The sequence below is a fragment of the Canis lupus genome, chromosome 30 (assembly GCF_003254725.2).
Source record: "Canis lupus dingo isolate Sandy chromosome 30, ASM325472v2, whole genome shotgun sequence".
In the NCBI taxonomy this organism is placed as follows: domain Eukaryota; kingdom Metazoa; phylum Chordata; class Mammalia; order Carnivora; family Canidae; genus Canis; species Canis lupus.
In genome coordinates, this window is record NC_064272.1 from 6,496,304 (window position 1) to 6,640,482 (window position 144,179).

Here is a 144,179-nt window from a genome sequence, read left to right on the forward strand (position 1 = left end):
TGTGGTATAGTAGTATATGGACAGAGAAGCCATTCTGATTTTCCTTTCTAGCCTTTCAGCACATCTTCTTCAGGGTCCACTCATTAATTACTAAACCTTTAGGACTGGCATTTGGACGGCTCCATAAGAATCCTCTCTGGGGTTAGCAAGGTTAGGCTATACCCTGGAATACGTATCTTTAGGATCTTCCCAGGTGATCCCAATGCCTTGTTTGAAAAGCAAAGGTCTAAAGTTCTTTGGAAATACTTATTTTACTGTTTCCCCAAAACAGAGATTGCCGAAGTCTAATTAATTTGACCAGATTTATTTAAATAGAGACATACTTTCCAGATAGCTACATCTAGTCAAAAGAATGGTATTACATAAAAATAGGGTCCAATTTTAAAACTTAGAGGCTCACAAATCTCTTCTTTTAGAGTTTTTCTCTTGATGATGATCTGTTCCAGGTAACTATGTTTCTAAAGAGGCCTGGATATTTATTTTAAGCTATTAAAAAGAGTTTGAAGTGACTATACACTATAAACAATAATGGTTTTACATAAGCAGAGACAATGCTGAACACAGACCACCTGGCATTACTCTACCAACTGTTGTTTTGTTTTTATTAAATATCTACAAGTAGTTTTATAATATAAACTTCTATTTGTCTTTGCTCCTAATGACCTTTCAAAATACGTTAGATAACTTCTGCCATTAAAAAGAGCCTTCTGTAGAATTACACTAAAATTGCTTTCAAGATAAAACAGATACAGAACATTAAAATGAATCCGACAAATAAATAAAATAAAATTAAATAAAATTAAAATAAATAAAATAAATAAAATAAAATAAAATAAAATAAAATAAAATAAAATGAATCCAACACACCCAGTCCACAGACATAAACATATATAGTATCTAGTAGCTTACTGGTTTGTTGGAGAATAATTATAGAGCCAAACTAAAATGGAAATCTCCAGAGAATCATGAAAACAAAGAAAATGGAGATCTAAACAGTAAGGCTCCATAAAAACCAATTGGACATATGAAAATAAATGCATGGGAAAGCAGATGGAAGCAAACAGTGGGTCCAGGGCAATGTAGTTCCACACAAGTGGGTAAGAATTTATAGAAAAGAATTATGATCTTACAGGCATTTTGCAAAATGATTTATAATTGAGTAATGAGCCTGCTTAATCTCTCCTTTGCATTATAAGAGGTATTTTTCCAGTTGTTTGTTTCTATCTGCTCTACTCTTCTCTATGTCTCTGCATTAGAGAGAGAGAGAGAGAGAGAGAGAGAGAGAGAGAGAGAGTGTGATGAAGTATGAAAAAAGAAAACACTTAGCTCAGGCGACTGCCCAGGCGGCGGCTCCGCGCAGAGGGGGCTGCGCGGCCCCAGGAGCGCGATTCCAGCGGTGCAGGCCCCGGAGCCCAGGGCGCGGGGGACACAGCCCAGGATCCTGTGCTCCCCTCGGACAGGCCAGGCAGAAGCCAGGAGGGCACAGGACAGCAAGGACTCTCCTGCCCCCAGGCGGCCCCGAGCTGTGCAGATCAGCGCCACGCCCGGAGCATCCAGGCCAGTGCGGACCCAGAGCTGGGATAGTTTTCTGTTCTTTGTGGGGTTTTTTGCTTGTTTGTTTCTTTTTTCCTTTTATCTCTCTCTCTCTTTTTTTTCTTCCTTTTCCCAGTACAACTTGTTTTTATCCACTCTACACTGAGCAAAATGACTAGAAAAAAGAACTCACCACAAAAGAAAGAATCAGAAACAGTCCTCTCTACCAGAGTTACAGAATTCGGATTACAATTCGATGTCAGAAAGCCAATTCAGAAGCAATAAAGCTATTGGTGGCTCTGGAAAAAAGCATAAAGGATTCAAGAGACTTCATGACTCCAGAATTTAGATCTAATAAGGCCTAAATTAAAATCAATGAAATGAGATGCAATCCAAACTGGAGGTCCTAACGACCAGGGTTAATGAGGTACAAGAATGAGTGAGTGACATAGAAGACAAGTTGATGGCAAAGAAGGAAGCTGAGGAAAAAAGATCAAAACAATTAAAAGATCATGAGGAAAGGTTAAGGGAAATAAATGACAGCCTCAGAAGGAAAAATCTATGTTTAATTGGAGTTCCAGAGAGAAAGGGACAGAGGACCAGAAAGCATATTTGAACAAATCATATCTGAGAACTTCCCTAACTTGGGGAGGGAAACAAGCATTCAGATCCAGGAGATAGAGAGATCCCCCCTAATATTAATAAAAACCATTCAACACCCCGACATTTAATAGTGACACTTGCAAATTCCAAAGATAAAGAGAAGATCCTTAAAGCAGCAAGAGACAAAAGATCCCTAACTTACATGGGGAGAAGTACTAGGTTAACAGCAGACCTCTCCACAGAGACCTGGCAGGCCAGAAAGGGCTGGCAGGATATATTCAGGGTCCTAAATGAGAAGAGCCTGCAGCCAAGGATACTCTATCCAGCAAGGCTCTCATTCAGAATAGAAGGAGAGATAAAGAGCTTCCAAGATAGGCAGAAACTGAAAGAATATGTGACCCCCAAACCAGCTCAGCAAGAAATATTAAGGGGGACCCTGTAAAACAAAGAGGGAGCCCAAAGAAACAATCCACAAAAACACGGAATGAATAGGTATTATGATGACACTAAATCCATATCTTTCAATACTAACTCTGAATGTGAATGGGCTTAATGATCCCATCAAAAGACGCAAGGTTTCAGACTAGATAAAAAAGCAAGACCCATCTATTTGCTGTCTACAAGAGACTCATGTTAGACCTAAGGACACCTCCAACCTGAAAATAAAAGGTTGGAGAACTATTTACCATTCAAATGGTCCTCATAAGAAAGCAGGGGTAGCTATCCTTATATCAAATAAGTTAAAGTTTATCCCAAAGACTGTAATAAGAAATGAAGAGGGACACCATATCATACTTAAAGGATCTATCCAACAACAAGACCTAACAATCATAAATATTTATTCCCCTAATGTGGGAGCTGCCAAGTATATCAATCAATAAATAACCAAAGTTAAGACGTACTTAGATAATAATACACCTATACTGGGAGACTTCAACATGGTGCTTTCTATAAATGACAGATATTCTAAGCACAACATCTGCAAAGAAACAAGAGCGTTAAATGATACACTGGACCAGATGGATTTCACAGATATATACAGAACTTTGCATCTGAATGCAACTGAATACACATTCTTCTCAAGTGCACATGGAACTTTCTCGAGAATAGACCACATACTGGGTCACAAATCAGGTCTTAACCGATACCAAAAGATTGGGATCGTAACCTGCATATGTTCAGACCATAATGCTTTGAAACTAGAACGAAACCACAAGAAGAAGTTTGGAAGAAATTCAAACACTTGGAGGTTAAAGATCATCCTGCTAAAAGATGAAAGGGTCAACTAGGAAATTAGAGAAGAATTAAAAAGATTCACGGAAACTGATGAAAATGAAGATACAACCATTCAAAATCTTTGGGATATAGCAAAAGTGGGCCTAAGAGGGAAATACATCGCAGTACAAACCTCCTTCAAAAAACTGGAAAACACTCAAATACAAAAGCTAACCTTGCACCTAAAAAAAAAAACTGGAAAAAGAACAGCAAATAAAACCTACACCCACAGAAGAAGAGAGTTAATAAAGACACGAGCAGAACTCAATGAAATAGAGTCCAGAAGAACTGTGGAACAGATCAACAACACCAGGAGTTGGTTCTTTGAAAGAATTAATAAGACAGATAAACAATTAGCTACCCTTATTAAAAACAAAAGAGAAAGGACTCAAATTAATAAAATCATGAATGAAAAGAGAGATCACAACCAATACCAAGGAAATACAAACGATTTTAAAAACATATTATGAGCAGCTGTATGCCAATAAATTAGGCAATCTAGAAGAAATGGACGCATTTCTGGAAAACCACAAACTACCAAACCTGGAATAGGAAGAAATAAAAAACCTGAACAGGCCAATAACCGACAAGGAAATTGAAGCAGTCATCAAAAACTACCCAAGACACAAAAGACTAGGGCCAGATGGCTTCCCAGGGGAATTCTATCAAACATTTAAAGAAGAAACAATACCTATTCTACTAAAGCTGTTCTGAAAGATAGAAAGGGATGGAATACTTCCAAACTCGTTCTATGAGGCAAGCATCACCATAATTCCAAAACCAGAAAAGACCCCACCAAAAAGAAGAATCATAGACCAATATCACTGCTGAACACAGATGCAAAAATTCTCAACAAGGTACAAGCCAATAGGATCCAACAGTACATTAAGAAGATTATTCACTACGACCAAGTGGGATTTATCCCGGGGATGCAAGGCTGGTTCAGCACTCATAAAGCAATCAACATGATAGATCATACCAACAAGAGAAAAAACAAGAACCATATGATCCTCTCAATAGAAGCAGAGAAAGCATTTGACAAAATACAGCATCCATTCCTGATCAAAACTCCTCAGAGTGTAGGGATAGAGGGAACTTTCCTCGACATCTTAAAAGCCATCTATGAAAAGCCCACAGCAAATATCATTCTCAAAGGAGAAACACTGGGAGCCTTTCCCCTAAGATCAGGAACACCACAGGGATGCCCACTCTCACCACTGCTATTCAACATAGTACTGGAAGTCCTAGCCTCAGCAATCAGGGAACAAAAAGAAATAAAAGGCATTCAAATTGGCAAAGAAGAAGTCAAACTCTCCCTCTTCGCAGATGACATGATACCGTATATAGAAAACCCAAAGACTCCACCCCAAGATTGCTAGAACTCATACAGCAATTCGGCAGTGTGGCAGGATACAAAATCAATGCCCAGAAATCAGTGGCATTTCTATACACTAACAATGAGACTGAAGAAAGAGAAATTAAGGAGTCAATCCCATTTACAATTGCACCCAAAAGCATAGGATACCTAGGAATAAACCTAACCAAAGAGGTAAAGGATCTATACCTTAAAAACTACTACAGAACACTTCTGAAAAAAATTGAGGAAGACACAAAGAGATGGAAAAATATTCCATGCTCATGGATTGGCAGAATTAATATTGTGAAAATGTCTATGCTACCCAGGACAATTTACACGTTTAATGCAATCCCTATCAAAATATCATAGACTTTCTTCAGAGAGTTGGAACAAATCATCTTAAGATTTGTATGGAATCAGAAAAGACCCCGAATAGCCAGGAGAATATTGAAAAAGAAAACCAGAGCCGGGAGCATCACAATGCCAGATTTCAGGCTGTACTACAAAGCTGAGAGCATCAAGACAGTGTGGTACTGGCACAAAAACAGACACATAGATCCATGGAACAGAATAGAGAACCCAGAAATGGGCCCTCAACTCTATGGTCAACTAATATTTGACAAAGCAGGAAAGACTATCCACTGGAAAAAGGACAGTCTCTTCAATAAATGGTGCTGGGAAAATTGGACAGCCACGTGCAGAAGAATGAAACTAGAATGAATTCTGGTTCATTCTCTTCCACCATATACAAAGATAAACTCAAAATGGATGAAAGATCTAAATGTGAGAGAAGACTCCATCAAAATCCTAGAGGAAAACACAGGCAACACCCTTTTTGAACTTGGCCACAGTAACTTCTTGCAAGATACATCCACGAAGGCAAGGGAAACAAAAGCAAAAATGAATTATTGGGACTTAATCAAGATAAAAAGCTTCTGCACAGCAAAAGAAACAGTCAACAAAACTAAAAGACAACCTAAAGAATGGGAGAAGATATTTGCAAATGACCTATCAGATAAAGGGCTAGTATCCAAGATCTATAAAGAACTTATTAAACTCAACAGCAAAGAAACAAACAATCCAATCATGAAATGGGCAGAAGACATGAACAGAAATTTCACAGAGGAAGACATAGACATGGCCAACATGCACATGAGAGAATGCTCTGCATCACTGGCCATCAGGGAAATACAAATCAAAACCACAACAAGATACCACCTCATACCAGTGAGAATAGTGAAAATTAACAAGTCAGGAAACAACAAATGTTGGGGAGGATGTGGATAAAGGGGAACCCTCTTGCACTGTTGGTGGGAATGTGAACTGGTGCAGCCACTCTGGAAAACTGCGTGGAGGTTCCTCAAATTATTAAAAATAGATCTACCCTACAATCCAGCAATTTCACTGCTGGGGATTTACCCCAAAGATACAGATGCGGTGAAACACCAGGACACCTGCACCCCGATGTTTATAGCAGCAATGTCCACAATAGCCAAACTGTGGAAGGAGCCTCATTGTCCATCAAAAGATGAACTAATGAAGAAGCTGTGGTCTATGTATACAATGGAACATTCCTCAGCCATTAGAAATGACAAATACCCACCATTTGCTTCGACGTGGATTGAACCGTAGAGTATTATGCTGAGTGAAGTAAGTCAATCGGAGAAGGACAAACATTATATGGCCTCATTCATTTGGGAAATATAAAAAAATAGTGAAAGGGAATTAAGGGGAAAGGAGAGAAAATGAGTGGGAAATATCAGAGAGGGTGACAGAACATGAGACACTCCTAACTCTGGGAAATGAAGAAGGGGTAGTGTAAAGGGAGGTGGGCAGGGGGATGGAGTGACTGGGTGATGGGCACTGAGGGGGACAGTTGATGGGATAAGCACTGGGTGATATGCTATATGTAGGCAAATTGAACTCCAATAAAAAATAATTTAAAAAAAAGAATTCCTCTGAATTCTCTTCCTTTATATGAATCTCTTCCCCAAATAGATGGGGTAAGAATTTGCACCAATTGTGAAGAATCATTCTAGGGGAAGAACTACTAAGTCACTTTAAAAAGTTTCAGTGATATCATTCCATTCACTGTAATGTGATTCCATTCAGAAATAAAGATTCCATTCATCTTTATTTCTGACAATGAGTTTGCATTTACTTCATATGTTTAAATGTATCCTCATCTGAGTTCCCTGCCACTTGTGCTTATGACATTCAAACAAAATGGAAAGCTACAAGCATGATAAAGATTGATGGCATTAAACATTTTTTGGAAGGAGAACCTTGATTTTCTCATGAAATAGCATGCATTAATAGGTCAACACTTAAAAGGACTCCTTCTAGATATAGATGAAGATTGAGGAGGCAAGATTATAGTATTGATTTTTTTTCATGCTTACCACTTGTACATTTAATGGGAATTAATTTTTCCTCATTTAATGAGAAATATGAAGCTAATTCAAGTGTAATTCTCTCATTATACATGTAGTCATAGGACTTGGGGCATGCAAAATCCAGAGTGCAGGTTAACCACAGGGGCATTCCCTTAGCATGTTCATAAACTATGGAGGGATTCTCTCAAGGGTATGTGCTTGGGAATTTTATTCGCAGGGTCAACTGGTATTAACTCAGCTACACTTTCTAAAGATTCAACAGAGTCATAAAGTAATGAGCTCTTTAAGAAAAATAATGTGTTGGGATGTCGGTGGCTCACAGAGATGGAGCCCTGCATCAGGCTCTGTGCTGGGTGTGGAGCCTGCTGGAGTTTCCCCCTCTTCCTCTCCCTTTGTGCTTCCTCTCCCCCCTCTCTCTCCCTCCTTCTCTAAAAAAATAAAAGGAAAAGGAAATGTGTTTACTTAGTGTCTATACCCCCTTGAACTTATGAATTGATGTATGATTTAATGGATACCTAAATGATAAGGGTGAATAAATGAGAAGAATGCAATGATTCTTCTCTAATTGCTGCTAATAAGGCATAGCTAGCATTTCTACCTCCATGCACATTAAAACCGCATAAATCTATATCCTGATTTAGGTCTGGATTGTGAAATTACATATTTGAAAATTTCCTATGTTTTAAATTTAAGCAGGTAGAGAAGAAGTGCAAAGCCAGAAAAGGCTCACTACTAGTGAATAAAATATTATGTTATTTACTTATTCATTTGTTTTATGTTTATATAAATCTATATAATTTATATATATATATATATATTTCTCCTGCTTATGATTTGTTATTGCTTTTCTTTTCCCTTGCCTGTGTTCTTTGAGCCAGCAACACTTCAATAAAGGAGAAAATATTTTTATTGTTAGTGATCTTTCCAGAGAGTTCTCTCTTACCTAGCTTATTCATCTCATTAATATCATCACTTTAAAAAAAAAAAAAAAAAGAGCATACTCTCCAGCTGCCATTTAAGCACAAAGCTGGGAATGATTAAAGATATTTCTAGTGATAAGAAATGGTTTCACTGTCTGGAGATGTTAATCAGAAAGGCAAACAATAATCCCCAAGGAAGACATGTTCACCTTGGCACCCCTAGGCTCCTGAAACTAATGCCAATCTTACTGCTCAAAGAATTGGGTGTTGTGTGAAATTAGAGTGTATGGGGGTTGGGGTGGGGTACTGGGGAAGGTCAGGCTGAAGCAGGGATAGAGAAGGCAAAGTCTTTTAAAAGTCTGAATCTCCAAACTGAAGGAATCAAATCGTGGGTCACTGGCTCAGCTTCTTTGCATGACCTTGAAGAGCCCAGTCCGAATTCAGGATGAAATGGGACACCTGTGGGTCTGCCCAGACTAGGAGTCCTTTCACTGTTCCCACTCAGCTGCCCTGGAGGCACCAGGCAGCTGTCATTTCCAAACACACCCCTGGATTCACTGCTTACTTTGATAGTGGGAAGTGGAAAGTGAGAAATCTCTCTGGGCTCCTATTCACTTTAAACTGGTCAGACCAGTGAAGGGAAAGTAAGGGGGTTTACTTTGTCTCCCAACCCTCCCTGTGATTAAGCAATTTTATAGAAAAGAAATCCCACTGACTCACAAATATCCAAAGCACAAAGCGAACCAGAGCTCAAGTCAATTCTGCAGCTCATGGTATAGAAAGAAGTATCAAAGACCATTAGTCTCTGAGCGTGGGATAAGGAGCAGGTCAGTGTGACCAGGGGAAATGGCAGACAGAGTGTGTTCCTTTTCTCAACATCGTAACCACTATAAAATTCCAAAGTATTTCTTTAACTTTTAAGGCCTCAGGACACTGGAAATTCTAAAAACTCTGCTCTGTGGAAGCATTTTATTCTGGAAGGGAAAGAGCAAACACTGATTTCCTTTAAAACATAATCAAGGGATCCCTGGGTGGCGCAGCGGTTTGGCGCCCGCCTTTGGCCCAGGGCGCGATCCTGGAGACCCGGGATCGAATCCCACGTCGGGCTCCCGGTGCATGGAGCCTGCTTCTCTCTCTGCCTGTGTCTCTGCCTCTCTCTCTCTCTCTCTGTGTGTGTGTGACTATCATAAATAAAAAAAAATAAAAAATAAAAAAATAAAACATAATCAAGAAAATTAGTAAAATGTTGAATATCCAGAAAAGTCAATAAACTTCAAAACAGTCTGAGTGTTCAGGGTTCAGATTCAATTTCAGAGGGATGTGGCAAGTGCACAGTTGTGTCTGGGAGGCAGTTTGGGGAAATGAGAAGAATGCTAGGCTTTGGATCCGTATCTCATCTCAGCTACCGGCTAGCTAGGTCTTGTCATGGGAAAGTCATTTTACTACTCAGAGTCTTAACTCCCCCTTTTTTTAGATTTAGGACAGAGTTGTCAAAAGAGCATTAAATGTGAAAATGTAGGTCACAATGTCCAGCAAATTTCTTGGCACCCAGTTTCTTAGACGAAACCAAAGTAGACAATGCTGGGTTAGAGGTAACCTACTGGGCTACTTGGTGCTCACATCAAATAACACCATGAGGCCATGGCATAAACTGGCCTGCCCTTCCAAGACTATATGCTGCTTTATCGACATCAGCTCCTTTAGTGGAAGGTGGGGGGGGGGGGGGGGTGGTGAATTCCTACTTGACAATGGAAGGGAGGAAGTGTGGTGAGGTTGATTCTGAAACCCAGGGCCCTTTACTGAAACATGCCTTTTGCTGCATGTGCCAAATCTCACATTTTTCACCCATGGGATTCTTCTCAAGAATAGTTAGCAGTGGCCTGCTTGGCATTCCTAATCACACAGAACTCATATGGTTCATCCTATTGTGACAATGACTTTCTAGTTATATGCTTAGGCACTAAAACATAGATTTTAGAGCTGAACATACCTGAGTCTAGTCTAATTAAATTGTTAATTTTTCTAAGACTTTCTCATCTGTAAAATGGAAATAATATTATTATTTATAATATAAAATAATAGCACCTACCTGAGATCAGACTCCAGATATTTCTAGATTCTTGAATTTTGCTTTAATTGGGAACAGGAGGGAGGGGCAGGAAGGCGGAGGAGTAGGGAGCGCACCGCCCGGCCCCACCGGCTCACCGGGGGACTCGCAGGGCGCCCTGAGCCGCTACCAAGTCGACCTGGGGTTTGAAGAGAGAACGCCCGGGCCGCGGCGGAGAGGACGTCTGGCTGCTAACGAGACGGAAAGGCCGACAGCACGGAGGGCCCGGGCGGGGGAGGCCCCGAGGCCCCGAGGCCCCGAGGCGCTGGGCGGCGGCGAGCGCGAGCGCGAGCGCGGGGCCTGCACGGGAAAGCCCCGCCCCGGAAGCGGAACTCGAAGCTCGGCGCCGGGACTTCCGGGCGGGAAAGCGCTGAGCAGGGGCCGCGGGCGGGAGCGCGGGCGGGACCTCGGGCGGGAGCGCGGGCGGGCGGGGAGCCTCCGGGCCCGGGGCCGCCATGCGGGGAGGGCGCCCGCCCGGGGTCGGGGTCAAGGGCCGGAGCGCACAGCCCGCGGGGCCTGGGGAGACGCCGCTCGGGGATCCCGTGGTCCCCAGGCCGGGCGGGGAGGCCACGGGGCCGGGGCCAGGCAGGGAGGGCGCGGGACGGGGAGGCCTCTCCCGCCGCGGGGACGGGGGGAGGCAGGGAGGGCCCTGGGCGCCGGGCCGCGGCCCCCCAGGCTGTGCAGAGCAGCACCCCCGTGCCGCCCCGGGAGCCCCTAGGCCGGTGGGGCCGGGAGCTGTGCTAGTTCCCCGGGCGGAGCTGACTCCAGAGCCGGAGACCTGGCCGCGGTGGGGCTGTTCCTCCTGGTTCCCCTGGTCACCGGGAGGGGCGGGGCCTCCGGGGAGGAGGCCTCAGGGGCAACAGCTCACCTGAGCCCGGCACCTGGGGCGGGGGGTGGGGGGGGGCATCTCCCCAGGTGGACACACCTGAGAGTCGGCACAGCAGACCCTCCCCCAGAAGACCCGCTGGAAGGACGGGGAAGAGCAAGTTCTTGACCCCGCAGCACTGGAAAGCTCCAGGACCGAGGGAATGCCAAGGGAATATAGTATATAGAACTAGAGGGTCCTTTTTCCTTTTCTTTTTCCATTATGACTAGTTTTTATATCAAACTAAAAAATTCCAGTAAATTTTCTCTTTTCCCACCTTAACAATATTTCACACCTCTTCGTTTTTGTTTTGTTTTGTTTTTTTCCTTTTAGACTTTCGTATTTCTACAATTACATGTCTTAGATATAGTTTTCACTTCCGGATTCCCTTCAATGTATTCAATTTAATTTGGGGAGATATACAAGATATGGGTATTTGTTTTGGGGGGCTTTTTAGGCCTCATTTCGTTCCACAGTGGTGGAAATTGCTACCTTCTAAAACATGACCAACATGCACCCAGAACGAAGTTAAATACCGAACTGGTTCATTCTGTGAGATTGTATTCTCTCTTCCTTCCCATTCTGCCCCCTGCTTTTATCTTGTTTATGTCTTGGTGGTCAATATTGGGACTTTCTATAAGTATTGCTGGCTTACATATAAATTTGGGATTGAGCATCCTCTAGCATACCGAACAAAATATATTCAGAACCAAGAGGATCACCCTCTAGGACCCCTCAGGTAGACTACATTCTTTCTCCACTACCACTTCCTCACCACCACTATCCCCACCTTTTGTTTTTGTTTTGTTTTGTTTCTTTTTCCTCTTTTCTTTACTTTTTTTTTTTCTTTTTTTCTTGTTTTGGGCTTTTGGCTTTTTATTTTTACTACTTTGTCTTAAATTTTGTTTTTCACTTTAGTGGTCCTTTGTTTTATTTTGTTCTGTTCTTCTTTTATTTTCTGGTCTCTGACCTCTTCAGAATCATCTAGGGTGTATTTTACTTAGGTAATGGTTGATGTTCTTGACTCAGCCCACTCATACAGCCACTACAGCCACTATGCACTGAACAAAATGATTAGGATGAAAAATTCACAAAAGAAAGAACCAGGAATGCCTGGGTGGTTCAGGGCATGATTTCAGAATTCTGGGATCAAGTCTTGTATCATTCTTCCTGCATGGTGCCTGCTTTTCCTGTGCCTATGTCTCTGCCTCTCTGTCTCTCTCATGAATAAATAAATAAAATATTAGAAGAAGAAGAAGAAGAAGAAGAAGAAGAAGAAGAAGAAGAAGAAGAAGAAGAAGAAGAAGAAGAAGAAGAAGAAGAAGGAGAAGAAACAATACTGTCTGCCACAGAGTTACAGAATTTGGATTTCAATATGATGTCAGAAATTCAATTCAGAAGTACAATTATAAAGCTACTAATGGCTCTGGGAAAAAAGCGTAAAGGACTCTAGAGACTTTGTTACTGCAGAATTGAGACCTAATCAGGCTGAAATTAAAAATAGATTAAAAGACATGCAATCCAAACTGGATGTCCTAAGTGCTAGGGTTAAAGAGGTGGAAGAGAGAGTGAGTGACATACAAAACAAGTTGATGATAAGGAAGGAAACTGAAATAGACCTGCCCTACAACCCAGCAATTGCACTGTTGGGGATTTACCCCAAAGATACAGATGCAATGAAATGCCGGGACACCTGCACCCCCATGTTTATAGCAGCAATGGCCACAATAGCCAAACTGTGGAAGGAGCCTCGGTGTCCATCGAAAGATGAATGGATAAAGAAGATGTGGTTTATGTATACAATGGAATATTACTCAGCTATTAGAAATGACAAATACACACCATTTGCTTCAACGTGGATGGAACTGGAGGGTATTATGCTGAGTGAAGTAAGTCAGTCGGAGAAGGACAAACATTATATGTTCTCATTCATGTGGGGAATATAAATAATAGTGAAAGGGAATATAAGGGAAGGGAGAAGAAATGTGTGGGAAATATCAGAAAGGGAGACATAACGTAAAGACTGCTAACTCTGGGAAACGAACTAGGGGTGGTAGAAGGGGAGGAGAGCGGGGGGTGGGAGTGATTGGGTGACGGGCACTGGGGGTTATTCTGTATGTTGGTAAATTGAACACCAATAAAAAAAAAATGAAGGAAACTGAAGAAAAAAGAGAAAAACAAGAGACCATGAAGAAAGGCTTAGGGAAATAAGTGATAGCCTGAGAAGGAATAATTTACTTATCATTGGGGTTCCAGAGAGGCTGAAAGGGAGACAGGACAACAAAGTATATTTGAACAAATGATAGCTGAGAATTTCCCTAATCTGGGAAACAGGCATTCAAATCCAAGAGATAGAGAGGACCACCCCAAAATCTAAAAACTGTTCAACACCTCGACATTTAATAGTGAAACCTGCAAATTCCAAAGATAAAGAGAAAATCCTTAAAGCAGCAAGAGACAAAAGATCCCTAACTTATATGGGGAGAAGTACTAGGTTAACAGCAGACCTCTCCACAGAGACCTGGCAGGCCAGAAAGGGCTCCTCAGGGTCCTAAATGAGAAGAGCCTGCAGCTAAGGATACTCTATCCACAAGGCTCTCATTCAGAATGGAAGGAGAGATAAAGAGCTTCCAAGATAGGCAGAAACTGAAAGAATATGTGACCCCCAAACCAGCTCAGCAAGAAATATTAAGGGGGAACCCTGTAAAACAAAGAGGGAGCCCAAAGAAACAATCCACAAAAACACGGAATGAATAGGTATTATGATGACACTAAATCCATATCTTTCAATACTAACTCTGAATGTGAATGGGCTAAATGATCCCATCAAAAGATTCAGGGTTTCAGACTGGATAAAAAAGCAAGACCCATCTATTTGCTGTCTACAAGAGACTCATGTTAGACCTAAGGACACCTCCAACCTGAAAATGAAGGGGTGGAGAACCATTTACCATTCAAATAGTCCTCAAAAGAAAGCTGGGGCAGCAATCCTCATATCAGATAAATTACAGTTTATCCCAAAGACTATAGTAGAAATGAAGAGGGACACTGTATCATACTTAAAGGGTCTATCAACAAGAAGGCATAACAATCATGAATATTTATGTCCCGAATGTGGGAGCTGCCAAGTATATCAATCAATAAATAACCAAAGTTAAAGACATACATATATAATAATACACTAATAGTAGGAGACTCAACATGGCACTTTGTGCAAATGACAGATATTTAAGCAGAACATCACCAAAAAAACAAGGGCCTTAAATGATACACAGGACCAGATGGATTTCACAGATAGATACAGAACTTTCCATCTGAACACAACTGAATACACATTCTTCTCAAGTGTACATGGTACTTTCGCCAGAATAGACCACATACTGGGTCACAAATCAGGTCTCAACCAATACCAAAAGATTGGGATTGTCCTCTGTATATTTTCAGACCACAATGCTTTGAAACTGGAACTCAATCACAAGAAGAAATTTGGAAGAAACTCAACACATGGAAGTTAAAGAGCATCCTACTAAAAGATGAATGGGTCAACCAGAAAGTTAGAGAAGAATTAAAAAGATTCATGGACACTAATGAAAATGAAGTTCCAACTGCTCAAAATATTTGTGATATGGCAAAAGCAGTCCTAAGAGGGAAATACATCGTAATACAAGCCTCCCTCAAAACACTGGAAAAAACTCAAATACACAAGTTAACCTCACACCTAAAGGAATTGGAGAAAGAACAGCAAGTAAAGCCTACACCAAGCAGAAGACAGATAATAAAGATTCAAGCAGAACTCAATGAAATAGAGACTAGAAGAACTGTAGAACAGATCAACAACACCAGGAGTTGGTTCTTTGAAGGAATTAATAAGATAGATAAACCCCTAGCCCGCCTTATTAAAAAGAAAAAGGATTCAAATTAATAAAATCACAAATGAAAGAAGAGAAACCACTACCAATACCAAGGAAATAAAATGATTTTAAAAACATATTATGAGCACCTACAATAAATTAGGCAATCTAGAAGAAATGGCCGCATTTCTGGAAAACCAAAAACTACCAAACCTGGAACAGGAAGAAACAGAAAACCTGAACAGGTCAATAACCGGTGAGGAAATTGAAGCAGTCATCAAAAACCTCCCAAGACACAAACATCCAGGACCACATGGCTTCCCAGGGGAATTCTATCAAATGTTTAAAGATGAAATAATACCTATTCTACTAAAGCTGTTTCAAAGGCTAGAAAGGGACAGAATACTTCCAAACTCGTTTTATGAGGCCAGCATTACCTAGATTCCAAAACCAGACAAAGACCTCACCAAAAAAGGAGAATTATAGGCAAATATCGCTGATGAACACGGATGCAAAAATTCTTACCAAAATACTAGCCAATAGAATCCAACAGTACATTAAGAGGATTATTCACCATGACAAAGTGGGATTTATCCCCGGGATGCAAGATTGGTTCAACACTCATAAAACAATCAGCATGATAGATCATACCAACAAGAGAAAAAACAATAACCATAGGATCCTCTCAATAAAGGCAGAGAAAGCATTTGACAAAATACAGCATCCATTCCTGATCAAAACTTAAAAGTGTAGGGATAGAGGGAACATTCCTCAGCATCTTAAAAGCCATCTATGAAAAGCCCACAGCAAATATCATTCTCAGTGGGGAAACACTGGGAGCCTTTCCCCTAAGATCAGGAACAAGACAGGATGTCCACTCTCACCAGTGTTGTTCAACAGAAGTCCTAGCCTCAGTAATCAGACAACAAAAAGAAATAAAAGGCATTAAAATTGGCAAAGAAGAAGTCAAACTCTCCCTCTTTGCAGATGACATGATACTGTACATAGAAAATCCACAAGACTCCACCCCAAGATTGCTAGAACTCATACAGCAATTTGGCAGTGTGGCAGGATACAAAACAAATATACAGAAATCAGTGGCATTTCTCTACATTAACAATGAGACTGAAGAAAGAGAAATTGAGTCAATCACATTTACAATTATATCCAAAACCATCCAAAGAGGTAAAGGATTTATATCCTAAAAACTACAGAACACTTCTGAAAGAAATTGAGAAAGACACAGAGAGATGGAAAAACATTCCATGCTCAAGGATTGGAAGAATTAATAGTGTGAAAATGTCTATGCTATCCAGGGCAATTTACACATTCAGTGCGATCCCCATCAAAATATCATGGACTTTCTTCAGAAAGTTGGAACAAATAATCTTAAGATTTGTATGGAATCAAAAAAGACCCCGAGTAGCCAAAGGAATATTGAAAAAGAAAATCAGAACCGGGGGCATCACAATGCCAGATTTCAGGCTGTACTACAAAGCTGTGGTCATCAACACAGTGTGGTACTGGCACAAAAACAGACACATAGATCAATGGAACAGAACAGAGAACCCAGAAATGGGCCCTCAATTTTATGGTCAACTAATATTCAACAAAGCAGGAAAGACCATCCACTGGAAAAAGGACAGTCTCTTCAATAAATGGTGCTGGGAAAATTGGACAGCCACGTGCAGAAGAATGAAACTAGACCACTCTCTTACACCAGACACAAAGATAAACTCAAAATGGATGCAAGATCTAAATGTGAGACAAGATTCCATCAAAATCCTAGAGGAGAACACAGGCAACACCCTTTTTGAACTTGGCCACAGCAACTTCTTGCAAGATACATCTATGAAGGCAAGGGAAACAAAAGCAAAAATGAACTATTGGGACTTCATCAGATAAAAAGCTTCTGCACAGCAAAAGCAAGAGCCACCAAACCAAAATACAACCTACAGAATGGGAGAAGGTATTTGCAAATGACCTATCAGATAAAGGGCTAGTAACCAGTATCTGTAAAGAACTTATTAAACTCAACATCAAAGAAACAAACAATCCAATCATGAAATGGGCAGAAGACATGAACAGAAATTTCACAAAGGAAGACATCGACATGGCCAACAAGCACATGAGAAAATGCTCCGCGTCACTTGCCATCAGGGAAATACAAATCAAAGCCACAATGAGATTCCACCTCACACCAGTGGGAATGGTGAAAATTAAAAAGACAGGAAACAACAAATGTTGGAGAGGATGTGGAAAAGGTGGAACCCTCTTACACTGTTGGTGGGAATGTGAAGGTGCAGCCACTCTGGAAAACTCTGTGGAAGTTCCTCAAAGAATTAAAAATAGAACTGCCCTAGGACCCAGCAACTGCACTGCTGGGGATTTACCCCAAAGATACAGATGCAGTGAAACGCTGGGACACCTGCACCCCAATGTTTATAGCAGCAATGTCCACAATAGCCAAACTGTGGAAGGAGCCTAAGTGTCCTTCGACAGATGAATGGATAATGAAGCTGTGGTCTATGTATGCAATGGAGTATTACTCAGAGAAGAGATGAATACCCACCATTTGCTTGGATGTGGATGGAACTGGAGGGTATTATGGTGAATGAAGACAATTGGAGAGGGACAATCATACAGTTTCACTCAGATGGGGAATATAAGAAATAGTGAAAGGGATTGTAGCGGAAAGGAGAGGAACTGAGTGGGAAAAATTAGAGAGGGAGACAAACCATGAGAGACTCCTAACTCTGAGAAACAAACCAAAGGTTAGTGGAAGGGGAGGCAGGTGGGGGATTGAGGTAACTGGGTGATGGGCCCTGAGGAGGGCGTTTGATGGGATGAGCACTGGGTGTTATACTATATGTTGACAAATTGAACTTCAATAAAATCAAATAAAAAAATAATTAAATTTGGAACACATTCATATTTTGATGCAATTTAGTAGATATGAATCTTCTCCCAATGAATAACACAAAAGGTTTTGTTGTAGGAAAGACATAAAATCACAAAACATTTTAACTGCATTGTAATCATCAACAGGCAGAGGCTGTATTTTACACTTGGGTACCTGATAAATTCTGTTATTTGATGACACCAGTGGAAGTCAAAACAGTATTCACTGTTGAGTAGAGGAATAAACAACAGCAACCACCTATGACTATATATACTAATCACCTATACTACACCTACAGCATTTTTGAGGGCTATAATGGGGAAAGTGGGTCATTATTAAAAAATGGCAAGGCCATTATTGATACTGGGAGAAGAAACTCTCTAATGACAGGTCAGGATGGTAAAGGCCAAGAATGGCTTGTTTTTGTGGTTACTAACATGAATGCTGGAGGGGGCTTCACTCTAATTTCCTCTGTGGCCCTGAAGAAGCACTGTGCACAAAGCATTCAGTGAGAAACACAGGGAGCGAGGTCTGCCTTCACAGCAAAAGTCATTCCCATGAAGAAGTTTCTGGGATCCTTTGTGAAGACTCTGAAGGCATCATTCAATAAGCTTCTGGGGATTTAAACACAGATTGGTATCATAGTGTCCACTATAGACTCTCTGCTGTTCAAGGCTCTCAAGAAACTCCTTTGTGTTAGTACTTATCTTCCAAACTGGGGAAAGGGCATGCCAGGAAGATTTAGACAATTTTTACTCACAGCAGAGAAGCTGAATAATCTGACAAATACTTTCACCTAATCTACCTTTCTTCTCCTAATACATGTGGAAAGAACATGATACTGTATTTAGCAAAGCGGCTCAGCATACATTCTGACTAATAACTGTGTAATAGCTTGACAGCTAAGGATAACATAATGTTACACGGTGTTACTCTCCAATATCAAAAGGAATGGACCAGATATGACCATGCACTCTGTCCCTGTGTTGCATTCATTCCCAAAGTATCTATCCAACAATAGTGAGTCAGCACCACATCTCAGGCATTCCCATCAGTTTTTGGTATGAACAGTGACCACTTTGGTGGTGGTGTTTTTTTTTCCAATGAAGAAGCCTATGTTAAGACTCACTTTGCCAAAATCATTACTGGAGACCTGTCACCATTGGGAAGGAGAGGAAATTATTAGCTTAAATATAATCATATGCTTTCATGAGAACTTTCCTTTCTATGAAAATGCTGACAAAAGAGAAGTGTCTGCTGGAGTATTCATCCAGTACACACGTACTTATGAATTTAAAGCTTAGCATCACTTCCCAACAGGATGTCCTGGCTGTAATAAACTAAGGAAAACCCAGGCATGACATCTGACAGTAAAAGATTATCCAGAACTCTAGTTAATTAGGTTGTGAATAGTTACCCACTGTTCAGAGACATTCTTTATCTATGATGCATATAGGAGTGAAATGTACATACTCTCATTCTAAATGTTTGTGCACAAAATAGTGACTTATTTAGGAAATAGAAAGACTGAGACATTTGGCTTTCCTCTTAGGGAACAATGCAGTTCCAAGTGGCAGGCAGGAACCATGGCCAATACTATGCTCATGTCCAGAAAGTGCAGAGCTGCTGGCAAGCCACACGGTCAGCCAGAGACTCAGTGACCAGAAAGGAGCCATTGATAAGGAACTGGTATGAATGAACATGAGGAGAATGTATATATTTGGCATCAGTACAGTGAGAGAATTAAAAGGAATGAAAGATCCAGCTAGCTGGTGGAAACATACATATCTTCACATCTTTTCTTCCTTTCCAGGAACCTCTCTAGTTGTTTTTCCCTCTTTGCACACAAATTGAACACCATGGAAATCTTGTCCTCCTCCCTACCTTACTGAAAAAGAGAAATGACCATCTTTCAGAAGGAATTTTCTTCCTTATAGTTGGAAGGATAGAGATGGTGGGAAGGTACAGAAGAGTCATCTCTGTGTTTCTATTTGTTGTCACAGCAGAACCAAGCTTATGTATCTTCCACTACTCATTTTTTTGCATCATTTAAATTAGCAAAATCTATCATTTTACCTCAGAAATCTCTTGCAAAGTCACATTCTCTTTACCACCTCCAATGACACTTCCTTATTTTAGTTGCACATCATATCTTACATTTCTTACTGTATCCTTGATGGGATACTCCGTTGTTACTCCATTATAGCTCATCTTTCACACTGTTATCAAAATTCTCTTTCTAAAACAAAATCTGACCATGCCAGCCCTTTGCTTAAAAGTGTCAGAGTTTCTGACTTCATTATAGGATGTGGCCTTGGAAATTATACTAAAAAACAAAAATCCACAGTTAATCTCCATGTCCAGCTATTACTGAGAAACTTTGAATTACATGTCTATGTAAAAGAAAGCAGAATAGGTGTGACATTGCTCTGATAATATACTTAAAATTCTTATGTGGGGGAAACAAAGGAAATAGACTGTTTTTCCCCCTAGAATATGTCATATAATTTTTAAAATGTAAAAGTAAGTAAATCCCCTGTGGATAATAGATGTAGTAACTCTACATCTACTTTTCTCTTTAATACAGTTTTATCTAAAAGGAGGAACCATTGACATTAAAGATTCACCAGTACCACCGAGTCTCGGGTTGACATTTACCCCAAATAAGGACTGAATCTCATAGCAGTTACATACCCTGCCACTCTATCCACTCTTCTAGGTCATCAGAAGTTCTATCAGAACTCCTCCTTCATTTTTTGCTAAGAACAATTGAGGATGGGGAAAAAGCTGGAATGAGGAAAGACAAAATGACCATTCTTCACTGGGAGGAATTAATCAGGAAAACTTAACTTCATGCTCTGTCTTGTTTTACTTCTAATTTAGAAATAAACAGTCAACAGTAAAGAAAAGAGATAATAAATGCTAATGTACTCCTTATCTAGCTCAAAATTACCAACTCATCTTCAATCTTGCTTCATCAGTACTCCCCACACATACATATTCTTTTCACTATACACACTGGATTCTTTTGTAGCAAATCTTAGACATTGTTTTTCTTTACATAAATGTTGTACTATGAATCTGTAAAACATGAAAACTTTTAAAGCACAACCACAATACATTTACTGCTTTTTATATTCTTATTGCTGCTGTAACAAATTATCACAATCTTAATGGCTTAAAACCACACAAATTTATTCTCTTATAGTTCTCAAGGTCATAAGTTGTAGATAGGTCTTAAGAAGGCTAAAATCAAGTGTTGTTAGGGTGGTTCCTTTTTGAGGCTCCAATGGGAGAATGTATCACTTGCCCCTTCCAGCTTCTAAAGTCTACCAACATTCCTTGGTGGCCAGCTACATCACTCTGACCTCAGTTTTGGTTATATCACCTTATCCTCTTGGACTCTGCCTCCCTTTTGTGAAGATCCTTATGATTACATTAGGACATACCCTAATAATCCAGGATACTATTTAGCTTAATTACATCTCCAAAGTCCCTTTTACGATATGAGGTAACACATTCACAGGTACCAAAATCTAGGACATGCGTATCTTGGGGTGGGGGTGGGGGGATCATTATTCAGCCCACCACACACACTTAAAAAAATTAACAATAGTTCCGTAGTATCATCAAATATCTGGTCAGAGTCCAAATCCCCTTGGTCATCTCATAGTTTCTTTGGTTTGGATTTATTTTCAGGTGGTTTGATTAAGTCAATACATAATCAAAGTCCATATGCTTTAATTAATTGATTGTCTCTCTCTTTTTTTTTAAAGATTTTATTTATTTACTCATGAGACAGAGAGAGAGAGAGAGAGAGAGAGGCAGAGACACAGGCAGAGGGAGGAGCAGGCTCCATGCAGGGAGCCCGACGTGGGACTCGATCCCGGGTCTCCAGGATCACGCCCTGGGCCCAAGTCAGCGCTAAACCGTGGAGCCACCCGGGCTGGCCGATTGTCTCTTTTAATCCACTGAGTTTTTCCCACTCTTACTACCCCCACCTTGCAACTTATTTTGTTAAGAAACTGGATTGCTTTAGCTGTTCAGTATCCCACAGTTGGAGTTTTGTCTATGAGTTATTTAACACATTAATTCCTTCACCCACTTCTCCCCATAAACTGATAGCTAGATCAGTCAGTGTGATCAGATTGTATATTTGACAAAAAGATTTCACAATGCCTCTCATTCCACTTAAGCATTATTCTTTACATTCCTCTTTCTCTGATCAAAACCTTTCTTTCTGAGAAGTTCTGTTATATCCTGGCAGTCATTTTGCTGTTATATGGAATTAGCTTAAAAGCTCTGGTTCAGAGCTTCAACACAGATTTTGACTTTATTTTTGTTCTCCCCAGCAGCCTCATCAATAAAATCCTAGAGGTTTTAGTCATTCCAATAACATTGTCAAGGTGACACTATTACTGACTAGTGTGATTCAGATTTTCAGCCAGAACAGTTCTAGAAGGATTCGTCTGTTAATTGGATAGACTCAGCCTAAGTTTGAGGAATGAGCTTAGGTCCCAGGATATTGCATGTGGTTACATCTCCAGAGAATCAATAAGTGAGACCACACTTACGACAAATTCAGACAGAACATGAAGACTCCTAACTCTGGGAAACGAACTAGGGGTGGTGGAAGGGGAGTAGGGCCAGGGTGGGGGTGAATGGGTGACGGGCACTTGACGGGATGAGCACTTGGTGTTATTCTGTATGTTGGCAAATTGGACACCAATAAAAAATAAATTCATTATTAAAAAAATAAAAATAAAAAAAATTTCAGGCCAAAGGGAATACTAGGAAGCAAGCATGTGGCCTCTTGAAAGAGAAAAGAGATTCAAAAGTTAGGATAGTGGAAGAACAAATCCTTGGTCAATGTTGACTCTCTTGTTTCTCTGTCCAAGTCCTCATAATCAGATACCTGATCTTAAGGAGAGGATAAAAGAGGAAACAACTACAAGACAGAAAAAAATATATATAGCTTATCAGAATAGGAAAACTAGGACTTATAACTACTTTCACATTGCTGATTTTTAAAAAAAAAAAAGGAAAAAAGGGAAAGGAACCTGATATAAAGACAAGCAGACTTTTACAGCCATATAGTGTGGGGTAAGCACTGAATTATCTATCCTGAGTTTGGCAGTGAACTCTATTGCTAACTAGCTATGTGATTGTGGGCAAACCTTTTTTTTTTTTTTTTAAAGATTTTATTTATTCATGAGAGACACAGAGAGAGCGAGAGAGGCAGAGACACAGGCAGAGGGAGAAGCAGGCTCCATGCAGGGAGCCCGACATAGGAATCAATCCCAGGTCTCCAGGATCACGCCCTGAGCTGAAGGCGATATTAAACCACTGAGCCACCCGGGCTGCCCTCAAACCTTTACATGTTCTGGATTATTGGTCATCTTTAAAATGCACGTGTGGAGTAGATACTCTCCAAATGCCTTCCACAGATTTTTTTTTCTAGTGCATGTCATTGCTAATGTTAAACATAACATAAAATATGATGAATATCTGTGGCTCTCACACTTTTCATAGAACTTTAATGATGAACATATTTTAAAATATGCCTTTGCATAACACTTCAACTGATCCTTACAAATGTGCAGACTTTTCACACAGGCCTACTTCAGAGTAGGCTGAAACACACTAAACTATCTTAACACAGTGTATTGTTCTTGTTACCTATTCCTGCCCACTTCTATCTCTTCCTTTACCTCAGAGGTTGTGGGCATACCTGGCACATCACTGCTATAAACGAGGACCGCAAAGACACTGTCAATGCATTCACACTGAGAACACAAATGGCTGGTACTTGAGAAAATGGGGTACAATGAAGCCATAAGGACTCATTCATGTTACTCTGTTTGGTGACTGCCAATGTTGTTAGAATGAGAGAAGAATGGGAATGGGGAACATTCCATTTAAGGCAATTTCTTTTATGATCCCTGAGAAGCATTAAAAATAGAAATGTTTGCATTCCTGCCAGTCAATTCAACAAAATCTCTTGACATTATGTAGACAAAGTGAAGTGTTGATTGGCAATAGTAGTAACCAGTGTTCAACTTGGGTAATTCAGGTATAATGTGATAAGAACTCAGGACGACAGGCTGTTACAAGCATGACTCCTCCCTGACAGCACCTACACAATGGGTAGATCAATAGGTAGGTGGATCAGTAGGAAAGTCAAACCCAATACATTTATTTTAAAATAATCATTTGGGGTGGACATAAATAGTCTCTCCACTTTTCATGGTATAGTACACACATTGTGCTCTACATGAAATAAAGATCAGATGGTTATTGAAAACATGTGAATCCCTCACAACGTGGTTAGAGTTACATATGGTTTCAATAACCAAGTAGTATTTGTCTAACATACAGTGACTTTATTATTAAATGTGGTATGATTATTTAATTTAAATGTCAAATATTGAAACCAGCCTGGCTAAAGATTAACAGCTAATACCTACTTAATGTTAAATATTCAACAAATGCTTTTTAATATGGAATAACTACTTAACTACTTCAGTACTGGAGATTTTCTTCCAATTTACCTTATTACCCCACAATCCTTATGTGACAAAACCTTAAAATTTCACCACCTTAGCACTACAATTTCCTTATAGAGCTTTCAGCCTGTGCCTTTGTCCTTATCTACAGATGAAGAAAAGGAGACCCAGAAGGTTAGGATAACTTGTTAGAAGTTTTAATAACAGTTTTCTGCTTTCCAATCCAGTCCTTTTTATGACATCACACTGCTTGTCTCATGAAGAATTAATTACAGAAGGATCAGAGACTCAACGTTTTCTGAGATAAATCTTGGTAAAACCAATACAGAATTTTTCCTTCCTAATCTATACCCTTCCTTCCCCCACCCCCCAATATTTCCTCATGGTGGGGCCAGCAGCTCCTTACTGGCTCAATGCCTAGGACATGAATTCTATTCCATAGTCATGGAGATGAAGAAAATTCCTACTTCAAATCATCATGTTATATACAGAAATAATAGAACTGAACCCAACTGTCTTACAAAGGAATAATGACTGCCAAGTATTGAAAATCCAAATCAGGAGGCAAAATCATGGCAAAGGGATCCATGAGTTCCCAACCCAATAGCAGGTCAGAATAAGGCAGGGAAGCTTGTACATACCTAGGTGATTGTGATTTATGGGTGGCTGAGGCCGAGGGTGGAGGGGCCCATTGACACTGGAACTGAACTGAATATTTGAAGAATCTGGTGTTCTATAAATGGGAGCTCCCCAAAACTTTCACTCACTCTCACCCTCCTTGCTAATGTGACTGTCAGAATGAGTCTTACTCAAGTATTTTTTGAATGAGCAACCAGAATGGTGAGCTTCCTTCCCATGGCTCATCAAATCACATGAAAATCCCATATAATAATCAGGCTCATTCTACCTGGAGCAAACAATAGTGTTTGAGTGTGTAATATGTGTGGTGTGTCTGTGTGTATTGCAGGGAGAGGAAGTAAGAAGGGAATGGAAAAGATGCAGAAAGGGAGTTGCCGCTTTCAGACTATCTTTACATATTTTCTTTGTCTTGTAGAACTAAAAACAGACTATAGAAGAACTAGTCCCAGTGGTAAGAAATATACAGAAGCTGATCCTGCCAATAATCAGAAATGCTTTTTTAACTACCAGAATTGCTCAGTGACAGGATGGTAGAACCAGCCAAAGTTGTGAGCTCCTAGTTACTGAGAATTTTTGAGCAAGGAGAGATTGAATTGCCAAGGGCAAACTTTCAGTGAAGTGAGCTCTCGATATCTTTTCTGTTTCAACTCCAGTTTCCACAAACCTGCTATATAAGCTTTAGATTCATTTTTCATGAAGCAGCGTTGCCCTTAAGATCCCTCAGGTGTGATTTCCTTTGGGAAGGAAAGTAAAGCCAAAAGGTATATAAGGGAAATAGAGAAAACAAAGAGGAGAGCTTGAGAAGAAGGAATTGGCCTAGAATAAGCAAGAAGAGTAGATCTGCCCAATTACCAATAGATAAATGTGTCATAGTTGCTACAGTGATATGAGAGATGAAGGAAGAAAAGAAGTCCACTGGATTAGGTAGGGCACAAGCAGAGGCAGGAGGATAGAGCTCTATGTAACTCAAATGTCAGCTGGGTATATCTTTGTACTTTGGAGATATTATTAAATTTGAACCAAATAGCAATTGCCCACAGCTCTTCCCCTCATTTCTGTGCATTCCCATATTGACTTAGGAAACAAGGGTCAGCCTTGACATGATCTCTGGTGACCTTTTTCGGACAAATATTGTGAGGTCCAGGTAAACAGTTTATATTTGCATGTGAACACTTTCCTAACAGAGCAGTATGAAGATGGAAAGGAAAACCTGTCTGGGTGGCTCAGCTGGTTAAGTGTCTGCCTTTGGCTCAGGTCATGATCCAAGGGTCCTGGAATCAAGCCCCATATCAGGCTCCCTGTTCAGCGGGGAGCCTGCTTCTCCCTCTTCTGCTCCTCCTGGTTGTGCTCTCTCTCTCTTTCTCTCTCTCTCCATGTCTGTCAAGTGAATAAATAAAATCTTAAAAAAGAAAAAGAAAAGAAAACTGATGGCCAGAATAAGGTTTCTTTCTTAGGGCTGGGATTTTGGGGGGGAGGAATATAATTACTTTGTCAAACCAGGCCATGTTTCTAAACTATTGGCAATGTTCCTACAAATAGCTGTAGGAATCATGAAGAAGGACCTAACTCTTATTACAGGAAATTCAGGAGACATTTATTACAAGACTGTCAGAAAATAAACTATAAATTGGAGACTTTCAATATATCTCTTCTCCCTCATATATGTGGTCATATAATATCTTTTCCACCATCAAATTTAGTAAGTAGGCCCTCACATTTTTTGTACCCATTGCAACCTATGTTGTAACTTTAAAGACCTTTATTCAAAATGCAAAACACCAGACTGACACATCTCATCAGTTGGGGTGGTGGGTATTGCCTCTACATTGGTTGTCCATGTAATTTTGTTTCTAACATGCTATGATGGCAGGAGGCAGTTAAATAAAAACCAGGCCTGCTGACTGCTCATCAAGGAAATGGCTCATGCTGAGAATGAGGGCTCCTTTACCTCTACTATGTTTATACACGTCTCCTCCTGGGCTCAGGGCTCAGAAATCTGTCTCTTAATGTGGTAAAACGGAGCAGAATTTTCCTGACTGGCTCATAATAACTGAGTGTTGAGCAACGATTTCAAGTTCACAGCATTCTTGTCTGCTCTCTGCTATATACCCCATCACCATCCGAAAAAATGAGGAGGAAATAATCAACATCTTTCCTTCCTTCAGTACAAAAAGCATATTATTTCTTATCCTCTTACCACAGAAGAGAGGAAGCTTTTCCCACCATTAGATAAATTCACAGTGGATTCACAGTGGATTATTTAAATAAGCATAGGCCCTAATCTCTTCCAAGTTCAAATCAGCTTCCTGCTCTGATTTCTAAGACCATGAGCTCTTGAGATTGAACTGGAGTGCTTATAACTTTTTAAGGGCCAGATCCACATATTTCTCCTTGTGGAGAGAACTTACATTATAGATTATGAATACTCAGCCTACTCTCCCAAATCCAAACCAAAGATCCAAAAACAGGCCCACTGGACTCCCTGCCTCCACCCTGCCACCCACACATACGCTCACACATGCCACCAATGAAAGAAGCCTATCCTGCAAAAATGCAGAAGTGTCTTGCTGCAGTTTTCCTTCTATCCCTCTCATGAGGCTCCATTATTTTGTTCAGCTTTGAGTCACACAAGTCTTGACACCTTGGAAAACTGTTTTATGACAAGAAAACCAAGAATCAAATCCTGAGACCTCCAAAAAATATAGGGAACAGTTGAATGATTCAGGGATGATTTTTTTTTTTTTTTGAGACCAGAAGTTTTTATGGGGTCAGGATAGCTAACTGACTTTGCAGAGATAAAGAATTATTTGCTGTGACTCTGAAGGGCATCATTAAAGTAAACCAATGGACAAAAGCCCCAGATGGGTTTGAGGATAATTTTGGCTTCATATGAACATTTAAAGAAAGCCATAATAACAATTAGAGATGTTCCAAGAGGCAGTGATAAGCTGCTTTAGAAGATAGAGCATTCTATGTTCCTGCAGATACAATTGCCAAGTGGATGGCTTTAAAAAAATAAACAAGAGGGACACCTGGGTGGCTCAGTGGTTGAGGGTATGCCTTCAGCTCAGGGCACATGGTCCCAAGGTCCCAGGGTCGAGTCTCACATTGGGCTCCCCTCGAGGAGCCTGCTTCTCCCTCTGCCTGTGACTCTGCCTCTCTCTCATTCTCTCTCTCTCTCTCTCTCTCTGTCTCTCATGAGTAAATAAATAAAGTCTTTAAAAAAAGAAACAAGAGATCAACTGTTTATATTCAGACAGCTTGTAAGTATGCTGTAGGCCTAAAAAACTCAAAGAAGATGAAGACTTTGTGATATGAAGACCATTGGTGGATGGAGTGGAAGCTACACTGGGTTGGATAGAATGGGATAGAACAATTTGATTTCAGCGTCTGAACTTGTCTCGTGCCTCTGCATCTCTGCACAGATTCCTAGAAACAGGGGCTAAAGCAAAACCTCCCATGGTATCCTTTTATTGAAGAGTATGGCACAGAAAAGAGAAGAACAAAGGTAATGATGTGTCTAAGCCATGTGGTCCCTGCTTGGTAGCGAGCCTAGTAGATTGCTTAATTGGGCAGGATACCATCATAGAGATGATCTGAAAACAGACTGTCCATGAGGCAAAAGAGAGGAGTCTGTTCCATTCCCTGCCTTCCATCACTTAAGGTTGGCTTCATGGTACTTCTACACCTTCAGGCAGTATCCCTGGGCTATCAGAGCCCACGTGGCGGGCAGTCTGGTGAATGTACAAGCACAATATTCTTCTTTGCCATGTAGTGGGTCAGTATGGTAGTGATGAGCTGGCTTCACAGCTACGGAAACAGCATGGAGGCCACCCTGGCTAGAACCAGGCAATTATACAGGGGGAGGACAAGGAGGCAGAGAGCATACAAACTGTGTCCAACATAGCTCTCACTCTGGATTCACAGGGCTGTCTGTGAACATGGATGTAGTCTTTGGTCAAATCTACTCTGCCCTCCATGTGCTGTAGCTATGGATATTCATGCTAGAGGATGACTTTTTTTCCCCCTGAGACAGATACCCACATATAGATCAGATCAGAGAGTGACAGGTCATCCATGCCTATCACACCTCCACAGACAAGGGGAAAACCCCCTTCTCAGAAATAATTCTCCTAGACCCCAGAGAGGGGAAAGGCCTCTTGCTCTTTGTCCTGAATCAGAAATTATGCTTTTTGACATCCTGGTAGAGGAGGTACTTCATAAGACTCTTAATAAACAATTTTTCCTGGAACTGATCAAGTTTGTAGAGAAACTGTATTCTGGACAAGTTTCATTTTGAGAGATGAGTATCTGGAGCTTAATATCATTTTGCAGACACATGATTCTGTCCTCTTCCTATTTAATCAATCTTGGTTTTTCAATTGCAGAAGAAATGGCCTCACACTGAAGAAAGGGAACTTGACTTGGAGCTCAGGATATGGGTAAATCCTGGGCTTACTCCTTATTCACTGGTGATCCTTGTCAAGTTTCTTAAACTCACAGGCCAGTTTTTCCTGTTCTAATTCTCTTTATAGTTCCAAATAAGTGCTGCATGTAATTAACATGTACATTATTACAGAGTCTCCCAAAGTGTGGGAGCTGAGACAGTAGCATATAGGCATATAGGCTTGGAAAGATAGTGGCTACATGGATAGTCTTTTACATTGGCCATGAAAGGAAACATTGCAAGCTTAGAAAGGTGGGTGTATGGTTTTATAGGCTGCTCTTCAGGAAGACACCAAATGGCATCAAATGTTGTGCAGCGTATTCCTTGATCCTGGTGCCATCAAATGGGAAAAGATACTCAGAGGCTGAGGAAATGAATACCTAGGAGAGGAAGGACTGAGATTTTTAGAGAAAGACAAGGAGGCAGCTATAAGGTTTGGGGGCCATTCTGCTAGGAAATTTCAATGTAAGTCATAACTAAGAAAAGGCCTTTCGTTTTGCTAATAGTTTATTCAATTAACAAGTGTTTGATATTTTTCTGTTTTTGTTGTACCCTGCATATACCCAGAACTGTTAGGTAGTGCATGGGATATACAAGGAGTAAAAGTTGTGATTTTTCCCCGCCAAAGTGCATGAAATCTAGCTGCTGTGTTAAGATATCATACCTGAACAATAAAAAAAGCAACACTTAATCAAATGCATGTAGTAAGCAGAGTAAAAATAGGCAATAACAGAAATAGCTAATATAAAACAGGGGCTACTTCCTGGGTAGTGTAAACAAAGAGGATAATGAAACAAAGAGATATTTGTGGAGCATTTACTCTACAATAGGGTCCATTCTAAGATCTTACATGCATCCACTCATAAATCTTTGTAATCTTGTAAAATTAGGAAGAGTAAGGTACAGAAAGGTTAGGTGGCTTGCTCAATGTCACACAGCTATTGAGTGACAGAGACAAAAACCAAACCCAGTAAGTCTGAAAAAGAGACCTATGTGGTAGGCAGACAAAAAAGAGATTTATTAGACTATAAATTGCTTATGTTCTCAGAGTCAGGCGCCTACTAGTCAGTCAATGGTTACTTGCTGAAACAAAAGGAGCTGAATTGAACGAGCTGGGAAAAGAGGGAAAGAAGCATCAAGATCACCACTACCAGAGGATAGCAGAGGCAGAAGTAAGCACGCCTCTGCCTGTGTCCCCAGGGTGAGCCCCAGGTTACATTCGGGGAAGAAGTCCAGACACAACACTTTGTGAGGCTGCAGAGAGGATTGCAGAGCAACAGAAAGCTGGTGCACAGACCAGGCATCACATATCACAATGATGCCATGAGCAAGAGGCATTGTCTGATTTGGTGACTTGTCTTTGCTCTGTGAACAATATGCTACTGTAATGGCTAAAAATGTATTTTGGATTTGCAATTCAAATGGCTAAGTAACGTGGGCTCCAGTGCTTCTCAGGGATGTGTGCCATGTTTAGACAAACCAAGAGAATAACTTAGTAACGCCCTGAGATTTGGCACTCTGAGAAACACCAACACCCAATGATCTGGATGCTTCTGTCTGACTACTTCTCATGGTTCAGAATGTGCACACACCACACCATGAAATGGCTGAGAAAAATTCCTTCATCCATCTTTTCAAGGGCATTCAACTCTTCCACTTCCTCATATGACCCTTTCTCACTTTGGCTCCTTTGATTTTGACTATTTTTTCCTCCTCACCCTCCCACCCACTTCACAGAGCCCATCTTACTTTCCATCTTGTGAGAGAAGCCAACATTTTTTCCAACCATGAGAGTGGAACTGGCCATCAGGATAAACAGTTTTCCATCTAGTAAATGTTCATCTGCTATTTTAACATCTTAGTCATATCATATGGCTGCCACAGCCAATGCCCTAGGGCAATAGGCCACATTGATACAATTAGCCTACATACTCTTCCGTTCCTGAAAGTGCCTTTCCTTTATTACCCTTGAATATCCACAGTTCTTAATTTCTGAAGACAGGGCATGTAATCTAACTCCCAAATCCCACGGTGAAGACACAATCCGGCCTCCACCCACTCACACATTCCCAGCAAATCCCACAGACTTTGTTTCTTTATAGTTACACTGGGACTGCACTTTTCAATCAATTATACACTTGGTTGGAGCCAACAACATTTGTTTCTACCATATCATGTTTTTAGTAATTAGAAAGTAATTATCTGAAGCAGAGACTACATCAGGCTTGCAAGAATGAGCTCTGCTGATGACTTCTGAGTACTATGAATGATTTTGCTGTGACCTCCATCACAAAAAATCACTTCACTGACTACAGACACAGGCAATTTTTAAAAATTTGGTCAGCCATTTTGCCTAGCATTCTCCTAAAAGAATTTCCCTTTGAAACCTGGAATTTTTCATATGATTTATAGTCAGATCCAAATTTGCCAGAAATAATAAAGACTTTTTGGACCATTTTCTAAATTTCAAACATTGGAATCAGTGAAGTAGGGTGAGTTTCTTATTGCTTATCAAATGGCATGAAGGTCATGAAAGAGAACCAAACAATCCTCAGTTTGACAAGCGATGGTTTTCCCAGCCCCCAAATGATCATCTGTCCATACCAGATATTATATCAGGGTAAAGAATATGACTATTGTTAATGTATACAGGTAACCAGTGTTAGATTCACATTGAGTTATGAGATCAACCAAAGCTAGCCTTTAGTGTGCCTCCTGTTCTATATTTTTCAACAGTTTTCTGGTATCCCTTCAACTTTTCTTTAGAGATTATATCCTAAGGCTTTCTGTTCTATCCCTTAGGAAATGTGCTTTCAAAAACTACAGGAAAATGTTAAGTACTGATACTCCTTTAGTGATTTTAGGAAAGTAGTTCTAACCTAATGGGATTTCCAAAGGTGTATGGATGGAAGTCTAGGCACCAGCCATCAGGGGGAGTAGTTGTGGTTTCGTGTAGGTGAGCCTTCTTGGTGTATGTGAAATCAGGATTTAGAGTTTCCTAGTGTCCAGCTTTGCCAAAATTTAGAACTGGAGCACTGGTTACCTGAAGAAGAACAAGACTGCAACTACTGTTCTTTAATGTTGATGTGAAGTATCTCTTTGTCACATTGTAGTTAAAATGGTCCCTGATAATGATTTTTCTTAAGTTCTGGTAACTTTCAGGCCTAGAAGACCTAAATGTGGAGTAATAGTCACTAGATATTACTTGTAGAAGTCTGGGGTCAATAGTGAATAAGGTGGGTAAAGACTGAGTAATTCCAATAATATATGTAATATTTGAGAAATTCTGAATTGGTGTCATACATTGCCTTGAAATGTAATAATCTAATTGTATATCAATGGAAGATTTAATTATAAGGAATTCAAATATATTGCAGATATTAAATCAGCTACTATAGGATCATAGTATCTAAGATTTACTGAATACCTCCTATGTGCCAGAAACTATAGACATTTTACATTGTCAACTCATTTAATCCTCAAATAATTCCCAAGAATTAGCTATTATCTTTAAATAATAAAGAAAGAACTGAAATACAGAGAAGTTAAGTAATATGCCTAAAATCACAGGCAAGAATTTGAACTATACAAGTCTGAATCCAGAGCCTGAGTTCTTAGTAGCTCCAAAGATCATACTAATTGCTTTAAAAAGTATCAAATTAGGAAATTACTGGAAAATTTAAGTGGTCAAGCTGAGATGGAAAAGTAGTTTTTTAATTCCCAAGCTAGAACTTATTTTGCTAGTCTAGCCCACTGAAATCCAGACAAAGATTTCTCCTTATTAGAATAGAAAGTAGACTTCTTCAATGATGGGTACTTTGCTCCACTAGCCCTATCCCCTTTAGCCTGATACTCTCAAAATCAGAAATTGCTCAATTCTGTTTCCCCAGATTTTGATATTGACAGAGCAATCTGACTTTGCTTATTTTTCACTAACCCTATATGTATCCCATTTGTTCTTAATAGACCTTGATATTAGACCTTGGTGTTTAAATCTCTTCCTTTTATTCAGTGCTTTATGGAAGACATTCTTGACTTTGGACCAAACATCACTATTATTAACTCAGACATGAGACACTTCTTCCGAGTATATAACATTATTTAATAGATTTCAAATACTCAGAGTTTGAATTTCTTTAACTTGATCATACATCAGAATCATGAAGCTTTTAAAAAATATGGATTCTGAAGAAAACATAACCTTGAAATTGGCAAATGTTTCCAAAATAGTAAACAGAGTATTAAATAGACAGCATAAAAATTAAGAACTTTTGTTAATTGAAAGTCACCACTGGGGGATAAAAAGATACGTCACAGAAGACATTTTCAATGCCTATAAAATCAAAGAATTGATACAAATCAGTAGGAACAGAGACAATCCGAGGAAAAATAGGCAAAAAATTTGATCAGGGTTTTTACAAAGGAAGGATATCCAAATGATCAAAACTATGAACAGGTTCTCAACATTCATGACAGAACTCAAATTAACATCATGATAAGATACCATTATCACCCACTAGGATAGCTAAAATTAAGAAGACTTATATTACCAAGAATTGGCAAGGATATAAAGTAATTGGACTCTTGTTTACTGCTGGGAGTAAATTGGTTGATCCACTTTGGAAAACTAGCCATACCTACTAAAGCCTAGTACATGCATACCATCTGACTGAGCAACTGTGTTCTGAAGTATAGACTGAACAGAAACACATATATTTTCACCAAAAGATATGCACAAGAATGTTCCTAGCAGTACTATTTATATTAGGAAAAAAAAACTAAAAAATATAACTATAGAAAAATGGATTAATAAATTATGGTACACTCCTACAATAGAATAGTATGAGGAAATGGGAATGAATAATTACCACAGAAAACAAGACATACGTATCTTGAAAAACACCAAGGAAAAGAAGCCAGACACAATGCATACTGTATGAGTCTATTTACACAAAGTTCATAAACACAGAAAGATAATCTATGGGGTTAGAAGTCAGGATTGTGATTATTTAGGAGAGGATAGTACCTGGGATGTGATAAAGGGACAAAGCTAGTGATGTTCTATTTCTTGTTCCAGGCATATTGGTTACATGAGTGTTTACACCTTGTGAGGATTATTTGAACTATACGTGTAATTTTGTGAACTTTTCTGTGTGTTAGTCTTTAACAAGTTTACCTTTAAAAAGGTACATTTCCCTGGGGCTTTTCTTCAGGCCTAGTGAATCAGTAACTTCTGGGTTAGAGTCCAGGGGATTTGGTTATTAAAATGTACCAAGGTATTCTGATAAACAAATAGTTCGGGCAACAACCAAGAGTGACTCCTGGGAGAGCAAAATATTCCACTGAAAATTTAAGGCCAGAAGGCTTATTTCACACAGAAATATTTCCAGATATTCTTGAAAACAAGTAGACCAATGAAGAGTATCCTTCAGTCATAAAACGTCACGTGCCCTGCTTGAATGAGCAGAGAATACAGATAATGTGGGTCCCCACTTCAATGCAGTAAGTGCCACCTGCCCTCTCTCAACTGCAGAGCATGGCTGTGGGGAAAATAGCACAGCCATGGAATATCACCAGAGAGCCCTTTTGCCCACATTCTTGTCCTGATGAGTCATTCAGTAAATACAGTAGATAACCTTTGTGTGTCGAATCTCAGCCCCTGAAATCACACAGCAGACCCACTCACTTCAGTGGAAAAAAATCCTTCCTTCTTTCCTTCTGTGGTGGAAGTAATTCTGTCGTCAGCTTCAGGGGGTGTCCCTGTGCCAAGTGAGCAAGTTATGGGGTTTCCGGTAAAGAGTAGTTCACTTGTTTGGATCAAGTTAAAATGATGTGAATTTTGGAAAGGCCAAATGACTTTGTAATGCTATCTGTTGAACATTGCTGCACTATGTTATCCTGACAAAGAACTATACAAAGGCTTAAAATAAAATCAGCCAGTTTCAGTTCTTCCAGTTTGGGAAAAGAGAAAGGTCCATGAACACACTAGTCATTAAGATGTTATCTCTTCCAGAAAAATGATAAAATCATCATGATATATGCTTTATTGTTGGGCTGAACTGGATTTAATCCCAGCATTGCTAATTACTATACTTGTGATCTTCCTAAATCTCAATTCACTCTTGAGTAAAATAAGTATGATCAAATCTATTTTAGAGGATCATGTCAAAATTAAAAGAGATTTGTATAAACTACTTAGCATAGTTTTAGCGCACAATAAAGCTCACTAAACCAAAGTTATTATTATTGGTAGTGGTGTTTTGCAAAAGCAACTAAGGCTCAAATAAGGTTGTTCTAATCCTAGTCACTAAAAAAAAGTGAATGAAAAATACCGAATTAGTAAAATTTCCTTTTACCTCTCTGATCTAGCTCATTCAAAACACTGTCAGCTAAATCAGTTAGAATTTTGACTTGCATTTGTCTTGTCACCTTGAGGATTTATTCTTTATTCCTGAAAATGAAAAACAATCGACTATTTTGAGGAAAATTGCCAGGTGAACTATTTTAATTGCTGACTTTTAGATTTTATGTAGATGAACTCCCCATTTATTGCTCCAACCTAAACCTCCTCCCTAAAGCCCAAACTGACTTATCCATCTGTCTATTCAACAGCTTATACTCAAATTAGTATGCTCTAAATTCTTGATATTTTGTCCTTTTTCCAAACTTGCACTTCCCCAGTCTTTCCATCCTGAGTGGTTCTACTATTTACCATAGGAAGTTAGTAAAAAAACCTAAGTCATCCTTAACTTCTCTCTTTTTCTGATACTCAATGTATAATTCAAGCCATTATTATCTCTTAATATTGTTTTGCACTGCCCAAGTAGTTCCTGTTAGAATCAAAGTATGAATGCCACATTACTTCCAGGGAAGTACTGGTCAGGGGATACCAGTCATCCCACCATTGGCACCCCAATACTGGCACAGTGGATATATTAAGAATGGAGGCTATGTTTGGGTCCAACAGTATAGAATTCCATTCATCAAAGCTGGTTGGCATACTATTGCCACTGAATTCCCAGTCTACCAGCAAAAAAGACCAAATATAAGTCCCTAACATGGCCCCATCCCTTGATGAAACAAATCAATCACATGCTGGCAAGTTAACAGAAAGGGGTATGATTAACTTAACTAGAATTAACTCATATTCTGATTATATGTTTCTTTCCTGCCTGCATGGCCTCAGCCAACACCATAGTCAAAGGCTTAGAGAGAGTCTGATCCATCAACCTAGTATCCAGTATCACATAGTATCAAATTAGGGAATCTGCTTTACAGTATTAGAGTTCTAGCAGTGACAACATGACCATAAAATATGCTTTATTATTGGGTTGAAGTGAATTAAATCCCAGCATTGCTAACTACTTCACTTGTGACTGTGGGATCCACCAGAACTATCACATGTCACAGAACCCAGGAACTTCTTGCTTGATAGAACTGTGGGCAGTCCTTATAAAGGTACAACTCCAGTGCCATCTTGAAGATGAGGAAGAAGTATATACCTTAAATCAACAGTCATTATATGGTGTTGTATAACAAAAAGGGAGGATATGTGGATTTGGGGACTATGGTGGTAGTAAGTCTAGTGCTGCTTCCTTTTACTCTCAGTGACCCAATGAGAAATTTGTGCTTTCCATCAATTCAACTATAGGTTTTATAGGTCTGGAGGTCATGTTTTCCACAGAAGGAACATTTCTACCAGGGAAATGGTTTTATTAAACCTTAATGTATGGCTGTTTCTCAGTCATTTGGGGCTCCATGGTCAACAGATCAGTAGGCAAGGAAAGAATCACCACTGTAGTAGAGCTAACTGAACCTGACAGTTCAGAAGTAAGGCTGTTTGACTACAGTGGAATCAAGAGAGAATACTCTTGACACCTACATGATCCACAGGGCACCTCTGGGTCTTCTCTGCCCCATTTTGACAAGAAATAGACAAGGAACAGCAGAAGGGCATGATAACTAGGGCTCAAACCCCTAGTAATGAGGTCTGGGTCACTCCACCACATAGCCTACTAGTGTCAGCCAAGTGTGGAGAATGTAGAATGTATAGTAAAGAATGTGAATTTCAGTTGTAGCCATAAGACCAACATTTTCCCCATAAAAAAAGAAACATCAGAATCCTGGAAAAACCATTGCTGGGTAGGCTAAAGAAATAGGAAGCAAATGGATGTGAGTGACACAAGGGGTAGACTGATATTGATACGTAGATGCCCTTCATGTTGGTAGCATTCATTCCCCACCCCCTTGCTGGAAGTGTGGGTGGTGATGGCTCATGACTTAGCCCCTTTTCAGAAATTGACTTTCATTAAAGGGAGCTGTCTCACTCAAAGTTATGTTACTTCCTTAGGGGCAGTCAACTTCTTATGATGAGGGATACAAAACTTCCAACCCCCTTTGTCTCAATTCCAGACATCTCTGAAGGTCTAACTTTGCTGCTGGTAGGATTGGCTGAGGCCTTTCCTGCAAGGGAGTCACAGTTCAAGTTCTCCTCTGATTAGTCCTGCCTCTTCACTCCCTTATACATGCTGTTTCTGAACATACTTCCCTATAAATCACCTGCACTCATCTGTCTTTGAAAGTCTATTTCCTGTCTGATATGAATCTTATTGCAAAAACCTCCTATGTGGTTTCCGTCTTCTACTCTTGCTCTCCAAAGTCTTTCCTCAATTTAGAAGCCAAAATGGTCATCAAATGTAAGTCAGATTATGTCACTCCACTTCATGGTTTCTCATCAATCTTAAAATCTAACGTCCTCACCAAGGCTCATGGGGCTCTGAATGAGCCTCTTCCTCTCCAGCCTCATCACCTACTGCTATTTGCTTCCCCCACACACTCTCTGATCTCCCTGCTGACCTGCACATGCCAAACACTCTCCCAAATAAGGGCACTGGCATCTGTGTTCCCTCTCCCTGGAATGTTCTTCCCCCAGTATACATATTATTTGCAATGCCCATCATGTGAATCTTTGGTCAATGTCACCTTATAAGAAGGGTGATCCTATGTCCACCCTAACAGAACTGTACCCCATCCCTGTTTTATTTTTCTCCATAACCTTTACCACTATTCTACTAGCAGCATTCTATTGTTGATTGGTTGCTTGACCGATGATTTTTTTTTTTTTTTTTGGTATCTTTCTTTCTCATTATACTATAACATCCATGCAAGCAAGGATTTTCCCTTTTCTATCTAGTACCTAAAACCGTATCTGATCATGTTAAGGGGCATTCAGCATCAACGAATAAAGTAATGGATGAATAAATAATATACTATAGGTCCACATACCCAAGCACACAAGTGTTTCAAACAAAAGAATAAGATAATATAAAACAATATTGACAATAACCCTGCTGGTAGACAATCTCAGTCCAAAGTTGGGTCATTCATAGGAGTGGCCCACTGTAGACTCAGACCTTTTGATGGTCCTCAGAGGCTAATGAAGAGTCCAAATCATTCAGTTAAAACACAAAGGTCTTTTAATGTGCCTGGTGCCTTTTTTCTGCAAAGCTTTGTGAGAGGAGGGATTGAATTTTGATGTTTATTGTTGCTTGTTTTTTTTTTTATTGTTTTCTTATTGTTGTCTTATTACAATGCCCAACATTTACCTATACCTACTAGTCAATAAGTAGGACATGAGCCATTTTGTATAAAATCTCCAGCTTCCACAGTAATGAAGTAAAAAGACATTGATAGAGCTCAGACAAGCATTGTATTACTCCGGGTTCAGTGCAAAATAACTGGAAACAGCTCTGGGTATTTAAAGAGAAGAGATTTCATATAGAGTAACAAGTACCTGCAAAATCCTTGCAAGGACTAGAAGACAGAGGTCACTTTGCTCTCAGGTAACATCATCATAATAATGCCAAGTTCTGGAAGAAGCTGCTGCTGCTTCCACTGTTATCCCTGCCATACCTGCCTGATCAGTCAGATCAGTCAACTGATCCTGGAATGTGGAGTCCATCTTCCAAAAATGCTCTTCCTCCTCTGACTTTGGCTGCTTGCAGAAGGTTGACAGCCCTTTGGCTATCCCTATACTGAGTGAGCACATTTCGTTGGTAGAATTATATTATATCCAGAATTTAGCTGTCCATTAGTCTGCAAAATGTCACTTTTAGCCTTCCAAATATAAGTAGATAAGAGAAAGAATACAAATGGATGTTGAGTGCAATAAACATCATCCAGCAGATCTGCCAATAGGGGGAAATTCCAAAAGAGGAAGTTCCCCTCTCCTGTGAGAATCTAGTTCAGTACTGGGATGTCTTTTTTTAAAAACAGAAGAAAATCCTACCAACAGCAATAATTTCCATGTAATGATTGGTTACCTTGTGCTTGGCACCATACAAAGCACTTAACTTTCATCATCACGTTTACCCATCTCAGTAGCTCCATATAGCTAGTACTAATATTATTTCCATTTTATAAATGAGAAAATCACAAACCCATTTATAAATAAGAAAAAGTTTCAGAGATGTGTCAAGGACATACAAATCATAAAAAGCAACAGCAAAGGTGGGATATAGAACTCCAGGTCAAAGTTTTTAACCACTAGGCGGTATCACTCCCAACACCAGCTTACACCACCTACTCCATCAACACAAAAATTCTTCACCATCTGTAGCTTCTTCTCCTTCACTCCCTCCTTCCTCCTCCACCACCGCCTCCTCCTCTTCCCTTCTCGTAGCATTAGCTATCCTGCTTTCTCACTTTCTCACTCTCACCTTTTCTCTAGCTTTCAACAAGTGACCCCTTCTTATGTATGCATGTATCTATACTTCTATTTATTCACTAGCCCTTCAGTATTAAAATTCATACTTATGAAGTTTCAGAACTCTAAAGAGGTTACATCATTTCCAAAGGTAAGCTGCCTATGGGAGACATGAAAATCCTCTGAGAAAAGGCACAACTCTTCAGATAATAGAAGTGGGATACTGGGGGAAATATCAATATCCCTAGTAGGAAAACTTGAAAAACATTTCAAAATTTTCTTAGTCATGCATCAGGGAGTCAGTCTTGAGAAACACCAGTCACTCTGGCTATTTTTAAAATTTACTAAGAAAATTTAAACACTTCTATATTTGTTTTGTGGTTTCCTAGGTTATCTTTTCCAGAGGTCACTCTGGATTAAAATTAAGAGAGGATGAGCTAGTGGGGTGCATAGATGAAGCCGAATGACAAGCATATTTCCTTTCTGCTGAGAAATCCCTGGTCATATTAAAAAGCAAAATGGTAGGGCTTGGCATTGTATTGAATGTCTACTTAGCATAGGCTCTTCTGTGCAGCTATCTAATTCCATCCTTACAAAAACCCTATTAAGTACGTAGTGTTGACTTTGTTTAATTAGACTAAATCAAGATTTAGTAACTTGTCCATATTCATACTGATAGAAGGTGTCAGAGCCAGGATCTGAACCCAGATCCTTGGGTTCTTGTTGAATCATCTCTACCTCCACATTCTAGGCTTTCCTTTGTTAGAACTTCTATTTTATGTTCTTATTAGATTTTCTATTTAAAACTAGCTACATGCAAGGGAATGAAACTATTTTATAACATACACAAAAATTAACTCAAAATGAATTAAAGACTTGAAGGAAGACCTAAAACCATAAAATTCCTAGAAGACAAACATAAGCAGTAAGCTCCTTGACAATGGTCTTAATGATTGATGTTTTTGTGGATCAGACTCCAAAGGCAAGGGAAACAAACAAAAATAAACAAATGGGACCACATCAAACTAAGAAATATCTTCACAGAGAAGGAAATTATCATTAAAATGAAAAAAACATATTCAAAGAGAGAAGATATTTGCAAATCACACACCCAATAAGTGGTTAATATCCAAATTATATAATGAACTTATAAAACTCAACAACAAGAAAACAAATAACTGTATGACAAAATGGCATAGGATCTCAAGAGATATATTTTTCCAAAGAAGACATACAGATAGCCAAAGACACATGAAAATATGATCAACATCATGAATTATTAGAGAAATTACAAGTCGAAACCAAAATGAAGCATCATCTCACACCTATTAGAATGTCTATCATCAAAAAGACAAGAAATAGCAAGTGTTGGAGAAAAGTGAACCCTCATATACTGTTGGTGGAATTGTAAATTGGCGCAGCCACTAAAGAAAGTTTCGAGGTTCCTCAAAAACTTAAGAATAGAACTAATGTATGATCCAGCTATTCCACTACTAGGTATTTATCTAAAGCATACTAAAACATTAATTTGAAAAGATTAAAAAAAGATTTAAAAAAACAAATAAATGAATGAGTTCACTATAGCATTATTTACAATACCTAAGATACAGGATATGGAAACCATCTAAGTGTCCATTGATGGATGGGTAAAGAGGATGTGATACACACACACACACACACACACACACTGGAATACCACTCAGCCATAAAAAGGAATGAAATCTTGCCATTTGCAACAACGTGGGTGGAATTTGAGGATATTATGGTAAGTGAAATAAGCCAAAGGAGAAAGGCAAATACTGATTTCACCCATATAGTGAATCTAAAAATATCCAAAACAAATTAATCAAACCAAACAAAAATAAAACTCAAAGATACAGAGAACAGATTAGTGGTTACCAGAGGAGAAGGATATTGAGGGATGGATAAAAGAGTGAAGGGGAACAATTGTAGAATGATGGATGGTAACCAGACTTTGGGGGATCATCACTTTGTAGTGTATGCAGATGTCAAAGTATAATGTTGCACATCAAAACTTATATAATGAAAATAATATCCTACATGTTTTCTAGGCGGAAATCTAGTCTGTGATGGCTTGGTCATAATTAATTTGAGCATGTATATTGTGTCTTATGTACACTATTGTAATAAATATATGAACTGCAAAGCACTTACAAAAGATCCTAATATAAGCAATATGTACATTTGTGTAGCTGTGTATCTGGGTCTATGTGTATTCTTAATAATATAATATTACTGCCATATAAGTATAGAAATGGCTATTTCAGTAGTGGTGTTCATCAGAATAAATGAATTTCCTTTTAAAAGGGAAAAATAGCCTTGAACCAATTATTTTTATATGTCAGTCTGAAACATATTGGGAATAAAACAGATCAACACTGGTTGGACAAAGTTTTTTCCCCCAAAGGAGGAAAAAGGGAATAACACACAACAGAAGTTTCATAAACCGCAAGGAATGACAATCACCCAGTTATATCAGGTTCCTTGGCTAAGAGACCAGGAGGCAGGGAAAAGAATCACCACCCTACTAGACATAAATGAACTTGATAGATAGGAGGTGGTAGGGCTGCTCTACGACAGTAGAGTCAGGGAAGAAGACATTTGGCATCTAGATGATCCACAGGACATCTCTTGATTTTCCTCTGCCCCATATCAACAGTGCATAGACAAGATAGCAGAAAGGCATGATGAGCAGGATTTTTAACATTACTATTGGCTAAAAAATTTTATAGAATTGCAGGTAATTAGCAGCAGTTAGAACAAAGACTGGCACAAGAAAGTGCCATGGTCGGGGACCAGTCACACAAGACAATCCATAAGTAGCAATGTAGGAATGTTTTCTTCTGATTATGGCCACCTCTGAGGGGTCTCTGGCTATCAGCACAGGAATCTTGTTCAGATTCCCCTTGTTTTGGTCATAGAGAAGGGCTGTTAATTTGTCATTGTTTCTGGATATTTCTGGAGCTTGCACGTCTCTTCTGGTCTGCTTCAAAACCCAGAACCAAGGAGACCTCATGTGTAGTTCTGTGCTCTCATGTCACCTGAACTCCCCCACCTGAATGTGGTTCACACTTTTTTCACCTTTTAAATTCAGTAACCTATTATAGAAACTGAAAAGCAGCTTGAAGATTTTATTTACTAGTAAGCAAGTAGTCTTTTCTTGTCTATTAAGGTGAAAACCGAGGGATAATGTGAAGCCAAGCCTTCCTGATCAGCAACACCAAGCATGCCCAAATACCTTTTCTATACTGCTTCTCAATACATATATTGCATTTAAAAAGAATTCCAAAAAACAAAAAACAAATAAATGAATGAGTGAATAAGTAAGTAATGATTTACTCTCTCATACCTGGCCAAGAATTCCATTTCTCAAGTGGCAAAAGGTAACCCATTCTTTTCAAAGAGTCACAATTAAGCATTTTAATGGTTGATTTATTCCATAATTGATTCATTTCTTAATATTCAATAAATCTCTCCTATTTGTCAAGTGTTGTGCTACAGGTTAGAGATCAAATACAAATATGGCATACCCTGGGGATCCCTGGGTGGCTCAGTGGTTTAGCGCCTGCCTTTGGCCCAGGGCATGATCCTGGAGTCCCGGGATCAAGTCGCATGTTGGGCTCCCAGCATGGAGTCTGCTTCTCCCTCTACCTGTGTCTCTGCCTCTCTCTCTCTCTCTCTCTCTCTCTCTCACTTGAATAAATAAATACAATCTTTAAAATATATATATGGCTTACCTGTACCCTTGAGAAATTGAAAATTAAGTAAAAGAATCACAGAGTGTAATACTTCTAGACTAAGTGCTACTGCAGAATAATACACATTTTTATTTCTAAATAGGATAGGATATAAGGATTAAGGAAGACAAAACAGAGAAGGTAGTTTTTGAGCTGGGCTATTCATATCTAATGACTAGGTGACTGCTAGGTAAAAATGAAAAGAAAGGCCATTTCAAGAGAAGTCTAGCATGAAAATTGTGGCTGGGAAGCATCTGGTTAGAGCAGAAGGGTCATAAGTACAGATGAGTGGTTGAAAGCAAAAACCAGATAGAGTTGCTGAGTGAAGTGAACACCAGTTGCATCTATACTGTTTATATTCTGTAGGCCATGGAGGTCCACAGGAGCCTAATATGACAATCCGTGTGTTCTTGCCTCTGTGTTCCTAACCTCTGAAGGTCTCCCTCTACCATGCTAGCTACACTAAGCCTTTACAGGTATGTTCTTCCTTACATAGCTTTATTGTGGGCAGGGCCCAAAGTTGATGTTTCTTTCTCTCTGCCTTCCTGATGAATCATTCCCATCTCAAATTCAGCTGTCACTTCCCTATTAATGACACAAATCTGATCACGTCTGTGTATCTTTCTGTCATCTTGAATCTCTTTTCCTCACAACCTACAGGTCATCTCCACTAGAGTGTGTGATGGCTTTGTGATGTGTGAGAGTGTCTGAGATGAACTGCCTCCCCTACACTCCTTCCTAGTATGTGTCTCATTAGGGTAGGCTACAAGGAGAGCTGGCGGGCAAGAGGGAGGCAGCACCCGCTTTGCTGTGTACACAAATATCTTCTCCCAGTTACCCAGTCAAACTACTCAAACTGTAGCCTCGATACTGCAGTGAAGGGTGTAATTAAATTCCCAAATCAGTTGATTTGAGTTTCTCAAAAGGAAGATTATCTTGGGGACATGGGTGGGGAAGGGAGGCTCACTTAATTGGGTGGAAACGTTTTTCTTTTTTTAATTAAATTTTTAATTTTAATTCCAGTATAGTGTTATATTAGTTTCAGGTGTGTGATATAGTGACTCTACAATTCTGTACATTACTCAGTGCTCATCATCTATTGCACCCATACCCCCCACCTCCCTTCTGGTAACTATCAGTTTGTTTTCTATACTGAAGGGTCTGTTGTTTAGTTTCTCTCTCTCTCTCTTTCTCTCTCCCTCTCTCTCTTTCTCTCTTTTCTTCCTCCCTATGTTCATTTATTTCTTAAATTTTATATGTGAGTGAAATCATATGGTATTTCTCTTTCTCCGACTTGTTTCGCTTAGCATTATATTTTCTAGATCCACCCATGTTGTTGGAAAGATTTCATTCTTTTTTATGGCTGAATAATAGACCACCTCTTCTTTATCCATGCATCTATTGATGGATACTTGGGCTGCTTCCTTTCATGATTTCGCTATTGTAAATAATGCTGCAATGAACATAGGGGTACAATGTATCCCCCTGAATCAGTGTTTTTGTTTTTGTTTGGTGAATACCCAGTAGTGTGACTATTGGATTACAGGGTAGCTCTATTTTTAACTTCTTGAGGAACATCCATACTGCTTTCCACAGTGGCTGCACCAGTTTGCATTCCCATCAACAGTGCACAAGGATTCCCTTTTCTCCACATCCTCGCCAACATTTGCTGTTTTTTGTGTGGTGGAAGCCCTTTAAAGACAGAATAGGCCTTCCCGGAAGATCAGCAACACCAAGCATGCCAGTATGCTTTCCCTTCCTCTGGACTTTTCTTTCCTTGGATTTCAAGCTTCAGCTAGAGCTCATGGAACTCCTGCCTCCTTGTGATCTCTCCCTGAATGCCTGCTCTGTGGACTTCAGGCTTGCTTAGCCAGTCTCCACAACTGTGTAAGTCAGTTCCATACATTAAGTAATATATATTTATAATTATATAAGTATAAAATTATGAGGTATATAGTCTATTTTATATGTATATGTACATATATACATACATACATATGAACAATTATATATACAGATGTAAGAGATATATCTCTCTCTCCTACTGGTCCTACTTTTCTGGTGGAATGGTTGAAACCTGACTGGTACAGAATATTACACACTCACTTTCAATTATCCAGAATTCAATGTGTTATCCTTTTCCTTCTTCATCTAACTGATGCACAATTTCCTGGAATTTGAAAAACAAGGCCAGTTTTGTCCTTTCTATCTTCTTCTCAATTATAACAGGAGCATCCCCTAAGTCCAAACAGTTTTCCTTTGAAGCCTATCTCTTCTGTTCTAAGCCAGGCTCTCCTTGTCTTAGGCTGAGATGGTTTTCCTATTTACCAAAATTCTTCCTGTCTCCATCCACACTTGCATTCAATATTGTCTGTCTAAAGGCCTTCTTACATCTTACCATTAATTGCTCTATTTTAAAATGGGCATACCATTGCTTACAGGTTAAAGCCTAACGGGTTTTTTAAAGGTGACATCTGAGGCTCTCAAAAAAATCATCACATAAGTAACATAGTAAACATGGTAGTCATAACAGAGTAAGCACTTCTATGTAAGGCAATCTGAAAAGTGATTTTTGCAAGTTTTCTCATTTAGCACTCACCCTATTCCCATTACTCAGATTCCCCCAGTTTTACTTACATTCATTTGTGAATGTATTAAGTCCTATGTAATTCTATCATGTGTGGGTTTGTGAATCCAGCACATAATAGTAATAATTGTAGCTATTAGCCTCATTTTACAGTTACAGCACTGAGGTAGAGAGAGGATAATTCCCAATTCATATATCAACTATGTGGGGTATCAGGGATTCGAATCCCTGATCTAACTTCAGAGCCCACCACTTACAATTCCCCACATGAATTCCACACCCTAAACCAGCCTGAGTTCTCACTGCACTTGAATCCATGGTGCTCATTTCCTTACTTGTTTATCTAATTTCCCTGTAAGGACCACACTTCCTCCCTCCTCTTTATCTATCCAACTCTTGGGTATGATTCAGGGTCTACCTTCTCTAAATAACATTCACCCACTGTTATGAGCCATGCACATTTCATGGTTATCTTATTGATTTGTGTGAACATCTCTTTTCTCCATTTAGACTCTAAAGAACCATGCCTATATTTCTTTTACACAGCTAAGAAGCTCTCCATAAACTATTTTATTAGTACTGTTGTGAAGGAAGAAACAAACACAAACACTGTTATCTCTGGAATATTAATACCCTATTTGTCAAGTATACAACAGATAATTTGGATCTCATTCATCCAGCTTTTACTGTGACTATTGAAAGTTTCTTCATGACAAGGCAAAAGCAAATCTCACTCATTTAATTAATTGGTCTAAGCATGTTTGTAATCTGATGGTCTTGTGGAAGTGTTGGAAGTAAAAATTCAAAATTCCCATAAGTGTGTCTGATTAGTGGGAGGCTTCCTGAATAATTTCACAGTTCTTTGCCCTTAGAAAGTAATTTCAATCCAAATGGGGCTCTGCCAGCTTTTACATTTATCCATGACTTATGCTGGGTTTTCACATGTCTCTGCTTGTGTATATTTGGTCTGGTTTTATTTTGTTGGAAAGAATTGAGTAGAAAGAAAAAGGAACATTGTTTCTGCCAGAGAAACTTGAGATAGATGGATTCTAACACATTTGTGTATCTCTAGTGCTAGGCATAATGAAAAGAACTGCAAATGTTAGTTGATTGAATATTTTTGTTCTACTGGTTTGAAACATTATTTGTATATTCCCCTATTATAATATTGATTGAAATAACATTGGTTATTTTTATCTCTCTTCAACAGACTATGTGTCCTAATACTTTTTTCTAATATCTAGCACAATCCCCAAAATGGTTGTCGGGTGAGTTAAAGGAGAGGAAAATGTAATTTCATTTCCTAGGAAAGCATAGCAATCACTGGTTTATAAGCTCAGGCTGTGGGGTTTTTTTCTCATTCTTTGATAATACCTCAGTTACAAATATTCCTCTAAACCATTCAATGAGGAATGGTCCTTTGATTTGAGGAACATAATGGAGACTCTTGTGGCAATGGAACTGTTCTGTATCTTGACTGTGGTGCTGGATTCACAAACCCACACATGATAGAATTACATAGGACTTAATACATTCACAAACGAATGTAAGTGAAAGTGGAGACATCTGAATATCTAAATAAGATCAATAGGCTATGTCCATGTCAATATCCTGGTTGATATTTAACTACAGTTTGCAGAGGTAACATTTGTCAGACGTTACTATTGGGGGAAGGGTACATGGGAATTCTCTGTAGTATTTTTCATTAATGCATGTGAAACTACAATTATCTCAAAATAAAGACTTTTTAAAAATTACCAATTTCTTTAGGGCACCTGGGTGGCTTAATTTGTTTTTAAATTTTAAACTCAAAGATACTTAGAAGTTCTATTATTTTCTTCTCATATCCTAGTGAATCGTTACTTATTACTTGAGTGATGTACTCCCACTTTAACCGTGGCTCTAAAAAATTAAAGAACATCTGAGACAGTGGCACCCTGTTATTTTAAAATACTTATTCTTATCTGAGAACCCCAAAACATTTAACTATGTTCCTACAAGCTACAGAAGTAGTATCTCTCAGCTTTTTTGAAATCTGGATTTTTTTGGAGAACTTAATTAATTCTATAGAATTTGTCTTAAAAAAGGATTCCCTGGTCAGTTTAGTGCCTCTGCCCTCCCCTTTACCTCAATCCTGTCTCCTTCTCTTGAGTGAGGGTGGGGATGGGAGAAATCAGTGTTTTAATCAGATTTATCAGAAAAGTTTTAGTTCTTTATACAATCACCATCCTATATAAAGATGAAATTTGTGTTGAGTTCAATATTTTCATGGAATAAAGATCACATAATGGGGCACCTGCGTGGCTCAGTGGTTGAACATCTGCCTTCCACTCAGGTCATGATCCCAGGGTCCTGGGATTGAGTCCTACATTGGGTTCCCTTCAGGGAGCCTGGTTCTTCCTCTGCCTGAGTCTCTGCTTCTCTCTGTGTGTCTCTCATGAATGAATAAATAAATAAAATATTTTTTAAAAATTACCAATTTCTTTACCAGTGGTTTCATAACACCTTGGGGTTAGTGCAATAGCATTTAGCAGGATTAGTCAGTGATGCTGTTAACTCTCCAGGATATCTTTTGGATACACAACTTGAAAAAAAATGCCCCAAACCCAAAGTGATACAGAGGGAAAGCTATGATGAAATGACCCCCGCTAGAGTTTTGCTCTCAGAACTACTTTCCACTTTCTCTTTTCCACACGTGCCGGCTGCTATATGCCTTGAGGAAAGCAGGAGGGCAGGACATTCAAATCTGATTCTGCATTCCTTCTGCAGAGATGCTACTAAGGTTTCCCTTTGCCTTCTAACAACAAATAAGAAATATGTTTCCAAATCAGATGTTAAAATTCCAGGAGAATGCTTAAAATATGGCATGGTACTGAGTCCACTTCACTGGGTGATAGCAACAAATAATAGTAGCATTAGTTGTTTATGGTGTCAATATTGTCACTGTGCTGAGAGCTTTCCATACTGTCTGGAACTGGGCAGAATCTGGAGCCAGAATCTGGCCAAAGCATTTGTTATTCAAAGAAACTATTTTTCTGTGAACTCTCTCCTTTAGCATAAAAAAGCTCTACTACATTGGAAATGGCCAGGAGAAACCCCTGGAGGATAATTAGGTGGGTGAGACAGCTGCTCTGCTCTGCCAGTGGTGGTAAAGGCACAGCTTTGGGAATGCCACTTCATCTACTATGACTCACCAAGTACAAACAGGGTGATAATGGGGTTAGTGTCAAAAAACAGTCCCTTCTGAGACAGTCTCCAAAACCTAGAGGGAAGGCAGACCACCATGGAGCAATGGCCCTTTTCTACCGAAACGGAAGCCCATGCTTATGTGCCTATTTACTTCTCTCTGGCCTCCCTGATCCTTATCAAAACAAAGTCCTTTCCTCTGAATTTGAGCTGAATTGAAGATGAATTGGATCCCACTTACAGTATCTGTGGTACTCCAGAAGGATACTCGCTTTCTTTCCAATGGAGATCCATATAAGGCAATGGCATCCAGCCTTAAAGGGTTGTGGTCAAGGGCAGATGCAAGGCTTCCTGGACTGGACACTGGCCATCATTAATCATGAATCAAGCCTTCATCTCCTAAGGGCACTGACTTTTTCTATATATAGATTGCTTAACCAGAGCTATACTTATCCCCTGGGGTGGGGGAGTTGCATAGAGAGCACTGAGTTCTCTTCCTATATTGACACCTAAATATTAGGCTTTGGAACAAGCAATTTATTTTTCATGACACAATTCCACAAAATTGATCATACATATATATTCATGTGGGGAAACAAAAAACAGAATTAAAACATGTGGATAAAAAAAAACATGTGGATATACATATTTAATTCTATTTTTCCATTCCCCACTACATTCCTGACTATTACTCCCTTCTTTCACATTAACTAAATGACATATCCGATTGACTTCTTTTTATGTCTCTCTTCCTGCTCCTGTATCTCTCACATATGTGTTTGGTTCCCAGGCGTCCTCTGGCTTATGAATTTCATCATCCAAACTTCTTATTCGAAAATCTTAAAACATTTCCTCTTAATTATATTTCCTTGTATGTATTCTATCACTCAATATTTCTTTCTGTCTCTGTCTCTTTCACACACATGTATACACATGAATTCACCAGATCCCAGTTCACTCTTGGTTCTCTGGGCTGGCATCTAGTCTTCAATAAGTGTGGCTGCTAATTTCCTTGCTACCAATAGCCACGGAAATCAAACAAAAATGGACTAGGGCTAGATGGAACTAAACTGTGGTGAAACTAACTGATAGAGTATTGGGAAGAAGGAAGCCTCCTGAGCGCTGTCAGACGGGGCCTAAGGAGTGCTGAAGCAGTAGGAGGAGGCGAACAAGCATGCCCTATATCAGCAGCCTGAGCTAATCATCGAGCTATCAAAAGCTTAATATATATGTGTATGGGAGGGGCAGGTAAAGGTGTTGTAGTTGGGAAGATATTAGAAGGACACTGAAGGAAAGTTAAAAAGAAACATTCATGAATTGAGTGCTTATGGATTAGGCATTGTTCCCTGCATTTTCAGATGCTTCTTGTTGACTTTTTACAAATGTCTGAAGAAGATGACTGTTACTGTGCAGATGAGGAAACCGAGATCCAGAAAAGTTAATCATTTACTAGATTTATACATTGTAAGGATTTAAACTCACTTCTTCTTGGAGCAGCCATATGAATATATATATTTTTTTCATTTGGTATATTCTTGTTCTCATTTATTTTTGTTTTGTGCTGAGCAAGATGGGAGAAGAGAAATGCTGTGTCTTGGTAATGGCAGGTAGTACTTCAGAACCACCAAAGCCTCTTCAACTGAAGAACAGAAATTATATGGAAACTCAGGGGCAGAGCTGATATCCTACTACATAAGAAAGATTGCTCTTTTTTGTGTCTGCCTTCCAGATACATGCTCCCTGAAGAGCTGTTAACACTTAACACTGTTAACAGAACAAGCATACAAAAAACCTTTAGATGAGGTTTTTGTCCATGCTTAATTAAGACTTCTAGAGATGACAATGACCTGGAGGCTGGAGCTGAGATGTGACAGCATCTCAGAGTGACAGCAAAATTGGAATGGAGAAAAGTGTGGCTTAATGACTCCCTATACTCCTTTGGCAAAGGCAATACAAACGTTGCATTAAGGTTATCATTCATAGGATTCCAACTCAATCAGTGGAAAAGCTACCCAAGAATTGTAATTTCTGCAGATGACATCAAGGAACTAACTCAAATTGTTTTAGACTCAACCAAAGAATCCATTGTTCTGGCATCAATTTACCTTTGAGGTAAATTTCTGAGCCTAAATTTCAAGATATCAATACATGAGAGGACTGCACATGGCCTGAATATCCTAGACCTTAAGCTACATGTGGTGGGTGGACAGAACTTTGGGTTGTCTCCTTGGGGAAAGAATGAGTGTACTATATGTGATGGAAAGAGTTAGTATTGGTGAACAAGAAGGATATATATATATATATATATCCTATATATATATTTTTTAAATATATATAGGATATATTTATTTAATATATATAGGATATATTTATATATATAGGATATTTTATATATATAGGATCTTTATTTTTTATATATAGGATATTTTTATCCTATATAAATATAGGATATATTTATATATAGGATATATTTATATATAACATATATTTATATATAACATATATTTATATATAAACATATATTATTTAATATATATTATATATAATATATTATATATTGCTTTGTATCCACCAAAACACTCCTCTTCTCTCAGGACCCACAAATAGACTATAACTGGATTCTAACTAACAGAACTATGGGTTTCAAGCACTTTCCTTTCTGGCTTTATAAAGATGAGTACTATGACCTTGGAAGTTATTTGTTAACGAAAGAAGCCATGAGATGGAAAAAGCCATGGTGGCTAAATCACCAATTGGAGAAGAAAGTGCCTCCTATCAATTGAAAACTTTTGTTTTGGATTTTCTGTGAACGAAAAACTTCTATCATGTTTGAGCCATTTCTTTATAGTCACTACATTTATATGTTTCTCAGACATATGCATATTGAGATTAAGCTCTTGAGTTTAAAGAAAATACTAGAAAGTGGAAATGTTCAGAAGGCATACTATCTGTGACACATCTAGCTGATTTACTAGAATTCTATTCTCAGCCAGGTCCTGCCTCATCCAGGTCACAGGAAATTGTTTCTTCAAGCTTTGGGGCATTCATCGCTGATCTTGACATTCTTGTGCTCTATGGATACTGCCTTGCTTTGAACACCCAGAAAGGAAAACGTGACCAAAACTCCTTTGGACACACAGCCTGCTCTCCTTAGGAAATCACAGCTCTTGGAAGCCACAGCTGGTTCCCTTGGCAGCTTTGTGTTCAACTATGTTCTCAGGCCACATGTGTTGGAGAGATACTGTCCCCAGTAAACCTCAGATTAAAAAAACAAATGTGAATTTGTTCTGCATTTTTGTAAGATGCTTCTGTCTTCTAACACTTCCTTAAAGCTGATGCCTCCTACGAAGGAGATCTGAAGGTAATCTATACTTCTACCTAAACTAGAGCTGTCTAACAGAAATATAAAGTGAGCCACATATATAATTTGAAATTGTATAGTAACATTTAAAAAGTAAACAGGTAAAATTAATTTTAGTAATATACTCAGCTCAATATATCTAAAATATTATTTCTACATGTAATCAAAATAAAACCATTGATATATCTTACCTTTTTTGATATTAGGTCTTTGAAACCTGGTGTGTTATTTTACTCTTACAGTACACCTTAATTCAGAATAGACAATTTCAAGTGTTCAGTAGACATATGTGGCTAGTGGCTACCATATTGGATAACACATGTTATGAACTAAAAAGAAATACAATTTCTTCTAGGGATTTAAATTTTTCTCTAGAGAGTCCTATGCTCTAGGGTATGAAAGTGAAAGATCATTTAGTTAGCCTATCTTCACCATTATATTCACAAACCATTTCTTCCTTCAAATTTCCATTTGAATTCATATGTTTTTCTTTCTTTCTTTCTTTCTTTCTTTCTTTCTTTCTTTCTTTCTTTCTTTCTTCTTTTTCTTTTTCTAGGTATTTTAGATATAACTTCTGCAAGGAAGTTAGAAGGCTGGAAAAGTATTATTAGACAATGTTTGGTGTCAGTTATCCTATCTGTGCCCACCTAAATGTAGTTTGACTTTGGGCAATTTCTCTGAATGTCTATTTTCTCAGTTCTAAATTGGAAATACTGATATTATTTTGCAAGGATTTTGTGAGGAATGACATAAGAGAGAACTCGTGATGAGCCTACTACAGTGCCTCGTACTTTATAAGTCACGTTAAGAAGTTTCCTTTTATCTTATAGGAAACAGGGAAACAGTGAAGATTGAAAATGAGAAGTGATTTGATCATATTTTCCATTTCTAAGGCAACTAAAGAAAACTAAAAATGTTTTGTTTTTCTTATAGCCAAGCTTAGTCCCGGAAAGAAGTGTTTGTTTCCAAATCTTTCAAATCTTTTCTTTGTATAAAAAAGAAAAAAACCTTGGCTAAGCTTCAGACTAAATTCCTCAGTATACCCAGAGGTTTCTTTGAATGACTAGATTTAACATCGCATTAGGCACTTCTACCTCTTGAATTTAGGAATATGAACTTTTCTTGGGATAATGTACACAATAATATCATAAGCATGAGTTAAAATACAACTTTTTTATTCTTTTTGGTGTTGCTTTATCTCCAGTAGGTTTCAATATGTCTTTTTAGACATCATAAATAGAGAAATGATGACTCTAGACCAGATGGTTCTAATGACCTTGTCTGTTCAGTTCCATAGTGTCTCCGAGAGGTAGCGGGGATTACATTAAAGATAACTCTAAAAATTTGGAATTGATAACTGAAAAGTAACAATTAAATGGATTTATTTTCAGAATGATCATGCCAGGAAAACTCTAGTTGAAACTTCCATTTGTATTTTATAAAAATACTTAACAAGTAAGTATGTCTCCTCATTTGAAAGAGCTTATTCTTTTTAAGATCTTAATGTTGGAGAAGTTTACCAGCTCTATTGCCAAATGCTATAAAGAACTAGAGGAATCTGACTCTGGATATATCCTATTGTTTGTCTGCAGCAACAAGGGCCATCCCATGCCTAAAGCCAAGGACATACACAATCTACTCATAGGTACAGGTTGCATGCAGATCCAGGAGAAATCGAAAACGTGATAATGTCAATATTTGACTATATACTAGCTGGAAAGGTGACCCTCATGTAGAAATTTACAGACTAATTAGGTAGCTGCTACATAATGACAAATATAAATAAACTATGCATAGTATTTATAACCTGTGTGCTTAAACCAATCAGTTACATTTAATTGGATCTTAGAAAACATTATCCGGGGCTCCTGGGTGGCTCAGTTGGTTAAGCATCTGCCTTCAGCTTGGGTAATAATCCCAGAGTCAGGATAGAGCCCCACATCAGGCTCTCTGCTCAGCAGGGAGCACGCCTCTCCCTCTGCCTGCTGCTCCACCTGCTTGTGCTCTCTCTCTCTCTCTCTCCATCAAATAAATAAAATTAAAAAAAAAACACTATCCAAATCTGAAACGTCTGCACATAGGAAATCCAGTGAATGATGTATGAGGGCTAAGACAGATCACCAGTGAAATATGTATGAGGGCTAAGACAGATCACCACGATTTTAACCATACACATCAACATTAGGCAAGTAGAAGAAATTTGAAAGTATAAAGTACTATTTAAACTTGAGGAGTTACTATTAAATAACTCATTTAATGACAGCACCTTGCAATGAATGCTTTCCTCTGGGAGAAGATTTTAATCGTCTGACCTTTTTCATAGTAAACTTTAGCAGAATCTGAGAGTTGGCTGGACCTCAGAAGCCAGAGCCCATCATAAAATTCCATCACATGTCTTATAGCAGTAAAAGTTTTTCCTACATTCTTCTCAGTCAAAGCCAGACTAAATATGAAAGGATACCATGCTTCCAGATATATCTATATCTACATACACATACACACATGTGTAGATAGATAGATGATAGATAGATACATAGATAGATACATAGATGTATATTTGTATAATGCCTCAGAACCCAAAGTCCTTCAGAAAATGAAACAACTCATTCTGTTGCAGTCTATCCTTAGTAATTTGTGCTTATTCCAAGAACAGAAACTCTCATGTAGGGACTCCTTGGTGGCTCAGCGGTTGAGTGTTTGCCTTTGGCTCAGGGCGTGATCCCAGTGACCTGGGATTGAGTCCCGCTTCGGGCTCCTAGTGTGAAGCCTGTTTCTCCCTCTGCCTATGTCTCTGCCTCTCTCTCTCTGTCTCTCATAAATAAATAAATAAAATCATAAAAAAAAAGAAATGTTCATGTACTAAAAGAGTTCACTGAAAGTAATGATTTCACTTGCCAACATTGTATACAAGGATGTTTTCTTGTGGCAGTAGAGGTTTATGAAATGTCTTAATGTCCTTTTTGAAAATGAGATTTCTGATGGAGTCTTCATGCTATCTTGACTCCTAGGACTTTTTCCCCATGTGAGCAAAATGCATATACATGCAAATCAATTCCAGGCCCATTTGCCTAAATCCTCAAAGAAATCATTCTGAAACTAAGATAAGTTGTGTTTATTCAAAATGAAAATTTAGTAACAAAAGCTTTGTAGAATGCCTATTGCCAATAATTAACCAATTAAAAATTCTAAACTTCTAAGTATAAGATGCTATTGTTAACACCACAAAATATATACATTTTCCAAGCCATCCTTCCTGAAGGACAAACATGAAAAAACAATAGTCATAAACTAGTATTTCCTTGGTTCTGACCTCCAACACTTCACCCAGAAGTAACAGAACTCCTTATGGGGTAACAATCAGGTGCTTTGTGCAATGAGCATCTAGCCTACTACATGTCTGTTCTTCTCCTCTCCAGATCTAAGCCACCGAGCTGGGGTCCCTCATCTCTACCTGTCCAAGGCCAGCACAGAGACTGCTAGCACTCAGTGCTCTGAAAGGCATTCCCAAATTCTGGCACTTATATTTTTAAAACCTGGAACCCTCAATATACTTAATAAATTTCAATAAAACAACTCTTTGGTTTTAGCTGCTTCATTTTATTGTTTGTTTGATTTTTTTTAAATCAAAATTATCCTAAATTTCATGCCTAGAGGAGCTGAAAATCGGTAGCACAGCTACAGTGTTTAGAATTATTACTGCTCTTGGTATGAATTCGGTATAGTCCTAGTTACCCTTTTTCTTAGGATGAGTTCTTTCCAAAGGGACTTCTTGGTCACTTATGCAAACAGACAGCTGAGGAACTTGAATCATTGGTCTCTAGGTAGAATCAGGTCTCTGATTTTAAGGAGCAATTTTGGCTCCAGCTTGTACTTCATTGACAATACAATGAAACCTGTCTTCTAAAGCCATATAAACCGTCTAGATGTGATGGGCACATCAACTGATTATTATTCCAATATACTGTGCTAATTGACCCAGTGAAGGAGTATCTTAAGAGTCATTTAACTACATTTGGAGATTCCCAATGGACTTCTTGGAAGACAAGAAGCACAATTTGAGGCTTAAAGTTTGAACATGTTATATTTTCATTTCATTTTTAGTGATGCCAAATTTTCCCTTCCAATCAAGATGAATTAGAGAAATATGTGAAATTAGAACCCCAAAGCCCCAGGGCTCCAGTTCCTGGAAATGGGTGGTGATTGGCCATAGAATGACCTGGGAAAGACTGACAAAGTTACTTCAGGACAAACTCCTAGCAGGTGCTGTGGAGACTGTTACCTCAAGCCTTTAGCTGAACCTTTCAGTCTTATCTTAAAGTTTAGGAATCATCTGTGGACCATTGTCACACTGGGTTGAGTCATTCTGATGAGATGTACAGAGATTGCTTAGCAGTGTCTCCATGGGTGAGGGGCAAAGTGATACAACAGAAATGCCAATATTTTCTCACCCTGTCTTGTTTCTGAATAAATTTCAGGCCACATATTTTCTACAAGATTCATTGGACAAATTTTGTCTCTACTCCTAATATTTCCCAAAGACTTGATACAACAGTTGATTTAGACACTTAATAGTGAACTTATAGCCCAAGTGATTTTATCTGGGAAACTTGGGTGTCTTTTATAGTATTCTAAACCATCAAAGAAATATATAGTTAATAGACAAATGCTCATATTTTGATGAATATAATTTGAATTTTATTGAATTGAAAACTGAATTTTGAATTTTATTTCAAAGGTGAGCTGGTTAAAAATACAGCAGACGGTAACCCACTGAAACATAGCTAACTTAATTGTTAACATAAACCCAAGAATTATTATATGGCCTATTATGGCAATTATAAAGTGAATCTTCTACAACATTTTGTTTTCAGGATTGAGGAGGAAGATCTGAAGTGTGGAGTATCGGCTCAGTATAGGCATTAACATATGGCATCATCTCCAAATCTTACTATGAAACCCTTGGGGAGGTATCTTTTCAGAAGCAAAACTAAGGAATGAAGCATCTCTGAGACTTCTATACATATCCAAACTGAACTTTAGCCAGTTTCCATTAGGATTGGTCCTTGTTTTTTCACCTTCTTAAAATCACACATACACAGAAACACATGCATACACAAACACATGTGCACTATCACTCACACAAAGCCTGGTGGAGCAGTGAGAAATGTCTGGTCTCTGAAAGACATTCTGTTAGAAAGAAGCAGAGGGAACCCAGCTTAGGAAATAACATATAGAGAAGTCACTGTGTTAACCAACTCAGCCTACTGGGAGTGTTTCCATCGCCCAGGAGGAGGTCCAGAGAAAGGAGACCAAATTCTACAAGGCTCACTGGTGTTTTGTTTTGTTTTGTTTTTTTTCAAGATCATTACTCCCAATGTTGCAAGAGCATGGATTGAAGTGAGTTGCCTATCCGTTACTCACCTCCTGTCAGCTGTCACCCAGCTCACAGATTGGAAAGCACACTAGGGCATTGGGTTTAAATTGGCCAAGGGGTAGGAAACATGGAATGGTCATAAATGGAAAGTATTCAGGCTCAGAACAAGTTGTAGGGGAGCCATACAGGAATCTGCGTGAGGTCGCCTAGAAATGTTCACATAAAGAATAACAAAAGTGGAGCAAGAAAGAGCCAAAATGTCCAAGCTCATGAATATCCTTAAATTTGAAGAGGGATTTCAGTAATTAAGTGTTTATCAAGTTTCTGGGAGTCAGGAGTGGGAGATTTTGTAGTACCTGTTAGGAGATAGATATAAAGTATTTCCAATCTAAAGACAGAAGTTAAAATTAAAAATGGCGATGGAAATAAATAAATAAATAAATAAATAAATAAATAAAAAAAAAAAAAATTAAAATGGTGATGGGGTTGTTTTAAACAAAGGACTTTGAAGTTACTTCTAAAAGAACCAAATCAAAACAAAGCAAAACAACAGCGAAGGGACACGTCTTCTGTTTCCTTAAAAAACTTTCCCCAAATCAGACAAACAAATATAGATGTGAGAGAAATACATGAGAGAGGACATGTGCTTTGAGGCTGTTTTTAGAAACAGGCCAGAGGAATAGAAAACTCCCTTTTAATAATTTACTCTAATGAAACATCATCTTAATATTTGCCATTTAAGTTATTTTAATAAACTGATGTCTTTTGTTAAGTTCTGGTTTGGAATAATTATAATGGTAATATTTAAGTGTTTACCATAAGTGTCAAAACAAACCGAAGGGGTAGGTACTATTTTAGTCCTATTTCACAAGGAGAGAATTGAAGTTAAGCAACTTTCCTGGGATCATACAGTTCGTTAAGAAGTAGCTGAGGCTTGAACCCTGGTCTATCTCTTACCAAAGAACATGCAGCTTACCATGGGTCTAAACATTCAGTCAAAGCCAATGCTTCTTAGTCTCATTTGAACCCTCCTAACTTTCCAAACCCATAATATATTATATTTAACCTTTTGGAAACACAGTGAAAAAAAGTTTTTGTTGAAATTGCAAAACAAACCTTCCTCCAAGAGATAACATTGTAAACCTTCAAGGCATTGGCTACTAGAAGTGATGCTCACTAATGAGTGATGAGCAGGGTACCATGGCAGCCAAGCAAATGCCATTCTTTTGTCTACAAGACTTATCACCTTTATTTCAGGGCCTGAGAATGTGGGCTGCCTAGTAGGTGTATTACATATTTTGTATTCAGTAGATATTTTTGAACTGCAACGAACATCTTGCAGCAAATACTGACTTAAGTGTCACCTGATATCTGTGAGGCCATCTACACTAGTCATTAGTTACGTGTGTCTCAAATAATTCTAGGCCGTTTTCTATTTGTTAGCTCCTTTGATAGCTCTAACTTATTTCATGAAGGCCAAGGATTACACATTTGTATAATTAAAAATACTCCAGCAGGTAGAAATTTCTATGGTGATACTAAGCATTATTACTGTATGTATTGACATTTCCTTAGTAGTCATGCTTAGGAGTCTCTGTGTGTTTTTAACAGACACTGAGGTCATATTTTGGGCCAAACAAATAACATTTGATTTAATCTTATAGCAATCGTCACAGGTAGATGTTAACTTTGCCCTGCTTTTACCAGTAAGGAATCTAAGGAGTAGAGAAGTCATGCATATTGATCCAATATTCATAGTGAGGAACTGACTCACCTAGAACTTATCTCTGTCTGACACTGAAGCCCATTCTGAACCACCTTTTCTTTAAATCTCTATATTCCTATTTCTGTTATAACAAATTATCAGAAACTTGGTGGCTTAAAACAGCACGAATGTATTATCTTACAGTTCTGGTGTCAGAAGTCGGAAATGATTCTTAGAGAACTAAAATCAAGGCATTGGCATACACCTTGGTCCTTCCAGAGGCTCTAGGGGAGAATTTATTTCTTCCCTTTTCCATTTTCTAAAGGTCACACACATCCATTGGCTCATGGCCACATCACCCAGACTTCACTCACAGCTCCTTCCCTGTCTCTGGTCCTCTTGTCTCTCCTCTTATAGTGGCCCTTATGATTTATTTGAGTCTGTCTAAAAGATCCAAGATAATATTCCCTTCACAAGACTCCTAATGTCATCACACCTACAGAGTCCCTTTTGTTATTTAAGATAACATATTTATAGATTTGGGGGATTAGGGTGTGGATATTTTGGGGGGACCATTATCCTGTCTATCACATGTAAAAACATCTTCATACATTGTCAGGAAATGCAGAAGGGTCATTTTGGCTTATAGATGTGGCCTTTTGTTTATTTTTTGTTTCCTTTGCTACTATAAAGTAAGCTCTTTGAGAAAAGAGACTGTGTCATGTCAGCTGGCTGTATCTCCGTGACAGAGCCAGCAGTATGTGTGTGCTTCCATCTACACGGTATGAATTCAGATCACCCTCTTGCCTCTGTCCCCTTAATCCCTAATCCTACTTCATGAGAAAAGAAACTCTCCAACTATTACTCAGGGAAGGGCTTTAATTCCATCATCAGAGACAGAGCTACAAAAGGTAAATAATCTTGGAAACATAAGATCGACCTTAAAATTACACAAACTAGCAAAAATATCAAATTGCCACCAGTTCTGATGGTGGTAGAAAAAGGCTCTAGATAACGAAGCAATGAAGAGAAGGAGTAGGGAACAGAGAAGATAAAGGACACTGAGACAGAGGCACCCAAAGAAAATTTTCTGCCTTCACAATTTAGCCAAGGTCCAGGCCCACTGTCAATAAAACTGGTAATTATTAGTATTGTTCAATGATATTTCCACTTCTCTTTTTCTGGCACATGGCAGAATCAGAGTTCCCAAATCCTTGAAGTTAGGTGTGGCTAAGTGACTTATTATGGCCAATGGAACCTACTGGCATCAGGACAGGCAGAGGTACAGAATGAGTAGAAGTGACATGTGTCACACCCAGGTGGAAGCCTTCAAGAGCCAATGCGTGAATTTCCTCAATGCTGGCCACGATAATTAATAATGCTCTATATTGTGAAGCCTCCATTACCCTATGCCTCTGAGTGTCAGCATGTGGAAAAGAGCCTCCGGGTGACCCAGGATGGTCCTAAAACATGAGTGAGGAATAAACCTTTGTTGCTAATAACCAGAGCTTTGGGGGATCTGCTACACTGCAACTAAAACCAGTCTTTCTTAACTGATTAAAAAAAAGAAAACAACATGGCTCTTTTCTGGACTTGCTCACTGCTGGAGTGAAGCAACAGGAAAACAGAAAGGTAGAGGTCATTCGTGGCCATAAGCTTTTCTCCAGCTCCTGCCAGGAACATTGCATTAAATGAAAATGAGTACTCTTCAGAAAACCTGAAAGTATAATGTAAGTAAGCACACATAAGCGCTTTACAAATTATAAATCACTTTGCAAGTAGCTATAACAATGTTTATTTCTCACCTGCAACTATAGCCATGATTACACGTTTTCTTATTTTGTGAGTCCATAATATTTACTCAGCTCCACCAAAAAAAAAAGTACTTACACTCTATGTAGACAATTCAAAGAGATTAGAGACACTTCCTAATATGTGTCAAAAAAGATATACATGAGGAAGACGAAGGCCACTTGATAGAATCTATACAATTTAAAATGAGTGTTTCTCTGTTATCCTTTTTATTATTCATAGCCTCCAGATATAAGAGAGAAAGTTCTATTAGCCCATGCCATGAACACAGAAAGTGGAGAACAGCATGGGACTAGCAGCTTCCTTGCAAATAGAGTAGCCACTGGGCAACGCCTACTACCTTCTCCCTTTGCTCCTCTTGGCACCAAGATGGGCAGCGATACACAAACTCTGTAATTGTTTTGTGCGTTGCAACCTTTTTATAAGGAATAAACTTGAAGCTTAGCAACACATTTTTCTACTGGAATGTGACATTATTAGGTCTTGCTAGTCTCTATGCCTACAAAATTAAGAAATTATGAGTATATTTTCTAAAGGGAAATTGAAGTGTATAAAAGCTTATTAATTAATATTTAATTTGTAAGTCCCTATAATTAGAGAAAAAAAAAGACAAGCAATGACAATATAAACTCTACTTTTTATCACTCAAGGGGGAAGGTTGGCTTACCACAGATAGCCTTTTAGGAAGAATAGTCACATTAGATGGAATTTGCAACCCTCACCTATGGTTTCTGGTGGGAACCTTCTCTGGGGGCAAAAATTGGAACTTGGTCTTTTAGCTTCTGACCAGCCCTACTGCTACCAAACAAGGAGTAAACAAGATTTTCTCCTATGGATTGCCATTGGGACAAATCTTTCTGTTCATTCTGCTTAGTAAAGCTCCTCTATAAGGAGTTTTCAGGGCTTCAGGCACTGTGAGCTGTTTCTCATCCAAGAACTACTTTCCTAAAGGGGAACCACAGGCTCTACACAAGGTACCTCCACACCACACAGCACTGTCACGCTTATGGTATCGTTCATTAGGTTTTTTTGTTGTTGTTGTTGTTGTTGTTGTTGGTTTTTGTTGTTGTTTTTGTTGCTTTTTAAGATTTATTTATTTATTCATGAGACACACACACACACACACACACACACACACACACAGAGTCAGAGAAACAGGCAGAGGGAGAAGCAGGCTCCATGCAGGGAGCCCGATGTAGGACTCAATCCTGGGACTCCATGATCATGCTCTGGGCCAAAGGCAGGCACCAAACCTCTGAGCCACCCAGGGATCCCCGCCACCCCTCATTAGTTTTACCTCAAGGCACTACAACTTTCCTATCATCATTCATCCTTCTGGAGAAATGTTCCCTACCTGAGTTTTCTGACTATTCTCTTCTTTACAAGGTCAACTTCCACAGGCACCATCTACCCTCTTCCTTTCTTGATACGGGTCACTCTCCAAGTCACATTTCTTTGGCTCTTTCTTGACATGGTTTTATGTCCGTACTGCTTCATTCTGTCATGTGCCCCAATATTCAGACACAAAGTAAATATTCACATTGACAAAGTGACTGCCATTTCTATGAGTAACTCCAGTCAAAAAACATATACCTAGAATTGTTACCATTTAGAAAGAAATCATACAGACATGCCACATGCTTATCTTGAGGTGCACTCACGATCCTTGGAAATATTTTATGTACTTATACCCTCCTTGGTTCCCAAAAGGATTCAGAGCAACATCTTCAAAAATAAAACTCATGCCTTCTTTGGAGTCCAGGAGAGTATATGTTGCTGGTATTTGTGAAAGGAAGTGGAAATCCTTACATTAGTAAGGCATCTTTCCATGTTTATATTAAGGGAGCAAAGAATATTTAACTTGAAAGTGTTCCTGAAACCTTGTGTAAGTTTCTTCCAGAAAAATGATCTGTATCTCAACTTACACTACCTTTTTGAGAATTCTCACATGCAAACTCTTTCTAAGTAAGATTTTTAAAAAGGAATATTCTGGAGAGACTCCAATGGAAGGGAGAGATAGGGTAACTGCTACAGAAAGAGCTTCTTGTCTAGGGTTGTCTGAGGTCCTGGATCATCAAGATTTCTGAACTCTTGTTGTTTTCTCAGCTATTATAGCTTGGAAAGGCTTGTTGAGATGTCTACTGTTCCACATTGGATATAATCATGTCCCATAGCTGGACTATTCATGTTCAATGAGGCCAGGAACTCAGGCATGTGACTTCAACTATTTAATAAATAGAAAGCAATGAACAGTTCTGGGGGTCAAAGATCACTATGATAAGTTTTGCTTGCTCCTTTGAGAGACATAAGTCAATGTGTTCAACAAAACCACAATTGATTGACTTTCTCTTGGGTTTAGGACATGAATATTTCATTTCCACAGCTCACTCAGTCATCCCTTAGATTAAACATAATGTTTGACTTTGCAAGGTCATTTTGCCACCATGAATTCTTTCTAAACTCTTAAATAGAGACAAGATAATCAGGGGAAGTGATCAGTCCACTCCTTCAAGGAAAGAGTTTTCAGAGCAGAACTAGTAAGACCCTTGTCAGTACTATAAGGAGTTCGTGAGTTTTTACTATTGCCATTCTTCTCTTTCCCACATTTGATTACTGACTAGAGGTAAAATAAGTCCTTCTCAGGATGGAGCAAGAGGACTTGGCTAAGGACTTGTTTCCTTATAATTTTGTCTTTCATTTACTTTCTATAGTTCTACAGCCAGCTCAGAGGATTCCAAAGCCCTTGAGACTGAAGCACAAGATCTTGAAATACTACAAATAAAGTCAAACACAGTGAGTAATCTCAGTTCAGCACAACTAAGAGGGCACAGGTCAGGCCTGGAAGTCATTAGATGAAAAAATCAGACCAAAAATTAAGATGAAAATATTGGCAGCTGGTATAAACACCAAAAACCCAGAAAATTGTTCCTTTAGTCTTCCATGCCTTCCTAGACCATTAGCTCTTGCCATATTCACAACTGCAAGAGGGTCCTCCTCTATGCACAAATCATATAGGATCCTGGGTACCTGCTACAGTATATAGTGGCGCGTCATTCAACCTGACCCACCTTTTCCTTAGGGCATGAGCTTATTCCTCACAAATGCTAATGATGCCCTCATCTAGACTAAGTGAGTCATAGTCCAAGGAATCAGACCCACTGACACACCTCCAAAAATCTCAGTACAGGCCTGGATACTTACAACGTATCTATACAATACAATATGATATCAAATAGAACCATTAATCATCTCTGTGTGCACATAACCATCCAGACAGAGGATATTTCCATGAGAAAAGATAAGGGAGGTTGCTTAAGCTGTCTCAAAAGTCAGTGAAGGTTGAGCAAGGATAAAGGGAGGTTTCCCTATTAGGACATGGAGGGAAAAAGGGAAATTCCCTAAATAAGAAAAAAATTGGAATAAGGCCACTCAAGTAGGGAGACAGCCTTAAAAAGACTGGCCAATGTGAGCTGACACTGGAGTACAGACTAAAAGAGAATACCAGACTCTCATTCCCAGAGGTCAGCTGGTGCCTGAGGCCTAGCATTGGGGTTATTAGGCCATGGCTGGAGCCTCCCTGGCTCAGCTTCTCTCCCCATGGGTCTCTTGCTACTCAAGAAGCCAAGAGCTATTAAATCCAACTGAACAAGACAAATTATGTAATCTTTCTCTCCAGGGATTTTATGATCAGGGGAGATGTATAGAGAGAACTCAGGAGGCCCACCCTCAATTTAGACATTGGATTAGTATTCCCTCTCTTATAATTTCATTCATTATCTCCTGCATAGAATTCACCTGACTTTAGGTGAAAAAAGAGAGATGGCCTGAAAAATACTCAGACATGCTATAGTTAAAAATGAGCTAAAGGTTTCAGCCAAAACCATCCTTTTCAAATGAAGACCTTAGTATAGGGATGCCTGGGTGGCTCAGTGGTTAAGTGTCTGCCTTTGACTCAGAGCATGATACTGGAGTCCTGAGATCAAGTCCCACCTCGGGCTCCCTGCATGGAGCCTGCTCCTCCCTCTGCCTGTGTCTCTGCCTCTCTCTCTCTCTGTGTCTCTCATGAATAAATAATTTTTTAAAAAAGACCTTAGTGCAGCCAAAAGAGGAGTCTATTCTAACAAATCTGAAGATATTTACCATAGTTGGAAAAACAGAATAGTTTCTTCTCAGTGAAATTATCTTATTCCTCTCTCAATGTTTGTAACTGTAGAATCTTTAAAAAGCTAACCCATACAATATTATCCCACAGCTGAACACCAAAAGTAAGTTATCAAAATTCAAATAGAAATACATGTCCTTGGACTGTTATAGCAAATAAAGATATAACTAGCTTTTGCTGATGGTATCTGGCACTGAAAAGTCACCCAGCTAATACAAAGCATCAGTGGGGAAAGTAAATGCAACCAAGAACATTAACATTGACACTTAAGACCATATAAAACCAGGTAACAGGCAAGAAAAATGTTCCCAGGAACCCTAATTAGTTATGATAGCAAACAGACAAAACCAACATCTTAAATACCTAAGTATACGGGAATGATTAAATAAATAAAAACATATAAACAGTATAAAATAGTATAGTGTATTTTTTAAGTGGTAGTTTTTTTCTGAATCCTTAAATCATATAGTTGAAATAATACAGTATTTAGCCTTTTCAGGTTGTCTTCTTTCACTTACTAATATGCATTTAAGGTTCTTCAATGTCTTTTGTGGCTGATAGAATATACCACGCACAGCTGAGAAAAACATATGCTCTGCTTTTATTGAGTAGAGCATCTGGACACGTCTGTCAGGTCCAACGTATCTACAGTGTTGTGCAAGTCCTTAATTTCCTTACTGAGCATCTGTCTGTTCTTTTTTAAAAAATTATTCAAGAGAGAGAAATAAAAGAGAGAGAGAGAGAGAGTGTGTGTGTGCATAGGAGGAGGGTTGAGGGAGAGAGAGAGAGCCTTAAGCAGACTCTGCACTGAGTCCAGAGCCCCATGCAGAAGTGAGTCTCATGACCCTGAGATCACAGCCTGAACTGAAACCAGGAGCTGGATGGTTAACTAACTCCATCACTCAAGAACCCCTCATCTGTCTGTTGTTCTATCCTTTATTAAAAGTGGAGTATTGCAGTCTCTTATTATTATTTTATTCCTTCAATTCTATCAAAGTTTGCTTCATATATTAGAAGTTCTGGAGTTTACTGCATAAACATTTATAATTGATCTCATGTTTTGCTTTAAATACCTAATTTTTAAAAATAAACTTTATTGGTGAATAATAACAATTCATCAGTTTTAAGTGTTTAAGAATATATAAATTCATGAATTTATAAGAAAATTGATTAATTATAAATGTGTAATTTGATGAGTTTTCTCTCAGTCTCTGGTTTCTTTTTATTTACTTAATGGTATCTTTTAAAGAGTAAAAATTTTTGCTTTTGATGAAGTATAATTCTTGTATTTTTCTTCTATAATCTCTATTTCTTGTATTCTAAGAATTCTTTTCTTTTTTAAGATTTATTTATTTTAAAGAGAGAACATGCACATGAGCAGGGGGAGAAGCAGAAGGAGAGGGAGAGAATCTCAAGAAGACTCCCCACTGAGTGCAGAGACCAACGTAGAGCTCAAAACAGGGCTCTATCTCACAACCCTGAGATCGTGACCCTGATTTGATCTGAGCCAAAATCAAGAGTCAGATGCTTTACCTAATGAGCCACCCAGGCACCCCTTAAGAACTCTTTTTATAACATAAGTTCACAAAGATTTTTCTCCAGTTTTATTCTAGAAGTTTTGTGATTTTTAAGTTTTAAATTTAGATCGATGATCCACTTTAACTTAATTTTTGAGTGTAGTATGGGATAAGGGTTATGGCTGGTACTTTTACATAAGTCTATCTGATGTTTTCAGTACCATTTACCAAAGGATAATTCTTTATTCACTGAATTGTCCTGGCACCTCTGTCAAATATCAGTTGGTCATATGCACTTGGGCTTATTTCTAGACTCTTATTCTGTTCTACTTATCTGTGTGCACCCTCATGTCAGTAAAACATAGTCTTAGCTTTATAGTGAGCCTTCCTATCAGAAAAGTCCTCTTACTCTTCCCTTCTTTTGGAAAATTATTTAGAGTATACTAGATTCTGTGTGTTTCCCGAAAAAAATAGGATCAGAATATCAACATCTACATAAAAAATATTTTGGAATTTTTTTTGAGATTTTATTGATTCTACAGGTCAGTTTGTGGAGGCTAACATCTTAATGATGTTAAGTTTTCTCACTTATGATCATGATAACTCTCTCCATTTATTCAGATAGAGTTTAATTTCTCTTAGCAATGTTTTATGTTTTTTAGTGTATCAACCCAGCAGCAACTTAAACTAAAATCTTAGCTTAAGGCAATGGTTCTTAAATGTTAGCATACACCAAAGTCAACTGACTGAGTTGTTGAAAACAGATTCCTAGGCCCCAATCCCTGAGTGTCTGATTCATTTGGTTTGATGAGGGGCGTAAATTTGGCATGTCTCACAACTTTTTAGGTGATGTGAATACAGTAGCTTCAGGGGCAGTATTTCAAGAACCACTAGCTTAAGGGTTTGTTTGTTTGTTTGTCTGTCTTTGGTTTGGTTTGGGGTTTCGACCACACATATAGTACAAATTAGAGCTTCCAATTCATGTGAGGAATTTTTGTAGTTATGGAATCTTAAGGAAGACTTTTTTTCCCCCTCAGTTTACTGTTCCCAATGGGTGAGTGGTGAATTTTTGCCAGTTCACTTTTACATCACATCATTTGAGGTATCATGTTAATGGGAGTTTGTCTTCTTAAGACCTCCATGTTATGGCAGTTCCAGGCTTGTTCTCTTTTCTTCTGCATCTTGAGGGACTGAAAAAATGAAGTGGTTTTACAGATTCATTGGAAGCAAAGCCAGATTCAATGTCCCACCTATCTTTCTGGATTCCCATTTTCACTAGTTTTCATGTTGTTGTCAGTTCATGGACTAATTTTTATTTTAAAAAATCTATGTTTTATCCAGCCTGGTTAGTTGTTTCTAATGAGAGGATCAGACAAGGTATCTAGTCAGTCACACTGTTAGAGACAGACATCTTTAATTTTTAAATTTCACGGCAATAGAGTTTTCATTTTTTTAATATATGCTTTTTTCTTTGGCAGTTAGTTTTATTTACCTATCATTTATTCCCCCTTATTTCTTTCTCACTCCCACACCTTTAAAAATTCTAAATTCTGTGATTTCCTATTGAGTGTTAGTCATATATGAATGAGGTGAATTCTGACTAGACTGTTTATTTCATGTTTATGTAGATGTGTAGCTATGGTTCTGTTTCCAGGAAAAAAATGATTTCTCTTTATGGCACATGGTATGGGAATGGATGAATATTTTTAGCCTCTAATTATGACTAAACTGAGAGGTATCCTGTAGGATTACTCACAGTGTAACAAACTTTTCTTCTCTACTGCCTTATTTATAAACTGCTCTGACAAGTGTGCCTTCCCTGTATAATTTCTTGTTTTGTCACATTGCCTTACATTTTTTAGATTTTCCATGAAAGAAAATCCAAGGAAGTCTGTTACCATCTTGCACACTTCACTCCCACTGTGGCAAAAGGAAGCCTGTTGTTTTTCCCCTTAGGCTGTGCCGCAGGAAGTGGAACTGTGCTCCACCAGCTTCTGTAAAGCCTGCAGCGCAGGCAGGCTTCGCATCTCCCTATGTTCTTATTGCCTATTACAGTTTTTAGGCAGCTTTTCATCCTATTTGTGGTTCAGAGTTTTAAAAGTCTGTTAGTTTAATCAGATGGATTTAGCATGCCTGGTTTTTGTTCCCCTCTTGCTTTGCAGTGATATCTGGGAGATGGAGAAATGTCCAATGCTGTCCTGTCATTTTAAAGCTAGATCTGAGTAGCTTTAAAAAAAATTCTGTAGCCACTTATATTTCCTCTTTTGTTAATTTTATGTTCACATCCTTGCACCTTTTTTTTTTCTTGTAGGTATGTTCCTATTTACCAAAATGCCCACTTGTCCAAAAAAAAAAAAGAAATTAAAAAAATGTTTTCTCTTAGGAGAGTGCAGTAACCAAGATGTAAGTAGCAAAGTTAGAGCCAGTAGGATGATGCAGCTTTAGACCAGTGGAACAGTCTGAAATGTTCCCACTGAGTCCCTGGTCTACAAGTTTTCTTTGGTGAGATTTCACTAGGTTCATTCTTGGGCCTAGTTCATCTGGTTATTTTAGGTGCCATTTGAGAAGGATAATGAGAGAATGAGGGAGGAGAAGGGTAAGCTCCCCTGAGCGACCTTGAAAATTCTGTAACATCTGTTTTCTTCTCTTTTCTTTGCTATCTTCCTACCATCAACACAACTGGCAAGGACCACTTGCTTTGTCACAGAATTTGAAGAAAATAATTAAATAAAATTCACTTTAATGTAGAATGATTCAAAGCTTACGTACACTCAGGGCTAGAGTTGCTTCTTTCTTGCCCTGCTATTCAGCATAGGGGTGAGACAAATCAAAACAAAAATCTGCCCCTGATCCATATGTGTAAAGATATCAATGAGCTGATGCGTATGTGAAATGCTATCCCTTTTCTCTTTCCACTTGCATTACTTCTAGGTCATTTGAGCTAAAATTAAATAAATCCAGTCACTGACTGCAAATAGGAAGTTACACAATAATAAACTTGCCTTGTAGCTCTTCATATGGGCATTCTCTAAGCAGACATGGATTTGGATGCCATTTCCTCTTGATAAGTATAAATTGGGGAGAAGGCATTTATGTATTTATTGTAATATTAACATAAACAGTTTATATGAATATATAAATAACGTTTCACTTTTTTCACTACTGAATGCCATCAATTGCTGAAGTATTTGTGCTCAAACAGAAAAGCACAATGTTGTAATTTTATAATTTCCAGATCATAAAAAAAAATGGGAGATAGTATATTAATCATCCCAAAGCAGTGAGAAGGGAATGAGGAAAAAAACAGAGTGAGAATTTTCAAAAGTTCTTAACAAATCATAGATGGATGATCATGTTACTTCTCTACTAGAATATTTATTCTGCATATAAGTGCCTTTTTATATGCAATTCACAAACATTAAAAGACATTCTATAACCTAAACTACTGTGAATCTGCTTGCCAGACATATATGGCCATACACTAACTGATTTTGAAGTAGCTAGATTTTTTCTCTTATAATTTCAAAATCAGTTTGGCAAAAATTAGGAAAATGTAATGAAAAGCAGAGGAAGATACTTCCAAAACTACATAAAAATGCACTTGGAAGTTAGCTTGGGTGATTCAAGATAAAAGCCTCAGAAAAATTAGCCTTTGTATTATGGAAAACACTTGGAAAATATTTTTGAAATTTTGGTGACACCCCGTTCTTCATGAAAAAAATTAATCATAAGTGATGGAGTGGAAAACACAAGGGAATTTTCAATGAAATGTTTTCTTTCTTACTGATGCAATATTTGAAATGGGAGCACAGGGCATATTTCTAAGCAAAGTAGTTGTCAGCAGGCATGACTCTCTTTAGCAAATTACCTGTGGTCTCATGAACAAATAATTTGGGACATCAAATGAAAAGACAAGAACTCAGTATCTGTTCTCAATTAAATGGTGTGGTCTTTGTGACTGATTAAATAATTTATTAGTCTTTTTCATGTTCTTTCTTCTCCATTCAAAGCAGCCTAATGAGAATGAAACACTGCTCAGGAACTATCAGGACACTGCCAGTTTATGAATCATGAGTTACATCTGTCACCTCAGTAGAAAGTTCTGTCTCCACTTAACAAATGATAGAACTGGTCTTGGTCACTGAAGTAAATAAGCAAGTAGTTAATTCTGTTGTTCTTTAGAGAGGCTCAGTGTGATCTTCTTCTTTTCCAACAAACACACTTATATCCAAAAAAAGAGGTAAGAGCCTTTGTTGAAGTCACACAGAGTCCAGATCAGACCTGGGACCAGAAACCACAGCACCTCCCTGCTGACCTAGAGGCTACCTCTTGGCTGTATTACTTGACTTTTTCTTAAGCCCTCTGCTCTTCAACTTGGTAGCCTGGAAAAACTCTTCTGGTTATGACAGTTGGAAAAAGCAACCCACCGCTGTATTATAGGATTTTGGTCAAGCAGAACCAAAGACTGAACATGACATTGACTTCTATCCAAAAACAATGATTGTTGGTGGTGTTCCATGCATTCCCACTGTCTGGCCGGGACATTTTACATCAGGTTCTCCTTGGTCTGTAGGGCTTATGAGATAGTTAACCTCTATGGACAGAACTCAAGAACTAGACATCCTGGTTCAAAGGGCAGTCCACAGGGAGAAAAGTCATGCAGCAATACTGAAACAAGCTTTGGACACAGAAGCTTGTGATTAAGTGCACTTAGGCAAATATTATTTACAAATTGAGCAACATTCCTACTGGTCATGCTATTGATGACTAATATACCCAAATCAGTGTGAGAGCTTCAAAATCATTCATTAAAGTAACAGAAAGGGATTTCTTATTTCTTCTCATTAGTTTTTCTTATGACCACTTCTCTGATGTTCACCAATACATGGCAAATCATTTTAATTTGTGAAAAGTTAGGCATAAAGAGATTGGTAAGAGAATATTCAAATTGACCATTTCAGCTATAGAAATTATTTAGAACCAAGGTGTGGCTAATTCCAAAACAAAAACCTTCTTTAGTCCTTCAGCCCAATTTTTTTCTTTGTACCAGTAAAATGCATCCTTCAGAAATAAAGAGGAAAAAAAGCATTCACCATTCCCTAAGATTTATATTCTTCTTCTTATACACAGTCATCTCTCCTGTTCTATTGCACTTTGTCGAACTTCTTTCCTCCTTTTTTCCCTCTTCCTCATCCACTGCCTTATTCATTTATTTGCTCATTCCTTGAAAAAATAGTTTTTGAGTCCCGAATGATAATCTAGGAGCTTGGTGATCATCACATCAAAGTAGATAGAAATCCTTGCCTTGGTGAAGTTTGCACTTTTCCTGAATGTTAATCCGCAGTACTGGGATAGTTTTGGAACTTCTGGAAGCCCCTGTCCTGTTGCTTTGGTCCACAAATGCTGGCCCTCCTCCACAGCACCTGTCTTTTCTCTGATGGAGGTGAGTGGCATGCCTGGGGCAAAAGGCGACCTACACACAAGCACTGCAGAACATGGGAACAGTGATAACAAACGCTTGATCCTGAGAGAGGACAGCACAACCAAATCAAGCCAAACCAAATTTAAGTCCAGTAACACAGCCCTTTTTATTCTGCTAGATAAAGCCAGGGGTTATTGCTATGATTCAATCTGGCATTAGAAGAGGGCAGGATTCAAAGCCACACAAACCTGAGGATGCATTTTAGTTCTGAGGACCCTGAGTAGGTTAAATAACCCCCTTAAGTCTCAATTCCCTCTATTCTTAAGTGAATTTAAATTAAAATAATTTGCCTTGTGGGTCTATCATTATTTTACTCATTCATTCATTCATTCATTCATTCATCCAATGAGTATTTATTAAGCACCAGATATATACCAGGTCTTATTGTAAATATTGGGACTATAACAATGAAGAGACAAAATTCTTGCCCTCTTGGAGCTTACATAAAGAGAATATTGTCTATTTTCATGGAAGTCTTGGAACCCAGCATGTATGTCTTCATTACGGTCTACTTTAACTTGCTAGACAGATGAGCTCAGTTGGGCCACATGCAGCAGGGAAACAGTTTCAGTTGGTGATGTCTTTTCATAAACTATAGTAAAATTATCTTGTACCTCTTGGAAAAGATGTCACATGAGTGTAAATAAGAGCAGAGAAAGTATCAACTAGTAATGATACTTTCTGCTGGGTGTTCAATGAGGCATAAGATTTGAGAAAGAAGCAAGGCTGGGGAAGACTTTTGGGGCTGGGTATCAGCTGTATCACCCAAGCAGCAAGACGCTATCTAGTGCCCAGGACACCAAACTCCATCACTGAAGGATGCTATCTTCCAGTTCCATAGCCCCTTTGGTGCCTGGTACATATACAGTAAATGCTCAGTGTCTGGTATACAGTAAAATGTTCAGGATTCACTGACTGTTGAATAAGTTTAGGTTTTTTATTTTAGATGATGATAGTTAATACTTAGCACTCAGTATGTATCAACACACTCTTCTAAGACCTTCACACGTATTAACTTATTTAATCCTCAAAATAATAACCCCAAGAGGCACAGAGAGGATACAAATTTGTGCCAGTTTTAGTGACAGAAGCAGAATTTGAACCTAGGTGGTCTGGCCCCGGTTCTGTGCTCTTAACCACTGTGTTACTACTGAATCTCTTGGTTGGTGTAATTCTTTAAGTTATTTTAAATTTTATATTTTATTTAAAATGTTCATTATTAAGTTTTTATTCTTTTATTCATATAATATATATATCATATTTATATAATTCAAAATCCAAAAGGCACAAAGAAGCATAAAACTAGATTTCTCCCTCCTTGCTCTCATCCTTCAGCCAATGAGTTCTCTTTCCTAGGGGCAGCCCTTAGGTGTCTTGAGCTCTAATTCTGACTCTGCACTCTCCAGACTTGTAATTTCAGCCAGAACACTTAACCCTTCTGTGCCTCAGTTTTCTTATCTGAAAAATGGGCATAATAATGACAGCTCCTTCATAGAGTTTTTATGAGGATTAAAAGTAAGTTAATATATGTAAAATGCTTAGAAGAGTAACTGTTACAAAGTCGATGTTGTTATTAATCTTGGATATCCTTCTAGACATTTTATTCATATGCAAGATATAGGCATATATACATACACATATATGTATTCCCTCCTTCCTCTTCCACCTCCCCTTTTTTGTTTTAGGGGCAGGAGCAGAGGGGGAGAGAGAGAAAGAATCTTAAGCAGGCTCTGTGCTCAACATGGAGCCCAACCTCACAACCCTGAGATCTTGACCTGAGCCACGAACGAGTTGAATGATTAATCAAGGGAGCCACCCAGGTGTTCCACTTCCCCCCTCTTTTTACAAATAATTTTCTGCACATTACTTTTCTCACATTACAATCTTAAAACTTTAATTTAAAATAAGTTCGTGAATATATTTTCTTTTAGATTAATGCATTCTCAGCCTTTCCAATGTATCTCTGCTTGAAGAAAGTTAACTGGTTTCCCACTACTGTTCTTTTATGAGCTCTCATTATTGACAGAAATTGAGGAGGAACAGCCATTCTGAGGGCAACATGCGATTGACAGGCATTAACAAAGTCAGTTAATGAAAAACAAGTGGTGGTATGGATTCTGAACTTTTGAAACTGGTTCTCATCTCTGATACTGTGGTTCTGGCAGTATCAAGAATTTTTGCATCATGGGGTTGGATGGTAGCGATTTGGCTGGAAGGTGAGGGCCAGGATATGTGTCTTAAAGCTGCATTTGCATAGTAAGCATGCTGTTTTCACCTGGATTTAATATTTATTTAGGGTGAGGGTGTTTGTGACAGAAGCAGAATTTGAACCTAGGTGGTCTGGCCCACCTAGGGCCAGAAAATTATGGGGGAGAAACTGTTTTCTTCCCTCTATGACCCATGCCCATGCCAGATGGCACCACTGTCCTTGGCTCTACCATTTGGAAAAACAAAACAAAATTTAAAAACAAATACAAAACACAGAGAAACATAAGCCTGATTTGCCTGCAAGGCCTCCTGCGTGTAGGAGATGAGCTACAGCTTTGGCCCAGTTGGGAGCGCATTACAACTCCAGAGAGTCAGCTACTGAGAAGACAAGAGAGAGGGGTTAGTTTTAATTATGATTGAATCTTTATGGGAAGGGTAATTGACTCTTACATGGGCAAAAGAAGTGCTTCCAGGAATAGGAAGGTCTAGACACTGGCTGTTGACCAAATCCTCTCTAATTTGCTTTCCATGGTACCAGGACTCAGGAGGAGTGGCTTATGCAGGATTACAGAGGCCTCCCATTCCAGGAACAAAAAGACTGCAGCTGCCAGCAGAGAGCACCACAGACACTGAAATGGTATGGCCTGCACCTCCCGCAAGAAAAGTGAGGGTGGTGGTGAAGGGGAATAGGAATCTACAACCACAGACATACATAGACTCTCTCAGATCCTGACTTGTTCTTAGAAATAGAAAGAAAGTTGCAGGGACAGCTCAGCACTGCCTTTAGTCTCTGGACTAAAGGGGACCCTTACAAACTCCCCAGATATTTAGGACAGGAACAATCTGTCTCTCCAACCAGTCTGAATGGCTTTTAGATCACAAGTTATCCAAGAATGTCTGGGAAACCCTGCAGCTGCATGCTGTCTGGTGAGGAAGGTTCAGGGACACCACACTAGACCATGTCCCACCTTGGTAAGCTAGAGGCCACTGAGTAACCCCAGGGCCCCTTGGCCCTGGGCCCTCAATCTTCAGGATCTTCCAAATCAGAAACTCCATCTCAAACTCAACCCTCTTCACCCTTTCCCAAACCAGCACTGAAAGGCTCCTTATGCAACAGGAAGTCCCCAGGGAGGGGAAGAGCTTGGCTGGGACAGTATCACCTTCAGGGACTGCTGCTTCACTGGCTTTGGGGACACAGCGTTTGCTTCACATGGAATGCGGACGCTGTGTGGTTTCCTAACTGTTTCAGCTGCTCTGAACAAATGAGCTTCCTGCTCTCAGGGAATCGAAACCACATAGTTTCACTCTGTCCTGTTGTGTTGTCAGCTGGCTTTTAGCATTCCCCTGTCCCCACACAAACCTCAACACAGATCCTTTGCATGGATTTTTGTACAATAGGAGCTTTCATTCCTGCTTTGGCACCTGCAGCCCTGGGTTGACAAGTGCCATGAAGCAGAGAAAGCATTTACCAAAGAGTGTGGGGCTGGGGACCCTGCTCTGTGCAGCAGTAGAGCAGAGGCAAGTAGGAGTAATACACATGCTTGCAGAAAAGGGAGGGGAGCTGAATCTTGGGGGAAATATTCCTGCTGCTACCCTGAGTGCTCTGAATGCTTACTGCATTTGCACTGTGCCAGGTGCTAAGAGCAATACCCCCATCGTTGCCCTTAACATGTTTGGAGCTTCCAGAGGGAAAGAGACCACAGAACCAAATGTACAGTCAAGATTTCTGTTTATAAGCCACAAAATCCATCTTTAATAAGAAGGCTAGCTCCGGAGCCAGGCTCCAAGTCCTCCATTCTGTCCTTCTTAGTTACTAGCTATAGGGCTTCTATGGCAATTCCTTAACCACTCTATGCTTCATACTCTCATTTGTCTATGAAGTCTTCAGCAGTATATGTCACTTAGAAGGATTACAATGGCGAATATATGTGAACTGATCGGAGCAGTGCCTGACTCATATGAAACATTCAGGAGATGTTAGCTAGCATCATCAATTGATGTTCAATTAAAAGGCCATGGAAGCAAATTTAGAAAATAGGTAGTCATCAAGAGAGGTTGAGAAGCACGATTCATACCGAAGTTTATAATTAGAACACTACCTCTAGCACTACTGCTACCCCAGCTGGTCACTTCCATGGCCACTACTGAACATGAATGTATTTGAAATCAACTATAAGTTCATTTTTTTTCACTTCTCTAAAGTCAAGGTTCTATATGGAAGCAAATAATTGCCACAGCCCAATTTACTTAAGACCTCTGTGTCAGGGCTGGGCAGAAGTTGCAGGTTCTACCTCTGCTTTCTAGACTGGGTGGTTGTGTTCTGTCTTCTATAAAGGCTCACACAATAGTGGATCCCACCACTGTGGAAAGGGAAACATCAACCAAAAAAAAAAAAAAAAGAAAAGAAACGAAAAGAAAAGAAAATAGACAAATGTCCTTACAAAAATGAGAGTTCTGTAGCAAATGTAGGGCCACAGCATTTACTATCTCTTCCTGGAGGAGTCAGGAGCTTCCTCCTAAGCCTGGACCTCCTTCAGGGCCCTCTTAGTTTAGTAGATGGCCTCTTCATGAATTTAGTTGCATAAGCTAGAATCCTAGGTACCATCCTTAACACACCCTCTCTAACCTGATACTTGCAGTTCATCACCATGCCCATTAATTTCATTGCCTAAACATCACTGAAATCCACCCACTTTCCCTCATCTTCCTCATCCAGGCCACCAACACTGTGCTGTTAGATTATCACACTAACTTCAGTTCTGATCTCCCTATATTAACTCTATCCTCTATTTAGTCTATTCCTCTCTAACAGCCACAGTGGTCTTTTCGAGATGCAAATCTGAGACTCCATCATCCTTTCAGCTTTTAATAGTTTTGTAAATCTCTTAAGTTAAAGATGAAACTCATTAACGTGCAGAGTTCTGCTTGCTTTGGATTCTACCTCCTTTCTCAATTCAATGTCCTCCCTCCCTCCGTACCTCCACTTAACCCAGTGCTCTTCTTCTAGTCTCTAGTATCCATATGCCCCCTCTTGCCAAATGCCCTTACCCATGTAGGGCACTTTCCTTCCCTCTCCTCTTTTTTATCCCCATCATTATTCAGTGCTTACATGAAGTGTTACTTCCTCATGGGAGCCTCCACCGACCTTCCTGACCAGGACAAATTGTTTCATTGAAACTCTTACAGCATACTGAATCTCTCCTAGAGCAGCTTTCACCACAATTGCCAACTTTCATTTGTGTGATTATTTACATGATGCATGAATACAGGAACCATGTATGATTTAGTCTACCACTGCCTAGCATCTCCCATTTGTTGAATGAATAGATGGATGAAAAATGGCTCCTCAGTGGAGGTACATAACCCTTGATCTTGAGGGATGAATAAGAATTTGTTGAATAGAGGAAAAGGGAAATAAAAACATTCCAGAAGAGGAAATAGGGTATAAAAAGTCTCAAGGCCAGGGGTGCCTGGTGGCTTAGTCAGTTAAGCATCTGTCTTCCACTCAGGTCACGATGCCAGGGTCCACTTGTCCCTCTCCTTCTCTCTCTTCCCCTACTCCTGCCTCCATATGCTCTCTCTCATTCTCTTTCTCTCTCAAATAAATAAATAAATAATCTTAAAAATAAAATCCCAAGACAGGGCACCTGGGTGATTCAATTAATTGAGCGTCATACTCCTGGTTTCAGCTGGGGTCAATATCTCAGGGTAGAGAGATGGAGCTCCATGTCCCCATGGCTGCCTCCACACTCAGCAGGGAGTCGGCTTGAGATTCTCTCCCTCTGCTCCCTCCACCCCTGGTCTCTCTATCTCTCAAATAAATAAATAAATAAATAAATAAATAAATAAATATATACACACACACACACCTATACAAATACACAAATACATATATATTTGTATACAAATATATATATATATATATATATATATATATATATATATATATTTAAGTCCCAAGGCATGTGAAGGAAAAAAAGCGTGTTTAGAAAAAATTTAACATGGCTGGTGTACAAAACAAGTGATGGGAGATGGGAGATTGGCGGAAATGGATAAAGAAGGGAAAGATGGAATAAAAGTGGCAAATAAGGCTGGTGAGCGTCAATGCCTGGTTGCAAAGGTCCTTGAAAGCATGCTAAGGAATTTAGACCTGCTTTTCTCTGTGAATGTGCAGAAGATCTGTATGTCTAAGCAGACAAAAGTCATGATCAGAAATGCAAACGAAGGTTGAAGCAAGAATATACCTTCTGTCTTTAAAATTTTTAATATCAAATTAGCAACTATTTGTACTTCCACAGCAAAATTTTACTCATTCATTGTAGAATTAAAGAAAGTTAAAATTATAAAAACACCTAAAATGATGTTTCAAGTAAGTGCAATCTTAACTATCAGATATTTTCCCTATTTCCAATAATTGTCCCCCAGATGATTATTATTCACATTCTAGTAACAGATGTCATATGACCAGCATGTAAAAACTGGTTACATAGAAAATTGGTTACCTGATCACTCAATAAAGTGCCTCTAATTTCAGTTCAATATATTATTCCTACTACATTGATGATAATAGCTATGGTAGGATTTAGTTTTATCCAGTTCTTTTTTCTTTAAGATTTTATTTATTCATTTGACAGAGAGAGAGAAAGAGAGAGAGAGAACAAGCACAAGCAGGGGAAGCAGCAGAGAGAGAGGGAGAAGAGGGGTTCCCACTGAGCAGGGAGCCTGACATGGGGCTTGATCCCAGGACCCTAGGATCATGGCCTGAGAGAAGCAGACATTTAATGAGCCATCCAAGTGCCCTGATCCAGTTCTTAAAATAAAAAACTGTGCTTCTCAAATTCTTTGGTCTTAGGGCCCCTTAACACACTTAAAAATTACTGAGGACTTCAAAGTACTTTTGTTTATGTAGGTTACAATGATAAATATTTACCATACTAGAAACTGCAACTTAAAATTCTTTTAAAGATTTTATGTATTTATTTATTTTAGAAAGAGAGAGAGAAAGAGAGCATGAACAGGGGCAAAGAGCAAAGGGAGAGGGAGAACCTCAAGCAGATTCACGTGCTGGGCATGGAGCCTGACACGGGGCTGAGATCGTAACTTGAGCCAAAATCAAAAGTCAGATGCTCAACTGACTGAACCACCCAGGCATCCAACAACTTAAAATTTTAAAAGTATTTGTTAATTTATTTTAAAATAGGTTTTTCTTTATATGTCAACATAATTAAAATCTTTTGTGAAAACAGCCTTATTTTCTAAAACAAAAAAAAATCTCATAATAGAAGAACAGTTGGATTCTCTTAGTTAATCTGATTTTGATCTGTTCAACATTTAATCTGCATTTAATCTGTTCCAATATGTTGTTTTCATTGAAACATATGAATGAAATCCTGCTTCAAACAGATATGTAGTTGGAAGAGGGAAGAGTGTTTTAATACCTTTTTTAGATAATCATGACACAATCACAACCTGACAAGCACTGTTTCTTAAGGATCAGCTGCAATATGGAATATGAAACCATATCAATGAATCTTCCCATGCATTTGTACACTGAAATGCTGTCACCTTTTGGCACTTTGAATGGATCTTTTACCCTTGAGTAGGTAAATTGCTAATTCATTGTATTGTGCAAGTCTTCCAAGATTTTCCAAGATTTTTACACATCTAATATATAATCTGTAATGTTATACATAAACATATTACATCTATAACATATAATGATATAATGACCCTATATCAAAAAATTATATTCATTATACCACTAATCTTATCAGAAAATAGTTTTAATACTGGGAAGCAGTCAAGCTCCTGGTGACAGACACAGATAAGTTTTCAAAAATCTAATTTTACTTGAAAGCTTAAATTCTATTATTAGCAACAAATTCCACAGTCGTGTTCTTTCAGGTAACAGGCTGACTTTGTTAATTTTGAGAAAATGTCTCCCAAATACCCGTGTCTGGATAACTATAATTTGTCATTTTTTCAATGAAAAGAGTGTCCCATTAAAAGCATATCTAGTTTAGTTTGAACTCAAATAAGTGCACACCTTCGTTTTTAGACAATCACCATACTTCAGTGTGCAGGTGAGGCACTTTATCCTTTATTTCCAATTTTGTCACATAGCATAGTAAAACAAACAAAGGTACTCAAAAGTGAAGATTGAATAAGATTAATCTTTTCTTCCTGCTTCATCAGGACAACTTTACGTGAAAGCAGAATCATTTTTTTTCCACTGCAAACATAGTAGTGAAGAATACAATGGTTGCTAACACGTTTTGGTGCTCTGCTTTGATTTTTGCTTATGCACCAGCAGTTTTACCCATCACTGCTTTTGTACATCCAGTGAAGATGTCAACAGAGATCAAAAGGCAAATAATATATTATTATTATGAAAAGTGTTTTGGCTCCATGAACCATGCAGAAGAATCTGGGACATCCCCCAGAGTGAACAACACTCTGAGAACCACCAATATAGAAAGGTAGAACCCTAATGATTTGTTTACAATAAATAATGTGGCTCAGCCTATAGCCTAATCTAATTCATGGTTTTACTGTGTTCACAAAAGTCTACCTTTGCATGGGTTTTCACTATTTCAAGAGCAATGTGGTAAAGGAAATGATGACAAGTCAAATGAAAATTTAAAAACAAAAAAAGCTTTCTGGTGACTCATCAGTTTTTGGTCATTACAAAGGCTCCCTTGCTTGTACAGCAAGGAGTCATTTACTTCAAGCCTATCTATGGTCATTATCACTAAATGATCCATTTAGTGACTCTCTCAGCAACCAAGTCCAGTCAATGACAGTGGGTAAGCAACTTTGAAAGTTTGGTTAAATGTCATTGCACTAAATAGCTTTTCAGATAACCAGAGCTGAACAGAATAGCAAGGGGTGATATGGGCCTTCCCTTCATTAATGGAAGAAGTAATACTTCAAACAACATTACTGTCAAAATATTTCTCTAGTGATTCACTTTGTAACACGTTTATTCTGACTGAGCAGGAAAGTCTCCAAGATTTCACCTAACACCTTATCAAAGTGACACATAAAAAAGTCAGACCAAGACTTTTCAAAGGAATTGCCCAGCCCATGCTGAAAGCTATAGGGAAAGTCAGCTGATTAATCCCAGGCATTTTGAAACTTGCCAACAAGCAAAGGCAGGCACAACATCTGAAAGGCCATTTGAGAATGGTTCTGCCAACAGGGCAGGAACAAGCCATGTTGACTCTTGTGGTTTCCCCATTTCATGTTGGAGCAAGGGCTTGAGCCTCAGTTTCCCACAGTGGGTGGGTTTCTATGAGTTATGATTATGTGTGAATATAAGGTCACTTGATTTGTCCATAGTTACAAAGAAAGGGAAGGAAGAAATATTCTTCTATTCTAGTGGCATAAGAGCATAAGAACCATGCTTTAGTCATTGATCCCTAAAGTATAACCATTAGCAAGGCATAAGTATGCAGTCCTGGCACAGAGAGGAGCATTTCCTATTATTTTTTTTAAATAATCTTATTTTTCCATATGTTTGAGGTCACAGATGTGCAGGCATGGGGGGTTAATGTTAGAATCTTGGGTATTTCCCTTACCTATTTCTCAGTATAATTCCAATGCCCTGTGCTGCTCATTATGGTAGGTATGTCCAGAAAGTCAAGTTATTCAATAAAATCAGGACCATCTGAGTCAGTATCATCTTCCTAAGAAATACCTAATTATAAAACCCCAACCCTAACAAAAAAAGCCCAACTCATTACCCTGGTATAGGCCTCCATAACCAAGACCTTGCCTACCCCCATAAATGCCTTTGCCTTCATTTCTTCATATGTCTTATAGGTTTCAGAAGCTTGGAAGTGCCTGCAGTACCCTTACTGCCTTCTTGAACACCTATCCCCAATCTTCTTCTTGGCACTTGCTGTTCTAGAATGCCCTCTCTCTTCTTCTGGTAGAATTCCTAACGTTTTAAGACTTGGCCAGATCTCCTAATGTTTTAAGACTTGGTATCATCAACCTTCTACTCCCATAATATTCTGTGCTAGCCCCTCATGCTACCTTGTCACTTTGTTCACTCACTTGTCTCTTCTATTACTCAAGGTTCCTTAAGGGCAGACATCCTGTCATTAACTTCCAAAAATCTAGCAAAAACACAACATAAGAATGTCTCAATGGATGCTGGCTAAATATACATATCGAACTTCAATCATCCCTTTTACATTCATCTTAAACAATTAATTTGAGTTTCTCACTATAAATGAGTCCTTTCTTAAAATATAATTTTATCCATAGTCCCAAACTATCACCTCTGTTTATAGTTGATCCTTGAAAAACACAGGTTTGAACTATGTGGGTCCACTTATATGGAGATTTAAAAAAAATAAATACACTCCAGTATATAAATGTATTTTCTCTTTCCTACAATTTTCTTAACAACACTTTCCTTTCTCTAGATTACTTTATTGTAAGAAAATGATATATAATACATATAACATACAAAATATGCGTTAATTGATTGTTCATATTACTGGTAAGGCTTCCAGTCAATAGTTGGCTCTTGGTAAAAGATTTTAGAAAGGCAAAAGTTATACAGGGATTTTTGACTATGCATGGAATTGGCATCTCTAACCTTCACATTATCCAAGGGTCAACTGTACTTTCTCCTTTGGAGATATCTCTCTTCATTTCCAAAATTAAAAGATCTTTCTTCATTCCTCCCCCCCTCACACATTATCTGCCTTCTCAAAATATAAATAAATAATTTAAGTTACCTCATTTATAGGTATGTAGAACTAAGTCTTTACAAATATCTGGATATTTAAAATATTTTTTCTTAATTATCTTAAAACTAAATCAAGACAAGCTGGGGTTTGGGGTCAGGGGAGGGCAGGCAGGGGGAGGAGAATGGAAATGAGCTTGCCTTCCATGCAGTCTGATGTGTCTTGGAAAGGTCCAGTTGTCACCAGAATGTAAGCTCTGATTTTGGGCAGGTCTTTTGCAGCCTCTTTTCTGACTCCGCCTGCCCCCTTGCTTCTTCAGATTGACCTTGTTTGGGTCCAAAGAAGTACAGAGTAAACATCAATTTGAGGCAGCTCATCCTAATGATGATGGCCGTTAGGACTTCAATTTTCCTTTTAAGCCTTGAAAGCATTGAATGTTACAAATGGAAGAGACTTGAGAATTTTTTAAGGAGGGAACTGAGCCCGACAGAGGTGAAGTAAATAATTTGACTACAAGTTCTCCTTATCAGGAGAGGAAAGGAGTAAACCAAAAAGCAAGAAAAAGACCTCTACAGAATGGGCAACCTGTATACCTTTAACTGTGTGCACCTCTTCCAGTCATAAGGAGAAAGAAATAAGAAAGCTGCCTTACACTTTCTTTTTAAACCTACCCAAATGTTAATATTGCAATAAATAAAGAGCAATACCTGTGTTCTCATTCAAGTTCTTGAGTTAATAATCTAAATCAAAAGAATTATAATTACAGAATTGAATAAAATTGCTTTCATTTTAAATGTAAAAACACATGGTTTATAAATATTTTTATCTTTCCTGAACCAACCTACTTGCCAACATGCTTGTCTTCACTGGGCTAGAAAACTGGGGGAACTTTATAGAAATATCTGAATAGAGGTACATGAATATCTTTTCTATCTGTGTTAGGTGCTCCAGTACAGCAGTTCTACCTAAATCTTAAATTCTTTAGGTTGCAGACATCTTATCTATACACCAAACTTGTATTTATTTTAACCATTTTTGCCAAGGACACCACTTCTTCCTTTTTTTTTCTATTCTTAATGACAGTAGACATGAGCATAATATCCAGTTACAGCTCTCCAGGCAAATGCATTAGAAAAAAAATGTAAAAGAGAATGAGAATATTTTATCCCTGTAGTCCTTATGCTGATGCCCATCAGGCCTGCTTCCTGATTCCCTCCAGGACTTGGCTCCCTATGCCAGAAAAATGTAAATTTTCTGAATCATGATCACAGCCCCAGCTAAATAATGTTCCACTACAGTGGTGGAATATGTGCAAACCAAATGTTTTCTCCAACATTATGGTACTTCCCATAATCCAATGTGAAGGAAGGTCAAGAAGCATCAGCCCCAGGCTGACCATCTGCTGATGTGTCTCAGGAATGACCAAGAATAAATTCACCTTCTCCCTGTGAGATAGGAGTCTAAGACTTTGTCCCAAGACATGGGTATTCTCATAAAGAGGCCTTGCTGGAGAAGCTCTTCACTCCTATGATAGTTTAAAGCCTTCTAGAATCGTTCCAAGGAAACCAGATGCCCTCAGTAAAGAAGGAAAGAAGCCTCAGTAGCATGAAGGTGCAGCTTAGAACAGTTCTGTGGATAATTCATACAGAAAGAACACCAAACACTCATTCCATCAGAACAGACTATAAGGATTGTCATCACTTAGGTCAGGAAAATGTCAGTATTTCAAATCTGGATAGAATAGTATTAGCATCAAGCCAAAAAGGTCAAGCAAGTCAGCAGTAAATAGGTGAAATGTGTCTGAAGCATAATTTTTGATGAAACCAGGTTGACTCAATACAGAGATTTTAAATATTTAACACCAATCTTGTTATAAATGTAGAACAGCTGCTTTTCTTTTTTCCTTAAAAAATTATTTTTATCAAGCAAAATAATTCTAAGAATGCATTTTCTAGTAATTGAGATGATTAACCTCAACGTTCTATTTATAATATACAACCACACGGAAAAAAAAGAGCATAAAGGCAGGATAGTTTACTTAATTCACAAATTCTTTGTTATTTCCCATAGAGTGAGCCTCACATCTGGAAAAGCTCATGCAATTAAAAAGTTTGTCCCAAAAAAGACTATCAGAAGAAATTCCAAATATATACTGTTTTTTGCACTGTTGGTTGAATCTAATGGAAAACTTTAGAATGCAATAATATATTAATAAAGGAGGTAAAAAATGCCACATTCCATATTATAGCTTCATAGGACCTGAAGAGACTGAAGTCTGCTGAAGACTGTTTCCTTCCCCAAAGTTAGGATTGCACCAAAATAATTTTAGAGAGTTCACCGCATAACTATTTAGGAATGGAACTCTATGCTTCCAGTGGTCATGTGTCCTGGTGATTCTTTGCAGCCACGAAGGCTTCCTTTGTTCCTAACTTGAATCCATCCCGTTGTCAGTTAAGCCTATTATCTTCTCCCTGAGCACAAAGCCACTAGACGAAGTCACAGATCCAGCAGCCTCCTGCTGTTCCCCCAATCCCTACAAATGCACAGTGGTCACCACCAAGGGAACTCCACTTTCTTCTCTTTTTTTTTTTTTTATTTTTTATTTTTTATTTTTTTTTTATTGGTGTTCAATTTACTAACATACAGAATAACACCCAGTGCCCGTCACCCATTCACTCCCACCCCCCGCCCTCCTCCCCTTCTACCACCCCTAGTTCGTTTCCCAGAGTTAGCAGTCTTTACGTTCTGTCTCCCTTTCTGATATTTCCACTTTCTTCTCTAGGGAGGTTGGAAATGAAGTGGCCATAGTTAAGAAGCGAGAAAGGTTAAGGTAAAGAAGGAGGAAATTGCTTTTCCTTGGCAAGAGAGAACAATTCATGACAATGCCACATCACAAAATTAGCTAACACGTCACAGTAGTTAATTACATGGCTTTGGAGGAATGATTGTTTTAGGCATCTTACTCCTTGTCTTTAGGAGAGACCAGTATTATGGCTTGACGGAGGAGGAGACAGTTCAGTTCAGTCTGCAGTAGCGATGGGAGTGATACCAGGCAGAGGCTTATCATTTTTGCCTTTATGATTTTTCCTGACCTCCCCATCTATGCATGGCTTTACCTTTACTTCACTGTTGTTAACTAATATAGCACTGTGTTTATTTTATGCTTAACATTTATCATGATCTGTAATTAATTTTTTAAAATTGGGGTTTTTGCCCATCTTCACCCTAGAATATTGTTCAGGAAGGCAAGTACCCTGTTTCATAATCTTTTATCTGTATCGCAGGTTGGACCTATACTCAATAAATATGAAGAAAATGAAAGAATGGATGTGTAAACATATACCAGTCCTTTGGACCAGTTTTTCCTCCACCCCATTGCTTTGGAGTACTCAATCCTCTCCTCACCCATCCCTCTCCATCAGGAGTCCTGAGAAGCAATTGTACTAGCCTGCACTGCCTTTCATCCATGGAGAACTGTGGACAGAGCTTGCCCTCCAGTTCCCCAGGGCATGTGCCTACCCAGCCAACACCAGAGTTCACTTGCTTGCACCTTCCTAGTGTTTCATTGGGAGCACATCCATGGTCTCAGGTTTCTGTTTGCAAAGCCAGACCACAAAAATTAAGTTAATTGAGACATCATAGCAAAAGGATTTTTCTTCAGAGATGAGTTTATCAATTTCCTTAGTCTCAGGGATGTTGGCCTATCCTTTATACCCAATCCTTTCCTCTTCCTCTGTACAAAAATGAAGGAAAGTCTGCTATGGAAGACAGAAACAGAGGGTTGTGTGGGCATTCAATTATCTGCTTAAGTGAAAGATGAGCTCAAAGCCACAAAATGGCTTCCCTTTAAAGTAAATGATATAAAGGAAAAGCTGAAGCTGAAACCAGTAAATCCACCTTTCAGAAAAGCAACCTGTAACTTGGAGTTAGCAAATATGGACTGCCATAGCTTGCAGAATATTAGAAACCCACACAGTGAAAGTAAACAAAATAAGATTTGCATCCTAGTGTGGTCTACTTGTTAGGAACTGTTAGCTTCATTTAGGCCCTGACTTGGTGATGCTTCTACATTTTCCTATCTTTATTTGCAAGCTATAGTGCACGTGGTATAGTGGAGAGAGCAGGGGACACAGCACACAGAGGGGACTTGAAAGATCTCTGATTAAAGAATAAAAAGTCAAGTAACAATAGTGTTGTCCCAGTGCCACTTACATGTGACCTTGGAAAAATGATTTAATCTCTGAAAATCTCAAAATCCTAATTTGTAAGATGCTCTTCTCTGCCCAACTCAGAGGTTTGTGGGCAAAATCCAAATGACATAATGATTCTAAAAGACCTTACAAATTATAAAGGGGAATTTAAATGTGAGGAGTATTATTATTTTTATTATTATTTTTTTTAATTATTATTATTTTTATCATTATTACTGTGTAAGGAAATATATTATTGAGTTCCTATTCAATAAATACCCACCTAAATATGTGCTAGAAACTAGGTATGGCACTAGATTTTTCTTTTCTTTTCATCAATTTTTGGTATTCCATAATTTTAGGAGAATAACATATTTTATTTATTTAATTTTTTGAAATGATTATAGCTCATTTTATTTCGCCTATTAATGGGGTCTACTGGCTAGTAGTAATCGCCAAAGGTAAGCTGACAGCAACTTCAATAAATCTAAAGGGAATAATGCATTTTAATTGTAAAAATGTAAATGAAACAAGTGAATAAAAAGCATTTAAGTCCTTTACCTATTCCCCATTCCAAGCACACTCTCAGGGACAAATTCGAGCCACAGTTTGATGTGCAATGTTACTGAGCTCATATAGTATGTCCACCATATAAAATGCATGTATTACTTTTTCAAAAATGCAATCACATTATGCATATTATTCTAGACTTCAATAAACCATATCTCATAGATATCCTTCCTATCTCAGTCCATACAGATAGATCTGCCTCACTGTTTTTAATGGCTTCATAATATTTCATAATGCCATTTCTCTCAATGAGCACAGCTGATAACTCTAACAGTAAAGTTGATTAAATCATTTTAATTAGATTAAGGGTATGGGGGGGAGGAGAAATATTATTTTTCCAGCAGGAGTAGTACTGGCATGACTAGCAACCTGCAGCCTCAGAGGTGACTCTATGAATTCTTCTCACCGGCTAGCCTCAGGTAGAACCGCTCTTCCTCCTTATATCTCATTGGACTTTCTTCTGTTCAGATACTGTAAGAATGTTTACAAAATACGATTTAGCAAAGTTTCCTGGATAAAGTATTAGGTGGAACAATCAGTCTTGGTTCTACCTGATGGTTTGATGTGAGAAAAAAGTCAGAGTTTCCCAGGACCATACTTTCCTTTTCTTTTCTTTTCTTTTCTTTTTTTTTTTTTTTTCTATAGTGGCATCCCGAGATGTTCTTAATGCTCTCACAGGACTACTGTGAGGCTCAAGGAGACCATGCAGTGGAAAGCCATTTGGGCACCTACGGAGAGACACTATGAAAATCCTGGAGATTATGTTCATAGTTGGAATACCTGTGGAGCCCATTTGTCCCCACACTGTGAGTCTGCCCATGAACACCTCAGAGACCTTTAAGATACATATTATTATCTCCAGTTTAGAAGGATACTGAAGCCTAGAGAAATTAAGAAACTTGCCTAAAACGCTACTCCTCTTTAGTGACAGCAGAGGGCTTCAAACTCTGATCTGCCCAGCTCCAAACCCTGTGTTCATGTCATGAAAGAAACCAAGTCGCCAGCTGTCAGAGGTATTAAGGTATTCTCTACCTGGTGACAGTTCAAGGTGAAGTTCCTGGAATTCTACCCTCACGGCTGGTGGCAGTGCTTCCTGTCTAGGGCCTGTACTAGCCCAGAGTGTTTTTCTCAGTCAGACAGGATTCAAGGTCTTCCAGGAGGAATAAGTGGGATATTTACAAGTTTTTGTCATGTTGTGGCCATTCTCAATTCACACTGGAGTTTGGGAGGTCCTGGCAATGGACTTGAGGGGTCATATGGGTTCGGTGGAGCTTTACTTCCTTAATCGGGTTTTGCCAAGCACAGTAAAGGAAGTTTTGTTCTATTCTCAAAGCGTCTCCTTCTAGGGCTTCAGAAGTCCAGTCAAAGTCATGAAGGAATGTCTGAACACACAATGGTGACATTAGAGGCAGCATTCTGGATTAATCAAGACAGATACTTCTTTGACTCCTCTCCAAAGATTTCCTGGTACTGAAGGCATGTTCCAGGTTTAAAGAAGTAGAGGGACTCCCAAAAATCCATCTGGCAGTTTGAGTAGACCCCCACAGGCTGGTTAACAAGGCACAAAAGGGTTTCTACCACTAGGCACACTCTTAGTCTACTAACTGAACCAAATTGTTTTGTACAGTGCTAAGAAAGGCTGTGAAAAGGTGAAAATGATGAATACTGACAACAACCCAAGAGGATTCTAGTGCAAAAACTGCACAGCAATGACACTGCATCATTCCTGGTCTTACAGACAAATGTAGTACACATGGAATAAGTACATGCCCAAGGCTGCCAAGCTGTCATCTGACCTCTGACACACGAGTGTAGGGTTTTCTACCTTCAGGTTACGGATGCTCGCTGCCTGCTTGTGATCATCAGTGCCTATCATGGTGGCTCATCAGGCCTCCAGACTTCCCAGGCAGCATGAGAGGTAGACTGTCCTTAAACTGCCACACATCTCTGACTCCTGCAAGCCAGCATGCACCGACAGCCACTGGGTACCTGACCACCAGGAGCTCTTTGCACTGCTCTGCGATGGCCACATCTTTCCCACCTACGCAAACACATCCATGGCCATCGAAGTAACTTTCAGGGAATCCTGCACTATATATCTTCTAAATTTGTGTGTGCTATCTCAAGAATACGCATTCTTGGGAGCCAAATGAGCACAAGGTAGTGTTCTTGTGTGTATCATTTGTTAATGCAGTCACTCATTCATTCATCAGCAAACATTTGTTGTGTGCACCATAAATGCAAAAGGCGTTCAATAAAAATTAGTAAACAAAGATGTTTGACTTGATATAAAAATACATTTAGAAGGCTTTAATGTTTTCATATTTGATTCTTACTCACTCGAATCACCATTCCCACAAGAATATTTACCAGTTGGTAAGCTGGAAAACATTCTCAATCTCCCTGGTTTTCCATTTCAAACCTATAGAGGAGGTCATGCCTCATAGCATTGTTGTGAGACTTTAATAATTCCATCTTTTGAAACTTTATAAATTACAACACAACATGCAATGTCATTTCTTAATGCTACTATGTGTCTAGTACTATATTGTCCCCACTTTATCCAATATTATATTTACAAAAATAAAGATTTCTCCAAAGAGAGTTATGCAAATCTTTGCACTATTGGCTGTGTCTTTTGTCAGATTTGTTTTTCAAGATATTAGAACAGATAATGAGAATATTGCTTCCACAACAGATTCCTCTGACAGTCCATTCATCTAGAAAAAACACCCGTCAAGACCAGGATAAGATGACATGTACTAGCTTTTCTTTACCTTCTCTTAGATTCCATCTCCATGAACAAGAACCATTCATGGTCCAAGCTGTATGTACTCAGTTTAGAATGCCAGTTCCTGATGCTTTTCCTTGTACTTCATCACCATAAAACTTGGGCTTCTGGAATATCCTCCTGACACATCACTATATAATTCTGAATGGGACAAAGCAGTATTTGATCCTCTCTTTCAAACCTCTATTAATGGTCTGCAACTACTTTTTTCATAAAGCGTCTACTTATACTGGTGGAACACAGTATAAAAAAAATTTAACAAAATTCAAAGCATTTTAATTATTTCAATAAAGAGTTGCCTTTACAGATCATTCTATTATCTATTTTATTTATTTTCAGAATAGTTTGGGCCAACTTCTAAAACCAAAATTATTTTTCCCAGGTACTTCCTAAATTTAATTGCTATATATCCAACAATATTATTTTTTTAAGATTTTATTTATTTATTCATGAGAGACACACAGAGAGAGGCAGAGACATAGGCAGAGGGAGAAGCAGACTCCATGCAGGAAGCCTGTTGTAGGACTCGATCCCAGGACCCTGGGATCACGACCTGAGCTGAAGGACACTCAACCACTGAGCCACCCAGGTGCCCCTCCCACAATATTACACAATAGGTAATTATTTGGTGAGTTGGACAATTTTGCAGAATGTCACCTAAATTTAGAACCCTCTAGAATAACTCCATAGAAAATGACATGTTTTTTTAATTGTTGATGGTATGGATTTTGTATCTGATTTTCTATTTTTGCTTTGGATCCTAGTTAAGATTTCAGCGTGTTTAGCAGCTTTATGGTCCTCTTCACCTCCCACACTTCTTCATCCACTTTCTGCTCCTGAAGACAGGTGGCCCTGTGTGGATGACAGGAACTGTTTTCATTCCCCTTGGTTTCTAACTCTTTCCAGCCAATGGGAAAAAAACAACAGGATATGGTAGGGAGAACAGAGAGTGAACTCAAGATATTTATTTCCCCAGGTCTGTCCCAGTGAAGTCACTCAGTTTTGCTATGTCCTTTCTTAACAAAGGTCTCTGGTCCTCCAAAGGACCTCTTGAGACAGCCTTCTCCACAGATTCTCTCCTCTGGGTTGTAGCAACCTCCTCCTCTCAAACTTTCAGGCCTGGAAGTAAAGCATCCTTGAAAGTACACCTGCAATCCCACCAGTTTAAATAAACTCTCCTCAGATTATCTGCTTTGAATGGGTCATCTATTTTTCATTAAGACTTTGATTAATACAGACCCACTAGTTCACATCTTTGCTATCTTTTATTCTGGCTCCTTCTTTCTTCTTGTAAATTTTCTAATTTAATGACAACCTTTGGTTAGCCTAAGACAGAAATTTTTTATTTCCTGCAATCACAAACAACTAAAGGTACAAAGAAATTTGTTTTGGGAACACAGATGCTGTCCAATCAGAAGCCAAAACTTTTCAACTTTACTTCCTTTCCCCTTCTCATCAGATTTCTCTCTTATATTAATTTGAAATAAAGATCTTGAGTTAGTAGGAGTCCATAGAGGCTGACCTCTCTGAGAAATACCCTGACAAAGACTTGAGCTCAAAGTACAAAATTAGGTACAAAATTTGCAGCATAATTCAGAAAATGCCACTCCCACGGTACAGTACAGTTGACCACAGTTCTAATAAGTTTTTTTAAACACCAATTTACATGCCTTTCATTATAACCTTATTAGCATGACAGATGTAACCATGAAATTTCGATAACTAACCATACAATTTCACTAGCAATATTCAGGAAGACTTTCCAAACATCTGCTTCTATTTATCTCTGTATTTTTCTCAGATTCTCTTTGCACTCATTGGCTGACCTTGACATCACAGCCAAACCCTAAATCAAAGCATTTTATCATTGTCCATTTTTTCCCCAAAGAAGGTCCTTAGTTTTTATTATCCAAGCAATAACAGATTCCATTTCCAGGACTTCTCATCTTTTCTTTAGCCACATCATAAATAACAGAAATTTTATGTTGAGAAGTAAAATTCTGTTTTACATTTGGGAAGAAACAGAGTCAATAAGTTGGATAAAACTTCTGATTACTCTAAATAACATGTTGGTACATCTCCTTTCTGAACTATATGACAGGTAGAAGAGTGGGCATACCACATTGGAGTTGTAAGTTTATCAAAATTTGATCTTAAAGAACACCAAGGGGCCTGTCAAGTTTGAAAAGCAGTCAGATGTCCTCAAAAATAATGAGAATCTGATTATATGTATGTAAGGGCATGAAATTCAGGGATCTCAGAAGGTTAACCACAGAGGGATCACATGGTCCTAAGTAGAAAGTATCAATTTGTCTTTCAACTGTTGCCCCCAAAGAAGTTCAATGATTTATCCAAGGTCACATAGATGGATTTCTGCCTAAGTTAACCTTCTTCCTGTTTTCCTAGGCACTGTGTCTAAGAACTGAGTGCCTGACTCATTTTTTTTTTTTTTCCTAAGCCCTAAAGGGAAAGAGTTATGTAATTCTCCACAGGTATTTTGGCAGCAGCTTCTTGGGACATCTGACTCAGGGCTCACCTCCATTATTCTCTAAGGAGTGAATACACTTGCTTCATCAGGCACATCACACAACCAGAGCAAATGGTCACTCCCAAAGCAAGATGATGGCCTTGTGGGACTGAAAGAACAACAGTCTATGATCCACTTTCAAATTATATTTACTGTTATCTACTATGCTTCAGGCACTATGCAAGGTCTTCCTTTAGAGGCCATCTTCCTGAGGCAGGAGATTTATATATCTGATCTAACTCTACTACTAATTAATCCTGGGACCTTAGACCAAACTTTTGAGTCTTTTTTCTACATAACTGAAAAAAGTTACTTGCCCTTCTTATGTTCTAGAATTATATAGGTTAAATGAACTAATGAATGTCAAAACTCTTTTTTGAAATGTTGTCACTGAAATATAGTGCACATACAGAAAATCACATAATCATAAGTGTATAATTTGATACATTTTCACAAACTAAACACATCAGTATAACCAGTTCTAGAAACCAGAAGCCCCTTATAGTGCTCCCTGATGGCCATCAACCTTCCAAAGGGTAACCACCATTTTGACTTCTAACATCCTAAAAACTTGTTTTTGTATTGTATGTAAATGAAGTCATATGCTATATGTTCTTTTTATGTAGGTTTTCTGTTGTTGTTGTTGCTCAGCATAAGCAAACATAAGCTCAAACACAAGTTTGTGAATTTTGTCCATATGTGTGCGTTTATAGGTTCTTCATTGTCATTGCTATATGGATTCCATTATATGAATAGTCAACATTTTACTTATCATTTTTCACTGTTGATGGGCTTTTGAGTAGTTTCTAATTTTGGTGTACTACCAGTTATAAACATTCTAGTATATGTCTTTTAGTGAACATATGTACTTGTTTCTGTTGAAGAGTAGAATTGCTGGCTCATGGGGTAGATGTATATTTAGCTTTAAGAGATACTGCCAAATGGCTTTCCAAAATGGCAGTTCCAATGGGACAAGCACTGGGTGTTATACTATATGTTGGCGAATTAAATTTAAATTAAAAAAAAAAAAAGGCAGTTCCAATTTACACTCCCAAATACCAACATTTGGTATTTTCAGGATTTTTTCATTTTAGTTAAATAAATTAGTTTTTGTGTAACCTGAGTATCATCACTTTGAATGACTGAATTTTTTTTCATTTCAGAGCTCACATTATTACACATTAAGATTTCATATTTCCATACCGTATGCCTGAGGAAATTTTTACTATTTAACTTTGGTATATGCAGCATCTGGATCTGTGAAAGTTAACTAAAGTTAGATACACTAGAATAAAATGTCCATATTTACACTATTACATAGCAATTAGAGCACCCTAAGTTTGGCTGAATCTATCTATATTAAAATAGATATTTCTCAACTGGTATTATATCCTAGCAATGGTATTACAAAAGAGTAATGTAACTAAATAATTATCCAGTCTGACATCACAAGAAATAGAGCTTTGGCTTAAAGAGCTTCTTTAGTAGGTAAACTTCCAGTTTGAAGGAGTCTTGCAGATTCCCCTAGCCTAAGCTCTTATCCTAGGGAGGAGAACACTGAGGCCCAGAAAGAGACTTGCCTGAGATGCTGGAGGTACTTGATATCATAGCCAAGACCAAAACCAAAAGTCCCAGAGCCTTTCTTGACCTTATTACCATCTTCCCTGCTTCAAATTGACCAAGGTTTCTCAAACAGCTGAGGAAAAGATGCTGCCACACAACATATGGCACAGAGAAAATTTACTATGGACAGAGCAATAGAGGAAAAGGCTGAGGTGAAGGCAAGTTAGGAAAGAGGGCTGACAGCAGATGAGGGCTCAGAGAAGCACAGGGGAAGAAAGACCATACAATATTCAACATGGTCACACCCTCAGGCTGCCCAGAATGAGATAGGAAGATCGCAGGAAAACACTCTCTGTCAGTTATCTATCCCTAGACACAGCAGCCTTCTGAAAAGTTCCCCACAGGGCTCAGCCTCCTTTCCACAACAAGGTTTCACCCTCTGCCCAGACTCTTTCCACAGCATTCCCTTGTGCCATTTCTCCCTTCATCCAACTAATTCCCACACATCCTTCAGATCCCTGGGCCTTCTAACTTCAAGGCATATACTGAATGTCTGGCACTTGGTAGATACATCAGTAATGACTGATGAACGAATGACAATGCTATCTAGCACAGTCCTTATACAGTAAAGGAAATAGAAATCCTTGCCTTGGTCAATTCATTTTAGCTTCTGTTCTTGGTGGGGGGTGGTGGGGGCAGGGATAGGAGGCAGAGAAGCTGTTGTTGCTCTTAAGTCATTTAAAAACTCTCCCCAACTATTGATCCTAACATTCAACCACAGCGGAGAACCAGCAGGCTTGAGTAATTGTTATTCTGGTTGCACATGAGAATTTTTTTTTAGGAGATTAACACTGACTTTCTAAAATAGAAATGCAATTATGTAACTTTTAATTTGGAGATAATTTGACTTATGTAACAGATTTACATAAAAGTTGCAAAGAGAGATACATTTCTAATGGTAAGAATAAGTGAGAATGGATCACTTATTTATAATTATTTCAGAGGCTAATGTGGTTTTGCTTCTCTACTCTTTCCTGCAAACCACTTCCTACCACCATCACCGTTCATCAGAAAAAAAAAATGGGGGGTAGAGAAGACAAAACAAAATGAAAACAACTTCCATTACAGTATGGTAGAATGACCAGGGGAAAAAGGAGACAGTATCAAACTAAAGGGGATTAGATGACATCAATGCAGTGGTTTTGTTCAGGAGATAAGGAATGTTGGAACACGAATGGCAAATTCCTGTCCTGAGGGACAGTTTCAATTCTGTAACTGTCAAGCATGAAAATATAATAGGGCTTAATCTTACCAAATATAGACCCACCCCTAGCCAAGTACAGGTAATGTACTTTTGCTTAATGGTTGGTTTGCCCTTCCCTGCCCACTGTCATCCATTATCACATTGTGAAAATTTTGCCTGAGAAACCGAGAAGAATAAAGTACAAGGAGAATTAATAAACTAGATTCTTCTGACAGCTTAAATAGGTCCTTCATCATCAGGTCCTTTAGGTCATATTCTATGAACGTCCTAGGGGCTTGAGTGAGTTCATAGATTTTGATACAAGTATCAGGTGGCAATTGATAAAGAGAGTAGAAAGTTAAGAGGGCTGGCATCCTGGCTACTGAGTTCCGTGAATTTGGGCAAGTCATTTCACCTCCTTTTGGCTCAGTGTCCTCATCTACAAACCAGGAGTAACAACAACAGTATTTACTTCATATAGTTGTTAATAGAATTTAATGAGTTAATTAATACATGTCAAAGGCTTCAAACTGATCCTAGCATTTAACAAGGGTTTAAAATGTGTAAATTATGATTGTCATTAGCTGCTTGGCATTAGAGTTGGTTCTGCTACTCCGTCCATGCTTGTTCTGAAAACATAAATTTGTCCCAGTACAATCAATATATCAGGGAACAATTTGAGCAAATTTTGAGTTTGTTATGTGTACCCACTTGAATTGAAGTATGGAGAAATACACAACACACACACAAGCACTCACCTCATGTTTGTCTAGAAAGATCTACCAACTAATCCAGTTCACCACGTATGTGATGAACAATATCCACCCACACACATTGTTACAACTTTTGTTCTGATATCAGTAACCTCTTTCTCCCACTTCCCAATAATTTTTACCAGTAACCCTTGAGATGCCCACTCCATGAGCAAACTTCAGTCTTTTTCTTGGTAAAGTGCTCTCTGTATTATAGCACTTTTTAAAAAAAACATTTAACATGTATAAAATTGATTTACTATTTTTATTAGATCTCTATCTTTCTTACGACTCAGTGATGGAGTTTCTAACCCCATTTTTTCTATAAGCCCTGTGGTTTTTATTGTTCAACTTTGCATAGTGTTATAGGAACACATATGTTGCATTAGAGCAGAACTGATATTAGCATATTTGCCATTCCACAAATCAGTGATGTAATTAGTCAAATTAAAAACATATATAGGGGATCCCTGGGTGGCACAGCGGTTTGGCGCCTGCCTTTGGCCCAGGGCGCGATTCTGGAGACCCGGGATCGAGTCCCACATCGGGCTCCCGGTGCATGGAGCCTGCTTCTCCCTCTGCCTGTGTCTCTGCCTCTCTCTCTCTCTCTCTCTCTCTCTGTGACTATCATAAATAAATAAAAATTAAAAAAAAAACATATATATTTTCTACTTATTGTATGAGTTAAGTAGCATCACAAAGACTACTTTATTAATACAACTAAACTCAAATAGTATTACAAAACATATATAAAGATGCTTCTTGTGAAACTTTTAGAGCGAAATCTAAGACACTGTTCCATTAATACAAAAGTAGTTTCATATCTGTGGCCTTACTCCTAGGCCTGACTGGTTGCTTCCTTCTCACTTACTAGGAATACTTATCTGGGTTTCAGATTTCTGCCACTGTATGTCCGCAAGCTTCTGCCTATACATATACACATTCAAGCAATAATTTCTGTGATTTTCCTCATTTCTTCATTCAACAACACTACAAAGCCCTATTAGGTCCCAGGAGCCGAGCTGAACATGAAGGGAAAAGGAGAAATTGAACACAAATTTTTTTTTACCTAGACAAACCCAACGCCTTCATATTCCTCATTGTTATTCACAAAAGGGTTCCGTTCACTCCTGTCATTGAATTAAACAAATAAATACATTTTTAAGGAGTAATTTGGCAAGAATATCTGTTACATTCTTTTTTGTTGTTGTTGTCCCTACTAAGAGGCATTTGCAGTAATAGCTACTGGCGAAATAGCTTTATTTATTTATTTTTAATTTATTTTTTATTGGTGTTCAATTTACTAACATACAGAATAACCCCCAGTGCCCGTCACCCATTCACTCCCACCCCCCGCCCTCCTCCCCTTCTACCACCCCTAGTTCGTTTCCCAGAGTTAGCAGTCTTTACGTTCTGTCTCCCTTTCTGATATTTCCCACACATTTCTTCTCCCTTCCCTTATATTCCCTTTCACTATTATTTATATTCCCCAAATGAATGAGAACATATAATGTTTGTCCTTCTCCGACTGACTTACTTCATTCAGCATAATATCCTCCAGTTCCATCCATGTTGAAGCAAATGGTGGGTATTTGTCATTTCTAATAGCTGAGTAATATTCCATTGTCTACATAAACCACATCTTCTTTATCCATTCATCTTTCAAGGGATACCGAGGCTCCTTCCACAGTTTGGCTATTGTGGACATTGCTGCTAGAAACATCGGGGTGCAGGTGTCCTGGTGTTTCACCGCATCTGTATCTTTGGGGTAAATCCCCAGCAGTGCAATTGCTGGGTCGTAGGGCAGATATATTTTTAACTGTTTGAGGAACCTCCACACAGTTTTCCAGAGTGGCTGCACCAGTTCACATTCCCACCAACAGTGTAAGAGGGTTCCCTTTTCTCCGCATCCTCTCCAACATTTGTGGTTTCCTACCTTGTTAATTTGCCCCATTCTCACTGGTGTGAGGTGGTATCTCATTGTGGTTTTGATTTGTATTTCCCTGATGGCAAGTGATGCAGAGCATTTTCTCATGTGCATGTTGGCCATGTCTATGTCTTCCTCTGTGAGATTTCTGTTCATGTCTTTTGCCCATTTCATGATTGGATTGTTTGTTTCTTTGGTGTTGAGTTTAATAAGTTCTTTATAGATCTTGGAAACTAGCCCTTTATCTGATATGTCATTTGCAAATATCTTCTCCCATTCTGTAGGTTGTCTTTTAGTTTTGTTGACTGTATCCTTTGCTGTGCAAAAGCTTCTTATCTTGATGAAGTCCCAATAGCTCATTTTTGCTTTTGTTTCTTTTGCCTTCGTGGATGTATCTTGCAAGAAGTTACTATGGCCGAGTTCAAAAAGGGTGTTGCCTGTGTTCTTCTCTAGGATTTTGATGGACTCTTGTCTCACATTTAGATCTTTCATCCATTTTGAGTTTATCTTTGTGTATGGTGAAAGAGAGTGGTCTAGTTTCATTCTTCTGCATGTGGATGTCCAATTTTCCCAGCACCATTTATTGAAGAGACTGTGTTTCTTCCAATGGATAGTCTTTCCTCCTTTATCGAATATTAGTTGACCATAAAGTTCAGGGTCCACTTCTGGATTCTCTATTCTGTTCCACTGATCTATGTGTCTGTTTTTGTGCCAGTACCACACTGTCTTGATGACCACAGCTTTGACAAAGACCCCACCAAAAAGGAGAATTATAGACCAATATCCCTGATGAACATGGATGCAAAAATTCTCAACAAGATACTGGCCAATAGGATCCAACAGTACATTAAGAAAATTATTCACCATGACCAAGTAGGATTTATCCCTGGGACACAAGGCTGGTTCAACACCCGTAAAACAATCAATGTGATTCATCATATCAGCAAGAGAAAAACCAAGAACCATATGATCCTCTCATTGGATGCAGAGAAAGCATTTGACAAAATACAGCATCCACTCCTGATCAAAACTCTTCAGAGTGTAGGGATAGAGGGAACATTCCTCGACATCTTAAAAGCCATCTATGAAAAGCCCACAGCAAATATCATTCTCAATGGGGAAGCACTGGGAGCCTTTCCCCTAAGATCAGGAACAAGACAGGGATGTCCACTCTCACCACTGCTGTTCAACATAGTACTGGAAGTCCTAGCCTCAGCAATCAGACAACAAAAAGACATTAAAGGCATTCAAATTGGCAAAGAAGAAAAAAAAAAATTGGCAAAGAAGAAGTCAAACTCTCCCTCTTCGCCGATGACATGATACTCTACATAGAAAACCCAAAAGCCTCCACCCCAAGATTGCTAGAACTCATACAGCAATTCGGTAGCGTGGCAGGATACAAAATCAATGCCCAGAAATCAGTGGCATTTCTATACACTAACAATGAGACTGAAGAAAGAGAAATTAAGGAGTCAATCCCATTTACAATTGCACCCAAAAGCATAAGATACCTAGGAATAAACCTAACCAAAGATGTAAAGGATCTAGGCCCTAAAAACTATAGAACACTTCTGAAAGAAATTGAGGAAGACACAAAGAGATGGAAAAATATTCCATGGTCATGGATAGGCAGAATTAATATTGTGAAAATGTCAATGTTACCCAGGGCAATATACACGTTTAATGCAATCCCTATCAAAATACCATGGACTTTCTTCAGAGAGTTAGAACAAATTATTTTAAGATTTGTGTGGAATCAGAAAAGACCCCGAATAGCCAGGGGAATTTTAAAAAAGAAAACCATATCTGGGGGCATCACAATGCCAGATTTCAGGTTGTACTACAAAGCTGTGGTCATCAAGACAGCGAAATAGCTTTAAAAAAAGAAATATAATAATTCCCTTTACCAACTCGTTTACTGCCCATTGTAAGATTTCAAGTACTAACTTGTGCTGTTGTTTTTTAAAAGATACTTTAGCTTTAATCGCTAGAAATTACTTTTTTTTTTTTACAGAATTTTAAATAAGAATGTTCTATGTCAGTACATCAACACCATGTCATATTGAAAAGAGTGGTTTCTCAAACAGAGGTTACTGACTTTTCTCACATCTCCACTTATATCTGAACAAGAGAAAATACATTTAATTTCCAAAGAGGTGGAAGGAGGATCAGGATAAGGGGAAATGAATGGAGAACACCTTTCCAGTAGGGAAAGTGGGTATATCATGAGGGGTCTCTAAGAGAGTATTCCCAAGAGCTTTTTGATATCTATCTGGTTGACATGACGAAGACTTCACCCTGTGTAAAAGGCCGTAGAAGGCAACCTAAGACCACAGGAGGGATTGTGTCTTCTCTTACTGTTTGTATCACCTTAAAGCTCTGAGTCAGCTTTAAGTGTTTCACACATGATTAAAGTGAGTTGTTTCCACTAATTGAGCTCCTACATGAGGCTCCTGGAATTCAAATTTTCTTTTAGTATAACCTTGGACTCAATAAATCATAAATTCTACCTAATCCCTTTAATCTATGGTGGAAATGAGGAATTTGAGCAAGAAACCACAATGTTTGAGTCTTCAAACTTTTATTAATCCAAAATATGAATTTTAAATGTCTCCAATTTCCAAAAGTTTCAGAACTGGTAATGAGGTCTTCAATATTCTGTATACCACATTCTGCCACACAGCTAAATGGCAAGTGGAAAGAAGTCAGAAACCCAAGTGAGTGGGAGCACTGTTTAGTTTGAGTGTTTACTGGCAAGTTCCAAGGACTGGGGTACGCTCTCAGGAAGGAGTCCTGGAAAGCAAGCTTAGTAAACAGGAAAGATGAATCTTCTGTTGGTCCTCATTTCGATGACCTGCTTACATGTTTCAACTGCCACCAAGCAGAATGCCAATCCACTGAAAATATTGTGTTATATATAAGAACAGAACTGGAAATAGGACATAAATATTGAGTAATGAATATCCTAGACCTCTCCTCTTAAAATATACATAGACTGAGGCTACTAAAATTAAAACAGTTCTTAACCACAGAAGAATTAATCCAGCCTAAATTTCTGGATAAAATTCAGTGAGAAATATGTGCAAAACAAAATTGAGATCATTCCTGAATAACCAAGTTAAATCTTTTGAGACACTAAAAGAAAAACACTCTCTCTTTTTGTCTCTCTCTCACACACATTCCTAAAATCAGTATCAAAAATTACTGAAAAAAAAGTACAAGCATTTAAATTTTACAAAGTAAACTCAAAATATATCTGAAGTGTAAAGAATTCTGTTGATACTAAAGTAAGAATGCACAAAGTTTAAGCAAAGTTCCACCCACACCACCCCTCCAAATGTTGGTTTTTATGATCTGTGAACAGATGTTAATTACTGGGAAGAAAGTGCCAAATGGATCAGAAATCTTATTTTAAAATACTCAAATAGAAAGAATGCTTTTCCTCTAACTAAATAGAACTGAATCCCAGCAATCAAAAAAGCAAGTAAGTGTAAAGAGAATGCACAGCAGAGGAGGAAAGGCCAAAATACTACCCCCCTATTTGTTAATTGGTCACATCAACGTTCACTGCTTCGTATTTTCTTAGAAGGTAAAAATTAAATTATCCCTCTAATATTCCTGAATCCCTAAAATTCATACATGCACTTACCTACATCTTCCAATACCCTGAAGTTTTACAAGGAGCACTTTCATTCTCATTTAACAAACAAGATAGTGTATTAAATTCCTGCCACCTGCTGAATATTGTGCTCAAATGCCACTCAGTATCATTTCCAAGATATGGTGATGGGAGAGGCATCTCTGCTCACCTGAATTGAAAGCTCTGATTTGGCCTTCTAGCTACAATTGGAAAGCAATCTTCACATGAACTCTGGGAGCTGCCCGACTATGTTTAGAGAAATAAGCATCCACGGTACTTCTTAGGTGGTACCCAGCAGGCACTCTCTGTTCTGAACTTGGCTTCTCTGCTCACACCATGTGACATTTAACTCCCTCTCTGAAAGAGGTTTCTTGTGAAGGATCAAAATGACCACAGGAAATAGCAGTCACCCTGCGATCAGAAATGGCTAAATCCCTGGAGATTGAAGGTCTACTGAGGTAGACTGCACAAGTCCATCTATAGGAACATACAACAGGTGAAAAGCCAAAGATAAAGCTAGTGGTGACCACGATTATTGGAAACGAAGCTGAAGGACAAGATTCATGGGTCTCAACCCAAGCCTAGCTCTAGAAAATAAATCAGGAAAAAATAAACTTGGGACAAGATTCAGCATAAAAAGAATTCTGGGCCTTGGATGTTCTTCTCTAAATAGAGTTCAGATGAGCTTTAAAGCACTCCTATTGATGGACAATCACAGTTGTAACTACAAGGCTTCTCACAGTGACGCCAGTCAACCCAGAAGAGAATGGGTCATTAAGGCAGCACAACAAGCATAAGCTTCATCAAATACCCACCTGAGCCTTTGCTTAGTCCTTGATTTAAATGTAGAGTCTCCATCCTAAAGCACACTAAATGGCAAGGTCTTCTCCTCACTCTTCCTATCCCCAAGCAAAATTACAGTTCCTCCCCCTCCAACACTTTATCTCATTATAAAAGTTTTCAGTCTTAGAGACCTTTGTATAGTTTTTGTCAGGCTTGTATAGTTCTGCTTATCAACAGGTCCTGAGATCATTAATTGACAGCCACGTGTTCCTCATTCCTGAACCAATTCTGATCAAGCAGTAGTCCCACCAGTACACTGGACACAGGAATTTGTCTTTTCCTGTCAGCTAGTAGTTCTCAACTGGAGTGACTTTTTTTCCTCCACCCCGGATGTATGTCAATGTCTGGAGATATTCATGGTTGTCACAGCTGGAAGAATATTACTAGCAAGTACTGAGTAGAGGTTAGGGATGCTGCTAAACACTCTCCAATGCACAGGGCAATCCCTCACAACAAAGAATTATCTAGTCCTAAATGTCAACAGTGCTGAGGTTGAGAAATGCTGCTGAAGACCTAGTCTCAGGAATGGGCCATGGGACCTCATGCCTCATACTGAGTTAAACTTCACTTTAGCTTCCTATTGTGTTCTCTTTATTGGCTTTATTTCTGCCTCATATATCTGTTCCATGCTCTGATTCTTCCCAGCTGAATTCAGAATCTTGCCATGAACATTGCCAGCTTAATTCTGGCCTGAAACATCAGCTTTTGCCAGGCCTCTCACCTGGATCTTTAATTGGAGTTCTATCCATGTGGACCCACAAAGTCATCACCAATCTAATTTTTAGTATTCCTATGGCAAGAACCCCTACTGCCAATCTCTACCTACCAAATCATCCATAAGAACAAGAATAGTGAAGTCAGCCTTATTCTCAGCCTTTGGATCCTGTATTCTGGGCTGTTTGCTGCCCTTCTCAGGGACCATTCCCAAAGCTTAGTCAAATCATTCAACCTGGGTGTCATTTATCTCCCATCCCCCCAAATCTGTGTCACTGAGGTTCCAGAACATCTTGAGGCTGAGGTGACTTCCTCAGAATGCTTTGAGAGGATAATATCTAATGAAATGATACTGAGCACTGTGCTGAAAGCACCACCACACAATTCAGACGTTTTAACCCAAGGTTTAGAACCATGATGATTCAGGCCAGGACACTATTCTAGATAATAGTGGTTATTTTTTAGAAGCCACCAAATTATTGTCTCTCCTGCTCTTTCTCTTTAGTAATTATTTTAAATTGTAATATGATTAGCCATCCCCCAGCCTTCCACTGAAGAACAAGCCCATGACTATTTCTCTAGAAGGGGCAGCCTCATACACTGCCAGGGTTTTGTACTGCCCGAAGGCATGGTATACAAGCATATCCATGCCTCCCTGCCTTGGCAGATAAAGTAATTTCCAGGGCAAACTTGGCTTCTTGGTCTTGTTCTAGATTGAACCAAAAGACAAAATGAGATAGACAAAACAGCAGATGGAGAATAGCTGACAGGGATCATTCAGTCCACAAACAAAAAGTATGGGTTCTCAGTGCACTAAGGCCCACCTGGGTGGAGTGGCTGTGACATATGCTTATTTGAAGCAGGTAGAGATGAGAGTTCATCAAACCAGGGCAGGAAGCAGCATTAGAATGCAAGAACCATGACCAGTCAAATTAAGGTGTCAGTAGTGGGCCTTAAAGGCTGTGGAACTTCATCCTTCCTGGTTTCAGCCCCTGTTCTTAAATATGCATTGCTGCTTAAAACACTAGTCCCACTGGGTTCTGAAAATACTCTGGAAGGGAGGTCCCCAAGAAGTACCTTAGGCACAAGAAATGATCATCACAACTCATCCTTCCCAAATTGTTGATTGTGAAATCAACAATTTTCACAAAGTATCTGCATCACTAGAAAACCTCCCTGAAAAAGAAAGTGGAATAAACATAGAGGTAAAACCTAATATATCACAACTATTTGAATGTTTCTGTAGATCTAAAGTAGTATCTTCATATTTTCTAAATATAATTTTAAATAGCAAAAAGCCTCCTTTTGGGACACTTAGGTGGTTCAGTCAATTAAGGGGCCGACTCTTGATTTTGGTTCAGGTCAAGATCTTGAGGTCCTGGGATCAAGCCCCATATCAGGCTCTGCACTCAGTGGGGAGTCTGCTTGTGGATTCGCTCTCTCCCTCTGCTCCCGCTCCCCGCTTGTACATGCTCTTTCGCCCTCAAATAAATAAATACATCTTTAATAAAATAAATTGCACAAAGCCTTTTTTTTTTAATTTTCCTGGATTCATGGAGAGATGGCTCCCAGCTTAATAACAGTTGAACACACACATGTCATATGGCTTTCTCAGCGGTAGTGATAGATCTTCCTTAAGCTATCCAAACCATTCCACATCAACATCCTTGATTGATGTTGGCAAAAAGCAGCTTCCCAGGGTTTTGGTTCCTCCTGAGCTCTGTCGCACTCAGAGCCCATGTGCACCAAGGAGTTACAGGTACACGAATCTGAGCAACATGAATTACACTCAGATCACCAGAGAATACAGATGGTCTAGGGTGGTGAATCAGCAAACCATGAAAAACTTTCAAGCTGTAGCTGACAATGAAAATACCACCACAAGACTTGCAATACACAACTGATAAAACAAAGCTGTGTGCTTTTCCTGTGTGGGCAAAATCCAGATTTACCAAAGGAAGCACATCAGCTGTAAACACTCTTTTACCAGCTCCATTTTAACTGATTCCAGATTCTTTGGGGATTGATGAGGCCATCACTGGCATCACTTGCTACACACTTCTGAGCTCAGACAGTTCCACATAAATTGGCCTTCACATTTCAGGTTATCTCTTCACTGTACAATTAAGTGAATACAGGGTAGGAATCCAAATTCTATTTAAAAATAGGCCAGTCTCTTCTGAAAACGTTCATATGAACCACTAAAAACAAAAATTAAAAGTGAGTCTTAGAAATAATTTTTTGGAATAAGTTTCATTCAATTCTATCTTTGGAGTCTATGAGGACTCTACAAATGCTGTGCCGACCCCAGTGTCATCTCCAACAGGGTCTTCTAGGCAACTGTGAGTTATGTCTCTTTGAGTGTGGTTACTTATATAACATGCCTATATTTCTGCTTTTTTTTCATTAATTCATAGCTTGTTCCTATTATAGTAAAAAAAAAATCATCATTTGACCGATTTTGCAAAGCTTTCCTTTGACTACACTGCGTACATTTTGATTAGTCTAACAAGTGGATGTCAGAGGGACTGGAAGTCCCTGGGGTGGGCCCTTATACAATCTTCAATGGCCTGTGTATCATAACTGTTGCACCCAATTAAGCTGAACGGCATTATATGCAACTTATTGCCTACGTTGAGACTTCTTTACCATGTCAGTCTAATTCAGGCCTTTATCTGCATCAACAGAGAAAGCTCTACCAGCTGTTGAGACTTCTTCCCATGGGAAGGAATGTGCATTCTCACTGCACGCCTGGACTCTCTCCATACCCTTATTCGCTCCTCTCTTGACAGCACATACAAACCACACCCTTTAATGTCAGCTTTATAAAACATAAAAATAATGTTTTCATCTATCTTTGTCTTATTTCTCCAAGTGTGTTAATTTGAGCAGGAGAAGGGGATTTTTCCCTAGCACTCCTCAACATTTGGTGCATGGTTGAGAACAGCTAAGAAATAAATGGCTGGAATGTGGGGGAATAAGATAAACATGTTAAGAAATATTGAGGGGCTTTGGCTCTTTATTGAAGAGATGATCTGACCTGAGTGGGCTGTGGAGGCTTTTATTGGCTTACACAGTTGATTTTTGCATGTAGCATTTTTTAAAATTCTGTGACTCAGAAAAGAATCCTTAAAGCTTTAGATCACATGATATTTCAACTGTGATGGACGGTTATAATTTATCTTGAAGTTGATTTATATGGGCTGTTTTTTATATGTGGCTCTCTGTTTCTTTCTTTTATGAACTCTCACAACCTAAAAACAGAGTTACATGTTACATGTTACAGAGTTTGCCTTAGCAAAGACACAAATCTCGGGAAAAGTTTCAGGACAACTAGACCTCAACAATGTGGTGCCCAAGGGTCTCCAAAAACCTGGGACTCAGTGTAGGCATGTGCATAGGAATGACCTCATCAATTGCACAGAGCCTAGCAAAGGCCTAGACTTCAGTGGGCACAGGCAATCCCATGGGGAAACCTGGCCTTACGCAGTACAAGCACAGGTCATAGCATATATGTGCTAGTGATTCAGGGACCTCAGCATATGCTAGTGGTCCTCAAAGCCACACATTGAGGAAGTAGTCACTCTGGAATTGAATATAGGCTGGTTTTATGCCAGAATTCAAGCTTTTTAACAACCTATATTAGTTTGCTTTTGCTGCTACAACAAGTTGTCACAAACTTAGTGACCTAAAACAATATGAATATATTATCTTAACAATTTTAATGGCCAGAAGTCCATAATAGACCTACTGGGCTAAAATCAAGGTCTTGGCAGAGCTGCATTCCTTCTGGAGGCTCTAGAGGAAAATCCATTTCCTTATCATTTCCAGCTCCTAGACTCCACCAATATTCTATGGCTCCTGGCTTCCTTCCTCCATCGTTAAACACTAGCGTAGCATCCTCAAACTTACTGACTCTAACCCTCCTGCCGTCCTCTTATAAGGACCCTTGTGATTATACTGGACCCATCTAGATAATCCAAGATAATCTCCCCCATCTCAAAATTCTTAATTGTATCTATGAGTTCCTTTTGCCATATAAGGTAACATCACAGTGTCCAGGGATCAGGATGTACACATTTTGGAAGACCACTATCTCTCTACCACACCAGCACACATCCTGCTACTCCTTCACTTAGACACTGCATTTTGGATCATGGTCTTTGATGACATACTATGTCCCATATCCTGGGAATGTAATTTTTTCTGAAGTAATTGCTTTAGGGGTTGGAGTTTGGCTTCTCTTCGAAATGTGGCGGGTGTGGTCCACCAGTGAAAATACTTTTTTGAAACTTTTAACCAGTTAAATCCATGAGCGGTAATCCAGCACTGAACAGTGTATTTTCTGTAGGAACCACAGCAGCCACAATCAAAGCAAGCCCCAGCTATAAGTACTGGCATAACCCCTCACTCTGCCAACAAGAAACCCCTCAACCTAGCACTTAGAAAAGAGGTCAGGAGGACATTAGTTACTTTGGACTTTAAGAGCACCAGAACCTGATTTCAGACTTTAATTCCTTTGGGTTTTGTCAATTTAGTCTTAAATTTATAAAGGGATTAGTATTTGGATTTTAATTTTCCTGAGGCAATTACGCAGAATGAATTATATTCAAATTTAAGGCATCTCCACATGGTTAGCATTTTATTAATTGAGTATCTTTCTGCACTTAAATTTTATTGCAGAACTTCTGATGGGCTCTATTGGACAGCTGTAGTAGGACAGGACTTGGGAAGGGAAAAAAATAGGGAGAACGTTTTTGGCTTTGAAGTCAATTTAATTCATGCATTGTTCTAGCCCATTTCAAGGCCTCCTGGGACAAACTCTCCTCCCTTAGGAGACCCATCCAAACCAGCCATGTTGGGTAAACTGATTTAAGTCCAGCCAGGATTCAGTGTCTGCGGTCCCATATGTGAAGCAGGCTGCAGCATGTTATAGTGGTGCTGGGTGTACGCTCCAGGACTCTAGGGGGCTCCTTCACTTTGCAATCCACTTGAATGGGGCCTCCTGCCGTGTGGCAGTCAGGAAAGAAGCCACATTCTCTAATACCAGGTTTCTTAGTTAAGAAGGTGATACTTTGGACTCTGTTTGACCTATTCCTACAGATTTTTTTCAATTGTATCTAAATTTGGGAGGAATACAAAGGTGTTAGTTATTGGACTCCCTGACCTCCACCCCCACCCTAGCAATTCATTTCTTTCTAGATTGGCATATTTGTCTTCTAACTGATCTCTCTCTTTCCAGTCAGTCCTTGATGTTACCTGTTTTATAGGCATTTGAGTTTGCTCTAAAACAAGAGATCTTAAATCTTTTTGTAATGAGAACCTCTTTATCAGTCTGGAAAATCTGTGGACCCCTCCCATAACAATGTTTTCACAAGCATAACATAAAACATTGAGGATTACAAAATTAATCAGATTAAAATACAGTTTTCAAAACATGTTGAAAAATTTGAAGGATGCCTGGGTGGCTCAGTGGTTGAGCATCTGCCTTTGGCTCAGGACGTGATCCTGGGGTCCCAGGATTGAGTCCCACATCGGACTCCCTGCATGAAGCCTGCTTCTCCCTCTGCCCATGTCTCTGCCTCTCTCTCTGTGTCACTCATGATAAATAAAATCTTAAAAATAAAAGAAACATAAATTTGAGATATAATGAATATGTACTTTTTAGTGCATTAAATACCATCTAGTAGTCAACCAATAAGTACTGTCATTTCTTTTTTTAATTTTTTAAGATTTTTATTTTTTAAAGTAATCTCTACACCCAACATAGGGCTTGAACTAATAAACTGAGATCAAGAATCACATCCTCTTCTGACTGAGCCAGCCAGGTGCCCTAGTACTATAATTTCAATGTGCTGAGCAACACAGACAATATTTCAAGATATCTCTAGTCACTATAATAAAAAATGAAAATAACTGTGACATCTATTGGGAACAAAATTATAGGTAGCAATAATTCTGATGTTTTATGTTGTTTCAAAAATGAAAGAAATGCCACATTTCAATAACAGGTTAGTAAAAATAAATATGCCTTTTTTTTCCTTTTCAAATTCATGAGCTCCCTCCATGGAAAGCCCAGTTACAACCCCTGGGCTTAGAGTGGCTGCCTATTGCTTATCTGCCTTATAAAAATCCAGGCGCTCTGCCTGCCTTAAAGAACCTCCACCAGACCTCATTCTTGTCCTTTACACCTCATTAGTCTCATACTGCATTGCTCCTTGCTTTTCTGAAGCAGACTAGATTTTTAACACTCATCCACAAAATTCAGACTTGTGCATATGCAATTGCTTTAAGTGGTAACTCCAGGTTCTGAGCTTTACCCATTATGCATTAAACTGTACATGTTTTTGTTAACACTCTTCAGTCTATGTATATATGAAAATGCCATAGCATGTTATCTAATTGAACAGATGTGAAGACCCACTGAGTTTTCATAGAAAGGTAAGCTCGGTGAGAGCAGAAATTTCACCTGTCTTATTTATCTTTGTATCCCCAGTGTGGGGCATTTAGAAGGGGCTTAACAAACACTTGTGGAATGAATGACTGATTCACATTCAATAATAAATTCAGGGCAGCCCGGGTGAGTCAGTGGTTTAGCACCGCCTTCGGCCCAGGGCCTGATCTGGAGACCCAGGATGGAGTACCATCTTGGGCTCCCTGCATGGAGCGTGCTTCTCCCTCTACCTGTGTCTCTGCCTCTCTCTGTCTCTCTCTCCCTGTGTCTCTCATGAATAAATAAATAAAATCTTTTAAAAAATAAATAATAAATTTAGATTTCCTAGAGAAGCAAATACACACTAAACAGGATGAATTATCTGAAAAATGAGAGCACATTCTTGATGAAATTGCCTTTAATTCTTGGAATGTCTATTTCCTTATTATTAGAAAATATAAAGGTTTCTCCTCACAAATGCTGCCCAAATTAACAGGGAATGAACAATCACCTTATTTTTTCCTTACAAAAGATGAATTGAAAGTGTTATTCAATACCCTATTGCCTTTAATGAACATAAACATAAAGTTTGAACTTTAGGAACTGTTCCAGACAGGGTCTTCATAGCTACCTCCTGTTATGATGTTCCAGATGCTTTAACAAGCATAAATGCCCCCCCCCAAAAAAAAAAACAAGCTCAATGAATCATGTTAACCCTTCCTCCTTCCATATTATTCAATAGCTTGGGACTTCACTATTTTTTCCTGAAATATGCAGATAATTTTATAAACACACACACAAAAATCAGTTAATTTTTATCTTAAGTGTTTAAAATATGTATAGGCAACGCAGTTGTTTTTAAGTGAAGGCCATTTTGAATGGGGATTGGCAGAGATGGATTTGTTTTCTGTGCAGTGACAGAACACAACATTAATATGTCATAGTTTGTTTTTAAGACCTTAAAGTGTTTTCTAAACTTCAGAATGAGATCCATCCGTGGGTTATGAAATAGTTTTAGTGGGTCACACACATTTTTTAAAAAGATTTTATTTATTTATGCATGAGAGACATATAGAGAGGCAGAGACACAGGCAGAGGGAGAAGCAGGTTCCATGCAGGAAGCCCGATGTGGGACTTGATCCCAGGTCTCTAGGATCCCACTCTGGGCTGAAGGCTGTGCTAAACCACTAAGCCACCGGGGCTGCCCACACATTTTTAAAAGTAAAACAGAACAAAGTAGAAAATATCAGAATGTATTATACATAGTAAGAATAAGTAGTGTTTGGTGAAACTTTTAGTGTATGTGTACATGTGTGCATGTGTATGTGTATGTGTAATGTGTGTGATGTTAAAACGTGTTTTTTACTATATGTCATAGTAAAAATATTAAAAACCCTTAATTATGATTGTTTCATAGAGTTTACAGATTAAGAAAAAACTTGGCTCTAATACAACCCCACACAAGGTCACAGGGTTATAGACCATTAAAGCAGTATTCCATCTCCTGACTCTAATCCATTCCAATCATCTCTCATAGGTAGAGGATTTTGTTTGTTTGCTTGAATTTTCTTGTTTTGTTCTTTTTTTATCCAGAATGAGCCAATTATGGAAACAGAATTACCTGGTTAAAGAGTCCATAACACCTAAAGACCTTTGCCTTGGGTGTTTGTGTTACTTCAGTTAGCTGAGCTTTACTATGGCCTTGAAGCCCTATATGGAATATATTTATAAAGATTTTTTGAAAATTCCTGTATCACAGAGGTATAATAGGAATGACATAACATATGAATTGTGCAACCAGCACAATGATTGACCCATTAGAACTGCTCCATCGATATTCAAAACTAGACTTATATATCCTTAAGTTTGCCTTTCATGTGTATTTAGTAGGACAGGCAATAGCATAAAAATATAAGTTTATTTTGAAGATTGCAATATCCTTTATTCTTCAAAAGGGACCAGATAAGCAAAACTCTTCTATTATAAATGCTAAACTGATAGTAATACATTTCAATGCAGTCAAGCCTATATGTTTAAATAAATAAGTAAAAATACTTATTATTTATGCTGTGCTTAATTATACATAAATATGATTTTTTATTATCTGATGGAGAAAAATCATATTTGAAACATAGGATCTTAGAATTGAGTTTAGGTATGAGAAAGAATTTCCTGATACAATGGTGTTAAGCAACAGGACAGAAATTTGTGGCATCCTCGTCCTTAACCCTTTGTTTTTTAAGATTTATTATTTAAAACTGACCTATCTGTGCTAATTGGAGACTAAGGGATAAACTGTATAATAGTGTATTTGCATGTCGAAGTCCATATTCTGTGAGTCATTTTTAAATATTTTTTAATTAAACTCCAACTGTCAGTGTTATTTTCTACAAGGACACATTTGTAAATTAATTACATTTAAATTAAAAAATTAGGATTTCAGGGCAGGTTGTCCATAGGAGACCTATGAATCAGTCCCCTGTGTTCAGATCATATACTGTTGGAGGCTGCTTGCTATCTCAAAATAAAGAAGAAAAATCAACACAGTAAGACTATTTTCACCATAGCCAAAAAGCTCATCTTCTCCTTGAACTTGAAGATGATCTCCTGTACCATTCTTTGACAAGCAGCAGACTGTGGAAACAAGGCAGTGTTTTTCCAGAGATAAACAAGGCTAATGGATATTCCATGATGGAAAGCTGCCGATTCTAGATGTTGCCAGCTCCCATTCAAAGGAACTTACAGAAAGGTTGTCTGGCTTTCACTCACTTCACCCCAAGGCATCAGATTAGATTACCCAATACAGGCAATAAACGTACCTCTTCCTTGTTTTTCTGACTGCCTAAGCTCTTTAATGGGGAATCCTGAAGTAGAGGCCTGTTCCTGCCACTGCCTAAGGTCCCATGCAGCAGGGCCCTACTTGATCATATGTTATGAATCGGTCAGGAGACCCTGATCTGCTGAACTCATGGGGGAAATGGCAGAAATAGGCAAACTTCTGTCCCCCATTCTTAAATTGTTTTAAAATAACAATAGCCAAAAACCATGAAGACTCCATCAAGAGAAAACAAAACACTAATGATGCACTTAAGTCCATTATTACTAAAGAAGCATCCAACAAGTTGCAACTAATCCATTCCACCAGAATGAATTATGTATCCAAACTATCCTACATCATTAGCCAGAGGGTTAATGGGAGACCCTTAGGGTGATTTTGCTTAATGCCTGAAAAACAAGCAAAGCTGTGGAGCCTTTTATAAAAACTTCGGTCTACCTGTCCAAATAAATCAGATCTCTGATAAGAAAACTAAGATTCCCAGCCACCGTCAAACCACAACCATGAATGTAAACAGAAGAAAAAGAAACATAAAGATTTTGCTAAGTCTGCCATACAAGTTACCCCTTGCCTGTAAACTCCAGATTGCATAAAGTATGTTGCTTTGAATTAAAATTGGCCTGTAAGACCAAGGAAGATCGGAGAATGAACAAAAATTCCAATTAATCTTGCTCAGTGTGGCTATTTTAGTAGTCTTGAATAGTTGCTCACTAAATATTTGATGAATGAATGAATGACTCTACTGGTGCAAACCAAGGCACATCCATATATGATTGAATGAACCAAACATTCATTTTGCAGACTGGTAAACTTCATGCAGCCTTGTTTGTTCTAATTATTTGAAAGGCACAAACAACTAATATGCCAATATTAATATGCAAGTAACATTAACCCTAAGATTTGCTTCTGCTTTGTTTTTCAATCCTAGTCCTTCTTATAATTTAACTAACTGGGAGACAGGACAATATGCATGTTCTGCAATACTTAGAAGACTAAGCAGGAAAACCTTTTACACTAGAGTTTGACCATGCTTATTTCTGAAAGGCTATGATAGAAATGTGCACTAAGTGTTATAGAAATATCCATTCACTTACCCATTCAGCCAATGTTCTACTATAGCATATGCCATGCACCATGCTACGCAGAGAAACAAAATAGTTTTTATTGGCCACATGGAATTAAAAGAAATTATAGTTGAGTTGGTCTCTGAAGTGTGAGTATAAGTTTTCCCTGACCATAAAAGTCTTTATTTAGGTCTTCAAGTGATAAAATGTACCCAACCATACCTTGCTGCAGAATCTAGTAGTAAGAGTGCAGGCTAGAGTCACTTGCCCACTTGCAAATGTTGACTCCTCTACTTATTAGCCATTTACTGGCTACTGACTTAACTTTCTTCTCATTTGTAAAATAACAATAACAACAACAGTACCTACTACAAAGAGTTATTCTGAAGCTAAAGTAAGAAAATACGTTTAAGCCTTAACAGGAAATAATAATCTATTATAATTATTATTGTTCTCCCAGAAGAGGAAAGATTGTGCTAACACTACAGTATCTGTAAATGCTATTGCAAACTGATCAGTTTTCAAATAGGTTCCCACCTGTGTCTCTGAAGAGCGGCAGCTAAAACAAATGAGTGAGATTTCCTGCAGTCCTCTGAGATACAATATTTATTATTTTTATCCTGGGCTACAATGTAAGCTACGGGATATTTGTAGTATAAACTGTGGGGCTATACTGACTGATGAGTACCAAAGTGTTAAACCCTGGATCAGAAACTGAAAAACCCTCTGCCTGGAACAACTTCCAACCTCTTCTTTACCCTGACCCTTGGTCTTTCTCTTCTAGGTCTTAGCTATTACCTCCTCCAGGATGCCTTATCTTGCTTACCACCCCAACATGCCCTTCTTATGCTCCCTTCTAACTCCTCAAATCTCCCTACAGAAATACTTAATGAGGTATGTTGATAGCCCATTGACTTGTCTGTCACTCCCATTCAACTCTGAGCTCCATGAGGAAAAGACTACTTGCCCTAAATTCATCTTTATAGTCACAATGCTTAGAGCAGTACCTGGTAAAGAGTAGGTGCTTAATACATCTTGAGGTCAGAAAGTATAATTATACCAGAAATGAAAGACTGTGAAAGGTTAAGATGGAAGTTATGAGTTGAGAGTTTCCATGAAATGATGAGCCCTTAGCTGAGGCTTGTAATTGTTGAGGTAGAGGAGAATGTAGGTCACACAAATAAGGCTGTAGAGAAATTTCAAGGTTAGGCATCATGAATATGAATGTTAAAGTCCCTGAGAATCATATTTCCTAGGACTTCTCCTGTAAGTATGTGAGCTCAGTCATATTCAAGGGTCTGATGATTTTTTTAGCCTTTTGGAAAATTCTGGTGGGAAAATTCCCAACTACTCCTGTACTCAGAGATTTGATATGCTTTTTTCTTTTTAAATGGAAGTTGTAAAGACCAGAATTACACTTTTTGAAACAGAGGTATAAGCCAAAAAGAACTCTTTGGACTAAATGTTAAAGTATATTTTAATAGATTTTGAACTACTATCTATAGAAAATAATGTTCCTGCATCTGGAATTCTGCAGTTCAGCTGAGGGTGAAAGACCATCCGAATCAGTTTCTTAGTAGGCATAAGTGTACAGTATTAATCCACTCAGTACATCAACAGCTCTACCCCATTTTAAAAGTAAAGTTCACCGCCCCTCACCTCTCTTCCTCTACCAACCTCCATCTTTCTAGCCTTTCAATTATCCCATATCACCCTTCAGCTTCTTTCATTCAAATTCAATTCCAATTACTATTTCATTCACAAGGCAACACCATAAACCACTAACCCTTTTTTCTTGTCAATTTAAATTAAAAAATATATATTTTAGGATATACTCCTTCCACCCCAAACAAAGAAAAACTATGTAAGCCATGGGAAACTGCATAACAGGATTTGAAACACATTATAGAAATAGCTTCCTATGGAAAGAATCTGATCCTTTAATTTTTTAACTTGATAACAATAGAAGATAAAACCTAATGAAATAAAGACAAAAACTAACAGTTGAAAAATCCCTTCAAATATATGAGAAAACTTTGGCATATTTGGGATTAAAAATGAAAACAGCTCCTTCCAACATATGGCTCGAGGGTTATAAGCAGTCTAAAATGATTGTTCAATGTCCCAGCCTGCTAGATAGTTTTGGTATAGGAGGCCTGGTTAGGAAGAGGCAGAGGATCAATCTGCCTGTCTATTCTGTAACACTCTACATTGAGAATAGACTCTAGATGAAAGCTATACTGAATAAGCAATATGCAAGTGTATTTATTCATGTGCTTGCTGTCCAATCATTTCCTTAGAAAAATATGGGATAACAAAACAAAAATAAAAACAAAAGAAGAAAACTGTGAGGTAAAATTATATATACCATTTCCAAAGAAGTAAAATTACATATGCCATTAATATTACACCAGCAGTACTTAATGCATGTTCTTATTCATACTCCATTGAACAACCATGTACATAAGCCATGGTGTTTGAGTATGAATGCTACCAATTTTTACTCCACAGTGTGTGAGTAGTGTGAATATACACACTGGACTTATTTTCCTGTTCTAAATGTGTCTATATCATGAAGGTCATCAGCTGACATGATAATCTACACTGATAAACAGTTTCTGTTTAAGATACAAAGTGAAAAATGAAAGTAAATGGGTTCATCATAAAGAACAAAGCCTGGTCTCTTTTTAAATTCTTGTGTTAAAAACAACTATGGTTATAACTTTGTTCCTTATATGAGGTAATGTTTTCCTAGGTATATTTAACAATATTTACCCATCGATTAATTGGCATAACATCAAAAGAAACATCTGTGTTCCTACTAATCTGGCATGGTTTCTTAATCACATCAACAAAAGTTAGCAAAGCATGTGATGTCTTAGAAGAGAAAAATGGGAAAAGCTCTGCTTTAAATCACATTGTTTAGTGAGATCTATAATGGTTCCTAATTTGCTGACATTTGAATTGAAACTAAAAAGTGCAAAAGAAATCTATTAACCTAACCTAGACTGGGACCTCACTGAAGCTGGAATATTATCTCCTGAAGGGAGAAAGAACTTCGCATAGAAAAAAGGAATATTGTTTAATGAAAGGGTAAGAACAACTCTTTAGGAAGATGAGGGAGTGTAAGAACCAGAGTTCTCTCAGACATGGCAGTCACAATTTTTCTGAGAGAAAAACATCCATGTCACCATGTGATTAGAAGGCAAGAAGTGATGAATCATCTGGAAGTTGATGACTGTGATGGGCACAGGAATTCCAAAGCTTTGGAAGATCAGAAAAGATATCTGCAGGAGACTCTTCATGGACCCCTTAAATAAATTATTATCTTCCCTTTTTTATCTGTTATTTATATCTATGTCTCTTCACATAAGTTCAGTGTCTGATTCATCTTTGAGGTCCCTATAGCACCTACTATAATATGTTATATATTGTAAGATATATATGTGTTTATATATTGTAAGAATCTATGTAATAAATGTGTGCTTTTAATGCATTCCTCTATTAAGGCACATCTTTATGTTATGTCAATAATTTATTCAGATCCAAGTGTGATTAATTTATATTCATCTGTAAGGGGTACTTACTAAGCATCTACTATGTGCAAGGATCTCTAAGCTGTATGGGGCAATAAGTAGAAATTAACGTCAATATCTTCACTAAGAAGAGCTTATTACTGGAAATACTTTATCAGTAGAAAAGCTTTATTTTAAAATTGATAAACTAATTAAATCTCATAGCAGTTTAATCAATACTTAACTTATGCCCACTATATTAGAATTTTTTTGTAGGAACTGAACATTGCTTTTCATCCCACCATATTCATTAATGGGGTCTGAGGGAATGACTTTGGCAGTGGGCAAAAGGAGTCCTATATACAGAGGTTAAAAAAAAAAAAATGGTCGGTTTCGGGTACTCTACAACTGTCCTTAGCCTAGCTGAACCCATGGTGGGGTTTTGGTCCAAGAGGGAGACTGATCTGTGAGATATGATAAGGGAAAGGGAAATGAACAAAGAAGAAAGAATATACAACCATGGAACCTGAGTCCTCCCATAGGCTTATTGTTCCTTGCCCTGAGAAGACCCATTGCTACCAGAAAAGACCAGCTGTTCCAAGTAAATAATACCATTTCCTAAACAAGAAGAACAAAACTTTCAGCTGCATATAGGTAACATTATATACAGTTAGTAATGTTATTAACTAAAAAATGTTTATATTTATTAATTTTATTATATAGTAATAAATATATATTAAATATAATATATAAATATAACTATATTAACCAATAAATATATAGTTATATATTTATATAATTAATATATATCAACTATATAGTTATATTGTATGTATATTTAGTTACATAGTTATATATTTATATAATTCAGATAGTTATAAATTTATATTTATTTTTATATTATGTTTATATTCAGTTATATTTATATAATAGATATCCATTATATATGATATATATAATATATACCTCAACTATATAGTTATATAATGTGTGTGTGCATGTGTGTGTATTTAACAGCCACCCCCACCCCCAGAGTAAAAGCATATATATTCAGAAGACAGCATATGCTCATCACCAGAAATTTGAAGTGTTAAGTGAAGCAAAGGGATCCACACAGGCCTAGGTAACACAAGGCACTGAATATAAAGAATGTAGCTAACACAGGTCTTAAATTCCTGAGATACCAGAATGGCTTTATTCTGAGAGGCCACATTGATAGAGACATCTCTGAGCTGATCCCTTAGCAGGTGACTCAGCAGATCTGACACTCCCTGTGAGGTCAGCTATCTGCTGGAGAAGAGAAGACCTTTTTCAGGTACATCAGAATGGTTCTGTCTCAAATAACCTTCCCTTGCCTTTGTGCCTGGCTTCCAGAAGCTTGACAGAGAGTTTCTTGGAAAGAAGCCTGAAGTCAAGCAGTTAGCAAGGGAGAGTCAGCTGGAAGTTTGATTCAGTGTTACTTGTATCTCATTTCTGCAGAAATCAAGGTTTAACCATTTGAAGAGCCTCCTGATAATTTCCCCAGATGAGGACTTCATTGAATGCTTTCCTGTGCAGAATGGGGAAACCTGGTTAGTTGACTGGTTCCTCAACCCTGTTTAACTTTTGAAGTTTAGAGGCCCTGGGAGGAGAAACTGGATGGTGTCATTCTGCATCAAGATGGAGCCTCACTTATAATGAGCAGCTTCCCACTCCTCAGAGAGTACTCAGTTTCTTTGGAAAGATCAAGTGTTTGTGTTTTTAGAGGTATAGGTTTAAATCCCCAGTCTGCCCCTTGTTACTTGTGAGATTGGGGGCAATCACTTAACCCTCACATTCCTTATCTGTAAAACAGGGATGATAATAAGTTCTAGACTATTTACACTGTTATTTTGATAATTCAATAAGCTGAACTCCAGAAAAAGTTCTGTGAAAACTGTAAAACCTAAGACAAATACAAATTCTTATCATCGTAACTTTTCTTCCATATGAACCTGCTATTTATATATTTACCTCTACCACATTCTACTTCGTATTACAGCAACTTTTAAATATGTCTCTTTCCCTTCAAGACAGTAAGTTATTTTTAAAACTTGCATCACTATGTCTCCCTGAGAATGAAGCCTAGAACTTTGCAAATTCAGTAAATATTGAGGGAAGATACATTCTGAGTAGGTATATCTCTGTGTCATACAGTTTGTAGTTCTGATAGCTGTTTTTACTGCTCAGATTAAAAAAAAATAGACTTCAAAGGAAAATATCTTATTTCCACCTAAAGTAGTAATTTCATTTTTTAAAATATTTTTTATTAGAAGTAGTAATTTCAAATAGAATTCAGGAAACTTCCAGACATAAATTTGCTTCTAGGATGTCATGCTTAATAGCAAGAGTCATATAAAAGAACTCCTAAGCCAAAAACAGCCATGTTTACCTTTCTAGAAATGTGCTACCACTACCACCTTCCTCCAGCCAATTGAATTTCTGCCTTCTTCACTTGTTCCTAAGGCCAAGGGATGGTGGTTGCTTTCTATAGTTGCTACCCCAAATAAACTGTAGATATCTCTTTTATATCTTAACTTTTTACCTAGTTGGCAATTCTTTATATTAAATTTTCTTCTTCAAATTACTAATGTAGCTCCTGTCTCCTGATTGGATCCCACACAGCAGAGGTGGTACTGGCTATAATTCCAGCTCTCCCTCTGGAGCCATAATCTCAAGAACACTTCTTCTAAAGAAAGGGATGAGATGTCTGCATCATATTCACATGTCTGGAAAATCAAGATCCTTTTAGCAATAGGTCATAGCATCTGGCAATATCCTGAAAGGACTCTTCCGGCAATTGAGAGTGTCATGGGAGTCAAGCCCTTACTTTAAATTTCCATAGTTGGGCTTTATAATTATATTTTGTTCTTCTGAATGTGTTGTTCATTAAATAGAAACACACATTTATGCATATGTGTGCCTCATACATATAAAGCACGTACATTATAATCCTATATTAAATGCACAACATATCCTTTTTTTGTAATAAAGTTTCTAATAAAATATGTAAGTCTTCCTTAGATTTTAGACAACAATATGCAACTCCTTCTTCTTGAAGCAATGGTTAACCTGGCAGACACTAGAGAAGCTCAGAAGGGGGCCATTCCTTTTTTCCTGTTGAGGAAATAAACAGTTGTATTTCCTTTAGCAGGAAGATTTTATCTGGTAGAGAATATTAGGATCCAACCTGTTACTTGTATACTTTTATTAAAATTATTGATTTATTTAATTACTTGTATTTTACTTATTATGTAAAACTTCTTTTCTGTTTGTTTTTTAACAAGCTACGGAACATTAACCTAATTGTTTCCTGTGAGGTTAGGCACACTTTCTGCTCATTTTACAGGTGCAGATCGGAGAGTTAAGGGGTTCAGCTGAGGTCACACAGATAATAAGAGGTAGAAATAGAACCTTCTGACTCTCCCACTCCACCATGCTGCCTCTTCATGCTTCTTTTTTTTTTAAAAATAAAGTAGTATTTTAAGAACTAGACATTACTAGTACTTATTAAACATATTGTATCATGCCAAGTACTTTTGCACAGACTGAAACCATTACAAAATCCTCCTAAGATATGGTACAATTATTACCTCCATTTAATGGATGAGGCTTAGGGAGAACAGGATAATTGCTCAAAATTACACAGCTGTTAATTGTCAGAAGTGAGGTTCACATCTAGGCAGCCTTGACCTAGGACCCACACATTTCTATCACATATTATTATGCTGTTTTTTTACAAGACAGACATTTGCTGATTAAACAATGGGTCAGGTGTTCTTGTTTAATAAAGGGAAGAAGTGGGATCCCTGGGTGGCGCAGCGGTTTGGCGCCTGCCTTTGGCCCAGGGCGCGATCCTGGAGGAGACCTGGGATCGAATCCCACGTCGGGCTCCTGGTGCGTGGAGCCTGCTTCTCCCTCTGCCTGTGTCTCTGCCTCTCTCTCTCTCTCTCTCTGTGTGTGTGACTATCATAAAGAAAATAAAAAAAAATAAAGGGAAGGAGTATCAGACTCTTGATTTTGGCTCAGGTCATGCTCTCAGGGTTGTGAGGTCAAGCCTCATGTTGGACTCCACACTGGGCATGGAACCTTTTAGAATTCTCTCCCTCTCTCTCCTTCCCCCGCTGCCTTTTCTCCTCCCTTCAAAAAAAGAAAAAAGAAAGGGAAAAAAAGCGGTCACAGAAGTTAATAATCTAAATCCTCAAGAAATTTGCTATTTCTTAAGACATGAATAAACACAAAGTAAATAAAGTGAATACATGATAAAGAAATTTGTTAAAATAAAACTGATTTTTTGAATAGTCATGCAATTCTGTCTTTAAAAAATTTTTTAAAACTACATGCAAGGAAAGTATTGATTAAATGAACATATAAAACTACTAGTTATATAAATTATTGGTTTTGTCTGAAAACACGCTATTAATCAGTTCACTCTTTTTTAAGATTTATTTATTTGAAAGAGAGAGATAGTGTGTGTTTGTGTGTGTGTGTGTGTGTGTATACACATGCAAGGGCAAAGGCAGAGAGGAAGAGAGAAATCTTCAAGCAGGCTCCCTGCTGAGCATGGAGCCCAATGCAGGGCTTGATTCCATGACCCATGAGATCATGACCTGAGCCAAAATTAAGAGTTGGATGTTTAGCTAACTGGGCTACCCAGGTGCCCTAATCAGTTCACTTTTGTTAAGACTATTTTTTTAGACCAGTTTTAGGTTTACAACAAAACTGAGAGGGAGGTACAAAGATTTCCCATATGTCTCCTACCCACACATATGCACAGCCTCCCTCATTACCAACATCATGCCCCAGAATGGTACACTTTTTACCAAGGATGAATCCACAGTAATATATCATAATCACCCAAAGTCCATAGTTTTCCTTAGGGTTCATTCTTGGTGTTATATGTTCTATGGGTTTGGATAAATGTATAATGACATATAGCCATCAAGGTAGTATCAAGGTAGTTTCATTGCCCTGAAATCCTCTGTGCTTTGCTTATTCATTTCTCCACCATCACTCCTGGCAACCACCCATGTTTTCATTGTCTCCATAGCTTTGCCTTTACTAGAATGTCATAGAGTTGGAATTATACAGATGTAGCCTATCAGTTCATTTTTAATTAATCATTTCTTCTCATCTTAGGAAGATGAGTTACAATTAGGACTGCATTGAAAAAAAGTGCAATAGGTTGCAAAGTTCTTCATTAAGTATAAAGTAAAAGGACATAGACTATACTGGGTTAGATAGAGAAAGTGCTTCTGTAAGCAAATGACAAATGGCCTAAAAAAATCTTCAATAAACAATGACTGGCAACAATACTTTTGGCCATGAAAATTGGTATTGAACTTTCCCATTCCCCATAAATAATTATAAAAATGAGGGGGGGGGGGATTCTGAAGCAACAGTTTTCAGGCATTGAATCAGAAGCACTAGAAAAGAGTGATTTTTTTTTAAGATTTTATTTATTTATTCATGTGAGACAGAGAGAGAGAGAGGCAGAGAGACAGGCAGTGGGAGAAGCTTGGCTCCACGCAGGGAACCCAACGTGGGACTGGATCCGGGGTCTCCAGGACCACACCCTGGGCTGAAGGTGGCACTAAACCGCTGAGCCACCTGGGCTGCCCCGAAGACAGTGATTCTTAAGAGAAGAAAAACATATGTGAATCCCAAATACTCCTTGGCTTTCTGGGACTCGAGGTATACACTAAACCACACTTCAAGGAAATGCCATTTAAGTCAAGATGGTAACCTTACTGAGCTGAAGGGCCTGAGTTTGAATTTAAGGCAGTTGAAGAAGCTGGAATTTGAAGAGCAGAATACTGATGAAAATGAAGCTGCACCAGTGAGGGGATTGCCAGAAGTCTATATGAGAGCTAACCAGGGTTTTTGGCGGATGGCTGGGATGTGCATGTACAAGGCTAGATTCAGATCTATACTACCAATAAATAAATAAATAAATAAATAAATAAATAAATAAATAAATGAAAACACTAAATATTCTTTTGTATGAAAACAAATTATTCCATTTGGAAATTAGAAGTTATAGGAAGATAGAACATCAGAAATTATAAATATAAAAGACTTCTGTCTTCTGTTAATTTCTTTAAAAGAAAATTGATTAAAGCAAAGTTAGCATAGTCTTTTGAGTTTATACTGTATTTAGAAGCAAAATATATGGTAACAGTAACCCAAAGGATAGAGGATGGAATTATACTGTTAAAAGTTTCTTGCATTTTTTTAAGTGTTACAATATTATCTCTAAGTGGAAAGCAGTAAGTTAAGAATGCACAGTTAAATCTGAGAGTAAACACTAAAAAATAGATTTATGGTGACTTAACTTTACATATAAAGACAAAGGTTGAAAATAGAAGAATGGAAAAGAATATGACATACAAACAATAAGCATATGAATGAGGATATAGTGATAAAAATATCCAGGCAAGCACAATTACTATGGACAAAGCAGAGAACTTCCAGATAAGCAGTGATGGCATGGATGAAGAAGGAAATATAACAATAACAGCTAATTAGCCAAGAAACAATTTTACATGTTTGTACATCTAATGATAGCTTCAAAATAAATGAAAAAAAACAAACACAAAGGGATAATCAGGTAAATTCACAACTACATTTGGACATTTTAACACATATTTATCAATGGACGATTAAATTGACCAAAAACTCCGTAAGGATATAATTGTTAACAATATCATCAATCTTCTTGACCTATTGATATTGACAGAATTGATATTGTTATTCACAGAATATTACAACCAACAAGACAGAATATTCTTTTTTATTTATTTATTTATTTATTTATTTTTTTGAGAGAGAGAGAGAGAGGGAAGGGGGAAGGGCAGAGGCAAAAGGAGAGAGAGAATCTTAAGGAGACTTCCCATTGAGTGCAGAGCCCAATATGACACCTGATCTGATAACTCTGAGATAGATGGTGACCTGAGCCAAAATCAAGAGCTGGATGCTTTAAGGACTGAGCCAGCCAGGTGCCCCAAGAATACTATTCTTTTTAAGAACATATGTAACATTCACCAAGATAAAAATAAGCTGCTCTGTAAACATATTACATTCAATAATTTTCAAACAATTGAAATCTTGCTGCATATGTTCAATAACCACAATTGAATTAAATTAGAAATTGGTATCAACAGATTGCTACTCAAACACCAAATATTTGGGAAAAATAAAATAATGCATTTCTACAGAACACACAGGACAACGAACAAATTACAAGACAAACTAGAAAATACTCAAACTGAATTATAGTGAAAATGCAACATAGAAAACTTTGTGTGATGAAGCCAAAGCTCACAGAGAAACTTGTGGCTTTTAAATACTTATATTAGAAAAGTAATAAAGGGGGCACCTGGGTGACTCGGTGGTTGAGCATCTGCCTTTGGCTCAGGTTGTGATCCTGGGGTCCCGGGATCAAGTCCTGCATCGGGCTCCCTGAGAGGAGCCTGCTTCTCCCTCTGCCTGTGTCTCTGCCTCTCTCTGTGTCTCTCATGAATAAATAAAATAAAATCTTAAGAAAAGAGAGAGAAGAAAAGCAATAAGGAAGTTCAGTCCAGAAGGGCAACACAAGAAGGTCCTGAACTCACCCCTCCACATCCACACCAAATTATACCTATTTATATAACAATTCCTCCTGAAGAAGAACTGACAGCCAACTAAACAGCTTCTGCACAACAAAAGACAGAGGGAAGAGCAAATGAGAACAGCAAGACAGATGGCAAGAGAGGGAACCCTCATTCCTGCAGCCAACTGCAGTACAGAGGGCTAGTACTGAGGGACCAGCAACAGATCCCTCCATCCTAGGGCACGGAAAAAAAGCCATGGTTTAAAAGGCAACTAATATATAAAAGGCCAGCCCTAGGGTCTGCTAAATTGTAGAAGAACTGCTGAAATGCTCTCTGGGTGAGAGAGACTGATGGAAAAAGTTGACACTCCCCCTCCACCTTAAAAGCACAGAGCTATGCACAGCCCAGGCACCCTAACCAGTCTGTTGTTTAAGTGAGCCCTGAGTCCCTAGCCCACATCAGCCCCAGCCCTCCTACCAAAGCAGCCACAGGACAGTATATACCAGAATACTCCTGATTAGCTCACTACACCCCCAGCCTTTGACCCAAGGTGACATATGCGCAAAGCACCCCAGAATACTCAGGCCCACTGACTACACATGCTTGCTAGGGCACCCCTGGTGTGAAGTACTCCAGAACCTCTCAACTGAGGTCTGCTTCAGATCCAGCCACCCTGCCAGGGTGCATCCTGCACAGAGTACCTTGAAACACTCAGGCCTAGACTGGCCTAACTCCAGTTGCCTGGCCAGGGCACCCCTGCACTGAGCATTTTGGGACAAAGTATGGAGAGACCTGGACAACCTGGCTTGCAATCATTTCAGTGTCAGCTCTCCCACCAGGGCACATTTTGTGCAGAGAGCCCAGAGACCGGGCAGCCCCAGTGGCGCAGCAGTTTAGCACCACCAGCAGCCCGGAGTGTGATCCTAGAGACCCGGGATCGAGTCCCACGTCGGGCTCCCTGCATGGAGCCTGCTTCTCCCTCTGCCCATGTCTATACATCTCTCTCTCTCGCTAGCTCGCTTGCTCTGTGTCTCTCATGAATAAATAAATGCAATTAAAAAAAGAGAGAGAGAGAGAGAGAGAGAGAGCCCAGAGACCATCCTGGCTGTGTCAGGGTGCCTCCTGTGTGGAGTGCCCCAGGACCTCCCAGCCTGTGCCCCACCTCAACTCCAGCTGCCCCTTCAGGGCACTCTGTGCAGAAATTCCTGGAACATCCCAGTTTACAACCACTTCAGCTTCACCAATCCTGCCAAGGTAACCACTATGTGTATTGCCCAGGTCCCCCCAGCTTATACCTACTTTAGTTTCAGGTGTCTTGCCAGGGTACCCTCTGTGGAGAAAACTCAGGAACCCCCTAGCCCTCATACCACCTTAGCTCCAGCCACCCTTTCAAGGCACTCCCTGCAGAGAATGCCCTGGATTATACCCATTTCAGCCTCAGCTGTCCTGCCAGGGTATTCTCAATGCATAGAACCCTGGAACACCCTGGCCTACATCCACTTCAGCTTTAGCTTTCCTTTTTTTTTTTTTTTTAAATTTTTATTTATTTATGATAGTCACAGAGAGAGAAAGAGAGAGAGGCAGAGACATAGGCAGAGGGAGAAGCAGGCTCCATGCACCAGGAGCCCGATGTGGGATTCGATCCCGGGTCTCCAGGATCGCGCCCTGGGCCAAAGGCAGGCGCCAAACCGCTGCGCCACCCAGAGATCCCCAGCTTTAGCTTTCCTGACAGAGTGTCCACTATGTGGAAAGCTGTAGGACCCCCACCACGTGCCCAGTCACAGTTCCTACCAGCTAGCAAAAGTCACTCCACACACACAGTACTCAGGGATTGACCATACACAAGACAATTCATTCAAGTTTAGGAGAGGTATCTGTTCTGCCTAAACCATTGAAGCATACACAGAAAGTCAAGTAAAACGATGATACAAAGGAATATGCTCCAAATAAAGGGGGAAAAAAACTCGGAAAAAGAACTAAATGTGACAGATGTAAGAAATATGCCTGATAAAGAATTTAAAGTAATGATCATAAAGAGATTTACAAGGCTGTAGAAAAGAGCCAAAGAAATCAGTGAGACTGGTTTCTCTTTAAAGAGAAAATATTTTTGGAAAAAGACAATAAGAATACAATGAATGATATAAAAAAAAAAACACTAGAGGGACTCGAGATTAGCAGATGCAGGAAAACAAATCAGTGATTGGAAGACAGGGTAGTGGAAAGCAACCAAGATGAACAGCAAAAACAGAAAAGAATTTTTTAAAAATGAGCATAGGTTAAGGGATCTCTTAGACAATGTCAAGCAAACATTCATGTTATAGGGGTCCCAGATGAAAAAAGAAAGAAAAAGAGTAGGAAAATTATTTGTAGAAATAATAGCTAAAAACTTCCCTAACCTAGGGAAGGAAATAAATATCCAGGTCCAAAAAGCACAGAGAGTTCCAAACAAGATGAACCCAAGGAGGTCCACACCATAACACATAATAATTAAAATGTCAAAGAAATTAAAGATAGAGAATTTTTAAAACAGCAAGACAAGGGTACCTGAGTGGCTCAGTTGAGTGAGCATCTGAGTGTTAGTTTCCACTCATATCGTGATCTTGGGTTGGTGAGATTGAGCCTGGCATTGGGCTCCACACCCTGCTTCTTCTCCCTCTGCCTCTCTCTCTTTCCCCTGCCTCTTCTCTCTTCTTCTCCCTCTGCCTCTCTCTCTTTCTCAAAAAGTAAAATAAAATGAAGTAAAAACAGCAAGAATGAAGCAAAAAGTTACCTACAAGGGAAAACCTATAAGGCTATCAGCTGGTTTTTCAGCAGAAACTTCGCAGGCCAGAAGAGAATGGCATAATATATTCAAAGTGCTAAAAGGAAAAACCCTACAACCAAGGATACTGTACCTAGCAAGATATCATTGAGATTTGAGAAAGAGATAGTTTTCAAGACAACAAAAGATAAAGGAATTTATCACCAATAAACCAGTCTTACAAGAAATGTTAAAGGGATTTCCCTAAGTGGAAAAGAAATGGCCATAAGTAGATATAAGAAAATTATTAATAAAAAAGATGTAAGGGGCATCTTGGTTAGTTGGTTAAGCATCGACCTTTGACTCAGGTCATGATCCCAGGGTCCTGAGACCAAGCCCCATGTTGGGGCTTCCTGCTTACCTGGGAGCCTGCTTCTCCCTCTGTCTCTCCCATTGCTTGTGCTCTCTCCCTCTCTCCCTCTCAAATAAATAAATAAAATCTTTTTTAAAAAGATAAACTATGACAGCATATACATAAAACATGAAGTAAAAAAAGATGTGTTTTTTAAAAGACATGTTTGAACTTAAATCATCATCAAATTAATATAGACTGTTATTTTCTTAGGAAGTTATATACGAAACTCACAGTAACCACAAAGCCAAAACTTATAATGGACAAATGAAAAATATAGAGAAAAAAATCCAAATATAACACTACAGAAATTCATCAGTCACAAAGAAAGAAAGAAAGAGAAGAAGAAAGGAATAGAGAAGAACTACAAAACAACCAGAAAAAAATAGAATGGCAATAAGTACATACTTATTGGTAATCTGTAATTAAATGTTAATGGCCTAAATGCTCCAGTCAAAATACACAGGGTAACAGAGTGGATTAAAAACAAGACTCATCTGTATGCTGCTTACAAGAGACTCACCTCAGACCTAGAAACATACAGACTGAAAGTGAAGGGATGAAAGAACATTTACCATGCGTGAGGAAGAAAAAAAGTCACAGTAACAGTACTTATATCAGACAAAATGGACTTTAGAACAAAGACTGTAACAAGAGACAAGGACATTATGTAATGTTAAATGGATCAATCCAACAAGAACATATAGCAATTATAAATATCTACACATCTAACACTGGAGTACTTAAATACATAAAGCAAATATCAACAAAAATAAAGAGAGAAATTGGTAGTCATACAATAATAGTAGGGAATCTTAACACCCCACTTACAACAATGGTTAGATCATCTAGGCAGAAAATCAACAAGGAAATAGTGTCTCTGAAAACACATTGGACAGATGGACCTAACAAATATACACACAATATTCCAACCAAAAACAACAGAATACTCATTCTTTTCAAGGGCATATGGAACATTCTCCAGAATAGATCCAGAATAGATCACGTTAGGCCACAAAACAAGCCTCAAAATATTTAAGAAGACTGAAATCATATCATGCATCTTTACTGACCAAAGTGGTATGAAACTAGAAATAAATCATAAGAACAACACTGAAAAAAACCAGAAACACATGGAGGCTAAATAAAACGATACTAAACAACCCAATTGGTCAATGAAGGAATCAAAAAAAGAAATTAAAAACTATATGGAGACAACAAAAATGAAAATACAATAGTCCAAAACAGTAAAAGCATTTCTATAATGGAAATACACAGTGATACAAACCCACCTCAAAAAATAAATAACATGACCTTACACCTAAATGAACTATGAAAATAATAAACAAAGCCAAAGTTTAGTAGAGGGAAGGAAATAAGAAAGATCAGATCAGAAGTAAATGACATAGAGACTTAACAGAAGGTGGCAGGGGGAGGGGGGAAATCAATGAAACTAAGAGCTAGCTATTTAAAAATATTAACAAAATTGATAAACTCTTAGTCAGATTCATCAAGGAAAAAAAAGAGAAAGGAGCCAAGTAAATAAAATTAGAAATGAGAGAGAAGTAACAACTGACACCAGAGAAGCACAAAGGATTATAAGAGAATACTATGAAAACTTACATGCCAACAAATTGGACAACCTAGAAGAAATGGATAAGTTCCTAGAAATATAAAATCTTCCAAAACTGAATCAGGAGGAAATAGAAAATCTGAACAGACTGTTCACAAGTAACGAAATTGAATCAGTAATCAAAACACTACCAAAATATAAAAGTCTAGGATCAGATGGATTTACAGGCAAATTCTATCAGATATTTAAAAAGGAGTTGGTTAATGCATGTCCTCCTCAAATTATGCCAAAAAATTGAAAAGAAAGAAAAGCTTCCAAATATATTCTATAAGGCCGGTATTACATTGATACCAAAATCAGACAAAGATATTATAAAGAAAAGAAAGTAATAGGCCAATATCTCTGAGAAACATAGATGCAAAAATCCTCAAAAAAATATTAACAAACCACATGCAACAATACATTTGAAAGACCATTCATTGTAATCAAGTGGGATTTATCCTGAGGGTGCAAAGATAATATTTGCAAAACAATCCATGTGATATACCACATCAAAAATATATAGTATAAAAGTTATATAATCATCTCAATAGATGCAGAAAAAAACATTTGACAATTTTCAACATCCATTCATGATAAAAACTCTCAATAAAGTGGGTTTAGAGGAAACATATCCCAACATAATGAAGACCATACATGAAAAACCCACAGCTAACATATTCAGTGGTATAAAACTCAGCTTTTCCTCTAAGATCAGGAGACAAGGATATTCATTCTCACCATTTTTTAATTTAACATGGTAAAAGTCCTTGCCTTAGCAATCAGACAAGAGAAAGAAATGAGGCATCCATATTGGCAAGGAAGAAGTTAAATTGTGACTATTTGCAGATGATTTCATTCTATACACAGAAAATCTTAGAGTTTACCAAAAAACTTTAGAAGCAATAAATGAATTCAGCTAAATTGCAGGACACAAAATTAATACACAGAAATTGGTAGCACTTCTGTACATTAATACAGTGGCAGAAAGAGAAATTAAGAAAGCAATCCTATTCAGAATTACACCAAAAAAAAAAAAATCTAGTTATAAACTTAACCAAAGAGGTGAAAGACTTATACTCTGAAAATCTTAAAACACTGATGAAAGAAAATGAAGATGACACAAAGAAATGGAAAGATATTTCATGCTCATGGATTGGAAGAATTAATATTGTTAAAATGTCCACATTACCCAAAGCAATCTACAGATTCAATGCAATCCCTATCAAAATACTAACAATATTTTTCACAAAACTAAAACAAATAATACTATAATTTCTATAGAACCGAAAAGACTGACTAGCCAAGGCAATCTTAGAGAAATAAATAAAGTGGCATATAGATGGGTCTTATTTTTTGTATCCATTCTGTTCCAATTTCAGATTTCAAGATATAGTGCAAAACTGTAGTAATCAAGAATATGGTACTGGCACAGAGAACAATGGAACAGAATAGAGAGCTTAGAGAGCTGCCTGTGTCTCTGCCTCTCTCTCTGTGTCTCTCATGAGTAAATTAATAAAATCTTCTTTAAAAAGTGTCACTAGATTGATGAAAGTATATGGAGCTAACTTCTTGCTACATTCTGGTATTTAAAAAATAGTACTGAATATAAATGGCTCAGGGAATACATTTAATTTAATACGTTAATGAAATTTAATAAAATGTTGAATTATTTGATGAAATTAATATGAATACCTTCAAAAGTATACAACTGGAAGGAGGCTGCAGGGAGGAAAAGGGCATGAAAATAAGCTAAACTCATGGTCTTTCATAGCTGGAGTTGACGGATATTATTAAAAGTAGATAAATCATAAAATGGCAGTTTAATGCTTATTTTTTAGAATTATATTTAAATGTAACTTTCAGGGAAATGGGCTGCTATTAAATTCAAGAAAAGCTAATTCTGATATAAAATAACACAGAACACAACTTATTTACTGTATTTATGTCTTAAAGAAACTGTGTTTCTTGAATCCGAACTTTTATGTGTTCATTTAAAAAATTATTTCGACCCTCACTGGCTTCCCCTGACCACAAAACCATGACAGGTGCTTATTCAGAGCCTGGGAAACAAGGCCTCCAGTTCAATGAAAGCCTTAGGAAACTATTTAGAGAGAGGTAGTTCTGGAGACAGAAAAGCATTCAAGAAAAATCATTTCCATTTTAGACGTATGCAGAGATTGGAGATGACATGTGGCCAAGAACACATTCCATCTCTTCAGTAGTCATTGTTTTTTGCAGGAAGCAATTGTAATTCAGGAGATGGAAATAAACATAATATAGAGTTGTCCTGGCTTCAGTGTCTGCTAAAATCAGGAAACAACAAGTCTGATTCTGATTGTGACATCAAACTCCAGAGGAAGCCAACTAGTTTCTTGTTTGCTTTTGTCTGACACGTCCTATGATGATTAACTCTGTGCCCCCCATTCTCTCCAGGGCACTAGACTTTGGGCCTTCCTCACCTGTAAACAGAATCAGGATGTCCTGAAGTTCAGCCAAGAACATCTTGTCTGGAGTAAGATAACTCCACAAAACACACATTTGCACAGATTGACGGAGCTGCGGGGAAAGACGAAAAGAAAGTCAGCAAGGGACTCTGACATCCATTTGCTTATAATGAATTCCATCAAATGCCAATATTCATATGCAACTCAGGAGGGAGAAATTAGGAATAGATCCATGAAAGACATTCATCTTCTATGTTATAAACAGCTTTGGTAAAATGGTATTACCAAGTGCCAAGTTGGAGAAAGGGAAAGAAGTGTAAAAGGGATAAAATCTTGAGTGCAACAGAGGACTTCTTAGACTGTCACATTACATATCACAGGAGAGGAAAGAAATCGTAGTGAAGGAAACGTCTGTAGAGGGCTGACAACAGGTCTGCAGGCATGTATTCCTACAGGTATTTCAAAGCACCTTTTTGTGCCTCTGTCTTTTTACCTACAAGATAGATGAGCATCAATACGTTTCCACTACAAATGAAGACCCTATTGATTATCATTTTTCAGCCACTAGCCAGGCCACTTGGTAAAAGGAAAAGCGGGTCATTGTATTAACAGACATTGTGGCTCTTTAAAAAAAAAAAATCATACTTCTGAAAGGATGAAAACTACTGTTATCCTGAAAATTGGTTCCAGGAGACAAGGGGGAGAAGCTCTGAGGGCACACATCAATTACTCTTTCCAGAGGTGAGGTCATGTCCCTTTCATGTCAGAGAAGAGAGTATCTGTACTACATAATAAGAGTCAGAAATTCCATCGAAGAGGGTAATCTTTCACATTAGTAACTGACATGATGGGTTTTTTTTCTGAATTAACTGAAATGATTGTATGATATGGTACTATAATATATAAACCCCTCTAGATGATATATTTAGGCAGCAGCACTGGTTGGGTGCTAATTGATGTGATAATTTATGTACTATTAGGACATTTACTGCTATGAAGAGCACTTACTATTGTAAGTTAAAAATACAATTGCTGGAAGAGATAACTATCCAACTCATTTCACAGATAAGGAACTGCAGTTAGGTGACACTGGGCAAAAGGAACTGCAGTTAGGTGACACTGGGCAAAAAGAAAAACCACAATAATGATCTTCCAAATCACCTAGTGTGTTTCCTTTTACACTCACCTAAGTGCATTATGGAAGCCACAGAACTGATAGAAATATTCTATCATGTCCAGGGGTGAACTGCTAAACCTAGATTCATCTTTTCCATGCCAACTGGTATGTATGGCTGAAAAATATTCCAAGATATTCGTTCTTGTTTTTCTCTCTGAATTTTTCTCTTTCCCCTAGTCAATTCAAGAAGCTCTGGGTTTCAATGCCTCAAGGAGATATACAACTTGAGCAGAAATAACAGTTGCACGAAAAATTCTCTGAATTGTATCTTCAAAAGCCCAAGCACATTGAGAAGAGAGTTTGATGGAAAAAGCATATATGCTTGAAAAAAAAAAAGTAGATGAGACAGAAGTGTTTTTCCCCTGAGCTGAAAGAGACTCCCCTGCTGGGGACAGGTGTGCAGGCCTCACCCCCACTTCATGGTAATATTCCAGAACTGACTTCCAGTTGTCTGTAGGAGGTTGAGTCAGTGGCCACTGGGATTTACTGAACATTCCTGTGTGCTGAGCATGGCAAGGAGTAACAAAGAGCTGCTAGAGCTGAAAGGTCACATTGGCAGGGAAAGTGAATAGTCAGAGCAACAATACGTGGAGTACAGATGGCTCCTTCCCAATTCCCCTGATGTCTTGATGCCTGATAATTTGGCAGCGTCGATTCTGAAACAATGACAGGACCTAGTGGAAGAGTGGCAAAGACTATCTCTTTATCCTAACTTATTCAGTGAGGCCCTTTTGAGCCCTTTTCTCAAGTAGGCCTCCACCTTGGGCCATGAAAATGGCAGGATTTTCAGAGGATACAGAGGATTTCATCCCTGCCCTTTTACACCCCCACAGACACACACTAAGGGACTTGACCAAACACCAGCATAGTTTCTAACAACTCAAGATTTTGGATTGGTAAAAGGAATAAGTGGGCTGCTTTGAACTATGTCTAGAGCTGCATTTCTGTTCTTATAAAGATCCAATTTATAAGGCAAGTATAATTTTTAATTCCCCAAAGGACTGGATTGCCAGTTATCCAAGTTATCCAGCTACATTATCCTCAATTTTCTTCTTTATATCAGGGAGGATATCTTCACCTAAGATGGAAATCAAAAGATTTTTATGTTCTAGATTTGAAGCTCACCACTTGGGATCCCTGGGTGGCGCAGCGGTTTGGCGCCTGCCTTTGGCCCAGGGCGCGATCCTGGAGACCCGGGATTGAATCCCACATCGGGCTCCCGGTGCATGGAGCCTGCTTCTCCCTCTGCCTGTGTCTCTGCCTCTCTCTCTCTCTCTCTCTCTCTCTGATGACTATCATAAATAAATAAATTAAAAAAAAAAAAAAAGCTCACCACTTCAGGGGGCCACCAGGGGATCTCCTTCAGTTCCCTCTTCTGACACCAGAGCTATTAAAAGATAAAATGAGGCATATTAAACATTTTTAAGAGTTTATTTAAACAAAAATCTATTTGAATCAGGCAGTGCCAAACCAGAAGTGGTAAGGAGGGCTTCTCATATCAGATGAGTTAAGCCTTTATTCCGTCTTGAGTTAATTTCTGTGAGTGGTATAACAAAGGGATCCAACTTCATTTTTCTGCATGTAGTTATCCAGTTTTCCTAACACCATTTGCTGAAAAGACTTACTCCTCCCATTGTGTAGATTAAAAACAGAAATCCTAGAGAAGACAACTTACTCATGGTGATGGATCCTCTAAGAAATTCATGTTTTTTGTACTAAACCATACAGACCTAAGCCTTGTATGTACAGTTGCCTTCCATCCCCAAGTTCTCTAGGTAGGGTTCTTTCAGGGGTCTCCGGGGAATACACCTAATAACTGGATCTTCCATTATTCTTCTACCATTGAACTTGAAGAAGATGTGCCTGGGAGTGAAAGCAAAGCAAAGGATAGAAAGTAGAAATAGGAGTGGAATTTTGGACACGGAGTACAAAAGAAAGAGCAAAGTGACAGAGGCAGATTATTCCTTAATCAGTCATGGGGGAGAGAAGGTTGTAACGTCCAGGCTGAGAGCAGAAACTACTCACTACTCAAAAGTGCAGTTAGTATTTTCTTCCATTGAATTTGTGAGGGAAAGAGGCACAACTCTAGACGTGCTATTGGAGTGGTCAAAGATATCTCAACCAATGCAGATCTGAAAGTCTAACAGATTCATGCCTAGGCCAAAGAATATCTAGATGGGACAGACATCACAAGATAAGTTTTCACCTTCTACAGTGGGCCATGTCTGCTTTTTTAAAAAAATACAATCTAACTTTTCACCAAGTACTTATCTTTATTTACATCATACGAGTTTTATGGTTCTCTGCTTATTTGACATATACATATAGCTAATTCACTTCTTCAATTAATCTGCGTTCCTTAAAAAGTCACACATGCTCTTAGTCATCAATTTTTCATGGTTGATAAATTCCCTGACAATGATGAATTCCAATGAGATGAAAAAAACCTATGGCATGATTCTTCCAAATGTTTATCAGTAAAGCAAGGTCACACAAATGCAGACTGAAGCAATGGACTTAATACAAAGTAACACTGAAATTGTTTATATTTTTCCAAAGAAATGAATAATTAAAAAAAAAAAAGAAATGAATAATTTTTATGTTTAAGTAAATATTGGACATTACCTAGTTAGGGAGATTAAAAACATCCAAATTCCTCTCAAAATGAATACATATCTAAAAATAAATTGAAAATGTTCATATACTTATTATAGCTTTCTAAAAACTGAACCAAGTAGAAACAGGACATATACAGTGGTTCAATGCCCCAGATTTCATTGTTAGTTTTGGAGACAGTTTGCTAGGATCTAGTCAGAGACCCACCAAAAAAACAAGAAATACCAAAAAGCTAAAACAAAAAAGCCATGGCCCATTTGAGGACCATGGCAGAAGCTTTTTCCCCCACATTAAGCATTACTTTTAATTAAGTATTTTATAGGCAAGGGCTCACATTTAAAAAAAAAAAAAAAAAAGGATGGGTGCCTGGGCAGCTCAGTCAGTCAAATGTCTGCCTTTGGCTTGGGTCATGATCTCAAAGTCTTGGGATCTAGCTTGGCATTGGGCTTCCTGCTCAGCAGGGAGTCTGCATCTCCCTCTCTGCTGCTCCCCCTGCTTGTGCTCTCTCCATCAAATGAATATATATACATATTTTTTAATGTAGAAGGCTAAGGCTAAAACCTGTGTTGTGTGGGCCTTGTGTTTGGTTGTCCTTAACCACATGCCAGCTGTCAGACTCCAGGGCTGGAGACTCTCCTTGAATGAGTGGAAGGAAGATGTGGTGGTATCAACTCAACAGTGGGCGAACAAAAACTAAATTGTCATCTTTCTCACATAGGCTGCTGCTAATTCCATGGGAAGTTGATAGAGCAAGAAGAGGAAAAATAAAATTTCACCTTCTCCAGACCAATGAAGATTAAAAGCATATATTCCTCTCATGGAGATGTGGAAAGTAAAGGGAAGGGATAGGATAAGGAAGCAAAACTAATACTGAAGGCATAAAAATGGGAACCTTGCCTTGTCTGTCTCCTAAAAGGCCCCAGAAGAATATGACCAAAGCATTGAAAAGAGAGAAGGACTACTTCCCACAAGGTAATTGTTACTCATCACTTACAACAGATTTAACCAATTTAAGTTAAAACTAGTTGAATCCATTATTTGAAGACACTCTGGTCATTATTCACTTTTTTTTTTTAATTTAAGTTTCATTGTCTTCTAGTAATTATTTTTATTGTGGTAAAATATACATCGCATAAAATTTACCATTTTAACCATTTTTCAGTGTACAGTTCAGCAGCATTAAGTACATTCGCATTGTTGTGCGACCATCACCACCATCCATCTCCACAACGTCTCATCTTCTGAAACTTAGACTCTATACTTGTTAAACACTAATGTTGCATTGCCCTCTGCCCTCAGTACCTGGAAACCATGCTATCTTCTGTCTCTATGAATCTGATTATTCAAGAACCCTCATACAAGTGGAATCACACAATATTTATCTCTTTTTTTCAAGATTTTTATTTATTCATGAGAGACACACAGAGAGAGGCAGAGACACAGGCAGAGGGAGAAGCAGGCTCCCTGCAGGGAGCCCGATGTGGGACTCGATCCTGGTCTCCAGGATCATGCCCTCAGCCGAAGGCAGATGCTCAACCGCTGAGCTACCCAGCATCCCAATGCTTATCTTTTTTTGTCTGGCTTATTTTTCTGAGCATAACGATGTCCTCAGGTTTCATCCATGTTGTAGCATGTGCCAGAATTTCATTTCTTTTTAAAGCTGAATAATATTTCATTGTATGTCTGTAGAATTTGTTTTACAAGTTCATTTACATTTCTTACATATATTGTTTATATTTGTTCATCAGTTCCTTTGTTGATAGATACTGGGTTGTTTCTACCTATTGGCTATTATAAGTAAGCTACTGTAAATATGGGTGGATAAATATAGTCCTTGCTTTCAATTCTTTTGAATATATATCTTCCCTAACTTACGATGAATTTAAGTCCTGATAAGCCCATTGCAAAGTAACATAAGTCAAAAAGGTATTTAATATACCTAACCTACCAAACACTACAGCTTTGACTAGTCTACCTTAAACATGCTCAAAACACTTACATTAGCCTACAGTTGGGCAAAATCATACAATACAAAGCCTATTTTATAGTAAAAGGTTAAAAATCTCATGTAATTTAATGAAATTCGATCAAATGGTAATTCTGTTTAACTTTTTAAGGAGCTTCCATATGATTTTCCACAGCAGCTATACAATTTTCATAATCCCACCAGCAATGCCTACAAGGTTCCAATTTCCCTACATCCTAATCAATGCTTGTTATTTTCTGTATTTTTTTATAAGAGCTATCTTAATGGATATCAAGTGGTACTTCCTTGTGGTTTTGATTTGTATTTCCCTATTAATGACGTTGAGCTGCATTTGCTCTTAGATAGGCATTAAGTTGAAAGGAGACTGCCTGGTTCAAAATCTAGTGAACACTTATTTCTTCTGTGACCTTGAATGGGTCATTAGATCTCTCTTTCGTCATCTGAAAATTGGGGAAAATAAATCACCTACTTCACTAGGCCTTTGTGAGGATTGAATTCCATAATTCACAAGAAGACCTAGCATAGCACCTGAAACATATAAGAATTTGTGAAACATATAAGAATTCCCCATACATTCATTTGGGGAATATAAATAATAGTGAAAGGGAATAGAAGGGAAGGGAGAAGAAATGGGTAGGAAATATCAGAAAGGGAGACAGAACATAAAGACTCCTAACTCTGGGAAACAAACTAGTGGTGGTGGAAGGGGAGGAGGGCGGGGGGTGGGGGTGAATGGTGACGGGCACTGAGGGGGGCACTTGATGGGATGAGCACTGGGTGTTATTCTGTATGTTGGCAAATTGAACGCCAATAAAAAATAAATTTATTATTAAAAAATAAAATAAAATAAAATGATGAACAAAGCTAGTCTCATAAAGTTCCATTAAATATCTATGAGTTTGTAAAGAAATAATGTGCCTCAAAGAACTAAAGAGCTAAAATTGAATTTCTCCTGTTCCTAAGTAGAGCCAGATGTAGTGAAATAAAGGTTGGGTGAATATGGAGTAGATTGTGCATATCTGCTTTCTTTCATCTTTGGATCATGAGGCAATTGGGTATATTCATGATAGGAACTCTTCGTTCTCCAGCCAAAACCAAGTTGGTAAATGCAAGTGCCTGAAACCACAATGTGGACACAGCCTGTGACACAATCTGGACACAGCCACAGTTGAGATCAGACTTGGAAAGGGCCCTGCTCTCCCTCTGAAAAATGTCTGTGCTGGCCAGAAGAAACTAAGAAAGAGGTCACTACTGCACTCCATGGTCATCAATGGGATCTTCAAGACCAGAGGCACCAGGTGGGTGCCTGGTCGCACTGTCTCAGGAGACCAAGGAGGGAATCTCCTGAGTCCTTCATAGAAGCCATTATGAAACAGAGGAGGAAACAAACAAAAACAAAGAACATGCTTGTAAAGCTGTTTGGGGGCGGGGAGGAATACCCAAAAGCTCAGCTGAGATTTTCATTCACATAGACAGGCATTTTTCTTCTTGAGAATGAAATTATGTGTCTGCTTGATTTGTAACTTGAATTCCAAAACCTTACATCCTTTCCACTTGCTGTAGGCAGTTAGATGGAATACTATTTGAAAGTGTAACTTCATTTATCTGAATGCCATTGTGTGGACAGAACAGAGAAGGAGTATCACACCTATCACTTCCACCCACAAAAAAAGGTTTCCAAATGTTCATGTAAAAACTTTCAAGTGAAAAATTCCAAAAAAGATTTAAACAACAGTTAAAATTGGCTAAGTCGGTTTCAGACAGTATGCAAATGCCCAACGTGAATAATCTAAAGCTTCATTCCAGCTTGCTTCTCCAAATATCCATCTCATTACCTCAGGCTTTGAAGTATCCCCTTTACTGTTGAAGTTCCTGTGATCACTAGCCCTGAAAAAGAAGGGCAAGATAAACTCTGAGCTAAGGGTAAAATAATGATGCAAAGTTTCTTGCTCCACGAGACATAGGCATTTATAATTTTTTTGAGCTCTTAAACCACATAGCAAGTTTTCCTGAAACTGAATGGCAAGAAGAAAGTGAAATGAATTGACATTTATTGAGCTGAGACTCTGTCATGCATTATCCCAAGCAAACTTCATGGCAATTATATAACTCAGAAGAGATGAAAAACTTCCTCAAGATCACACAATGACTAAGCCCAGGTCTTTCTCCTTCTAAATCCCAACATATTACATTATATCCTAAAATCTCTTCCCTGTAGCTTTTGTTTCTGAATGGCGGATATAGAAGTGTCTCTATTTATCTCAGCTCTCTTAGGTAAGACATCACCCTACTAAATATATGATCTCATTCAGCATGTACCCGGAGGGGTGCCAAAGCAGCCAGAACAGTGAGAGTGAGGACAAAGATACTTCCTTGATCATACTAAAACCTGCTCAACAGGACACCTCAGAGCGGAGAAAAACATCCTGATTTCTGCAACATCATCAATGATAACATAAGATAAAGGCAAACATGTGGGTTGGCACGGCCATTAATATAATTTCTGATGGACAGGATCATCGGACAGTGAAAAGATTACTTTTGTAATCACTTGTGAAGTGATAGCATAATAAGAATGAGTGATATGTAGCTCAGTTATATTATTGAATGCTTTGTCTCTTTTTATGCTCATATGGATGGGCCTTTTGCTTGGCATTAGGCTAAATCCTGTGTTCCTCTTAATTCCTAGGAATCACTCATGAAGTTAATAGAGGTAGGATTGTCCAAAAGGAACTTATGCTTTCCCTGCAATCACTTCAACTCCATATGTTCCAGCAGGTTCACTCACTGCAAGCACAAAAGGCCCAAAAGAACACTAAGTGATCTATAGCCCTCCATGTTTTGCAGGGCACAAAGACATCTGAAGAAGAAATAATTCAATTTCTATATTTTCGTGCAATGTTCTTTCTACAAAAAGATCTTATTCAGAACAACATTTCATTTGTCATCATATTGGCTGGATAACATGGATAGGAACAGTTATTACTGATTTTATAAATTCAAGAAAAAGCATCAGTAATGAATTTTTTTAGCCTTTTCTAGGTTGTGAATTCTAGGCAATATAATTATTTGCACTCATCCCTTATCTAAGGTTGTCTCAGATGCCTGTGGTTTAGACCCCCCAGTAGGGGTATCTTCCATTAAACTTAACTTACATGTAAAGCTTTTCATAAAATGCCATCCTTAGCCCCTGTAATTGAGGCTCCTTTCATTCCCAGGGGAATTTTTTGAGGCAAGGTCTTGACAAGAACATTCTTCTCTAAGATGATCATCCTAAGACTTGGGAATAGGAGAGGAAACAAAATCCTGTTTCCTTGTCCATCTTCTATTCCCCTCCTCTTAGCTCATCACAATTGTCTTATATTCCCCAATTTTTTTCATGCATAGTAACAGGAAAAATGATTTTCCTTGGGTCTGTAAACACAAGGTAAGTTACCTCTTCCATTTCCTTGACAATCACCACTTCCAATAGGAAAAACTTCCTGTATTGCCCAGGCAGGGTTAAGGTGACCCTCCTCTGTACCTAACACCAGCCTAAATATATTTCTATTATGTCATTTGTTGAACTACTGTGTATTAGTTTGTTATAAATTATAAGAAGCTTCAGTAAAAAAAAAATGCATATATTATGGACTTTATTCTCTTGATGATATACCGTGTTCTTTTATTATTTGGAGTTTTAGTTAAGAGTTTCATAAAATTTACTCTTGCTTTGTTTACATTTTTTAAAAATGTATGCCCTTGGTTGATGGTTATTATGTGATCAAACCACTAGCTGTAAGGCATATACAATCTGAGTTGTTACAACCATTGTATCATGATTATAATAATAACCCACTAGTTATTTAACTAATAATTTTTTACTGCTAAATAACAAATTTAATTACAATTCAATTACAGGGGCTAAACCACCTAAAACCACCACTTGAGTTGGAAACTCAACTATCCTACTATCAAACCACAATCTCAGTTATATTGTGCAATCTTGAGTTTCTGAGCTAAATAGGATTAAGCTGCTGATTATAAAAGAATTAAATTTCAGCTATTTCTCTGTGTGCTTTGTACTTAATGTTACAAAAGCATACCGACTATAATCACTGTAAGACTATTTTGATATTTCCTAACATATAACATACATTTAGCGTATGAGTTAACAAAATCTCTAACAAATCAACCCCGTATAATTTTATTGGGCTCTTACACAATACTTTCAAAAAGAAAGAAGATGTACTAAACCCAGCCCCAGGAGTTGGTTTCATGAACCAGATTTAAGAGAATACAAAGGAACATGAAACTCACAGACAAAAAAGAGGCCCTTCTTAAAGTTACTATCATTATGGAGACATTAGCCCTTTTCAGTCAGTTCCTTGAAGGAAAGTACTATTTGTATCTTAATTTATCTTTTTGTCCCCTAAAAACAATGCCTAGTTTCATGATTTGAACATGGTAAGTGCACAAGGAATATTTGGTGAATAACAAATGAATAAATGCTCAATACAAAACTTGAGTAAGAAGTATTTTAATAGTGAAAATTGAAACTAATCTTAATGTCCAAAAAAGAGAACTACTTAAAAATGTTTTGGTGTCTTTGAAATTATGTTGAGGAAGAACATAATATATAGCGACATAAAAATTATATTACAAATTATAGATGATAAAGGCAGGTTACTGAACAGTAGAAAATTTTAATTACAGAACACTAAAAGATATAGCAGCACATTAGGTTGTCTCTGTAGGTCAGATTACAGGCTGTTTTTATTTTCTTCCTTAGGATCTTTCTGTAATTTCTGAATTTTATTCCTTTGTAACCAAATTTGAAAAAAAAAAGTTACTGAAAATAAAAAAAGAAAATGAATCAATTTGAATTGCAATCTGGAGCTTTCAGCAAAACATAGTTGAGTTTTTGCCATGGACACCCAGTCATTTCCTTCTTTTCAGTGGCATTTATATTACTATCACACATTTTTCCCAACTGAAATGACACAATGGAAAGACCATTCCTATAACAAA

At 38.3% G+C, this 144,179-nt stretch overlaps 1 long non-coding RNA gene across 2 annotated transcripts; it reads left to right on the forward strand.

Moving 5' to 3' along the window:
* Positions 1 to 45,464: 45,464 nt before the first annotated feature.
* On the forward strand, positions 45,465 to 91,345 carry LOC112676146 (uncharacterized). Of its 2 annotated transcripts, XR_004810688.1 has the most exons (6): positions 45,465 to 45,751; positions 64,601 to 64,682; positions 69,880 to 69,971; positions 75,797 to 75,895; positions 87,245 to 88,324; positions 89,366 to 91,345. It is a non-coding gene; the product is annotated as an uncharacterized LOC112676146 (long non-coding RNA). The 2 variants fall into 2 exon arrangements; XR_003146320.2 differs by lacking the exon at positions 69,880 to 69,971.
* The last annotated feature ends 52,834 nt before the right edge of the window (positions 91,346 to 144,179 follow it).